Source organism: Andrographis paniculata, unplaced genomic scaffold (assembly GCF_009805555.1).
Source record: "Andrographis paniculata isolate CXL003 unplaced genomic scaffold, ASM980555v1 Contig12END, whole genome shotgun sequence".
Lineage (NCBI taxonomy): Eukaryota > Viridiplantae > Streptophyta > Magnoliopsida > Lamiales > Acanthaceae > Andrographis > Andrographis paniculata.
In genome coordinates, this window is record NW_026137402.1 from 2672849 (window position 1) to 2815914 (window position 143066).

Genomic DNA, 143066 nt, shown 5'->3' on the forward strand with positions numbered 1-143066 from the left:
TTCAAACTTTGTTGTTAACGAGTATAATTTTTTATTCTAACTTCATTGCATGAGTTTAATTTTTTTAACTCTAATTTCATTGTGAGTGAGTTGGTTTCCAACTCTTATTTTGTTGTGAGCAAGTTTTGTAACAGTCTCTAACTTTATTTTGAAAAAACCTTGTTTCCAATTGTAGTTCAATTGAGAGTGTTACGTTTAACTTTAACTTAGTGGACGACTTTGGCTGTATCATTTTCCATCTCTCTTTGCAAATTCAAATTATTTATACTACATCACGTAAGCTTGAGATGAGACATTGAAATATTTTAGATATATTTTAATATTTAACTTATAGTTTAGATTAGATTTATATGATTTCAGATTATATTGTTATTATTTGTTTATATCTATTAGACTATATTGTTATTATTTGAGTTTATTCAATTTGTATCATGCATAGTTATAGATATCTTCATTAATAATATACAATTTTTAAATTTTGTAAAGTGTAACAAAGTTCGGATTGAAAATGGTTCTATTCGAAAACATAAAAATTTCAAAATGATTGTATCCTTTTCTATCTCGCCTAAGATTGTCTAATTGTCAGGTCCCGACCAACTCAACAACAACCTGATGCAAAGAGATCGAAAAAAGAACAGAGTCAAGACCCCAAGGAAGTTGGTCTAAAAATGATCGAGTTAGATTTTGCTAGTTCGGATGATGAACCACTGCTATTTTAAGGCGCGACTGAGTCATCATCCATCGAAAATTTTGTACATGTTGGCGATCTTTCGTCGCGCGGAAAAGACAACATTGCAAGGATTCAGGCAATCCTTGCACTTGTAAGTGCCATCCAATTCCATATGTTTATGTATATTGAGTTGGCTCTTTACTTGCTACTTTGATTTGCTAATTAGTACAAAAATGTTTTGCACATTTTGAACTTCTCATCGGAATTTGTTTGTGTGAGTAGAAATTTAGTAGACAATTCAAAAATTGTATTATTATTTATAACCAGAATAAAGATTTATATATAGGCACTATATAACAAACTAGATAATTCAAATAATAGCTACTTAAACTATGAATAAAACTAAATCTAAAATAATTAAATTTAATCTAAAACTCAATAATTAAAATTTAACATCTCCTTCTAAACTCAATCATTTACCATGACACAGTCAGAAGCGTGTTATCAACAGAATTATAATCGAAAATACGACTCTCAACTGAATTGGAATAAAAAATAGAACTCTCAACGGCGTCGGAAACAAAAAAAAAAAAAATTAGTAATTATACGAAGAAACATGGTTAGTAGGTTGTATATATTTCAAAAAAAAAAAAAAAAAGTAGACTTTGATATTATATAAAAATATTTTACAGAAATTCAAAAATTGCATTGGTTTTATCATCAAAATAGACACCATAATATAGACTTATAAATTCAAATCTAAATAGTTCAAAACAACCTAACCTATGATAATACCAAATCTATCCCTCTTCAAACTCAAGTGGTGTAACAAAAGTCAACTTGAATTTGCAAAGAGAGATGAAAGATGATGCAGCCACAATAGTCAATCACACCAAAATTAGAAGCAGTATCTTCAACTGAGTTGGAGTTGGAAATGAACTCTCAATGGAGTCGAAAATGGAATTTTGGTCTTCAACTGAGTTAGAGTTGGAAATGAACTCTCAATGGAGTCGAAAATGGAATTTTCATTGGGATCGAAAACGGCGGGACTCTCATTGGAGTTGAAAACAAGACTCTCACCGGAGTCGCAAACAATGGGGATACTCACTGGAGTCGGAAACAACAGAACTTTCATTGGAGTCGAAAAACAACGGGACTCTCAACGCAATCGGAAGCAGTGCTTTGTACGCTTTATACTAAACCATGACAAACGACTAAAGGTCGAATTCGGACGCAAAATTGAAAAATAAATTTGATGGATGACTAATTGCAGATGGATTTCAAAATTAGAAGACCTTAAAGAGAAAAATAAGTTACCATGTGACTAGCAATTTAGTAGAGGGCTCAAAAATTGAATTATTATTCATAATCAAAATAAGAACTTATATATAGGCACTGTGTAACAACTCGGTAAAACAATATAACATGTGGATAAAATCAAATATAAGACAATTAAATTTATTTTAAAACAGAATATTTAAAATATCTCAACAGTTTGTTAGTGTTATATGTAATGTAGAGTGCAATTTGATGTTGTTAGACATTTGGATTTGAAGTTGATGATGTAGATAAAGAGGGAAAAGTGCAAAAGTCGTTATTTTTATCATTTGGTCGCGCATGATGTTCACACCAAGTACGGTCACGCACGGTCAAATGATATAAATAATAAGTTTTGCAAATATATAAGATATATTTTGTCAGTAAGAACAAAAATAATAATGAAGTATAAATATAAGATATTTTTTTCAATTTTCCCAAAATAAATATGTGTTCCTCTTTGTAAAATGAAGTCATGGAGGCGCTCTGCAAGTTTTGTTTTTGAAAATTTTGGCGTGTTTGAAATAGTAATAAGTTTGAATAGATAATAAATATGTTTGTTTTGTGTTTAAAATTTAAGGGTGTGTTTTGGTTTCGGGGAAATTTGGGTTTGAGTTTAGTTTTTATTTGAAATTTGAAGTGAGTTTGAATTTATGTGTTTCTTTTATGTTTGGGTCTGGGTTGGGTTTGGAGAATTTTGATATATAGTGATTTCATGGTAATAAATATAATAATATAAATGTATATTAATTTGTATAAGTTTATTTTATATTTACATATATATTTATAAATCTTATTTATTTGTACTATAAAAAAATTATTCTCTACAAAATGATATATATTGTATATATTTTATTCAATTATAATTATTATAATTTTTTTTATATTTATAATTTAAAAAAATATATAAAAAAAAAAACAGCACAGTAAAATTGCCTAAACTTGGGCTAAAGAAACACGTCCTAAATCAATATTCTCTCCCCCGCTTCGATATATCACAAGTTTTTTATGTAGTAATTAAGAAAAAAAATATTAAAAAGTTAATTATTTTGTATTTTGTTGATATGATAGTTATAATAGGATGATATATTTTTATTTATTTCATATTTTATGGATAAAATAGATATGAATTATTTTTAATATAACTAAATTCTGTACTTAGACATATTATTTATTTAAGCATTTGTTAAAAATAAAATAAATATAAAATTTGAATTATATTGTAATAAATTATTATTGTAAGTATTTAAAATATAAACTAAAAATTTTAGTATTTAGTTAGATTTTTCCCAAAATTTTTACTGTTTATCTATTTTTTGATTTTAATAATATCAAATTAAAATTATTTTTAAACATTAAATTAAAAATATATTTTTATAGAAAATATTATATTAAATATATATTTACAACACAATGAATATTTAATTATTATTATTTTCAAATTTTTTCTATAATTCAAAAAATTTAAAAATTCTATTTAAATAAAAAAAATTAATATAATATTTTACTCAATTGTTAAATTTATTCTCACTTTTTTTTTATCTATATCTATTCTTATTTTATTTTTCACTAAAAAAATACTTTTTTTATAATTCTTTTATCATAAAATAAATATCTATATTTTAAAAAATTTGTGTCCGATTAAATGCGGACACGATTGATTGAGTGATGGAGAAAATAATAAAAATGAATACTACTTATTTAATTTACTATTTTTTTTTTATATAAAAAAAGACATAACAACAAAAAGTTGGCCAACAACGCTAATGGACTTTGAAGTGCTATTATTGTTTGTAAAATGTATTTTGACATCTCTCTCTCTTGATGATAGTTATGTGCAACTACTATAATTATTTATTTATTTATTTATTTTAAATATGTTTTTCTCTTCAACTATAGAAAGAGCTTGGTTTGTTTAATTCTGTGTTAGGTAGTTTTCTATGTTGTAAAATAAATTTTAAATTTTATTGTATACAATTTTAAGAAATATATACATACTCGTCCCGTGAGGGATGATCCAGTGGTGTAAGGGTTGGATTTGTGACTGTGAACCCCGGACGTCTTAGGTTACCTGCCACACATGGTTCAATTAGTGTGACTTTCTCGTCGGGCCTGGTTTGCAGGGTATTAGGTTCGACCGGGGTTTATACAGTGCGCACTTTCGGGCAGTGGCAAGTTTGTACAAAATTCACATGTGATTTTACGAAATTGCGTCAAATTTTTCAAACTTTTAAAACTTCGTTAGACTCTTTTATGGTTTATAAACTTTGTGTCTAACATTCTCAACGGTTCTTATTTAACTGTGTTTGACCTAGACACGCTCCAACTGCAAATGAATTTCAAAATTTCAATTTCTAAACCTCTAAAATTACAAGTATATTCATATTATATTTAGCCTTAAATAATAATAAATGTACTCAAAAATAGTTGTTTTTCTCGAATTTTAAGAGTTTTTTAATTGTTCTTTGAGGCTAAATATAAAATAAATGAATGTATTTGTAATTTTGGGAGTTTAAAAATTGAGATTTTGAAATTCATTCGCAACCTGGATGTGTATATGTCAAACACTGTTAAATAAAGACTATTGAGAGGTTAAAGCGTAAAGTTTATGAAACTAAGTAGAAGTTTGATGCAATTTTAGAATTTTAGAATTATATGAGATTTGGCAAAACCAGGTGGGTTGTGCAATTTAGCCCCCCCAAACAAAACTGTATTGATAATTTCATGTGAAATAAAATATCTTATTGAGCCCCCCTCCCCCCCCTAAAAAAACAAAACAGTACTGATATTTTTATGTAAAATAAAATATCTTATTAAAAAAAACATTCAGATGCATGAGCTTGTTTGTTTGGGGTTTGAATTTTAGTTTAGAATTTGAATATTAAAAATTTTGAAGTGAAATAAATGTTGATTTGATATTTTAAATGTAATATTAATTTTTAATGTAATATAGAAAATAAAAAATAGAGATTTTATTTGATTTTCTGGATAAAAATTTTTTGATGAATAATAAAAATGATATGAAATTTGGCAAGAGAACATATTTAATTGTATATTATATGAAATTATATATATATATATATATATATAATACAAACAAATTCCACCTGAACTTTTCAAATGAGTGAAAAAATAGGTCAAAAGTAGCATCACAGTGGAGAAGTTTGTTGATTTTGTATTTTTGGTGCATGTGGTTTTTTTATTTTATTTTATATATATATATATATATGTTATTTACGAAAAGTTATATTGGTAAGATAAAAAAAATAATATGTATTGATTTATTGAATTTTTGTGAGTGGAAAAAATATATTTCTTCCGTCCTGTAATAAGAGTACTCTTTTTGCACGTAAATTTTTAAATATTAATATTATATTATTAGTTTGTAGTAAAAAAAGACAAATGCTCATATTAGTACGGTGTAATATAAAAGTAATGACATTTGTGTAATATATTGTAAGTTGTAAGAATATTTATTATGTTAACTAAATTTACTAAATTAGGAAATGATACCTTGTTTTGGAACACAAAAATAGAAAATAGTATCCTTCTTATGGGACAGAGGGTGTATATTATATATAATTTGAGTTATTGTGAATTTTGTTTTATTATATTACTCAATTAGTCTCATAACAAAAATTTTGAACATGAAATTTAAGAAAAAAAAAATTATATTTTTTATAAAAGTAAAATTTAAAACCATAAATTTTCGGATCCGTTAAATTTTTAGAGGTCATTCAAAAATTCATTCATCGACATACCTATGCATACATCGATCTAAATTTTAGTAAGTCCAAATTCCTTCTAAATTATCATATCTATTAATTTTTGTGATGGTAACAATTGTATTTATATTATATTAATATAAATCATTATTGCATGTAATCATATATATATATATAGCACAAAGGTGTGGGTCTCAATTTTTAAATTTCTGCAATTTTAAAATTTTTGGATTTTTGGAATAGTAAAAAATAAAAAGAGAGATAATTTTTAGTCAAAATTTTCCAGACGTATTTGGCTCTTAAAAATATTTTTAAATTTTAGTTTCAAGTATTTGACTTCTAAGAAATCAGATTCAAGAATTTATATAATCACAAAGGTGTGGATAGCAATTTTAAAATTTTTAGATTTTAAAAAAATAATAATAATAAGAGACAGTTTTTCCCATTCAATACGTATTGCTCTTAAATTTTATTTTATTTTATTTTTTAAATTTTGATTTCAATAATATATATATATATAGCACAAACATGTGAATTTTATTTTTAAATTCGTGCAATTTTAAATTTGAAGATATTTAGATTTAAGAAAATACAAAGAGTGACAACTTTTTTAATCTTATAATTCAAATACGTATTTGATTCTTAAAAAAGATTTTCAAATTTTTGTTTCAAGAATTTGACTTCTAAGAAATTGAGTTCAAGAATATATATATATATATATATATATATAGCGGCGGCTAAAATTCAGCATCGTGCTGACAGCATACTGCAGCACACGATATGCTGTCAGACAACACGCGATATTACTACCGGTAGCACATCGTATATATTCATATAATACAAATACAACAATTGAACTAATATCACATGTTATAGTTTTATACAATATAATCAACAGTTGATTTCAACATATCATATACTGTTATACAACACATTTGTAATTATAAACTAACAACACAAATACAACATATGAATTAACAGCGCATGCTATAGACTTATACACCACAAATAATAGTTGATTTCAGCGCACCATATACTGTTATACAACACGCTTATAATTATGAATCAACGCACCTATCTTTATTATAGACATTTTTCTAATGTTAAGTTCATAATTGATTTGAACTATTTATTTAGATTTAGGGGTGAATGTTGTGCCGAGAAATTAGTGTCTTATTTAGATCAATGATATTTTTAATATCAGACTTATTGAAAATATCAAATTTTGGATATATAATTTTAAATAAATATTTCACTATATTATTAATGTTATTCAAAATAAATAATCATATTATTTACAAATATATATATATTTTCCGAATAATTGTGCGTATTAAAAAAATTAATGTTGATAGCATCTGAAATTTCTTAACTAATTCTATATATCAAATTTATATAAAGACATACAATAGCAGCGAAGTCATAAAATTCAAGTTATTTCATAAATATCTCAAATATATATTTTATGTTGAAAGTCCGTCTATCAAATCTATAACGACTATATTTTATATGTTTTACTTATATTTTATTTATATTTTCAGATAAATGGAAAAATAATGCTAAAAAATTATTTGAGTGCATTTACTGACCGAACGTTCAAATTCATCGTTCCACTCCGACATTTGTAAAACTATATGCTCAATCTCCGGTGTCTGAGGTTATGATAGTAAATCGGTGTGAAAAAATATGCACATATTTTGAAAAAATCTCCATAATTATAACTATTTTATTTTTTTATTTTTGAAATTTTTAAAATTTGTTGGTATTTTATAAAAAATAACTTTTATTTGAATTTTATGATTTATATAATTTATTTGTTTCATGTATAATGTTTTATTTACTTTTACTTATATAATATTAAAAATTATACTATATATATTTATTTAATGAATTATAAATAAATATATATATTTGATATAATTTTATCATGCTATGCACATGTCTATATAATTAAAATATTTAAAAAATAATAAGTGTAATATTATTATAGATTTTTTACATTAAATTTATTATATTTGTTTAAATTTATACAATATTTTTATGCATAAAATTATGTATACTTCATTTATTATTTTAAAATATTTTAATTATAAACACACTTTAGCACAAGTTTTAAATGCTAGTAATATTATATATTGTGTATAATATATAAAATATTATCAGCTGCTTTAAAATTAAAAAATATATATATATTGAATAATAATATATATTTTAATAAAAAGATGTATTTATTTAATCATATCTTTTATTAAAAAGACAATGGATAACAAAAATCATACATCTTGCAATTTGTTTTTCTTGTATTAGTATAAGTTTTATTAAAAATAAAATATCTTTTATAAAAATTATATTAAAATAATTATTTAAATAAAATTTCAAATCAATAACATAAAACCCAATATTAAAACGAGACGGGTAATGAAAGGGACAACTTTAAAATTGGACTTCAGGTCCCTGGACTAATCACCCTAATTCAACGTGGTCCCGGTCCCGGTCGGTCCCTGTCTGTAGAGGAGATCCCGAATCCGTAGCAAAGGCGACGACTGTACATTTAAGGAAATTCAACTCACCTTCAACTCTCTCTCTCTCTCTCTCTCTCTAATTCTTTGCATCTGATTTTGAATTTTTAACCCGCACTCAATGCTGCTGTTGGGTTAGGTGCACGCATCTGCATTTTCGATCTATCTATCTATCTTTCCAATTTAGCTATTCGATCTAGGGTTTTTGTGATCCAAATTTCTGTTTCACCTTGATTTCGTGCAGAGTTAAACTCGATATGTTGGCGAATTCCGCGATTTCCAGTGGTATCGATCTTTTGAGTCTAGTTTTGTAATCGCGAACGAATTGAAGTTCAGATTAGCGGTGCAGAGGGAAGATGAGTGCGTCGAGGTTCATAAAATGCGTCACCGTCGGCGACGGCGCTGTTGGTAAAACGTGCTTGCTCATTTCATACACCAGCAACACATTTCCTACTGTAAGGCTTTCGTTTTTTATTTTTTATTTTTACTTCATTTGAAATTGTTTTCCCTTTCTGTTTTGTGTGTTTTTTGATTGAATCGATTAATTGATGCTGTGAGGCGGCGAAGGTTTTTGTGAATCGCTTTGTTGCAATCGGAGATTCAGATGTCGAATTATTTGAGAATCTAAACACATCTGAATTGTTTTCACTGTTTAAGGATTATGATTGTGTTTGTATATGCTAATCGAAGGAAATTATCTTTGGATTAGAGTTGGAAGAAGTGAAGGAATTGGATGTGCTTTCGTTGATCTTCAACAATTAATTATATGCTCTGCCATTTTTGCTTGTGTTTAGTTATTAGTTGGAATCTTGCCATTTGATGTTCTTGTTGATGCTCTCTCATTTGGATATGCTCGATTGTGTTTGATCGAATGCGACTGCAAGTTTAATGTATTCGACGAATTAAAACTCCTCTCATACTTTTGTTCGATGCTGTTTATCTTTGAATCACACTGTGTTCTTCTCTAAATCGAAATGGAATTCTTTTTTTGACTGCTCGATGGAAGGTGTGTTGATCTTCTTGTTTTGCCCCTTTTCTGAAGTTAATTTTACTTTTGTTAAACATAATTGACTGTATGTCGGACTGAAGATCTGCTCTTTGATTTCGATCTCTTGTTTTGTGTTATAGGATTACGTCCCGACTGTATTTGACAATTTTAGCGCCAATGTTATTGTCGACGGGAACACTGTTAATCTAGGGCTATGGGATACGGCAGGTGAATTTGTTAATTTGAGTTGATATACATACATCCTACTTATATTGTCATTTCGTTGTATAAAATTGAATGATTACTTAATATATACAATCAAAATTAAATTGATTTGCTAATTTGTTAGATTGATATACATCTACTTAATAAGCTTTTTGGCGTCATTTTGTTGTGCAGGGCAGGAGGATTACAATAGGTTAAGGCCGTTGAGTTATCGCGGCGCCGATGTCTTTATTCTTGCATTCTCCCTTATTAGCAAAGCTAGCTACGAAAACATTTCGAAGAAGGTAAACTTACCATTGTGAATGCTGAACATCCTTTCCATTTCTTGCATTTTTGCTTGTGTCAATTATCTTTCTTCACGGATAGATTCGAGGATATTATTATCGTAATACGTGTGTGGTGATTATCCATTCCCCAATTCGGCACGATTCTTTTGTTGCTGCAGAAATGACACAAAATTCATGCTAATACTTTTCTTGTGATGTGCAGTGGATTCCAGAGCTGAAGCATTACGCTCCCGGAGTTCCAATAATTATTGTCGGAACCAAGCTCGGTTAGGATCCCTCTACACATTATCTTCATACTATGCAAATGTCAATCTGTGGGGAATAGTTAGGGTATGAAATATACCGAAAATATATATCATAATTTTGGTACGGTATGACACTGTACTGTAGATTTTCGATATAGTAATGGTATAAAGATTTGCATACCGCGCATACCGTTATTATACCAAAGTTTACTATATATCACGATACCGTTATTATACCAAAGTTTACTATATATCACGATACCGATATATACAAATATTCGATATATATAGGTATTACTGTATATACCAAAATATTGAATAGAATAAAATTATTAAATAAAATAAATAAGTATTATATTTATATTGTTATTTTTAATTATAATACTTTTGAATGTTTTGAGTTATTTTGCTATCGTTAATTTTAATACTCCCTCCATCCAATTTCTATTGTCCTAAAGTATATTTGCACGATTTTTAGGTGATTGTCTTTTTGTTATGAATTGACAAATTTGCCATAAATTGTACGGTAGAGATTAAAAGTAATAAATGAATGGAGGTAAAAATATAAAATTTGTATTTAAAAAAAGGAAATAGGACAATAATTGTTGGACGTCCCAAATAAGAAAGTAGGACATTAATTTGTGGACAGAGGGAGAGGGAGTATATTTATTTTCAGTATGATATGTGGTATACTAGTATATTGAAAAATCAATAAGGTATAATTGAAAATTTGGTATGAAAATATTTATACAGTAATTCTTGATATATTGACGTACATATACTGAATGATTTGGTACGGTATTGGTATTTATGGTACGGTATACAGTATGACAATTTTTGGTATACCATGCTGTGCTGCCCCTATTAGCATGTGTCATCTATTCTATTTTATATGCATATTGTGTTAACAATTGTAGTATGTGTTGTATAGACTGCTGTTATGCGCTATTTATATTTATATTATGTTAACATATATCTTGTGCTATCAATTTATATCTCGTGTGCTGTTAGTACAGTAAATGTAGCCTTGTTTCTTTGACTCGACTAACTAACTGTATATATATATATATATATTTCGATCCAGATCTTCGGGAGGATAAACAGTTCTTTATAGACCGCCCTGGCACTATACCAATCTCGACTGCGCAGGTACACACATGCACACATTATCATCATTTTCAATCGCTTGTGGAAGACCTGATCGATCGATCAACGATTGTTGTTTCCTTTCGAAGGGCGAGGAGCTGAAGAAATCAATCGGTGCAGCAGCGTACATCGAATGCAGCGCAAAGACACAACAGGTGATAAGATATAAAGCTTTGGCTCTGTTTACATAGAAACTTTTGACACTATTCGCATCAAATATATATATATTTTTTTCTCTTACAAAAAAATGACATCAAATACTCAAAATTTGTACCATTACCAAAATATTCTAAAATTTCAACCTGTCTTTATATAAACAGAGGCTTTGTCATTTATTCAAGAAAAGAATCGAATCGAATTGAATTCAATAGTTGTAGTAGCGTGCCCGACTTTTCTAACATTGAAGGAATGTGTGTTGTGGACAGAATGTAAAGGGTGTGTTCGATGCGGCAATCAAGGTTGTTCTTCAGCCGCCGAAGCAAAAGAAGAAAAAAAACAAGGGGCAGAAAGGGTGCAGTATACTGTAAAGTGGTAAGGTTCTATTGATTCTTAATTATGTCATATCCAAATTGCAGCCTGCCCTTCTTCCCCTCGGTATTTCTTACTTTCTTTGTTGCTGTACATTATATTATATTACATTACATTACATACCTTCCTTGGGAGTTATTAATGAATGAGTATGGGTACGAGTATGAGTATCATGAAATATATATATATATATATATAGGCGGCTACAATGCTGAATTTATATACTCCCTCCGTCCCGATGCAAAGTTGCAGTTTATTTTTTGCATGTAGATTTTTTAATATTAGTATTATAATGGATTGTAGTGAAAAAGACAAAAATATCCCTATTAGTATTGTGTAATATAAAAGTAATGACATTTGTGTAATATAGTGTAAGTTGGAAGGGTATTTATTATGTTAGGTAGGTAGTACAATTACTAAATTAGAAAATGGTAACCTTGTTTTAGGACGGACGAAAAAAGAAAATGATAATCTTTCAGTTGGACGGAGGGAGTATATATGTATACAATGTCTGACTTCAGTCAACACATCTCTTGTATTAATATAATATAAATATGACACATGAATTAACATCACACCATGTAATAACAAACAACACACTGTATTACTTAATAACAACGCACTTTTTATATTAATATAATACAATACAAATACAATACATAAATCAAAAGCACGTGTTATAGTCACGTACAGTACACACAAAAGTTGATTTTAGCATATAATATACTCTTATACAACATAAATATAATTCTTCTGACCAAACAGCACGCCTCTATTACACACCGCATGTGTTGTGTTTAATAAGAATATGTGATATTTGAATATATTATAGGTGCTGATTTGAAAATTCGGCGCCACTGTAACCATTCCTCTATATATATATATATATTCCATCTATGTATTATCTATTGTCTAAATTGCGATAGTGTAAAGATTAATCGATTGACCATGTTTGTTGTGTGTTGTGTTTTATGAGTTTGGGAAGGCAGAAGTGTTATTTTAGGGTTTGTTTCTCCAAATCTGGTTTGGGGGAAAATACTGTGCAAATTTCCACAGTGTTTTCCCCAAAACCAGGCGGTTTCCCCCAAGCAGACATTTGCTGCAAATGGCAGCAAAAGCTGCATTTTTTTTAATATTATATTTATTTAATATTTATAATAATTGTAGGGTAAAAAAATATATACAATATATATGTGTTATTTTGTAGAGAATAAAATTTTGTATAATATGAATAAATAAAAATTTAAATATATATATATGTTCGGGGTCTAGGTGCAAATGAGCAAATTGAGCCACATCTCCATCCAATTACGGAGAAGAGTGTACTCGGAATTCACCCGCTCTCCCTTGAACATCAGGCCAGATAGGGCCAATTATAATCAAATCATACAATATAAATTTTATCAATTAAATTTAATACACATTTATATTATTTTATTCATTATCCATTGAATCAATACATATCAAAACTCTCCGAACTCCAATCAAATCTAAACAAAAGAAACTTATTCCAAAATTCAAATAAAAATCAAACTCAAACTCAAATTTCTCCAAACTCCAACCAAATCTAAACAAAAGAAACAACAAAACTCAAACTCATCCCAAAATTCAAATAAAAATCAAACTCAAACTCAAATTTCTCCGAACCACTGTAAAAAAACGCACCTTAGTATTTATAATATTTGGAGGTTTTGTTAGTGTTAGGGGAGGTGAAAATATTATTAAAAGATTATTTCTTTTATTATTATAATATTCCTTTATATTTCATTGTTTGCATATTTTTATTTTTGGCTATCCAATTAAATTTGTATATTTCTTTTTAGTAGTTTCTATTATTAATTTACAAATACTTTTATTTTTATATTTAATTATAATCATGTTGTTATACTATTATTTTACTTTTTAGGAAGAATATTAATGTCTTTATACAAATAAATACTACTACTAAGTACTAACTAATCCCTCCGTCTATCTTAAGAGTTATATATATTTTTTACATCATTGTATTTAATATTAAAATTATTTTTATATTTATGTAATTTTTTATACAAATAGTATTATATTAGTATTATAAAACACTAATAAAAATATTTTTATTATTTTCTTTTATTACATTTTAGTATAATAATTAATATTAAAAAATCATCATGCAAGAAACAAATGTAACTTTTTTAACCGTCCGGAGGAGGGAGTATTATTTATATAATAATTTTAAATTTTCTTATCAAAAGTAAATGTATACTTTAAAGTGGATATAACTTTTTTGGTCACAATTAAAGTATTTTTTTACTATATTTGTATGCTCTACTCGAAAGTATTCTATACTAATATCAAAATATTTTTAATTTTTACTTAAATTCTAAATATATTATTTTACATATAATTATTCTTTTATATAAGGTCAAAGGACAAAATATCAAAAAAGAATTATATATTTTTACTAATTAATAAAATTTTATTATTTTTAATCTATTATACAATTCTAAAAAAGATATTTTAAGTCGAATAAATAAAGTATATTTTTATTTTAAAAAAATGTTTAATTGAAAATGATAATACAGTGAAAGCAAAACTTTTGTAAAATAATAAAAAAAAATTAAAAGAATAGGATTGAGTTTGTTCCTTATTTTAAATAAAAATATATTATTTTTTTATATAAAATATCATATTAAAAAAACTGTTTAAATCAACCTTTTATTAATCAATATTAAAATTAACCTGTGAATTTCAAAATCAACATTGTAGAGATTAATCTCTAATCTCAAAAGGAAAATCACCCCTGAGGGCTTGTTGTATTTAATTATTTATTTATTTTTACTCATCTAAACAAATCTTGAATTGTTTTTGGGCTTCTCTCTACATTTTTATGTCTTTAGTGGGCTTACTTTAACCATGGCTTTGTTTACATGTGAGATTTTACTAACTTTTTTTTTTCTTTTAAAAATATCAAATTAAATATTTAATTTTTATTTAATTTATTATATTAAAATCTAATTTTACATTCAAAAATATTATATCAATACATATTTATATCACATTAAACAACTATTTCAATCCAAACTTTGACTGGACTTAGAGGCCTTTGCTTACATAAATTTGAAATCTTTGTTGTGAATGAGTACAATTATCAAATTTTATTTAGTGGGGCAGGGCATATAACATATTTTCATTTTATATACATGTATATTTTAGAATTATATATAAAATAACTGATTTTTTTTTGTTTTTTTTCATTAAAAAGTTATTTCTCTCCCATTCAATTTTATTATTTTACTTTTAGAAATATTCATAAAAAGATATTATTCATTTCTTTTTAGTAAAAAATTATAATAGTTTTGTAATTTTTTTATTAAAAAAAAAAAAGATATACACTAGATTAAAACTTGAAAATATTTTTCAAAGACAGCCTTATTCCAAAACATCAACTTCAGATTGAAATAGCTAACACAAATTGCACTCTAGATATACAACAACAAAACATTTGCCAAAACCTTATTTTATTATAAGCTCAGTGGTTTGGCATCTCCCGCTTTATTTAGAGTCGGCAAAAACTGACCTGACATAACTCGACACGAAATTATTGAGTTTGGGTCAAAGATTTCAACCCCATTATGTATACGGGTTGACACGAACCCGATACGATAGTAAACGGATCAGGTTATGATTAAGGCTCTCAACTCGAACCCGACACGACAACCCGATTATAATATATTAATATTGATTAATATATTTATTATATATGTAAAATAATCATAATTTAATAACTTTCTCATAAATTAATTTAAATTAAGTTTAATTTTAAATAATTTAACATAATTTAAGCTCAAACCAATAAAAACTAACGTAATACGACAACATAACAAAAAACTATTTAATTTGAATAAAAAAATTTAACTTAATTATATATACGGATCAACACGAGTCAACCCGAACCCGAAACAATAATAAACGGGTCAACACGAACCCGACACGATAATAAACGGGTCAAATTAGAATTGAATAATTTAATCCGTTTAAAGTATTCAACCCGACACAAAATCAACACGAATCGACCCATTCCCAGCTCTAGCCTTAGGCCTATGGCCAAACTCGATCTCGAAAACGTGCGTGTGTGGAGTAATAATTTTTAACCAATATATATAGATATATATATATTTATTTATTTCTTTCTATAAATTGTTAAATAATAATAATAATAATAACCATTCAAATGCATCACAATTACCAAAAGAAAATATATATATATATATTACTTTTGTAATTCTTAATAACTAAGAACAAAATTTTAGTATGTTCTTTTGGCAATTATTTTAATTTTTACAATTCTATATAAAAATCCAATACTCTTTTACAAAATATCACGTGCAAATCACTATTCAACCAAAAACCAAAATTCAATATATATCACCAACCAGCCAAACACACCCCACCACTATTCCTAGAACACTGAAACTACACACAACCTAAATTCATGTCATCTTCAACAAGTAAGATAAGAAATATGGTGAGAGCTGAAATTATAACACATTTTTGTACCAATTAGCAAATCAAAATAGCCAGTTAAGAACCAAAGCAATATACATAATTATAAATATATGGAATTGGATGGGGTGGCACTTACAAGTGCAAGGAGTGCCCGAATCTTTGCAATTTGGCCCTTTCTGCGCGACGAAAGATCATAGCATGAACAAATTTTTCAATGAATGATGAATTAGTCGCCTTAAAATAGCAGTGTTTCACCTACCAAAATCTTAAATCAATTTTACACCACATCCCTTGGGATGATCTTGACTCACCTCCCTATTCAATCATCTTCCTCGGACGATGCATAGAGCTCCCCAAGCGATTGTAATCCACTGTCGATCGGTTTTTCACTCTCTAATGGTTCTGCTTTCTTCACTACAGAAATTCTGACGGATGATGACTTGAAAATAAATTTACTACTGTCGGAATCCCCACCTAGCATGTACGGAGTAAACATAAAAAATTCATTCAGAGTCTTCATAAATCAACGAATTCGAGTTTGGAGTGATTTTCATGGAGACAAAGAAAGTGAACAAAAATATTGCAAGTATTTTTAGTTTCCGAGACGTTTGGATGGACAGTTTCAAGATGAGTAGTTGTAATATAAAATGTCTGAAAGTACACAACTTTTAACAAATATATTCAATCCACACTGTAAATTTTTTAGAAATGATGAGACTGGAGTCTATAGGGCAAACCTCGATTACTGGAGTCATCAATGACACTGGATTTTGTAAAAATATCCGTTGGATTGGAGGGTTTTTCTTCAGACACCTTCCTCTTCTGCATCAAAATTAGGTCCGATTAATATGTTAATAGATAATAAACCAAATGACATTCTAATTTAATTCAGAATACTATCCTAATTGCTGCATATATGGCATAAAATGATCTTTTATACCAAAATATATAGTGAGACAACATACACCATTTACAGCAACTACAGAACTATTAAGGTCCATCCCGAGGAATAAATCTGGCATTTTAAAATCATTAATACTAGTTGATTGAATCAACAAACATCATATATATTGTAAATGTATATGAAGGTTCTCATCTCATGCTCAAGCAATGCGAGAATATGCAGAGGCAGGTTCCGTCGATTGCTCATATAAATTGAGGATGCACCCTATTCCTATATCAGATCTCTTTCAATGTATAAGTCCACACACAAACATCCAGTCTTTACTGTGGAGTACATCTGAAAGAAAGAAATAAACTTTCTATACAGAATTGACAATGTTGAGAAAAAAGTAGTTTTGAAATAGATCTTATGGATATTTTTTGCACGCGCACACACACATATATACATATTAAGCACATGTAAAACCCATTCAAAATGCGTTTCATTCACAAATTATACAACCAATCTCTGTTGTTGAACAATTTCAAAGCTCACATTTAATAGCTTCAAAGTTGAAATACTCAAGGATGCTCAAGTAAAATGGCAGAAGGGTACCTTAGAGGGACCAGTTGATGTACCCTCATTGACAGGCGAAACGAAATTCCAATCATCATCATCATCGCCATCTATACTATTGTCATCAATCCTTTTGATGACTGCAGTATCTTTTTGGCCCTGAGTTTTCACATGGAAACTTCACAATTTAGAAGAATGGAAGAGCCACGAGAAATAAATATAGGGTGTGTTTGTTTGAGGGATTGAATTCTTTTTTCACTATTCATCCAATTTTTTCCCCCCAAAAACATCAAATCAAACACTTATTTTTTATTTTTTATATTATACTAAAAATCAATTTTACATTCAAAACATCACATCAATACCTATTTATATCACATCATACAACTATTCAAATTCAAAATTTTTACTATTCAAATCCCAACTCAAAATCCAAACCTCCAAACAAACACACCCATAGAAAATCAGTGCTGAAAACACATAAACAAGTAGAGAGGAGAGTTGCCTTAAAGATTGATTTTATAAGTGCTTCATCTTCTTCCACCAACTTCTTTTCCTATATAAAAAAAAAGGTAAACCATGTTAGAATAGCTTTACGTGTTGCGCAATAACCATGGTCAAAAGGAGTGCAGATATACACAGAAGATTCCATTAGGTTTGAAAGCAATTAATGAAACAGACTGACTAAAAAATAAATTCAACCAATTTTAGTATGTTTGCAAATTAAATTCAAATAAGTGTCGTGGGTTTCTTAACAACTTATATCTGAAACTTCAGTACCTTACAAGAAAACCTATGCCCAAACGTTCACCATAAATCTAATTATGTTCCACAATGATAATGTTGTAAAAACTAGCTGCAGTTTTGTAGGAAAGCTGATAACAAACTAAATCAAACAATAAAAAAACACAGCCTAAGGCTCAGTTCTTGACACTGACCAAGCGTGTCATTTAACAAAGACTAACCAGCTTATTTATCCAGCCACTAGTGGGATAAGCCCATTACTAGAAAGAAGAATCGCATAATTAAAGGACATGTAATTACTAATTAATTTCCTAAATTCACTGGCTCTCTTAATTACCCCATTAGTTCCTCTTCTTACGCCTTTGATAGATTTTCAACAGTTCTCTAACAGATACTTCCCCTTCAAAACAGCCTTGAAACTGGTTTTGGAGTTCCTCCAGTTCCACCCATGAAGGCTCTTTTTCTCATTTTCCTAGCCAACAAACAAAAACCTGTTCAACTTCCCTATCCTCTTCTCTAATAACATGCGTGCCCAAAATCTCGTTTGGCACATGGATGGAGTCCGAAACCTCTAAGGAAAGAGGAAGATTAGACTTGATTAGATGACTGCCAACTGTGCGGCGAAGCTATAGGAGACATAAAAGACAGGATGCAAACGATATGCTCTTGGGCAACCCTTTCCACCATTCGGAATGGTCCATAGAATCAGGCAGAAAGTTCATGATATGCCTGCCTGTGTAGTGACTGAATTTTGGCGGTGGGGTCTAACTTTAAGGAAAACTAGGTCTCCCACATCAAAATTCACCGGACGCCTATGCTTGTTAACATATTTAACCATTGTTTGCTATGCCTGCAGAAGATTGTCCTTTAGCTGCTTAAGTATTTCGTCTTTTTCATCCAAAACTATGGCCACTGCCACTTTACGCTCACCTGGTAAGAATTTATGAATCGTTAGAAGAGGGCACCATAGACAACCTCAAATGGTGTCATGCGAGCACTAGTTTGGTGTGTTGCATTATGCCAAGACTCAGCCCAAGGTAGCCAATGGGTCCACTTACGAGGACGAGCAAAGACAAAGTAAGGAAGATATGTCTCCACAATGCGATTCAGAACCTCGGTTTGCCCATCTGTCTCAGGATCATAGGCAGAGCTGAATTTGAGGCTAGTACCTGGAGTTTGAATATCTCAAGCCCAAAAAGAACTCATAAATTATGGGAAGGCTAGCCCAGAGCCTTGTAAAGCCAAACCCAAGCCTCAAAACCGCTTCGACATCAACCTTGAAACCGAACCCTTAACTTGTCATCCTCTCTCTCCCCTCTCCTCTCTCTCCCCTCTCATCTCTCTCCTCGCTCTCTTCTGGTCTAGTCGCTAATATTCACTGCTTTGTGCAGCCCCTCCCCTTCTTATCTCTCTCCCCTTTCTTCTGGTCTAGTCGCTAATAACCGCACATCACATCATGGAGTTTTTTTTTACTATTTTTTATATTTCTTAATTTATTATCTACTTCATTGCTCTGGTAGTTCTATTATTTATTTATTATACTATTAATATTAGTCTTTTGGGTATTACATTATTATTTATTTTTAAATTTCAAATTATTTATTTATGTTTATTTTATTTTGTATTTTCTTGACATGTTACTATAAAATTAATAATTATACGCATTAATTTCTTATAACATATAATATATATAAGATTTTATACATGTGCGCCGTGTTCGCCATTTTATCGCCATGGCGGTTCACAAACGCCACGCCGCAAAAGGGCGCCGTGACAACCTTGCTTATAGGTTCTAGATTCCGGTGCAACTGTTATGAATTGGGATTAATCAAAAAGAAAACTTTATTCGAATAAATGAAAATAAAGAATCACAGAGGAAAATTAATTCGTTATGTAACAAAAATTAAAATAATAATTGTCTAACCTAACATAACTTAGATGTGCTCTATATATAGGCAGATTTATGGGTCAAGCCCAAAACTCATAATCAATAATTAAACCGTAAATAAAATAATAAGATAAATAATAAGGAATAAAATAATAATTATCCTAGGTGACTATGGTTCTTCTCCTTCTTTTAATATAGACCTTGACCTTACCCAACTCCATAACAATTTCATCCCTCTTGAAAACCGCTTGTCCTCGAGGCGGAAGACAGGAAACTAGAAGCGCAATTCTTCTTCATCAACCCATGTCGAATCCTTGTCCATTGGCGCGCTAATGTATCAATACCTGAGGAATGAGCTTGTCGTCTTGCCATACCGCCATCTGCTCGAGCTCCATGTATCTGACCTCATCTTCTGTCCACCCTTCGATCTCGTCCACCCAATTCGTGTCTAGGTCCGCCGCACAAGCTCGAAGGGACTTGTTGGCACACTTATGCAATGTTGTACAAGACTTTTTACAGCGGTAACAAAGTCGCTTAGATTGACACTCGCGATACTCTTCACAACTCGATTTTCGAAAAGGGACTCGCACGGAGGACTAATCCGACGCCACTGGACGTCCGCCAATGGAGCTGCTCTTTGTGCCTAGTCTACTGCTCCGGATGCCACTTCCAAGACTATAAGGACCTACCGGTGGCCCAATCTGTGTTCCACTACTAAGGCGCGAACTCAGAAACTGACCTAGCGGTTGTCCAAGCTGTTGATATGTCGTGGCAGAACCAACATCGAATTCATATTCAATGTTGCGACTGATCTGGATAGGTGAGTCTAAACATTTGGGGTCTAGTGTCCTTAGACGATTGCGGATAATCTGCTGCAATCCTCCCATGAAGTATCCCGAGGTAATGTTCACCCGTCAAGCGGTAATGCTCATCCGTCAAGCCTGGCACTTGTGTCGCCATTTGGATGAACTCTTTGATATATTGATCAACTCCTCATTTTTTCCGAAGTGTTGCAAGGCGCTCGTAAGGGCTCCCTAAATAACAATCATCAAAACGAAGTATTAGGGCTTCGGGAAACTCCGCCCAAGTGGCGGTTGGATGGCAAAAGTGTTGCCATCGAGACTAGTGCAGCGATGGGCATTCCATGGCAATGCGCGCTAATGCTACCTTGAGTTCAACTTGCACCTAGTGGAGTTCAAACTGTTGCTCGGCGCGAGCAACCCAACCAATAGGCTCCATCCCATCAACCGGTAGTAGTTTGACTTCTGAGAGGAGCGGGGTGGCAAAGCCGCCATGGTGGGGGGTCAACCCCCTTAACGGTTGAGAATCCAGCACGATTGAAGGCTGCGCCAGGGGCGACGACGCCGAGGGCGCCGGAAATTGCGTCGGTGGTTGATCCACTAACACAGTGGCATCAGCGGCGGCACTGACGCCACCAAGCGCTGCCTTGATCGCTGCGAGCAACTCCTGCCATAACGACACCATCTGATTCGTGTTATGTTCTCCCAAAGTCTCGAGCTTGGTGGAAAGATTCTGGCGGATTCGTACCTCCTCCTATATTTCCCCAACGGCTGATTCCAGTAGCTCAAATCACTGTTGATTGGAGATGGGCATGAATCCATCAAATGATCCGGCAGATCGGACCAATTGTTATGACTTTATTCAAATCAATGAAAATAAAGAACCACAGAGGAAAACCAGTTCGCTCTGTAACCAAAACCAAATAATGGCTGTCTAACCTAACATATCCAAGATGCGCTTTATATATAGGCGAACTTATGGACCAAGCCCAAGACTCATAATAAAAAAATAAACAGTAAATAAAATAATAAGATAAATAATAAGGAATAAAATAATAATCATCCTTGGTGACTACGGTTTTTCTCCTTCTTTTAATATAGACCTTGACCTTACCAAACTCCATAACAGCAACCAACCATATGTGGTAATCCCTATTTGTTTTCTACTTCTCATTCGTCAAACTCACTAACACATGTCACTCTGGCTAATGGTGATAAAACATATCCTTTAGCTATTGGTAGGGTGTATCTATCACCTAATTTATCTCTTGAATCTGTCCTTTTATGTACCACATAGTTCATTTAACCTTATATATGTTAGTTGACTTACTAAAAATTTAGATAATTCTATTTTATTGACAAGTAGATCCTTTGTTATTCAGGACCGCAACACAGGGCGGACGATTGATACCGAACTTGAGTCTTATGGGCTATGTTACCTTAAATAAGTCTCCTTGTCTGTCTTCTACTCTTGCAACTACCCCTGTTGAGTCTTTTGAACTATTCCATCAACGATTAGGTCATCTCAATTTATGAAAATCAAAACGTAATTTTCTTAATTTTTCATCTGTGTCTTTGTTACCATATGAGTCATGCAAGCTTGGAAAACAGTCTCGTACTACTTTCCCAAAATGCATCAATAATAGAGCATTTGAAACTTTTGCACTACTTCACTCCAATATTTAGCGTTCTTTTCGTTCTAAGTCAAGTCTAAGTTTTCAATATTTTGTTACTTTATTGATGATTTTAGTCGGTGTACTTGGGTTTATCTATTGAAAATAAGGTCTTAGTTACTTACTATATTCAAAAACTTATGTGCTAAAATTTGTACACAATACCACACCTCTAAAGGTCTTAAGAAGTGATGACGGTAGAGAATATTTTTTTCACTCATTTAGTGAATTCGTGTCTTTTCAAGAGATTCTTCATTAGTCGTCTTGCCCTTCCACCCCACAACAAAATGGGGTGGCTAAGCGCAAGAATCGACATTTAGTAGAAGCAGTTTGTACCTTTCTTTTACATTATAATGTCCCGTTTCAATTTTGGGTTGATGCTATCTTTACAGCATTTTTTCTTATTAATCTTCTTCCGTCTACTGCACTAAGTCATAAGATTTACATTACATGTCTTCAGCCTAGTGTATCATTGTACCATTTACCTCTTATATTTGGTTGGATGTGTTATGTTCATGACCATTCTCCAGATTTGGACAAATTACGTACTCGATCAATTAAGTGTGTTTTTCTTGGGTACTCTCGGATTCAAAAGATATATAGATGTTATTCTCCACTCACTTATCGATATCATCTTAGTGCCCATGTCACGAGTCATCACCATACTTCACAATGTCATCAGCTCCGACCTCAATACCTATGACTTTTATTCTAGTAGCCCCATCCTTAAACCTCCACTTCAGGTCTATAGTCTGCATAAATGGCAACGTTAGAACATACCTACTTCACCATCACTTGTGCCTATTGATAACTCATCTCCGGTCCATCATCTTCCCCGGTTGTGACTCCACTGTCACTTGTCGTCCTACGTCTAGGTACTCATCCACTCGTAATCCTAACTCTGTTTATAATTTTCTTAGTTATCATTGTTTATCTCCTTCCATATGTAATGTTGTGTCTAATTAAGACTCCATCTTTGTTCATCTTTCTTGGCGTGAGGCTTTGGGTCATTCCAAGTGGGGTTGGCCCTGATGGTCGCATTGATCGACTCAAAACTCGACGTCTTGCAAAGGGCTTTACTCAAGTGTATGGAAAGGACTATCTGAAAGCCTTCTTTCCAATTGCCAAAATATTTTATGTTCGTATTTTTTTTTTCTATGGAAGAAATGCGTAGTTGGCTCCTTCATCAACTTGATATTAACAATGCATTTTTGCATGGTGAGCTCCAAGAAGAGATTTATATGAAGCAACCACCTGGTTTTGTTGCTCAGAGGGTGTCCGGTCTTGTATGTCGCCTTCAGAGCATTTACACAAACATTTCCAATGAAAGAATGGTGTTATCCTATCTCAAAGAAACTAATGTAAGGTTATGGATTCCCCTATGGATCCACATACAAAGTTGTTTCCTAGACAGGGAGAGCCATTGACTGATGTTGATGTTGAACGATATAGAAGAATGGTTAGAAAGCTTAATTACCTCACTATCACCCGACCAGATATATCATTTGTAGTAAGTGTAGTGAGTCAACTCATACAGTCTCCATGTGACTCTCATTGGAAAGCACTTATGCATATTTTGTGGTATATTAAAGGGTCTCCTGGAAAAGGTTTACTTAATACAAATCATGGTCTCCAATTGATAGATATTCTACCTCTTGTTATTGTGTGTTTGTTGGAGGTAAATTGATATTTTGGAGAAGTTAAAAACATGTGGTTGCACGTTCTAGTGCTGAGGTTGAACATCGCACTATGGCCTTAACTACATGTGAGTTTTTCTGGATTAAACAATTACTTTGTGAACAAGTTCTTTGATGTGACAAAGATGAAATTATGGTGTGATAATCAAACAGCACTACAGTACTACACATTGCATCAAATCGAGTATTTCATGAACGAACAAAACATATTGAAATAGATTCTCACTTTATCAGAGAGTGTATATCTGGATCTATAGATACTAAATATGTGTTCTCAGATGATCAACTTGCAGACATATTTACCAAAGCTCTTAAAGGTCTTAGATCCGGGTCCATCTGCAATAAGCTTGGATCGTATGACTTGTACGCTTCAACTTGAAGGGGAGTATTAAATTTGTTAGATTCGTATCTATATTTATATCTATATCTATCTATATCCATATCTATATCTATAATTTAGTTAGATTCAAATTGTAATGATAGATTTCTAAATACCTCTATACATATATATATATATATATGTATTCTTCCTTTCTCTTTTATTATAGAATGAAATAATATTCTACAGGATTCAATTACCAATCCATCTTGGCAACTTCATTGTTTTGTTTGCCCTGTGAGTCCTGCCAATGAAAACGGTGGTAAAGTGCCTCCTTCCTTCTGCTCCGGCTGACTACTAGGTTCATTCATGAGCTTCCAGCTTGTTCGCCGTCATTTTTTTCCAATTCAACGTCCAGAAGGTCATTATCTTCCATTACTAGCACTCTTATCTCTTTGACCGGGCATTTATAAAGTTTCTTTTGTCTTAGCTCGTCGTACTCTTGTTGAGACAACCTTCGAAATGGAGTTTAATTGTTGAAGGAAGTCCTTTACTGCCATCGCCAATGGGGGTTGTGGAATGGAAATGGTAGACTGATATTTAGAGGATTGGGCTGAGGGCAGCCGATAACTCGAGGTGGAGAATCTAGAGGAGTACAGCATAGGTCTGGAGCTGATCCCACCATTAAAAATGGAGTTTGATTTCCAAATGGCAAGCCAATCTCATTGCTGAGTCTAAATCACGAGGTTTGCGAACTTGCAAATTAAGTCTCAAAGCTTCTGTAAGGCCACTCATAAAGTAGCCCAAGAAGTGCGTAACAGCCAATCTTGGTACTTGGGTAGCCAAGTGCCTATACTCCTTAATATATGATTCTAAATATCGCATTTGCGTAATAGAAGCCACATTCATACAAACCACCCCTAAATTTGTCATCAAATATTTCCACTAGTGCTTCTGTAAACTCAAACCAAGTAAGGTTACCACTCTTTGTGTGTACCAATCGGAACAAACCGAGAACATTACCTTCCATAGACACCATAGCTAGATGAACTTTCTAATGCTCTTGTATTTGATTTTGAAAAATTGTTCTATCCGATAAATCCAACCCAAAGGATCCGAACCATCAAATGATGGAGAAGTTGTGCAAACAGGGGGTACGGCTGGTTGATGAAATCCAACTGTAGTGTCTAATGTCAGCGAAGCACGTGGTGTAAGGTCTGTGCCCCCAGACACAATGGTGTGCGGCACAGTTTCCTGTTGTCCAATGCAGGTTGTTGATGTTGCGAAGGCAGAGACTGAGGGTTTCGTGTCACTATGGGCTGTGTGGGATGGTGAGCAGCGATGCCATTAGGGCAGTCATCATTTGGTCAAAATGGCGTTCAGATAATTCTTGCATCCTGGAAAACATCTGATCTATCCCACAAAACTTCTGATCCAATTTTTGATCAAGCAATAGAATTTACTCACGTATCTGACATTGTTTGCTTTTTATTTGATTAAGATCTTCCGACATGCAGTAAATAAGACATAACTAAATTAACTAGGTTAATATGTTTATGTATTGAACAAACTAAGCCCCAGGAGAACTTCAGAAGATATGAAAACAGCACACCTTTCACTACCATATTATATATAAGCTTATTGGCATTTATATGATTAGCATTGCATTTCATTAGCACATCCAAAAGTCACAAATATAAATCAGCAATTTAAATTACCTTATTTTCATTTGAACGTTGCAGAGCTTCCAGCATTGCATCTACACTCACGGTTGCATGTCTGGACTGGAAAAGGGATTGAAAATATGTTACTAAGATATTAATACCAAATGTCAATATCAAGTTTACAAGTAGTGATATGTTGAACGTTACGTATTATATCAATATTAACCTTCATGGATTTCATTTCATCCAACGCAGCGAGGATATCCATTTCCCTCTTTGAGTCCAATGTTCTATTCTCCAAGGATTTCATAGCATCCCCCATCTCTTCAGCCAGCCGTTTGTTCTTCTCTTCCTCCAATACCTGAGTACAAAGAAAAATAGGAAGCAAATATTTAAACCTATATTCATTCATTAAAACTCATAGCGAAGTATACAACATAAACAAGACAATATTGAAAACCCACGCATATCAAATATGTTGTGTGTAAGATGTATACTAGGATAGGTAAAATGAATAAATTGGTGAAGCATAAAGAAATAGCTACCTCATCCTCCGCACGCCAAGGCTCAAAATTTCTTGTCGCACCAGACTCAACCGTATAATCAGAGTTCTGTGGATCTGTCTTATAGGCAATCTCAGCTGAACATCTTGGGCACTTAAAATAGAACCTGTAAATTTGGATACCCAAATAGGTCTACCCATTGAACATAAGTCAAGAATTAGAGATAAATTTAGTTCGAACAGCATTTACCATCTAAACAAGAGGCAAGAAATGGGCTTATGGAACAAAAATAAATGAATAAATAAATATATGGAAGAAGACAAGGATTAACATATCATTCTGAAAAAATTAAGGCAGATTACACGAGGAAGTGTTAAAGGAAAATACTGCTCAAATGTATATGATTTACGTAGGAAACAGAAAATAACTACAAAACACATTCTTGACATGACAGTGAACATACATAGCAATCCAACTCATACGTATCCTTCAAAGATTTTACACAATGCACAGACGTAAACAGTTAATGTAAAACAAAATTCACAAAATAATCCATCAACACATGATATAAAGAAACGTTTACACCTCCAGAAATCTCAATAGTACATTATTGGTCAATGCTCCCAATCAAAACAGTAAAACAATTATCAATCAAAATTTGAAACAACTAAATAGGTTTGACAGCATTTTTTTTAGTTAATGCTTCAAATGAATTACAAATTCCAAGCATTAATGCTAGTGCTCCAATAGAAAATCAAAATTGCATAAACTGCATAGCTTAACTACAGCTACTACCACTAAGAAAATGCATTATCTCACATCGTCCTAACAAAAATCCTTAGTTAAGAACTGAAAATATCAAAAAGATTCAAGAAACCAAATTTGTGGGATATCTTGCAGCGCTAAACATCATTAACATCGATTTTTTTATTCAGTTCAATGGCAACATATAGGTAGCATAAACTATAAACATAATATGAAAAACCTGATAATTAAAATTAGAACACACACGCACCTCACCAACTGCATCTTCTTTGCGGGAATTGAATTTTGTACCCTTATATATGTAATTGCCACAAGTATTGCAGCGAATGCTCATTGGAAGCATCATGCGTACTTTCATCTGCTGATTTTGCGGTTGCCTCCGTCGTGGAATCTTCGCCGGATCAAAATCCGGCGGATAGTACTTGTTCAAAACCTTCCTTTCTCCCATCCTTCTTTCTTTTTACTCAGTTAAGGACTGAAAAAATAGAATTGATAGCTATTCATCAAATCAATCCAATGAAAGGCAAAAACAGGAAGAAAAAAAAAAAGAATCAGTTTAGAAAACTACAATATTGCACTAAAATGAAAAAATTAACAAAGATGAACTTGAATAAGAACGAAGACGAACCTGAGGAAGTCGAATACGGCGCGGCGGCAGAAGACGAGGATGAAGTCGGCAACGGAAGACGCGGAAAATCTCCTCGCAACAACCGATTCGATTGAGAGCGATAGAGAAGGCTATCGAGAGAAGTGCTACCGGTGGCCTGAAGGATTTGGCGCGGGTTTGGGTTTGGGTTTGGGTTTGGGTGTGGTGGTAAGTGTTATGCATAGGCGGCGGAGCTTTTTGGCGTTGGGCGGTTACTATTAGGGTTTTTTTTTTTCTTCTTCCTAATTACGGGACGTAGAGGAATTAACCGTTTGTAATTTTAAAAAATAATTTGAGTGGAATATTTATCTGAGTTTTGGTTTAAATAGAAACATAATATTATTTTTTATTAGAATTATGAATTGAATAGTGATATTTTTTTTTAATTAAAAATATAAAAATAATTTTATTGAAAAAATAATCAATTATCATTTTAGTGTAAAAAAATTATTAATTTTTTTTAAGGACGTGGAAATCCTGTAAATTAGGCCAACCATCCGTGACAGGTGACCTGAGGCATCTGAGTATAATTTTTAATGTGACATTTGATCTCCATTGAATAAGATCGTGTATGTGTCCGTTCTGATGGAAATTGATGCTGTATGGTGCAACATATAATTTGTTGTGGTAATTCGGACCGGTCCGATTTTTTCATGCCGGATCGAACTGACCTGATTTTAAATCGGGCCTGATTTGCACGACCCGACAATGTTGTAATTTTGGTATTTATTTAAAATATAAATATATACTCCTTCCGTCTCAATGGACATTTGGAATTGGCACGAGAATCAACAAATAATAGTATTATATTGACAGTGAGTGTAAAATATTTTTAAAATATCAACATACTATTTTATATAAATTATTATGAAAAATGTAGGGATAATTTTGTAAAAGTGGAAAGTTAGTTACAAAAATGAAAATAGAATTATTGATTTGGAACGGATAAAAATGACAATAAAATTATTATTTTAAGATGGACGTAGTATATAAATTTTTTAAAACCTAAATATTAATTTTACAAACCGGGCCGGGCCAAACACGGTACATCTTCATGAGTCCGGACACGGCCCGGTTCAACATAAAAATAAATTAAAAAAATTTGGAACACAAATTTGTCCAATTTTCAATATTTACACATGCTATAAAAAAAATTAATTTTAAAAAATGACATGCAATGATTATTTGATAATGGAATATACCAGAATTGTATAAAAATATATTTTATTCCAACAAAATATTGTGACAAAACTAATAAATAATTATTAAAGCTCACTTTAAAAATTATGTACAAAATATCTACTAATATATATATATGATAATGAATATTGCTTTAAAACTATATTTTTTATAATTAGCTATATTTGTCGAGATATGATTTTGAAACTTTTTTAAAAAATTAAATTAAATTAAATCAAATCTATCAATTTATTGTACATAGTCAAGACATTTGTACTAATATTATAAAAATATATATAATTTTCAAGTATTTAAATCAATAAAAACGAAAAATAATTATCTTTACTTTTAAATTCTTCTATATTTTAGGCAAATAAATCTAATACAAAAAAAAAAAAAAATTATGTTTTCAAAAGAAAAACAATCATGTCTTCATAAAAGAAAAATAATAATAAACCCACTATTTTAAAAGAAGATTTTATAAATAGAGAAATTATTAAAAAAAAAAATCACCAAAATTCCAAATACACTTTGGGATAGAAAAAATATATATTATAAATCTTCTTACAATAAAAGATTTGTAAATAAAAACATTTCAAACGAAAGCTAGATCCATGCAAATAAGCAATGAAATATTACAAACATAAAAGAAAGAAATTCAAAATATTTTAGACAAAAAAAAAAAAAACTCATAGACCTTCAAAACCCTAATGGTCATTTGCAAATCTCTATGTTATGAAACATATAAAAAAAAACATAGTATTCCAATATTAGTTATTAACTAGAAATTCTTAAATAAAATTCTACAAGGAATTAATTATTCTATTCTAAATAAAAGGAATTTATTAAATAGATTATTAATATTTTTAAAATTTGATTTCAAATATGAATATTAACAAATTCAAATAACATATTATTGTGACGAATTAGAGTTAATAATAGAATAACAAATAAAAAACGTAAAGATGACATAGATCTACGTGGTGCACCAACAACATGTTGGCTATATCCATGGACAGAAATGGAAAACAGATTTATTCACGACAGAAAAGTTATAGATTACAGATTTCGTATCCCTAAGTTTCTTTAAATAAACCAAGAGAATACATCAGACGGGCTCAACCCAATACCAACTCCGTGAAAACTCAGCTAAGTGACAAACTAGATGCAAGACATATCAACAAATTTCCACATTGACTTGAATTTCACTTTCATATGCATCATTACAACGCTAGATGAACATACTCCTCCATTCTGCCTTAGATTTGCCCCCCATCGGGCAACTACCAGCTTGTGACACTTAGAAGGTCCAAACAATGTCGAAACTTGCTATGAAGGACCGATTTGGTGAACATATCAGCAGGATTATCAGCAGTTCCTACTTTCATCACTTTGACTCTCTTTTCATTCTTAAAAAAATGATACCTCACATCAATATGTTTGGTCCTCTCGTGATGGATCTAATCCTTGGCTAAACAGATTGCACTCAAGCTATCACAATATACAACAGCTTGATCATAATGTAGACTAAGATTACCAACTAGTCCTTTTAACCAGATTCCCTCCTTAGCAGCTTCTGTCAGCGCCATATACTTTGCTTCAATGGTGGACAAAGTCACTGTAGCCTACAAAGTTGTCTTCCAACTAACAACAGAACCACCAAGAGTGAAAAAGTAACCAGTCATAGATCTTCTAGTGTCGACATCTCCAACATAATCAGAATTTGAATATCATGTAATAGAACAACAAGTATCACCTCCATAAATGAGACCAACATCAAACTTACATCTAAGATATCGGAAAATCCTATTTACAGCTTGCCAATGCTCCCTTTCCGGTCGTCCCATCAACTTACTCACAACACTATCATGTACGAGATTAGGTCTAGTACAGGCCATAGCATACATCAGACTCCCTACTGCATTAGAGTATGGAACTCGAGACATGTACTCCTGCTCAGCTACTGATTGTGGTGCATAATCAGATGACAGATGAATATTTGCAGCGCTTGGAGTATTAATAGGCTTAGCTGTAAACATGCCAAATCTGGACAAAAACTTCTAAATATAGCTCTTCTGTGACAAGAAAAACTTCTTCTTTTCTCTTTGCTATATATCTCAATGCCCAAAATTTTCTTGGTAACGCCCAAATCCTTCTTATCGAACTCAGAACTGAGCAGATCCTTCAGTTTCTGAATATCAGAAGTGGACTTCGTAGCTATGAGCATATCATCAACATACTGAACAAGATAGATCATGGAACCATCATCAACTTTGATGTAATATAGACAACAATCGTATGGACTCCTGTTATAACCCAAGTGGATCATGTAACTATCAAACCTCTTATACCATTGCCTTGGAGACTACTCTAGTCTATATACAGACTTCTTCAACTTGCAAACATAATCTTCCTTCCCACGAACAACGAACCCCTCTGGTTGTTCCATATAGATATCATCTTCTAGCATTCCATGTAGTCTTCACATCCAGTTGCTCAAGTTTTAAATTTTGATGTATAAACATTGCTAGTAACACTGTGATAGAAGTGTGTATGACCATTGGTGAGAAAATCTCATTATAGTCAACCCCCTCATTCTGCGAGAACCCTTTTGCAACTAGCAAAGCTTTGTATCTGATACCCTCACTCGGTGTGACTTTTTTCTTCTTCTTAAAGATCCACTTACAAGTAACAATTTTCTTATCCTTAGGCCGTTTGACCAACTCCCAAATGTCATTCTTGAGAAGTGATTCCATCTCTACTCTCATTGCAACGAACCAATGAGAAAACTCACTACATTAAACAACTTCCTTGTATGTGGATGGTTCATCTTCCACCTCATCAGCGACTTGTAAGACATAATTCACCATATCCTCAAAGCCAAATGTCGAATGAGGCTTCACGTCTCTCCTCCTTGCTCTATCAACAATTATGCTTGTCTGGCTAGCATCCGGAACATCTGAATTGGTACTTTGGTGAGCATCTAGAACATTTGAACTAGTACTTTCAGATATAGTATTTTCAGAAGTAGGAGCATCCGGAACATCTAAAATAGTGCTTTCAAATATAGTATTTTCAACAATAGTATGTTTATTTTCTCCACCCTGGAGTTATGATGCACTTTTCTTGAAAGCGAATTGCAGCTCCACCTGTTTATCAACACTACTACAATTCTCTACACCAATGAACTTCACAATAGGGTTAAGCATAGAATTCTCATCAAATATCACATTCCTATTGAGTATAACCTTATTCTCAGAAGGTGGTCATATTCTATATCCCTTAACTCCATCCCTGAAACCAACAAATATACCATTCTTAGCTATTGGCTTTAATTTACCCTCACTCACATGATAGTAAACAGTACAACCAAAAACTCTCAACAATGAATAATCTGCAGGTTTATTAGACCATACCTCATAAGGTGTCTTGCAATTAATGCTAGTGTGGGGTCCATGGTTGATCAGATAACATGTTGTGTTTACAGCTTCTACCCAGAACTTTCTAGCCAAACCATCATGAGAGAGCATGCATTTCGCTCTCTCCAGTAATGTCTAATTCATGTGTTCTGCCACACCATTTTGTTGCGGTGTATCTCTAATGGTGTGATGTCGGGCAATCCCTTCATCTTTACAAAACTCATTAAACTCAGACAAACATAATTCTAGACCATCATCAGTTCGTAGCCTCTTGATCTTCTTCCCAGTCTAATTTTCTACCAAGGTCTTTCACTGTTTGAACCTATTGAATGCTTCACTTTTATGCTTCATTATAATTATCCAAGTCATCCTTGAGTAGTCATCAATCATAGACACAAAATACCAGTAGACTCAACACGTGACGGGCCCCAACAATCCATATAGATGTAGTCAAGAGTCCCATTGGTTTGATGAACACCCTGTTTTGGGAACTTGCTACGATAAAACATCCCAAAAGTACAATGTTTGTAGATTTCAAGATTCTGCACTTTATGCCCAGAAAGAAAATCCCGCTTTGACATAATCTGCATCCATTTTTCTCCTATGTGACCGAGCCTCATATGTTATAGCCTAGTCATATCCTTAGCCTGAACCTAAAATGATGCAACACAAGCGGAACCTATCACGGTAGAACCTCGCAGAAAATACAAAGTACCATGTTTCAAGCCCTTCAGAACCACATTTGAACCTTGACAGACATACATAACTCTACCCTCACCTTTTGTTCAAGGATGTCTCATGACTGAGAACATTCTTCTACTCCAGGAACTCCTTAAGCACTATTGGAGAAAACGGAGTTCCCCTCAATGTATATTGAAGCTTGACCTCCGAAAGGCTTTTGATTCTATCTCTTGGGAATTTCTTCAGGCTCTTCTTATAAAGCTGAATTTTCCTGGGCAGTTTGTTAAGCTGCTCATGGAATGTGTTTCTTCCAATTTATTCTCCTTGGCGATGAATGAGCTCCTATGGCCTTTTTCGTGGCAAGAAAGGATTACGGCAAGGTGATCCCCTCTCCCCTTCTCTCTTTATCATTTCCATGGAGTATTTTTCTAGGCTCTTGAATTTCCAAAGCCATGCTCGGGAAATTAATTATCACCCCGGTTGTTCAAACCTCAAAATAACACATCTTGCGTTTGCGGAAGACATAATTCTCCTTTCGAGAGGTGACAAGGACTCTGTTGGAATCCTTCTGGACTGCATTGCTAACTTTAGTCAAGTTTCTGAATTACAGCTTAATATTGGAAAGTCCAATGTTTCCGTTGCAAGGGCCTCCCTTCAGTTAGAAACTTATTTGGTTAACGCCACTGGTTTCCCGAAGGGCTCCATCCCCTTTAAATACCTTAGTGTTTGTGTGGCACCCGAAAAACCCAAGGTTACTCACTTTGATGGCTTAATTGTGAAAATTTCCAACATCATCCGGGTTTGGAGTGGTTGTGATCTTTCCTTTGCAAGTCTTTTGGAGCTCATCATATTAGTTCTTTACGGTTCTTGTGGCTTTTGGTTCTCTATTTTTCCGATGCCTCACACGGTTATTCACCGTATCATCAAGCTTTGTCGGACCTTCTTTTGGCAAGGTAAAGGCACTGATGTGTCATGGAAAACAATCTATTCGCCTAGAACTAAATGTGGACTTGGCCTTCGATCACTCTCGGAGTGGAACGAGACTCTTCTTACTAAATATAGTTGGCGACTATTCTCGGATAATGAGTTTTTGTGGGTGAAGTGGATGCATAATAAATACTTTAAGGTGCAGGATATTTGGACTCGACAGGCTAAGCAGAATGATTCTTTCTTTCTAAAGTCTTTGCTGCAGATACGTGATAAACTATTGCATCATTTTGGTGATGTTAACTGTGCCCAAGTTGGAATTACGAGCTTGTACTGCCCCACGAAAAACACTAAGGCTATATACTGCTGCTTTTGAATTCCAGGTCCTCACTGTGACAATGCTGGCACAATCTGGAAGGGCGGTGCTCTTCCCAAACACAAGTTCATCCTCTGGCTAGCTGTTCAAGGTAAATTGAAAACAAAAATCCAATTATCATTCATTGATATTGACCTCACTTGTGTTCTTTGCAAGGATTTTGTGGAAGACATGGACCATCTATTTTTCAAGTGCTCATTTGCTTCAAAAGTTTGGCCGGATATATGCAGATGGCTTAAAATCCCGACGAATCTCGACTCCATTGAGAAATCCGTTTCATGGCTTAAACAAAATTGCGACCCAGATCATAACCTTCAGTCTATGAGACAGGCTGCTTTTGCTGCTAGAGTTTACTACATCTGGACTGCCAGAAACAAAAGAGCTCTCGAAAATTTTTCTTTGGAGCCGAGTACTTCTTCGACTAAAATTAAGATATGATGTTACCATAATTTCCTTATGACAGACACCTCTACTTCAACTATGACGAAGAGAGGATCAGACCAGTGACTCTTCTGCCTTGGACTATTTCTGATTTTTCCTTGTAATTAATTTAATTAATTTACTCTATTTTTGGTTTCCTTTCGGACAGTGTTCTAGTGGAATCATTTGAGGTTGTTCCTCATTTTTACTTTCCTTTTGATCTCTCGAGTATGCCCGGCGTACTTGTATATATTCCTCTATAATTTATATCTATAAAATCCTTGATCTTTTCTATAAAAAAAAAAGAAAAGAACACTCGATGATATCAGATTCTTCGTCATCTGTGGAACATGACTGACTTTATTCGAGGTGCAGAATACCTCATCATGTATCTGTATCCTGATTGAGCCAATTCCAACCACCTTGCAGACAACACTGTTGGCCATACAAACATTGCCTCTATCTATCTGCTCATGGATCGAGAAAAATTCCCTGTTATGACAAATATGGTATGATGCCCCGCAATTGAGAACCCATACATTATTACGTTGTGGCTATTCATCAGCAACCAATGCTAGATCTTCTTCAAAATTCGTATCAGTTTCTGCTACGGCTGTAGAACCATCGATACCTGTTTTTTTCTCCTACTACATCTTCTTCTGAGGACAGTCATTCTTCCAGTGCCCCGGTTCTTTACAGTAATTGCAGATGTCTATGGGTTTAGGACCTTTTGAACCGTTATGGTTCGGCTTTTTCTTTCCAAATTTCTTATGCCCCTTACCCGTAACAAACAACCCTAATGCCTAATTTTCTGTGGCCGAATCAGATGCCTGTTGACGATCTTCTCTGCTTTTGAGGGCAGATCGAACATCTTCCAGAGACAAATTATCTTTCCTCGTAAGATAAGATTCAACTAAATTCTCATATGACTCTGGAAATGATACGAGCAGAATTAAAGCAACATCTTCATCATCTACTTTAACATCAATATTTTGCAAATCAAGTAGAATTTTGTTCAACTTATCCAGATGATCCCAAAGAGAGGTACCTTCCTGCATTCGTAGCCTGAATAGACATTGTTTCAGAAGCAACTTATTGGTTAGAGATTTCGTCATGTACAAATTCTCCAACTTCTTCCAAAGGCCAATAGCAGTTTCCTGATCGGAAACTTCGATGATGACATCATCGGATAAACGCAACATGATTTTCGGGTGAGGTTTTTCCTCTGCGGTATCCCACTCTTCAACATCTACTTCTGCTTCAGCAAAGATTGCATCTTGATCTGCCATAAGCTAAAACTATTTCTCCTGGTGAATTTCTCAACCTTTACGTTGAAAATAGACATTGTTGATTGACTCACGAAACCCTAACAATGCGGAAATAAACAAAGCCATGATCAAAACGACCACGCTTTGATACCAATTTGTTGTGACGGATTAGAGTTAATGATTGAATAACAAACCAGAAAATGTAAAGACGACACAAATTTACGTGGTTTACTTACAATGTGTTGGCTACATCCACGGGCAGAAACGGAGAACAAATTTATTTATGATGGCAAGGTTACAGATTACAGATTTCGTATCCCTAAGTCTCTTTAAATAAAGTAAGAGAATACATAAGACGAGCACATCTCAATACCAACTCTATGAAAATTCAGCGAAATGACAAATTAGACTCAAGACATATAAACACATATGATAAATACAAAACATCTTTTACAATTCAAATAATCCGGGTCGGCCCACCCCTTTTACTCAAATCTAAACCTAAACCCATATATTCCTTAAGCATAAGGTTTGTTTCTTTTGCCACAAATTTCAAATTTTTACTATTTAGATTATGCATTTTCCGAAAACATTATACTTTTTATCTCATAAACATCTCATCATCGTTTTTTTCGTCATCGGTAGAAATGGAAGAAATAGGAAATCGATTTTCCCATATTTGGATTCCAGAACTTGAGCATGTAGGTTTTGTTCCAATTTGGTTAAATTAATTGCTCAAATCAAGGCGTGTTCATTTCTGTTCTTTAATTTCTAGATATGCCTTTTGACTTGGGCGGCGGCTACAGTGCTGAGTTTAAAATTCAGCATTATATTGAACAACACATCATGTGCTATTACACAACACATTATATTACTACAAACAACATAATGTATATGTTAACATAATACAAATACAACACATGAACAAAAAACACATGTTATAGTCACAACAACACAAAATATTACGACTGACAACACACAATATTACTACAGACAACACATTATATATGTTAATATAATACAAATACAACACATGCTATAGTCTCATACAAAACAAACAACAGTTAATTTTAACATATGACATACTTGTATACAACACACTTGTTATTATTAAAAAACAACACATCCCCTTATTATACACAACATGTGCGGTAAATAATACTAATGTGTGCTGTTTGTATATATAACGCGTGTTGATGTGAAAAATCAGCATGGTGATAAATACCGTAACTATTTCATTTGTCTTGATTGTTAAATATGTAATTTCTATTTCGATCAGATTCAATATTGATTTTGATTTTATTTGAATTTGCTTCTATTAATTAATTCGTATAATTTTGTATGTATGGACCTATTCTTTTTATATATCTTTTTGCAAAATAAGCTCAGATTCATGTTTTTCATATTTTTTCGTTAGGCCTAAATTCTCTTTTATTCGTCTATTTAGTTTGTTATATGTATTTTGTTCTCGACTTCAACGAATGATATACAATTCAAAAAATTCCAATCACCTTCCTCGTTGATCTCACTATGTATGAAAGTAAAAAAGTAATTTACTTTATGTTTATTTTTTAAAAAGAGAAATGAGAATAAAAAAATTTAAAATAAATTTTAATTAAGTCTTATATAACATAATATTTAAAAAGTAAATTAAATGTATAGTTTCAAATTAGAATGTAAATGAATTAAAAATTTTATTCGATTAGATATTCGTATTAAAATTTTGTGAATAAATTCGAATAAAAATATTCGATTTGAATATAAATCAAATTGTAAATATAAAATTTTTCTATTCGATTTTTCATTCGTAAATATTTGATTCGATGATAAAAAAATATATAAATATTATAAAATATAATAGTTTTCAATTTATTAATTATAATACTTTTAAATTTTATATAAATAAATATAATATAATTAAAATTACATTTATACAATAATATTTGTATTTATGTTAGAGTAATAAATTTTTTTATTAATGTGAAAAGATAATAAATAATAAATATTTATATATTTTTATGAAGCCCTTTTTAATACTATTATTAAATTTTTATTTAATAGAAATTCTAATCTAAATTCGAATATAATCAAATAAGATAAAAATAAATTATATTTGAAATCAAATATTTGTATAATATTAAAATTAAATCTATTTGAATCAAATCAAATAATTTAAAAACTATTTTAAATTAAATACAAATATCATTTTAAAACAGCCCTAATATAAACATGGATTTATCTGATAGCTAATTCATAAAAGTGTAAGCATAAAGAGGGTCTTGCCTTTACTGGTTACTTTTAAACCCGCCTTTTTTGTCGGGCAATCTTGACCGTTGATTATCATTCCGTTCAACAACACCAATTACCATGAAATATTATATTCATATTCCGGGCGCCATTAATTAATTAATTAATCAATTAAGTCACAGTCAATTTTGATTAATTAATTAATTAATTAGTTAATTATGATAAAGTCTTAGCAGCCCTGCGCAGTTTCGGATTACAAAATTGAAAGAGTTAGTTGAAAGTAGGATCATCGCTGGCGGCGCTATTTTGAATTTAACCGCTTGACGGGGAGCCAGCCAGCCATGGCTTCGGTTGGAAGGATATGCTCGGGGGGTAGGTTTCTCTCTCGTCCTTTTCTTCCTTGTTGCTTCTGCGAAAATTCAAACGTGTTTTTGTTCTTGTTGTGTTTTGGAATTAATTGTCGTACTCATCATGTTGATGGTTGTGTGTGTGGATGTGTTATTTGATTGAAACAGGCATCCTCCTATCGGGAATGCTGCCGATATCCAACAAATTGAACGCCAGGGAGGCGAGAATTCAGGAAATCGTTGAATCGGAGAGCCTTTCCGTAAGGAGCAAAACAATTTTACTTTGGCGTATTTTAACGCGATCGGAGGAAGAAGCGGGAAAAAATATGTGGATTTTGTGCATAAATGCGTGATTGAGGAAAGTGTAGGTGATTTTGTTTTTGATTTCGCTCTGGTTTTTCCCATCGATCGAGAAATTGATTGAGAAAATGGCGATTGACCGGTTACCTATTGGCGCGAAAACTATCGTTGTGGGGATAAAATTGGATGCTGAGGCTAAAGAGCTTCTGGATTGGGCATTGGTGAAAGTAGCCGATCCTGGAGATTGCGTTTTGGCTATCCATGCTTGCTTCAATTCTGGTACAGTAGAATCGGTAATTTTTTTGGTTGTATTCCTTTCAGTGTGTGGATTGAATTTCGCTTGATTTGTAGAATGCATTCCGAGACAGAAGACATTGTTGGATGGTTATTTGGTAGATTACGAAGGACTATGCAACAGCAAAAAGGTGTTTTTACTGCTCACAAGAATTTTACTGTGATTGTTACAGTTTTAGTTGATGACACCACATGTATGACAGATCATTGTTCGTCGTTTTTGTTGCTTTATCTTTGGTTATAACTTTATTTGCTGTGGGGATGGTGGGGTGTTCAGGTTGCTCTCAATGGTGAGGTCCTGAAAGGGAATTCTACCCGAAAAGTTCTGCTGAATCTAGCTAAGAACATTAGTGCATCATCTCTCATAGTTGGAGTAAACAAGTATACTTCATTCATGTAAGCATATTCAAATGCGAATTATGAAGCATATGAATTATGTTCTGTAAGTGTTGATTGTATTCGTAGCTGTTTGAATATTCAGGCACCGCGTTTCGACTGCTAAATATTGTGCAAAGAGACTGCCTCCAGCTACAGAAGTTATGGCTATTTATAATGGGAAGGTAGTTTTCAGCAGGTGTTCGAAATTCCTATTCGAAGGTTGAGTCATGTTCTTGAAACAATCTGTTGTATACTTTTGCTATTTCTTCGCAGAAATTTGATGTGCCTTTGATGGTGGCAGGTCCTTGTTTGGATCCGAAACCCAGTTTCTACACCAAGGACATTGTGCTCAAAGACATTCTATCCGAGTTTGGGGAATCAGAGGTATCAGAGGACATAAGTTCAAAAGAAGATATCATTGTCGTAAGCCCCATCAATGGACGCCGGAAAGCATCTCTAAGCTCAATTTCACTTCCTGCCGAGGATTTCACTAAGCAGAGGCCCGGTTGGCCTCTACTTCAGACGAGTAGTTTAGTAACTCAGCCGGCATTGGATGCAAGGAACATGTCTGTGGTGCAGTGGGTAATGGCTTTGCCACAGCGGCATTTGCTCGATGTTTCTGTAGCAACCTCATACGACACTGATGATTCAGTCGAAAGGGAGTATGTGAAGTTAGCTGAAGCGAGCGCGATAACAGACATGCTTGCAAATAGGCGGGAACTTCCCGAGGATTTGAAAGCTATCCTTATTAGAAACTCAGCAGACTGTGAAATATTCAGCTATGGCTTTCTTCGAGCTGTCACTTCAAACTTCTCCTCAGGTTGCTGTTACAAACAATCAATGCCAATCTCATCAAAGTTTTCTAAATACAGATATATTCATTTCTGCAGATAATCTAATTGGAAAGGGAGGCTGTAATTCGGTGTACAAAGGATTGCTTCCTCAAGGCAAAGCAATAGCAGTGAAGACATTGGATCCATCAAAAGGATCTTGGAAGGATTTCATCCGAGAAATCGACATAGCAACCGCATTGAAGCACAGAAGCATCGCGCCATTGCTTGGAATTTGTGTCGAGGAGAATGATCTAATCTCTGTTTATGATTTCATGCCGAAGGGGAATTTGGCCGAGAATCTTCATGGTAAGAAAGTTAACATTTATTTCTTGGGATCGATTAGTGTGCTAAGTAGAACTAATCAGCACTGTGCTGATCAACTTCAATCATATAAAAACAGATAATCAACACATGGTCTCAATTAACACAACATACATTGTGTTAACTGAGATCATGCTCTGAGTTCACAGTTTATAAAGTTTGTATGCACTATTATTATATGTTTTCAATCTATATGTATTGTATTAATATGCATCTTATGTTTGTCTTTTTATACTTTATATGTTGTATGTCAATAATTCATCAACTGTCAGCACAGCACAATACTTCTTTCTTATAATGGTTGAGAATTAACTAAACCATCGAAGTCGGCAGGTAACAGAAAAGGGACCTCTGGCTTACCATGGCAAGCAAGATTCCGAATAGCCGTTGGGGTCGCGGATGCGCTAACTTACTTGCACGATGAATGTCCGAGGCCGGTGATCCACAAAGATGTCAAGTCGTCCAACATTCTCCTAACCGATGAATTGGAGCCACAGGTACTCATTCATTCATTCATTCATTAATTTCATCAAAGAACAGTACTAGCCAGCCAATGATGATATATACATATACTCCATAGTCGTAATTAATTAGCTGGTTACGTAAAATTTTGGTGGAACATGAACAACAACAACAACAGCTATGTGACTTTGGGCTGGCTGTATGGGGTCCGACAAGAGAAGGAGAATCATTTGTAATGGATAAGGATGTGGTGGGAACGTTTGGGTATTTGGCTCCTGAATATTTCATGTACGGTAAAGTGAGCGAGAAAATAGATGTGTATGCTTTCGGCGTGGTTGTACTGGAATTGCTTTCAGGGCGGAAACCGGTGGGAATAGTAGAGACTACAAAGGGTCAAGAAAGCTTTCTCATCTGGGTAAGACCAACCTCTATACTCTCTCTACTCTATATTTCATGTGGTTTCTACTTCTATTTAATTTTTTTTTATTTGGACTTTAGGAGGTTTCTAAAATACATACTTTAGGATTGTTTAGATAGAATTTCTGGAATAAATTAGACAATTTTAGAAATATTATACTCAATGTGTCCATTTCCTATTTTTTTAATTTAGTAATTGTATTACATACTTAACATAATTAATACTCTTACAATTTTCAATATATTACACAATTTTATATGACATAATTTAATAAGGGCATTTTTTTTTCACAGTAAATCAATATAATATTAATACTATTAAAAAATCTAGATGCAAAAAGCAAATTAAAGTAGTATTTGTCCATCACTTAACAATTTATATATATATATATTTTTATTTTGGTGTGTTTCATAACAAAATATCTATTTCGTTTTTTTAATAGTTGTAATGTCTACCTAACATTACAAATACCCTTTTCAATTTACAATATATTACATAAATGTCATTACTTTTATCATAAAATACTAATAATGTTAGTTTACCGGTTTTATTTTTATTTCTACTATATTTCAATATAATATTAATATTTTTAAAATTCCGTGCACACAACAAATGAATAGATAAATATGAGACGAAGGTAGTATTCTATTTGATGTGATTTTTTTTTTTTTTGAAAAGAAAATTTGTTATTGTAAAAATAAATTTAAAAATGTGTCCACTGATTGATTCAGGCAAAAGGGAAGTTAGAAAGCAGGGATTATAAGAGTATATTGGATCCAAAGGTGGATGGAAAAGTGGATGAGGTACAGTTGCAAAGAATGGGAGCAGCTGCTGCTCTTTGCCTTACTCAAGCAGCCCGTCTACGTCCCAAAATGTGCCAGGTACTTTAATTAGCTTGTGTTGTTTTGATTTAGATTTTTGAGGTTTGAGAAAATAAAATACTCAAAATTTAATCTGAAATGCTATTAATAGTATTACATAAATATATAGATATTTAATATAATTATTATTTTTTTTTTCTAAAAAAATATTTTTATTAATAAATAATATAATTTTTTTTAAAAAAATACATAAGCAAACAAGCCCATATTGAGTGAAATTGAGATAATTCCTCCATTTGTACTCAATCTATCTATTTAATTATGATTCTCCTGAAAATGACTAAAACTTACATTGTAATTATTATTAGTACTATTTATTTTAACTTATTCAAAAATATATATAAAATATTACTATTTTAAGACTAAGAAAGATGATATATTATTGTTGCAAATGAATTGATCAGGTAGTGAATGTTCTTCATGGATTGGAAAGGGAAAGGGAAACGGATAGGGATAGGGATGGTGATGGAGATGATGCATTTTATGATGATGAAGAAGAAGAAGACGATGAAGTTTATCCAGAGTCGAGCATTGAAAGCCATCTCATAAATCTTGTCGTTGGTTGATGTGAGACATCCACGTGGCACATCACCACTTGTGCTTATTTATTCAGGTATGTTTTTCGGCGTAAGGTGGAAATTAGATTCGAGATTCGACGGAACAAGTCACAATAATCGAATTATATATGACAGACAAGAACGGAGACGTCAGGGGGTATGGTGAGATAAACAACTTACCACACTTAGTTTGATCGGCTCTCAGTTCGATTTATTTATAGACATAGATTAGTCGAGTTTGAGAATTACTTTTTTTGTTGCGATCAAAAGTATCTTTTTGGATTATTTTTTTTAATAATAGATTACAAAATAATAATGTTATATTAGTTAATAAAAATGTAAAATAATTTTGATATTTTTATCATTTGTATTTAATATATGAATTAATTGTAAATGTAAAGATATATTTATAATTTGTGTAAACATTTAAGGGTATTTTACTATTTGTGTAATTATTTTTATTATAATAAAAAATTAATACTTGACAAAAGAAATAATAAAAAAATAATTTCAATTGGCACCGAAAAAATATCAATTTTGTAAAGGAAAAACTAGTTTCATTAAATCATTAATAGTGACATGTTTCTTTAATTTTTAGGCTGCGGATTAGGTGCACCCAATTACTGAATACTTTAAAAAATGGTTATATTGATTTATCACATTAATTATATTATTGATAATTAAGTTTTTACATGATCAACACTTATGCTAAAACAAAAAATAAAATAAAATAAAAAATCAGGGTCTAAATCGTTATTTTTATATATTACTCTTTCTATCTCATCTTTTGTGTTTGATTTACTATACAAAATTTTAGGTGAAGTATAATTAGTAGTTAAGAAGTATATTAGTAAAAATAATTATTTTATAATAAAAATAATTATAGATTAAAAATAAGATAACTAAGTAGTATAATTAAGATTAAAAAAATTATAAAATTTAAAATTTAAAATTTAAAATGTGATTAAAGTGTATAATTATACTTTTTTAAAAAAAGGACAAATAAGGTGAAACAGACGAAAATAGAAATAATTGACGAAAAAAAGTGGGACTGATGGAGTAAGAAAAAATTGGGTGTTACGATGGTATCTAATTCCTATAACGAAATTATTGATTGAACAACAATATAACTTTAAATCGATGATCGAATCTTTAATAAGGCTTTTTATGCATTTCTTGGGTTGAATGTTTAATACATATTTGAAATCTAAATCTTATGTCTTATCGCTTTATTTTAGTTAGATATTTAATCCCTCCTTCCAATATTTATTTGTAACTATACAGAAAATAATTTATACACTCTTGTAAATTAGACCAAAAATTCAAATATATATATATATATATAAACAAGTCCTTGTATACTGGTTTTGGAGACAAATAAATTACAAGGACTTATTTAATTTATGATTAAATCATTAACATAAAGAAATATATGCAATAATTTATCATGTAATATATAATTAAAATGATAAATCCAATCATGTACGTCTATATAGACAGAAAACGTAAGTCGCTCGCTGATATGAAAAATCAAAGTGAACAAGATCTTGAGGAAATGCAACAATAATGGGAACGATATCACCCCGACCTTGAAGACCTCTTAGACGAAGAATCCATCCATCTGTCTAATTGTTGGGGTGAAGGTTCTGAGTCCGAACAAGACAATGGTTGCATCACCATTTCCCTGGTTTTGGAGACAAATAAATCACAAAGAGTTACATTAATTTATGAGTAAATTATTAACATAAGGAAATTTTTTGAAATGCTCCAAATTTTACTTGAGCATCCAAATATTGGTCATGCAATAATTTATCACGTAATATATAACTAAAATGATGAATCCAATCATGCACGTTCATATAGATAGAGAACGTCAATTGCTCGCTGATATGAAAGAACGAATCGAAAAAAATCTTGAGGAAATGTAACAACAATGGGTATTATTTGTTTAGGGTGATAATTATTGTTTAAATAGTGGCTTAATTATTCGTTTTGTTCACCTAATATTTTTTTCAATTGCGATTCCAAAAAAATAATAATAAATAATACAAAATATCTTTTAAAAAAATTAAAATGTTAAAAAAAAAATCACATGCTCATTAATGACTTATGTTAATTGAACATTATATATATATATATAATGTTACAACATTTAGGAGAAATTGCAATAAATATCTCGTACATATAGTCAATTATCAGTCTTGTCATTTAAATGTCACTATGGCACTATATATCCTACAAGTGTCACATTGTCGCGACTTTCATCCTCCAGGCATCGCGTCAAGTTCATGGCAAAATAATTTCACGCGCTTATCGAATGTAGGACAAGACACGTGTCAGAAGGTTGTGGTTGTTATATATATATATATATATATATTTCAATTTTTAAAGTACAATAATTGCAATTTCAACCAGGGAAGAAATTGCAAAATCCTAATTTATAACCTAACCCATCAATTTCTTCTCAAGAATGTTCATTTCATTGTCTTCTTCGAGCCAACAACTGGAGTCTTCAAATAATTGCATACTGACGATTTCAATTGTTTACCCAAATCACAACCGCCATTGTAAGTTACTTCCTCGACCTATTTTATTAGTTTTTATTCTTTCCATTTTTCGGTCTCATTTGCATTTATATTATGAAGAATGTTGAACTTGGGCAACGAGCCAAGTGAATCCGTTGAGTAGGATAATGAACATGGTGGTGGGAATCCATTGTACGATAAGTATATATTTATTGTCACTTTCTCATGAATGTGTATTATTTTTTAGGAACAATATCATTTGTCAATTCAAAGTAATGTATTTTTAGTATGGTGGGGCTACCAAAATAACTCTTTTTTAAACAGACAAATGACTCATTTTTTAATGCTGGGCAATTTAGTTGGTCCCCCACTGATTTTTGGTATTATACAATTTTGGGTGTAAAAATCCAGTAGTTTATTGATGTATGGTATTTTATTTCATGCATAAGAAAAAAGCACGTATCTATAACATTGTGTCTACACCACGGAGGAGTATTGTATCAAACACCCACAACAAAGTATGTTGGAGGTTCGACTGAGAAGGTGGATTTCGTGGTAGAAGGCAGTATGTGCAAATAAACGACTGAGGCATATGCCAAAAAATATTGGATTAAATATTCCTCCAAATAGTAAGTTCGATATACTACATGGTAATCATTCATATTGTTAAACAAAGATGAAGAGTATAAAGATGTTGCTTATGAGAGCCTTGTGTACATAAGAAGAGATATTTATATTGACACTTGGGAAAGTGGTGTGGAAGGTTTAGATGGAGCCACCGATGAAGAAAATAGTGATTTAATTGTAGGTAGAGGTAGCCATTGTAGTGATGATGAACTATTTGATGAGTTTGTAGATATGGAGTGTGAAGGTGCTGGGGTTGAAATATCATCTTTCGAGGAGTATAATATGTGGTAGGATTTACATGTTGGCGAGTGTGAGGAAATGGTTGACAATGAAGAAGGTAATGTTGGTGGGGACCATACACAACTTAGTAGACACGATTTGGAGATAGGAGTTGAGACTGACAATATGGAGAATGATGTAGTAGTTCGTAGTGATGGGAAGTTTGCTGAGTTGAGGCTATCTGATGATGACGTAGCTGAAGGGAGTGAAGGAAAAACTTTCCTAAAGTTCAACCCTATTGATGAATACTCACAAAAGTTTGAAATAGGTATGGTATTTTCTTCGAGAGATGAGTTGAAGCGGGCCATCCAATCGTATGTCATTGCTCAAAGAAGAAGTGTGACATTCACAAAAATAGACAAGGCGAGGTTATATGCAAGGTGTAAGGAAGAAATTGTGATTGAAGATAAATGCATTAAAGATGAAAGATGAGATAACATTCCAAATTAGTATGTTGCAGACATCACATGCACAGTCCTGCCTTTCCACTTTCAATGTGTCTAACTTGAAAACTTCATGGTTGAGTGAGAAGTTTGCACACAAGTTCAAGTGTGATCCGAAAAGAGATGTTCGTGGTTTCCGAAAAGAGATTGTGAGAGAGTTGAATGTTATTATATCGAAGGATCAAGCATATAAGACAAAAAGAAAAGCACTGGAACAGATATCCGGTGATCCAGTGTACTAGTATAGGCATTTATGGGATTACGCCAACGTATTGAGGCAGACTAATCCTGGATCAACAATTTTGTTGGGTGTGGAGCAAGATGATGAGGAATCAATTTTCGATAGGTTCTACGTTTGCTTTCATGCCTTGAAGGATGGGTTCAAGGCTGGATGTAGACCGATCATTGGGGTGGATGACTGCCATTTAAAGACAACGCACAATGGTGTTTTGCTCATTGCAGTAGAGATAGATCCGAACAACAACTTATTTCCGATTGCCTATGCAGTGGTCAGTAGCGAATCTGGAGAGACTTGGGCTTGGTTTCTAAGAATTTCGAAGAGAGATTTAGAGATTGGCAATGATAAAATGGTCACATTCATGTCGGATAAGCAAGAGGGTTTGGTGCAAGCTTTTCAGAGGGTATTCCTAGGTTGTGATCACAGATCTTGTGTAAAGCATTTACACAATAACTTCACAACTGTGGGTTTTAGAGAAATCACATTAGAGAATATTGTATGGCGAGCTGCTTTGGCGTCAACCCCCTAGGAGTTTAGACGTCGAATGCAGGAGCTAAGGGATTTAGACATCAAGGCATAAAATTGGTCCGAGGATAAATCATCTGCTCCGTGGAGTAAATCGGGGTTTAAGGAATTTTCAAAGTGTGATATGCTTTTGAATAGTGTTTGCGAGAGCTTTAACAGTGCTATTTTGGAAGCCCGAAGGCAGCCTACTGTAACCATGCTGAAAAATTTTAGACAGTACTTAATAAAACAGATGCAACAAAATAGAGACATGGCACGGCATAAGTGGCAGCAACTAAGATTTTGCTTTTGCTTTTGCTTATGCTTATTTTTTACCATTAATTTTTCTTCAATTTTGTTTAGGCATGGATGGAAATGGATTCATTAAATTGAATTTTTTCTTTGAAAACAATTAATATTTAAGTGGATCCGGAAAGTAAGGGTGTGTTTGTTTTGTGAAAATAGTTTAAAATGATATTTTTTATGTAAAATATAAAAAATTATATAGATAATATAAAAATAATGTAATATATTAATTTTTTTGAAGAAGTATATTGATTAATTTTCACAAAAAAAAAATTCCCTAAAAATATTCAAACAAGATAAGTACACATTCAAAAAATTATTGAATCCATTCAAACATATTCATTAAAAAGGATAAAAAAATACTATCTCCTTCCTATAAATCCAGTTTGATTTGACTTTTGCGTCACTATATTTAATATTAAAAATAATTTTATATAAAAATAATTTATTCTAAAAATATATTGTATTTGTATTATAAAAAATAAATAGAGTTATTTTTGTCATTTTTTTAATTTGTACTATATATTTAATATAATATAATATTCAAATATCAATACGAAAAAAAACTATAGTATTTTTTATGGACTGAAGATAGTATTATATTTTTAATAATATTTTTAAAAGGTTATGTAACCTCTCCCTGGAATGGTATGAGACTTTTTATTTTATTAGTGCATGTTATTTAAGATAATAAAATAAGTTAATAATAGAAATTTATAATATTATTTTATTATATTTTATGTAATTGATATTATTTATATTTTTAAAATAAAAATTAATATATTATTAATTTCTTCTTAAATATATATTTAAATATTATAAATATTATATCTCAATAATATATAATATCAATATTATTTTTTTTAAAAAAAAATTTATACATAATACAAATAATAAAAAATATTATTTATTTATTTATGATTTAATAAAAAAAATTTTTTATAAAAAATAAAAAAAGCTAAATATAAATAAATATATTTATTTATTAGAAAAAGATAAAAAAAAATAATAAAATTTTGAGTAAAACTTATAGTAAGGTATTAAGAATTTAATTTAATTAATTTATATTTATTAAATGTATTTAAAATTGATAAATTTATTAAAAATAAAAATATGAAACAAAATGAAATAAAAAATATATATATATCAATTGTTATAAAACAGAAATAATATTTTCTTGTCTTCAAACCTAAGTTTCTATTATTCGACTCTGCATTTTTAAAAAAAAAAATACATTTTTTTTTCTCTTACAAAACATTCCATCATATATTATTTTAATACCAATTCAAACTAAATTTTTTTCAAATATATCAAAAAAAAAACATAACCCAAACGGTAAAAATATATATATATATATATATCAATGCGATTTTAGAGACCCTATATTCTTTAAACAAGGCTTTTCCAAAGAAAACCAAAAATAAACGCACAATCGCATTGCTATACCATGTATATATATATATTCTTAGGGTGTGTTTATTTGGGACATTGGATTTTAATTCCACTGTTCATCATTTTTTTTTTCCAAAAAATATTAAATCAAACACCTATTTTTTATTTTTTATATTATACTAAAAATCAATTTTACATTCAAAACATCGTATCAACACCTAATTATATCACATCATACAACTATTCAAATTCAATATTTTTACTATTCAAATCCCAACTCAAAATCCAAACTCCCAAACAAACACACCCTTAAGTGTCTGGATATGTTTATTTTGATATTTATTTAATTTGAATTTGATAAAAAAACACACCATGAATGAAATGTAGGATAAAAGATTAAATGCAGCGTCGACCCAGCCTCGGGCAGTTGAGGCGCTGCCCATGCCCATCCATCTTCATATCTCTCTCATACCTCAACTGCCCATGCCCGTGCCCATGCCCATACATCGTCACATCTCTCTCATTCTTATGTATTTCATTCTAACCGGATGGAAGAATTGCGGAAGAACTATCATCAGCTGCCGTTTATTTTTTTTATAGAACGATGGAGCAAAGGGAGACATTTTTGGTCAGTCAAATTTTCTCTCATTTTTCTTTCTAATTTTTCTGCTAAATTACTCTGTTATTAATTTTGACAAAGTCAACAAATCAATATTTAACTATTATTCTTCGTTCAACACTTATTTACAACAAATGTCATTACATTTATTACATTTCTCTCCACGTTTTTTTAATTTCTAACTTACTTTTCAAAAATACCCAATTATCTTTCTATTTTATCACTTTTTTAATAAAATATTTATTTTTCGGACCCAAATATTCAAATTTTTTAGGAGAGTATTTTATTAGAGGCTTCTGCCGACTTGTATATGAAAGTTGCAGGAGAAATGATTTATTCAAACTCGGTCAATAAAAAGGACTTGGGAGGCCTTTTATCTCTCATTACTACTGCAATTACCCTAAACAAACAATTTTCTCCAGATGATATAGAATTTGTAATTTATTGCTAACAGCTGACAATTCTCAAAATTATTATTTATTTTCCCTAAAAGCAATTTTTGGCATAAAGGGGTTAGATGTTCATTTTCTAATTAGTTCCTGTGTTGTGTTGTTCAAACAATGCCCATCTTTATTTATTAGCACCATCTTAATTATTCCAATCAATATATAAAAATACTATTAAATGTTTTATTAAGTTATAATAATAATAATAATAATAATCCAATCAAGCATATCAATATAATAAAAAAAAGTAGCTGCACATGTCATGCTAATTAGGGATGGAAATACGACACGTGTCTGGCCGGGTCTAGGGTCTACAGTCTAGCCTACATAAGGGTTTATTTGGTCTGACCTGTTTACTAATAAGACTAAATTCAAATATATTTGAATAGATTTAAGTTTTACGAAAAACCTTTTTAACCTATCAATCGGACCTATTTATATATTTATATAATATATATTTTTTAATCTAGTATATGTAAATATTATGTTTTTAATTATTTATAATTTATAAAAAATTATATTTGATGACAATAAAAACTAAAAAATTAATTTATTTTAAGTAAATTATTATATATAATAAATAATTGTATATATTTTTCTACAAATATTAAATTTGAAAAATAAAAAATAAAAAAAATATTATATAAATTTTTAAATAAGCTTGTAGGCTAGATCAAACTTTAAAGTAAGTGGCCTGGCTACTGGCTCCCTACTGCTAATTAGCCTTGACCAAATTTGCATACCTATGTTGGTAGTAATTAATGATGGATTATTGAAATTTAGTTCTCATTAATCTCACTGTAATTAGTGAAATTAAATAAATAATGCAGAGAATCTTTGGACTAATGACAAAAGGGAATCTGAAATTAACAAGACTTGCTTCTGTTCTTTTCTTTCCTTACTGTACAAGAAAATAAAATGCTACTTGGGAACGAAACACTTTTGTTCAAACACAGAATCTGCCTGACAAAGTTCAGAAAGTTGCAACCTTTTGAAAGCTAACATAGTAAAAAAATAAAAATAAAAATAAAAATAAAAATTACATTACCATTGAAATAACACAATGTTTACACTCTTGGAAGCGCTACAAATATACAGTGATTAAACAAAAGCCAAGTAAAGGATCAAGTATGAGACAAACTATGCACCAACTATGGCTATGGCAACTTTGAATGAAATTAAGGCATCTATCTCATCATATGAAATCAACCAAAACAGTAAAAACATTATGAAAAGACGAAGCACAGAAACGGTAGAGATGGAGAATCAATCACATGACAACACAGGCACTTGGATTTTCATCACTGAAAGCAGTAGTGTACCGTACCTCGGCAGAGCTCGCCCTCGCAAGCTGCGAGATCTGTGGATCCTCAGCTCTCCGTACATATCCTGAAGGTGCTTTTTTATCATACACACCAGGCGCGTAGGGGTGCGCCACGACGTCGTATGGTACATATGGCCAGAATTCCGCCTTCTTCCCCGTGCGGTGCAACACACGCGCCAGCACTTTCCGAGGCTCAACGTAGCCTGTAACCGTCAGTTTGTTCTGCTTCGGAGACACTTCAACCGATGTCACGCCTTTCATTCCTTCCACAGACCTTCGCACCTTCCTCTCGCATCCTTCGCAGTCGATTTTTATCTTTATCTCCACAGTCTAACAAAAAAATTCAAAAAAAAAAATAAACCAATCGCTAGAGAATCGCGTCTGTAATTTCACTGAATCGAAGCTGATCGACCGACATAGATATCAATAACCTATTTACACTATAAATCCATTCCAAACCGAAGCTATTTTTCGAGATCGGCGAAATAGACATCAATCCTGAGAAATCCAGAGAGATATTTCGTACCTGGAACTGTTTGCGCTTCTTGTGCTTGGTATGACCGCCGGAGCAATCGAACATGTCCGATACATGATCCAAAACCCCCATGCTTGCAGGCTTCTCGTTTCCCTCGCTATTTTACAGCAACTTCCAGCACGCTCTCGACGATCCGCAGCAAAAATCAGCAAGCGAGCTCTCTGTTACTCCGCCAAACTCCACAGTATTTGAACACAGCACGATTGAGGCAGAGAAATATCTATCCGAGTTAAGCAATAAACAAATTTTTCGTTGGCCAAACGCTTGACAGCAATGGATGGACTGTTGTTTGCGCCGTAACTGCTCTGGATACAAAATCTGGGGAAGGGCCGGCATTTATAGAGAAAACGGACCGTTGGATGGGGACGTGCTGGCATAGACTGATGCGCGCCACGTGGCAGATAGATCTATCGGGATCCATGCACCGCCCCCAATTTAGTCGGTCCATTAACCTGCTAAACGATAAGCTGTAATTATAAGCAGAAGACTGAGATCGGATCTGGTGGGACCCGCCTGCCCAAGCTGGAATTGGTCCCATTTGTCTTTATTGGGTCCACATGGCCCATAACAGTGCGCTTTAATTTTCATTATAGTCTTAGCCCAATTTCATTACAATAATACTCCCTCATTTCGCTCCAAAAATTAAAATATTTGGGTTCAACACTAAAATTAATTAAGAAAAATAAATATTTTATTAAAAAACTGATAAAAACAAAAAAGCAGTTGAAATATTTTTGAAAAATAAATTAGAAATTTAAAAAAATGATAAGAGAGACTCTAATAAAAATAGTGACACTTGTTGTAAATAAGTGTTGAACAGTGAATAATAGTTAAATATTGATTTATTGATTTGGTCAAAATTAATAATAGGTAAATTTAACAGACATACAAAAAAAGAAAAAGTACTAAATATTTTTTTTTGTTGGGGGAGGGGAGGGGAGGGGGGCTAGTTGTTATGTAAAGTAACTTTAATTTTTACATAAATTACAAAATATTAGTATTATATATATAACGTGCAAAAATATTAAAGTTATTTTATACATTTGTACTAATCAATAAACTAATATTATTTTTTAATTCACTATAATAATTCAAAAAAGTATATTAGTTGGGAGGAAGTATCTATAGTTTTTTAGTTACTTTCTCCATCTTATTTATGCTCAAATTTTTGGATACAATGATAAAAATAGAGTTATTAACGTAAATTTTGAATTAAAATAGATAATGTAAGAAAGGCATATGGTTTATCCGTGACATAAATAATAAATAAAGATTTAAAAAAGAATTATACTCTCTTCGTCCCTTATCGATTTGTATCCGTTTGCTTTTTGCACAGAATTTTAAAAATATTAATATTATATTGAGGTGTAGTATAAATAAAGTAAAAAGAAAAAACTAAAATAATTTTATTAGTATTGTGTGATATTAAGGTAATGACATTTGTATAATATATTGTAAGTTGTAAATGTATTTTTAATATTAATAGAAAATACAGTTACTAAGAAAGAAAATTGATACTTTGTTATAAGACGGACCAAAATAAAAAAATAGATAAATTGTTAAAAACCTGATAGTATAAATACTTTTTTGTTGACAAATTAAAATAATAAAATAAGCACACCTTTACACGATAAAAGAATTAATATTTTTGGATACTTGTATACCTTTATGTTGCGTTTATTTTGAGGCATTTTACAAAAAATTATTATCTATGAATTTTATTTTTTATAAATATCAAATTAAATATTTATTTTTTATTTTATACTAAAAAAAAATAGTTTTATATTTAAAATATTATATCAAATATATATTATAATCTATTAAACAATTATTTTAATTCTAAATTTTAGAATTCAAACATCAAACTAACTCGAAAATCCAGACAAACACATTTATTAGAAATTATGATATTGTTTGAATAAGATAATTTATTATTATTTTTTAAATATTGTAAGATAAAAAAAATAATTTTATTGAAAGTATGAGTAAATTCTTTTATTGAGAATAGTCTATACATAATATATCTTTGATTTATTAATGTATTTATTCTTTTTATTATTAAATATATTTTAAAAAATATTCAAAATTTTATTACATTGCACGTTTTGAAATTGAAAACCTTTCTTAAGGCTCATTCAAGAAGTTTCGAGTTTAAGGTTTAATATAAAAAGAAAGCTTTATTAAAGTAATACTATAATACTCACTTGATAATTTAAAATTCAATATTCAAATATTAGAAAAAAAAAAATAAAATTTTACAATGTGTCATCAACTTTTTTTTATATATATAAATAAAAAGATAAAAACTTTACAATGTGTCATTAACTTTTATTTATATGAATATATATATATTTAATATTTTTAAACAACTACATATTAAATTATAACTTACTTTACAATGAATAATACTCCCTGTGTCCAGTTAGAAAATATATATTTTTCTATTTTGGGACGTCTAATTACAAAGTAAACATTTCATTAAATACCTTACTTTTTTCCACAAATACCCCTACTTTAGATCATATCATTACTTTTACACCAAAAAGCAAGGGCAAAAATGTCATTACATTACTTTTAACTACCCACTATAATTAAAATACTATTATTTCTTAAACACCGCGCCAAAAGTAATTGTATACTTTTTTTTTGTGGACGGAGGGAGTATCTCATAAATAAATTGAATTTTCAATATATTCGGATTTGTTTGTTTAGTGTTTTGATTTAAAGAATTTTTTTTATATAAAGTATAGAAATTTATGTTTTTAATATAAAAATAATATTTTATGTTAAAAATTATTATATCGCGAGAATATCAAATAATTATCGAAAATTAAAATTTGATATCAAAATAATTTATCGGAATAAATCCGAAAATTACGATAATTTTATCGAAATAAATCCGATAATCAATAATAATTTATCGAAATAAATTTGATAATCACATCGAGTCGAGGTAGAACCTATTTCTAAAAAAAATAAATACGTTCCGGTAGTATCTTTCGGTTCGTAGCTGCAACGTTCCCAAATAAATAGCAATTTTGAAAACCTACATACGTAGCAAACATTTTTATGCAATTTAATTTGATAATATATTATGCATTAATTATCATTATGCAATTTAAATTTTGAATTGCATAATCACTGTGTGTTATTAATCGTTTGCATATAATGGTGATTTTTATGCATGTATTTCAAAAACCTCGATGCATGCACGTATTTATAAACTCAACATAAGTTGTATTTTACATTATGCATGCAATTATATTTGAAATGCATTATATATTTATTCATCCATACATTCATTTAATTTGAGGCTATTAATTTCTTGGGTTTTAGATTTGACAAAAAATATTTGTCATTTCAATTAAACTCCGGAGTACAATGAACTATATTAATCCATTTAATTACCAAACCTAAGTCCAAACACAAACCCACAACCATATTATTTGGTTCGGACAGACAACGCGCGCCTATGTCTACCGGCATTCATATACCTACCAGCGAATAATTGATTTCGAAAATTATGAATTTAATTTATAAATTAAATTTTATCAATTAAATAAATAATTGATTAACCGATTATCCAAGAATATATGTATTAAAACTTGTATCGATTATGGACTTTAACCAATCACACACTAATAAGAATTTTATGGGGATTTAACATTAATTAAAAAATAAAATCTATATTTTGTGACCAACTAATAAAAGATAAAATGTCTCTTAAAAATAAATCCAGTGTAATATTTCACATGTTTATAAATATATATATATATATATTCATATCATAATTAGTAAAATGTTAATATATAATTTTAAAATTTTTATCAATAATTTTTCTATCTATTTATTGATGGACTTGTATAATTTTTTACATTCATTTTATTTTAATTAAAGAATATGTTTCATTCAAACTTTATTTTTATAAAATATTACCTCGGTCTGGCTTTAAGGGTCAAATTTACTTTTTCTATTTTGATATTTGAATATTATATCAAAATGTAGTACAAATTAAAAAAATTGTAAAAATACTTCCATTAGTTTCTTATAATACTAATAGAATAACGTTTGTACAAATATAATCATAAATTTAATGTTAAGTACAAAGGTAAATGTGACCGTTGAAAAAGCGGAGCAGATGGAAAGAGAATAAAACTTATATTATAATAAGTATTGTTGAGCACGAAAAAACGATGGGTAGGGTTTCGAGAATGGGCCTATCAAATTAGATGAAGGAGTGATGCAGAGTTTTAATGGGCTTGTTAATAGTAATAGGATCTTAAAAAGAGAGTCCGAATATAAGTCCGAGGGCGGTTAAGGAAAAGGCTTCCTCGGGAGAAAACAGAGATCAGACAGGATAAGGTCGGGCACAGAGGTCAGGCACAGAGATCGGGTGTGATAAGGTCGGGCCCAGAGCTTGGGCGTGATAAGGTCGAGCACGGAGATCAGACATGATAAGGTCGGGTGCAGAAATCGGGCGTGATAAGGTTGGGCGTTAAGATCGGATGTTGTAAGGTCAGGCACGAAGGTCGGACTTGATAAGGTTGGGCACTGAGGTCGGACGTGATCAGGTCGGGCTCGGAGGTCAGGCGCGATAAGGTCGGGCACTGAGGTCGGATGTGATCAGGTCGGGTACGGAGATCGGACGTGATAAGGTCGGGCGTTAAGATCGGATGTGGTAAGGTCGGGCGCGAAGTTCAGATGTGATAAGGTCGGGCATTGAAGTTAGGCGTGATCAGGTTGGGCACGGAGGTCAAACATGATAAGGTTGGGAATATAATTTTTAATTAGTTTACTTTTTCCAGTATGTAGTATTTAGTTTCCTATTTTACTTATGTATGGTACTGTGTCTAGAGATTTTTAATCTCAGTCATTTATTTTATCAAATTCGAATATAATTTTTATTTTTGAATTTTACTTTTTATTGTTAAACAATTGCATCAACAAATATATTTTTAATCTCGGTAAAATTTAACATATTTTTAGACAGAAATACATATTTTGATAAGAAAAAAAGAAAACTACATATAAAAATAAAAATAATGGAATGAATAATAGTAATAATAATAATAATAATAAAAGGTCACGTGATTTGGTGGTGGGAACGGGGAAGGAAGCTAGTGAGTGGTCCTCTCCTGCAATAATCCACATTTCATATTCATTCACAATAGTAATGGGAAAAGTCGGAATTCTTTTCATTCTAAGGAAAAGCCTGTCCACATTGCATGCACTGTCATTCACTCTCCTCGCTCTTACTTTTATTTTATTGTTCTAAACCGCCTCTAAATTTTAAAATAAATAAAAAGTATTTAATATAATATTTTATAAAAATAAATAATACTCCATCTATCCCGTTGAAAGGTTGTCATTTTCTATTTTCTTTCATCCCAAAATAAGGTTATCATTTCCTAATTTAGTAATTATACTACCTACCTAACTAATAAATACCCTTCCAACTTACACTATATTATACAAATGTCATTACTTTTATATTACACAAAACTAACAGGGATATTTTGTCTTTTTCACTATAATTTATTATAATACTAATATTAAAAAATTTACATGAAAAAGCAACGCCATCCTTGTTCTGGAACGGAAGGGAATATAACATTTGATTAGCGTTAAATTTTTTAGTTAAAAATTGGGTTTGAAAGTGGTTTAGTTAATAAATATTTGATTCATAATTTAATATATACTATAAGATTAAAAAAAATAAAATATGTATTTAATTATTTTAATAACTGAATTTTAATCAAATATATACCATATGAATGAATTTTATATAATACAAATAAATGAAAAAATATAAATATTTATTTAAAATTAAATAAATTATTTCATAAATAAAGAGGAAATAAAGAGAGAGAGAGAGAAACATAAAATTTTGAATAGGTTTGTAGTGGGTCCCATATAATGTAATATTACCGCCCTCCCGCTCTAGCGGTTTCATTTATTTTTTGCGTGTTGATATTTGAATATTAATTATTATATCAAAATATTGTACAAATTAAGAAAAAATTGCAAAAATACTTTTATTAATATCTTATAATACTTAGAATGACATTACAAAAAATTATATAAATATAAAAATATTTTTAATGTTAAGTACAACGACACAAAAGATAAATATGATCTTAAAAGTGGACGGAGGAAATATTTTTTTTTAAAAAAAAAAAATTTGAAAGTATAATTTCAATCGACAGTGAAACAATAACCAAACAGACCCTTATGTAATGTTATTTTTTAAAAATAATGAATGCCATCAGAGCAGAAGCAGTGACCTTTTAGAAAAAGGCATCAATGGGTAAAAAAAAAAATATATGAGTTAAACTGCGCAATTACCTCATTTGATCAAATCTTCTCTTTCCTTCATCTTCTCTAATTTCCTCTTTTTGCATGTTTTATATTATTTTATTTTTTTGTTTTATTAATAATGAAAGTAGGAGCCTAATAAATGTATGTGAGACAGATTCAATGTACTTAAATAATAACAATTTCGTTTAATTGATATTGCTATAATAATAATAAATTCTAATCTAAAACAAAATATATAAATGATAAATATATATATTTCAACATTCTCTCCGACTCGAATGAATGTTGTAGAAGTTAACTTGAATTTGTGTAAAAGAGAATGAAAAGTGAGTGGAATGATAAAATTTCGTGAAGACATCCACAATTTGATTTTCAAAAGAAACATAATGCAATATGGCATTTTCACGAGCAATTTAATGATGAACAAGGTGGCAATCAATTTGAATGCGATTAGTGAACTCGTAAAAAATATCATTGTGAGAGATCTGAATAGCATTCATATTATTGCAATGCAGAGAATATATGATGACTAAGGTATTCAGATTTCAGTAAGTAACTAACGAAACTACAAGAGCTCAGAAGTATTGTAAGCAAAACATCAATATTCAAATTTAATGTTTGAACGGGAGGCAACTATTTCCATCTTGGTACACCAAGAGATAAGAGAATTGCAAAGAAAAAAACAAAAATATATAATGGAGTGACAATCCGTAAGATCGCCTACCTAATCAGCATCAAAATAACTAGATAAAATTAAGAGAGTCGATCTGAGAAGTGTAATTCATGCAATAGTATTTTCTTAATACAACAAATAATATGTAGAACTATAGAGTAGTGAGTTGTGCGAGGTGTAACTATAAACTGAACTAACAAGGTACACAACATAGGCAAAGTCAGGACGAGTGTCTGTTAAATAAATCAAGTTCCCAACAAGATGACGATGAAAAAATAATCTTTAAGAGGAATCTCATCCACCGGTGTAAGGCGACAGACATCCAATTTCGAAGGGTATTGCAGTTGTCTTGCAATTAGTGAGGCCAACACAGGACAATAGATCAAAAGTATATTTAGCCTGAGACATGTAATATCCATTAGAATTATAAAAAATCTCAAGACCCAAGAAATATTATAGACAGCCATAACTTTTCATACCAAAATGTTGTTGAAGGTAGTCTTGTAGGTCAGATATGTTTTGGCTATTCGACAATTGTCTGGATATCATTCGGTTGGTGCAAATTAGTGGATTGATTTATCTATTTCACATTTTATTCACATATTGAGGATTTATTATCTAGTCATTGTGCAGAGTAGTGTTAGATAAAGGGCATCATCCGATATTTGAATATTCGATCTCAATGTATCATAAAATTTCAGAGATAGTGGACAATAGTAGTCATACAATTATATGACTTAGTCACATAGTCATTCAAGGATGAGACTAACTGTAATTGAGACTTATTCAATCTAATCATTTTTGTTAGGTGTTGTTCAACTTATTAGATTTGCACCATTAGTTTAAGATTATATGCCAAATCCAAATGTTATCCCGTTGGGGCATGCGAGAAGGGATAGAGTTTTTGAGTTTCTCTAGGGTGATTTCAGACTACACGGATTCAACTACATTACATGAGATAGGGCTAAACATGAGTATTATATATTCGTCATCACGGACTATAGGGTCTCTTTTGGTTAACAACGACAACATTGTATGCCGATGTATTATGTGGAGGTTGTATAGTGTGTATATGAAAGTGACCACATGATAGTTATACTCTTAAATAGCGAGTCCATTGTTATATAGCCAATATTATTCTAACTGCTCACTTAGATGGATATATGTGTGTGTGTGTGTGATTGCATAGTCAATCGAGGTTGACAACCATGTTACACTATTTTCATTTTTAGGTTGGCATGGTGCTTATTTTGTTGATGATATAATGTTATATTTTATTTATTTTCTGACATATTTTATGTTTACTTCTTCAAATTAACTTACTTCTAGATCATCATTCAAAAAAAAAAAGTAAACTATTTTTTTAGTTCTGTAACTGGACTTTTTTTATCATTGTAGTCGTCCTCAATGCTTAGGTGGCATATGCGTGGTAGGCTGGCGGACACGTGTCGACCAGATCAACTTTCACATAAAAATAAACTAAAAAAAATAAAAAAATATTGGGTTAAATGACAAGGTTTGTCCGCACTGCAAAATTAAATAAAATATACCTATTTTTACAATAAAAATAGAGAAATATAGTTGAAGTATGGTCGTTTCTTCAAGGAACTCAAAAGATATTTATCTTCAATTGTTCAATATATAGATATAATAAAATGGGGGGTTTTGGAAGATAGAACTTAAAATAAACAAACAAGAATAAAACTAGCAATTAAAAATCTACGGAATATTCTACAGTTAAACTTCAATAAAGATAAACTCCTCGCCGAGGAATAAAATTGACAGAATTTTGAAATTGATCATCAATAAATATTTGATTAATTGGTTTTTATATAAATTAGTTATAGTTACCAACACGTGTCTAATAACCAACTTTTCCTTAATTTATCGACAGTCTAAGTACGCCCGTCAATTGCTTCCCTAATTATACTAGAACCCTAGTGATGTCACAAAGAATTTACTACCCTAACAGCCTTGCAAACTAGAAGAGCCTAATTCAATTTAACAATTACCTATACAAATTGTTTAAAAATTGATTATGTGATTACCTAGTGGTGTCTGCCTCTAGTTGCTACTTGAACCAAATTAAAACGCAATTACTGAAGCTTAATTTAGTTTAGCAGTCAATCTTTAATCCAATTGAAATATTTGGCCGAAATACACAACTAAAATAAAGACTATAAAACAAAGAAATTATAAATCACATAAATACTTAGGAAAACAAATCTAATATCACAAATTCATACCAAGTTGTTTTTCACTCCTAGACTAGGAAAAACAATATCTACTCGCTAATCATGAGAGAAAAAACAAAAATAATGAAGAAAGTAGACATCACCTAATAATGATCGATCGGTAGGGGTAGAAATCAAAATCTCTTTGAATCTTTCTCCTCTTTGCCTCCTGCGCCTTGCGATCTTTCTTCGGGGCTGTTCTGCACTGTATTTTCTTGTTTCCTCTTGATGCCTTCAAAAATGGTGCGTTCTCCTCCTTTATATCCCCCAAAAAATATTATCTTTTTATTTTGCAATCTTTATCCATATCTCATAACAACTCTTCCAATTTTGCCATAATTTTACTTTTGCCCCAAAGATTAAATTGCATTCTTTTGATTCTTTGACACTTTTGCCCTCTTATACAATATCCTTCATTTATACCAAAAATAGCATTTTAAGTAAAATTTATTGTCGAAACAAATTTTAAAACCTAAAAATATATACAAATAAATTATACTAAAATGCATCTTCAAATCTCCTTACACCTAAACTATGCTTGCCCTTAAGCATACTATCAATCAAAACAACTCAAACACATAACATTCTCGCAAACATCATGTCCATCGTATGTCAAACAGAGGACCACCAAATTCGAAGTTCACCAAAGTTAACCTCCCTTACCAAATGATATATATGAATGTGTATACGCTCACTCTCAAGTGTTTCGGCTATTAACTCTCAATGCAATTGAAACAAGAATAATAAAAATCACACTTATAATAAAAAAGTCTTTATTCAAGATTGTAACGGGGCCATGGTTGGGGTAGAAAAAAGGTATGAAAAAACTAGTAGAATCTAGAGAATTAACTACGAATCACTGTACGAATTAACCAAGCAAATGAACATACCTTCAAAAATAACTACTATACTCAAAACTCAGAACGACTACCGACAATTCAACTTCAATGGACTATCAATGTAAAATATCGACAAAAACATAATAACCCCCCTTTTTTTAGGTTGTTTTTATTTTTTATTTTTTTATTTTTTGGCCTTTTTTATTTTTAATTTTTTATATTGCGGGGGTGGGGGGGAGGGCAAATAAAATAAAATAAAAATATATAAAACAAGATTGCTACTTCGTACACTTCTCAAATTTCGCTTTAGTAATCCCAAAGTGCAACAAAATTAATTCATACAGTAAAACATAGAAATAATTCATCGATTACCATAGGGTTCAAAATAATGTGTTTTTTAAGAAATAAAAGACTTAATTGGCTAAAGGTTAATCATGAATAGAGAACAAAATAAGTCAATAAGTTTTATCATGGTTCACTAATAGTTAATTTTTTGGATAGAAGGCTAAAAGTTAAGGCCAAAGGGCTCACCTAATGCCCGTATCATTTTATTTGCATTAAAATCCAACAAAAAGAAAACTCAACATGCATTAGAGAGCAAGTTCTAGAATTTCAAGTCTAACATGCTTTACACATTGAAAAAGATTGAACATAGTCTAAATTGTATGACTATGTAGCTCAAAAATAGGCTCAAAAGCTCACGCAAGGGTTATTTGGTAGTCAACGTAGTTTCATTCTCATAAGATGATGCTAAGGACAACATAGGACATTCCGAATACAAAAACATCACATAACAAGGATCATAAAGCAAGACAGTGATGCATGTGAGACAAAGTTAGAGAAGCATCAAATACATAATAAGTAACTATCGGCAAAAAGTAATCTCCTCCTTACACATAACGCATGCATTGTCCATAATGCATAGTCTATAATGCATTGTCGAATCAAGTAGCGGGATTAAACCCCACGGAAGTGAGAACTCCCGCAGTTGGGCTTTAATGCGGTCAAGACGGCGGTCAATGCGGAGGAATTTCATGTGGCTGGTGGGAGCGGAAGGAGTAGGGTCCTCAGGCGGGGCATCAACAGCGGAAGCATGCAACACAAACTCCAGCACGTTGGATCTGAATTGAGGATAAATGTGTGGGAGAAAGTAATATCTGTCATTGATCTTGGAGACGATTCCCACAAGGTAAAGTGTCAGCAAATCCAATGGCTCCATCGGGCGTGCGACATGCAAGGGAAATAATGAAAGATCAACAATTTCAACAGACGGCAAGTATATGTCCCTAGTTGCAGACGTCTAATTTAGTTTAACAGTCAATCATTAATTCGATTGAAATATCCGACCGAAATATACAACTAAAATAAAGATTATAAAACAAAGAAATTAGAAATCACAAAAATACTTAGGAACCAAATAAATATCATAAATTGAAACAAGTTTAATCTCACAAATTCATACCAAGTTTTGTTTCACTCCTGGACTAGGAAAGAAAAGATCCACTCGCTAATCATGAGAGAGAAAACAAAAACAATAAAGAAAGTAGATATTGCCTAAGAATTATCAATCAATAAAATCTACTTAAATTTTTTTTCTCCTTGCAATCTTTCTCCGGGGCTATTTTGCACTGTATTTTCTTGTTCTATCTTGATGTCTCCAAAAGTGGGGCCCTCTCTTCTATATCCCACAAAAATATAATCTCTTTATTTTGCAATCTTATCCATATCTCATAATAATCTTTCCAAATTAAATTGTAATTTTTTTTTTCAGATATTTTTTTGCCCTTTTATACAATAATCTGCACTTATACCAAAAATAGCATTTTAAGTAGAATCTATTGTCGAAACAAATATTAAAACCTATAAATATATAAAAATAAATTTTATTAAAACATGTCTATCATTCAATTATGCATAACACCTCCAAAATATGAGATATGTCAAGAAGGACGACGTGAATATGTGAATTTGTTACCCTGTATTATATGTAAATTATTAAGAAATAAAACCTTTTGTTAAATAGTGTGTTTTGTAAATATTTAAACATTGGTTTGTGTATATTAATAAAATGTTTATTTTTCTTTTATTATTTTAAGTTTATTTTACTTTTAACATTATATTGTAGGTACGTAGTAAGAAGTGATGATCTCATAATACATTGTGGCAGTAGCATTTATACTATAAGTTAACTGAGTATATAATGACATTAAAGTGTTGTACGGCGTGGAACAAATCCGAATAGCCCTATAAATAGGAGGTTTGTGTGAGGTTTTTGAGATGTCTTTCATCGAATGACCAAGTGGTGTTTTGAGTGAAAATTGAGTGGAAATTTATATCATATTAGTTGATTATTCCTAACAGTAAAATCTTATCTAAATTGGAATTTCCAAAGTAGTTTTTACAATTAAACTAGATAAACAAATTTGTCTCACATATTTAGGTCATATTCAATGTATACAGTTAATTGAAAGTAACAATATATGCACGAATCATTTAATGTGTGTTCGTTTAAAGGATTTTGGCAAAATTCTACTATTTATCCAACTTTTTTCTCCAAAAAATATCAAATAAAACTTCTATCTTTTATTTTTTATATTATATTAAAAGTTAATTTTACATTCAAACCAATTTTTGTGCACAACTATTTTATTATATTAAAACTTTTATTATTCAATTCAATTATTTTCAATGTATTAAAATTATACTCCCTCCATCCACTTACAATGTTTACATTTAATTTTGGCGCGGTGTTTAAAAAAATAATAGTATTTTAATTACAGTAAATAGTTAAAAGTAGTGTAATGACATTTTTGTCCTTACATTTTTGTGTAAAAGTAATAATGTGATGTAAAGTAAAGGTATTTATGGAAAAAATAAAGTATTTAATTAAATGTTTACTTTATAATTAGACGTCTCAAAATAGAAATATATAAACATTGTAAGTGGGTATATTCTATATTTAATTGTATGTATTATGTCTATTTCCATTGGGTTTGCTTGGTTTGTTTGCTTTGCATTTCAAATAATATTTTTTTTTATATAAAATTTATATCATTTTTAATAAAAGTATATTATTTTTTTAAATATTACATAAAAGTATAATTTAAATAAAATATCCAAACACAAATACAGACCAAACAAACTCATATATTAAAATAAAAAGAGGCATAATTGCCTCTAACTCATAAGAAGTTTGTAAGTTTATGGTATAATTAGTTGAAAATTGACAAACATTTAAGTATATTTTAAAAATATTGTACAAAAATTTCAAATGCAGTGCTTCAACAACAATAATTTCAATAAATTCATTAACTTAGACATTTAAGAAATTTTATACAATATTTTTTTAAAAGGGAAAGATTACCACTATGTTGATTTCAACAAACCTAAAATATAAAAAAAAATATGTCTTGATTACACACAATATATGTATTCTGTGTAATAAAGATATATGTTGTGTGTACTAAAGACATGTGCTGTTTGTTCCTTATTACAACGTGTGTTATATAAAAGTATGTCATGTGCTAAAATCAATTACTATTTGTACTGTGTGAGAGACTATATTATGTGTTATATTTATATTATATTAATATAAATAATGTGCTGTCAATAGTTATACTGTATGTTATTTGTTAGCACACTTAATGTTGTTCAAATTCAGCACAATAGCGCAGCCTTTTATTTAAACACAAAAATCATTACATAAATTTTAAAGCAAAAGAAAGAACAATGAAAATTTTCAAACCAACATGGTTATACACAATTTTGACATAAAAGATTATTACATAAATTTTAAAGCAAAATAAAGAATAATGAAAATTTTCAAACCAACATGGTTATACACAATTTTAACATAAAGACAATGATTCTACATTAGACTAGCAATCTCTATAGGGTTAGTAGAACATAAAATATATAAAAATAACATATACTATATTTTAACATAATATGAATGCAGAATTATCAATAATTCATACAATATATACTACTCATTCCGTTCCACTATAATGTACTTCTTTGAAGTTTTGTGGTAGATTAAAAAATAATAGTATTTTATAGGTTAGTTGAATTGTGTAAGAAATTTTGACATTTTTACCATTTGAACTTTACAAGTATAAAGTAATTATATGTGTAATAATATATTTATAATATAAACAAAAATTAAAAATATTATGGTATTAGCATATAATTACTTTTACTAAAATATAAAAAAAAATGTTTTTTTAGATGAATAAACGAAAATAAGAAAAATAATACTATGATTTGGAACATGAGAGTATAATTGAACTCAATATATATATATACAAACACATTTAAAATATAAAGCGGTAATTACATATTCCGTTCGTCCTGAAATAATAGATGAATTTGTGTTGGATATGAAATTTTAATGAATATTGATATTATAGTAATAGTCGGTAGAAAGTATGCGTAGAAGATTTTTTTTTTACCTATGTGAATATGTTACTATAAGAAAATAGTGATATTTGTATAATAATAATAATAAAGTATAAGTAATTTGATGATATATGATTATTTATAAAAATAATATTATTATTTTGAAACACACAATAATTGTAAAATACGACTATTGAATTAAAATAGAAAGAGTATTAACTATCTGTATATTTATGCTATTAGCACTATACTAAATAATTTAAATCAACACTCTAATCAAATAAAAAATAAATAAATAAAAATGACAATTACAGTGTTGATTTAGACCATGCTAATTTTTTCTTTTAGCATCGTTCAAATATTCAGAAAGTATAATTTAATTGTTCTAACAACACAAACAAAAGTCTAAATAATACAAAATATATACTCTATACAGCATAATATATACTATATACTCCTTCCGTTCCATTGAAAGATTGTCATTTTCCATTTTTGTATGTCTCAAAACAAGATTATCATTTTCTAATTTAGTAATTGTACTACTTAACTAACATAATAAATACCCTTCAAACTTACAATATATTACACAAGTATCATTACTTTTATATTATACTATACTAATAGGAGTATTTTTGTCTTTTTTACTACAATTCAATATAATACTAATATTAAAAAATTTACGTGCAAAAAGCAAACACCACTTTTTCACCATGACGGAGAGAGTATAATATTTTTGTAGAGTAATAACATATTTTTATAAAGTACCATGCATACTTTTTTAGAACAACATATAAACACATACAACATAATTCGTATTTCAAAAACACAATAGAATATACTAAAAATTGATAGTTTCTTAATATTCTGTGTGTATATTTGAAATAAAATAAAATAAAATTAGCTACAGTAACCAAAACAATAAATAAAGGGTACACTGTTTTTTTTAGTCCCGTAATTAGACTCTCTTATCATTTTAGTCCTGTAAGTAGAGTCTGTCGCAAACTAGTCTCATAAGTGAAAAAATTTCGTTGTTTTAGTCATCCGGCGCCGGAGACGTCCTTGTGGCTCGCCGGAGGCCACGTGTCCTCTAGGTCAATAACACCTGGCGGACACGTGAATTTTTTTTTAATTTTTTAAAAAATTTATTTTTAATTTATTTTAAATTTTATTTGCTTTTTTTTATTTGGTCCAATTAAAAAACAATTAAAAATAAAATAAAATTCACGTATATGTCAGGTGTCGCTGATCTGGCGGGATACTAGCGGACACGTGGCTTCTCGCCGGAGGACTAAAACGACAAAAAAATTTCACTTATAAAATTAGTTTGCGACAGATTTCACTTAGTGAACTAAAATAATAAAATGTCAGACTAAAAAAACCATTTAACCTGAAATAAAACAAACCATAAAACACAAACCTCAATTTCAGGCCCCTACTTGTCAAAATTTCTCAACACCCAATCAAGGAATCAGAAGTAATGTCTTGCTATGTGTCCCCCACACCACACCACACAACACACGCACATATATATATATATATACATACATGATACATTCAGACAGGATTCCTCCAGATCTGTTGTCGGCTATGGACAATCCCGGCGGCAGCGAGATCCTTACAACTCTTCTTCAAAATCAGACAATGGAACTTGATCTCTTCATCAATTCACAGGTACTGCACTAACTATACTTGTTTCGAAAATTGCTGTTGTAAAATTCTAACCGCCATTGAAGCAGAGCGAGAGGTTAAGAACGGCTCTGGAAGAGCAGAGCAGGCGGCAGACAGCGCTGCTGCTACGGACACACCAATCGAGGATCCAATTCTTAATCGCGCAGAAGGACGAGGAGGTCGCGGCGGCGGCGCGGCGCGGCGCGGAGCTTCGAGAATGTCTGGACAGGACGGAGATGGAGAAGGAGAGGTGGCGGAGAGTGGCGCAGGAGAACGAAGCGAGGATCGGACGGCTGAGAATGAGTTGCGGAGGATGCAATAGGCGTAGGTGCTGCGTGGTGATGGTGCCGTGCAGACATCTGTGCTCGTGTCGGGAGTGCGAACCGCAGCTGGAATCGTGTCCTGTCTGTAAAACGGTGAAGAAAGCCGCCATAGATGCGTTTCTTTAGTACTGCATCATGTGCTGTCGCCTGTACCTATTCTCCAAATTTGAAGAAAACTGCCGTTTCTAGATATGTTTTGATGAATCTAAATAGTTATATATCTATATACACCACACGGCGGCGATGGCGGCTACGATGCTGAATTTTAAACACGGACTGACAACACATCATAGCATACTGTATGCTATCAGAGCGCACAAAGTGTTACTACAGGCAACACACCGTATGTATTCATATAATACAAATACAACACATCTATTAACAACACATGCTATAGTCTTATACAACGGTTGAATCCGTTGGTTGCCCATTTTCTGAAACCCCCCAATGTTAGTCGGAAACAAAAGGAGCTGCTAAGTGAGGAAGCCCGATTTCGAGAGGACTAAAGAGCACTAACTCGGAGATAAATCATTCTATAGCGGAACAGAATTGGGTTCATAGAATGGATCAGTTGCCCCCAAAAAGAAGGGCCTAAACAGAACAAACAATAGTTGATTTCAACGCACCACGTACTGTCATATAACACTTGTAATTGTACAACATATGAACTAACAATACATGCTATAGTTTTATACTACATAAATAATAGTTAATTTCAGCACATTTTATATTTTTATATAACACATTTATATATATTACAATACAATATATGTCTTTACAATACAACATGTGTTATGTATAATAATACTGTGTGATATTTATATATATTACAAGTGTTAAGATTTGAAAAATCAGCACTTATATTATTGTACGGATGACTATCTCATAACTCCATTATATCTTTAACTATTTGGGAGTGTATATGGGTATGTATTGCTAACGGGTGTACAAAAATGTGATTTGACCATTGTTTTTGACCAAATATGTAATTCGCATTGTTCTTGTATTTTTGTCCTACTCAAATTTATTTTCGATTTAAGAACCTAGGCCAACTTCCCAAAAATTGATAATATATATTTATGTTTTTTTTTTTTAAATCCATATAATGAAAAACTCCCAAAAAAAAAATATATATATATATATATGAATATACATATCATATAGGAAAAAATAATTTTTTTTATAACAAAGAAATAAAAAAACATTATAATTCATAAAAAATTATTCTTATTGGTTGGACACATGTTTTAAAAAATGGGGTATTGATTAGTGCTTTTAACTACTTTTTGTGCTTTATAGTTAAAAAATACAAGGACAAAAATATCTTTTAAAAAATAATTAAAGATGATTAAAAAGATAATATAAACTCTTAACGAAGATTAAAAAAGAATTGCTTTAGTAAACAAAAAATGATTAAAATATATAAGAAACGTGTAATAAAAAAAAATGTTTAATAAAAACAGTGTCAAAATTAATTTTTTTTTTAAAAAAAATGTGATATAAAAACAGTGTAAAAAATTGTATATATTTTCAAATTGATCCTAAATCATAAATTTTTTAAAATTGTTTCCCGCCAAAACAAATTATTCATTGCAAAAATCAGAATTTAAAACAAAACATTACAAAAACAATAACAATATACTATCAATATTTGTAATATTATAAATAAATTATCACATAAAAAGTTATTTTTAATATATTTTTAATTATACATATTATTTTATGCAAAATACAAATATATTTAATATATTACGAATAATTATAATTATGATACATAAATTATATATCACACATGTGGTATATATATTTAAATTTTAAAACAATCACTTCAAAATAATTATTGCTTAAATAAAACGAATAATCTTTTCAAATATATAAGATAAAATAAGAATAAATAAGATAAGTCTAATATTTAATATTTAATATATATACATATAGATTTATGAACATACTATCAATATTTATAAATTATAAACCTTATAAACATCTAATTAAAATGTATTTCAAAATAATATAACTAAAGAGATAAAAGAAAATGTAAGGTGGGTTTAGTCTGAGTTGGTGAGCACAATACGGTGTAAGGTAAAGAAGTATAGACGACGATTAAATTTAGAAAGATAAGATAAGACTTGGTTAAAAATAAAAAAATACAAAAAAAAAATATATGATTACTGTTTAAAAGTTAATTTCATAATGAAATTGAATAATTATGAAAAAAAAATATATAAACTAAAAATTAACATTTAATTTTAAAATTTAATAATAATAATAATAATAGATAATATTTTAAAATATGAGTCATAGGTTAGGTGTCTGATGAGCTGCCCTGATTATAGATAAATCAATATATATTTAATAATAATGTTATAATTTAACTTATAATTATTTTGAATTCAAATTAATTAAATCATATATTATACTTATTTTTATATATGATAATACGCATAAATATTAAAATTATATTTTCAATAAATAATAAAATTAATTTGTATAAATATTTAAATATATTAATAAAGTCATTTTTATCAAATAATCAATAAAATAATGATGATAAACTAAATGTTTATATTTAAATTGCATATATTTAAGTTATGTACATATAAAAATATTATTAAGATAATTTATTGAAAATACTTTATTTGCTATTTGATAAATATATATTTTGTTATTTTTTGTTATCCAAAATTAAAATAGTTATCTTTTAAAAAAAATACTTATACCTACTACATATTATAAATATTTTTATATTTATATTTATTTCCATCAATATTCTACCGTATCATAAGATAAAATAATTTTTATATATCAAAACTATTATCAACTATAGTTAAAATATAATAGTAATATTTACGAAAAATCATATAAAAATAAATATATACTATATAAATGGACAAAGAAAATATATATTAAATAAATAAAAAATAATTATTGGCTCACATTCTTTATAATAAATAATCAAATACACAATTAATTTAGAAAATAAATAAATAAATAAATAAAAATAAAAATATTCCAAATTCATAGTTTGCAATTAATGGAGCTCGAACCCCTTCAAATTTATAATATACTATTTTCAGTAGGTAAATTTAGAATATTGTGGTCCAATATAAAAATTAAAAAATGATAATAATTTTGGGTAATTTTGAAAATTTAGTTAGAAATTTAAAAATAAAAAATCGAAAAGAGATAAAGTAATAAATATAATGATATTTATTGTAAATAATCTATATGAATAAAAGATAATAATTAAATATTGATCTGTTTATTTTGATAAAATTAGTATTTGAGTAAATTTAAATTTAGTCGACGAATAGAATATAATATAAAATATGATTTATAATATGATAAACTATGGATGTATTTATTACATAAAATTATAATGAATAATATTATTTTATTCGATATAATCTCATATTTATTTTAATGTATTAAGGTCATATATAATCATAGATTCCATACAATTATATTGATTTATGATATTACTAATACAATCTAACCCTAGAATCATATCTAATAAAATGTCTAAATTATCGTTTCTTTTAGATACTTAGAAGCATTTGATATAAATGTAATAATAATAATAATAATTTTTTTTTTGTCTACACATGGTTGTCCAATGTCATTTTTCCGTCGAATTTGATTTGCAGGATATTAAGTTCGGCTGGGAGTTTACCCAATGCGCACTTTCGGGTAGCGACTGCGGATTCCAACGTCATCATTTTGTTTGATATATTTTGATTTTAATTTTTAATTAATAATATAAAGTTATAAAAATGATATAAAATATATTACTAAAATTTAATTTATAATTTTAAGGATAAACTTAGATATATTTACTAAATAATACATAAAATATATCAAATTATATATATAATATTATGTAATGATAATATCACAATTAAATTTTAATATATTATAATATATTGCTATAATTAGAAAAAAAAAATACTATATATAAAATTAATTATATTCCATTACTATCATTTATAATAAGATTATTTATAATATTTTGAATAAGAAAATATAATTATTATAACATATAATCTATTTAAATGAACATGATATTATGTATCGAATGCGTATTTTTCCGGTAAGCAATCGCGAATTTTCACATTATAAAAAAATATATATATATAATATAAATTTATTTAATATTGAATAACACAAAATAAACATTATACTATTAATTAATTCATTAATTATAATAATTTATGAATTATAATTCAATCTAAACGCATCTTGTATAATTTTAATATAAAAAATAGTACATATATTTCCTTTAGTGTCTATCTAATTTTTTATTATTTTTATCTTTAACAATAAAATATCAAATTAAAAAATCTAAATCTTTATATTAAAAAAAAAAAAAAAAAAAAAGAAAAGTTCTTATTCAGATACGATACAAGCGGATATTTAGGAAATATTGAAATCTAAATAACAAACCCTAAAAGGTAGGAACAGTAACCGCCCAACCCCCGCCCGTCTATAAATACCCATCAAAACCGCACCAACTTCATCCTTCGCTCATATTCCTCCAGCAGTTACTCTCCATCGTCTTCTCTATCGGTGGTTACGAGGAAATTTTCCGATCGAAACAGAAAAGATGTCGTCCGATTCAGAATCTAAGAGGAAGATCGTTTTGAAGAGTTCCGACGGCGAGACCTTCGAGATTGAGAAGGAGGTTGCTATCCAATCAGTCACGATCAAACACATGATCGAGGATGATTGCGCTGACGATACCATTCCTCTGCCTAACGTGAACTCCAGGATCCTGGCAAAGGTAATTGAGTACTGTAATCGCCATGCGGAGGCGGTTGCCAAGGAGTCCGGGGATGTAATGCCTGCAAACAGGTCGTCTGCAGACCAATTGAAGGCGTTTGATGCCGAATTCGTTAAGGTTGAGCAGGGAACGCTGTTTGATCTGATTTTGGTATGCTCTCTCTATGTTTATTCATATTTTGCCCCTAGCTAGGGCTTGCCTTTTCTGTTTCGTTTATCCACTACGAATTTTGTTCTTTCGTTCCTATAGTTTCGCTGTTTAATTTGTTGCGTGTGTATTAATTTGCGTAAAAATAGTTGTTGAACCTTAAGTTTTGTTTTATCGATAGGTTTCGCTTATTTCCTCTTTGCGTGCTGTCGATTGTTGTTTTACTAAAAAGTTTTTCCATCATTGTTGGATTCGGTTTTCTCTTTTCTGAATGTTATTTGGAATTTTGATAATGTAATATTTGCTGTAAAGAAAAATATACTTCTGGCTTCTCAGTAGTAAGGAATTTGTATTGTAAGATAGGAATCTCAGTTCTGTTTAGTTACAGAATAACGAAGATGATAATAGGAATCCTCTATATCTCTGATTTTAACTTATTTGTGTTGGTAAAACAACGAAGAAAGTTTAGTCGAGGAATGCATATACGTGACATTTTTAATAAATCTACTTGAGATTAGAATTGCTTGACTACATTGGATTAGATTGTTCTAGTTTTAGATCATATATTGAATTTCACGATGATGATAAAAATTGCAGAAAAATAACAAATCTGAATTGGTTATGGCTATCAAAATATCTTCCACAACACTGGATTACATTGTTAGTGTTTCGAATCAAATTGAATTCTGGTGGTTGTGCTACAGATTGCAGGAAGAACAACATAACAAAAATCTGAATTGCTCGTGTTATTGAAATACCTTTTCATATATCTTCCATCATCATCATCATAGATCTGTGATGCTCTATTACGAACTTACTGATTGATTGATTGATTGTGTGTGTGTGAGGCTGCGAACTACTTGAACATCAACGGGTTGCTGGACCTGACATGCCAAACAGTTGCAGAGATGATAAAGGGGAAAGCACCGGACGAGATTCGTACTACTTTCAACATAACGAACGACTTTAGTCCTGAGGAGGAAGAGGAGGTTCGCAGGGAGAATGCATGGGCATTCGAGTGATGATGATGATGATGATGATGTAGGTATTACTTACTATATGCTTCTATATTGCTTCTTTCGGAACCAGCAGTTTCTTAATTAGCATTATCGGCTTTAGGTGGGTAGGTAGTAGCAACCACTACTTGTTTTCGAAATTAACTCTTGCTTTTGCTTTCAGTACTCACTTCTTTTGGCTTTATTACCTTCTTTTATTTCTTGTTATTTTAATTTCTATCTCCAATTTCTATTAATATTTTAATTATTAATATAAATAATTAATTCTTTTGAAAAAAAAAAAAATTAAAAAAACTTTAACCTATTCCCAAATACAAAATTATAGTTCTTCTCTCGTGTATTTTCTTCAATTTCTTCGCCTTTTTCAATTCTTGTTCTTTTCTATTATTTCTCCTTTTTCTTAACTTCCTCGCTTATTTGAGTTCTTCTTCTTCATCCTTTATTCATTTTTCTTCGACTTCTTCTGCTATTTCGTCATTTTTCTTCGACTTCTTTTGCTATTTCGTCATTCTTTGGCTGAGCAGAGAAGGTATTTTTTGAATTTTTTAAAAGTATAATAAATTTGATAAAAAAATTAAAATATTAAATTTTTGGTATAAAGAGCATATGTTGGTAACATATCAAAAATTTTGGTATGACATTCGTAACTGTGTATATACAATTATGCCCCGGCAAGATGAGCATTAATAGAGCTGGAGCAATTGGCCTAAGATAAATCTTAATCCAAGTTATATGCTAGCTCATATTGGTTAGCCCAAAAGAATATGTTAATATTTACTATATGTTATGGAATCCATATTTCTTTTTATTTGTAGATTTATTTTTACTAATAATATCTTTTTGAAAAAAAATATATATTAATTTAAATTTAAAATAAAAACAATAAATTTAAAATTTTTATTATTCAAAACTTCAAACTGTCTTCAAATCTACAAACAAAACAAACCCTAGATTTTGTTAATTTTTATATATAAATAAGAGAAGAATAAAATATTATTCCTAATAAAATTATACATTTTAATTTATAATTGTAGTGAAGCACACATAATTCATTTCTTTAAATCATGTTTTTATTTAATTTAATTACATTATTGTCAACAACCTTTTATTTTAAATTTTGGGATTTGTTCTCTTAGAAAAAAAATATATATATATATATATTATATACTAATTATTTTTGTATTATTACCAAAAAAAAAAAAAAAAGAAAAAAAAAGGAAAAATTCCAACCAAAAGACACAACAAACAATTCATTGAATGATAATATGTAATGATTTGTGTTCTTTTTGCAAAATAAACACACAATTCTCTAAAATATATATTATACATTCATTATTTATATTATCTACATATTTTTTTATACGTCATATAAAATAATATTATTTTGATGTTATATAAAATTGAGGAGCATCCTAATTTTTATTTGATTTATTCATTGGATCAATTATTGATTTTAATGTAGGGTGTTTTGGGTATTTTAAAAAATTAATTTAATGATCTTTAATTTTTTTTTTAAAAAAAAATCAATTATCTTAACAAGTTCATATATATATATTTGTAAAGTTAATCCTAATCAAAATTAAGCACGTTCACAAATAATTAATTTTCAAAATTGTATATATTTAAAATATAATAATGTAAAGATTTATTAGATGATGTCTCTATAATATTATTATGTTGTTTTATCATAATTTTATATATAGTTGACTCAAATGATGTTTAAATAAATGTATTATGATACATTTTTTTACTTCACGGATTATTTATTATAATAAGATAAATTTGAGTTTATATTTTCTAAAATACAAAATTTTTTTAATTAATCAAATATAAACCCAACTAAAGCAAATAATTTTTGAAGAATAAAAAATAATCACCTTATTTTATAATGTATTTATAGTCACATTCTTTATATAAATAATTTTCATATAACATAATAAAAATTAATTGAATATTTTATCTCATTATTAATAAATATATACAATTGATATGCAAAACATGTATATATCTAATATTTAAGATTTTAGATTATAATGTAGCAATTTTTTTTTTTTAATTATTATCACAATTAATTATATATATATATATTCAATTTTTCACCTTTCCACCCCAATTTATTTACAAAACTCTAATTTCACCACGCAGAATTTCTCCTCCCATTGCCCGCCTTTGATGACCACTTCTTCCGCAACTGCGTCGACAATATTGTTGACCACGCCCGCCTTCGTCGTAGTTGATGCCCTCGAATCCTCTTTCATTTACACCTTCAAGTAAAACCAATTTTCCAATGGTAGAAGCAATGGAGCGGGATCCCGAGCCTTCGAACATGTTCATTTATGATTGGTGTCAACTTTGCTGCCCTTTGTGTACCCTCCAAGTAAAATCAATCTTCCAATGGCGGAAGCTAAGAAGCGAGATCCCGAGCCTTTGAACATGTGCGTTAATTATTGGAGTCAACTCTATTGTCCTTTTTATACAGCTATTTATTGCAGCAATAGTAAATGTATTGCACATTATGAGGATTATTTTTCGTTTTTGTATTTTGCATTTTTTCGCACAACAAACTCTCGTCTACGTATATATTTGCAATATGACTTGTATGCATCGTTGTAACTTGAAAAAGATTCATTGGTCCAATAGTCGTCAATAAAATTATATGATATTATAAAGTATGTTGTTTATAGTAATATACTATGGTTTACTGAATATAGTGTTATATTGTCGCTCCAGCACGAATATTGAGTAATTAAATTATTTTATTTTATGTTTTACCCAATATATGACTGGATAAATATTTTATGTGTTTTTTAGGCTTTAAAATAATGAAAAAATTGATATAATTTAATTTGAATATTGTTACAACCCTTCATAATTTTAGAATGTTGACTATAATTTCAAGAGAAAATTATTATAATTACAACACTCTTTATTTGGATAAGTAATGATACCCCTTACCTTGTTGGTTTCAAATATTATTTCACAAAGCAATCGATTATTTCGATAATTCGGATAAATTTAATTTATCTCATTATACTATTGGAAGCCTGCAATTCCTCAACAGTCGGGGCAAAATTGAAATAGTGGGCCCCTAAATATATATTTTTATATTAGCATAATAATAAAAATAATTTTACACATTTTTAATGTAAATGTTAAAATAAAATTAATTTTTATATATTGAAATATCAAAATATAAATAAAATTGATGTGACATTTTTTAGTTTAATATAAAATATCCAAAAAATATATATGATTTAATATTTTTTAAAGAATTTTTTTTATAAATAGTCAAAATCTTTTAAAAAAAAATTTTCAAACAAAAGGATTATTTAGGGTGTTTTGTTTTGTATTTTGGTTTGAAGAAATTGTTTTGATATAAAGTATAACAAATTATGTAAATAATAAAAAATAATTGGCTCTGCTTACTTGTAAGATTTTACTTTTGATTTTACTATTTCAATTTTATTTTTCCTTCAAAAACATCAAATCAAACACTCAATTTTTATTTATTTTATTATACTAAAATCTAATTTTACATTCAAAATATTATATCAATACATATTTATATCACATCAAACATCTATTTCAATTTCAAATTTTACTATTCAAAATCAAAATCTCTCAAGTAATATATTAGTTTTTTTGAAAAAATATACTGAAAAGTTTTTGGTAAAAAAAAAAAAAAAAAACCTATTATATAATACACAATTTTTTAAAAATATCACCAAAACATATAATAGAATATACAAATTTAAATATATAACAATAAAAATATATAAAAAACACACAATATTATTGTCTATCATATCTTCATAATTTTACATAATTCACAACAAAAATATATAAAATTATACAATTAAATAAACACACTAAAACATATAAATAACTAATTAAAAAATTAATATAAACATAAATTATTTATAAATATGAAATAACTTTTTTATTTAAAAATTAATTTTATTTATTCTTTAAAATATTTAAAAATAATAGTATATATTTATATATTAAGTACATAAGAGTATATACATATAATTGGGGGCTCCTATGGGCCCTAGAGAAAATGGGCCTGGGCAAGGGCCAGTGAATGACTATTATGACCCTGATGCATGTATTCTTTAGAATATGATGTTTAGAATATAAATATACGATGTAATAAAAATTTTCGGTGCATTACTTTCGAGAAAATGGCAAAAATATCTCACTTATACCCTATTATCACTTTTGTCTTGTATTTATCTCGGTAGCAAAATATATTCTACATGTTTACAAAAAGTCGCTATTTATGTCATTTGTCCGCGCGTGACATTCACACCATGTGCTCTTACGCGCGGCCTAATGATAAAAATAACGACTTTTGCAAACATGTGAGATATATTTTTCCAGCGAGATAAATACAAGACAAAAGTGATAATAGGGTATACGTGTGAGATATTTTTTGAAATTTTCTCGAAAGTAATGCACTGGAAATTTTTATTACATCATATCTTTATATTCTAAACATCATATTCTAAAAACTATATGCATCATGGTCATAATAGTCATTCAATATATCAATAGTCGTACACAAGAATTATTGAATCAATGGCTGAAACTGTTGAGGAATTGCAGGCTTCCAAGCAAACTCTTCCCCTGGTATTATTTAATACTCTTTATGTTAGGGCTAATTATGTTATTTTCTTGGGCACAAAGAAATTAAAAAATAATGATATTTAAATGTAAACGTGGGTATAATACAAAAAATTGTTAATTAACAATGAAAATTTTCCGTCCTTAAATTCATTTTTCCGTTACTAATATAATTAGTAATGTAATTTATTTTGTCTCTAATTCTGTTGCTAATACTAGTGATGGATTTTGACATGTCATTAATATCGGAATTTTTTGTTGCTAATTCAAACAAAAAAATTTGGTCCACAAAGATTAGCGACAAAAATATTCCGTCACTAATTTAGCTATGGAAATAGAGACATAATTTTACCGAAATTATTTTTTGATCCGTCGCTTATTCATTTTCCTGCACTTGCACAATTTTACATTACGTGATTTACCAATATCTGCTCAACCAGTAAACGAATACAGAAATAAATTTCAAACTACAATCAGACAATTGTATTGAATCAACTAATAATCCATTGTAAATGCTCATAATATAAAAAAGGTTATAGTCACGAAAATGTTAGGCAATCCAACATATCAAATGGTCTGAAATATATAATCAAGTCATAACATCATCAATACTAAATAATAAGTGTCTGAAAAACATAAATTTTAATAAACAGGTGGGGCACCCGAGTCCTCATCATCGTCGCATATAGCCAAGTGAGCGTTGATCATCTTGAACTGCTCAATGATGATCATGTTTATTCTTCTCGAGATTCTTCAAGTGTTGGCTGTAATCCGGACTACCCGGGGTACATCCGTTGTTAGAATCGGAACCCTGTTCCACTGGCACTATCGCTGCAAAGGACTTAAGCCCGAATTTTTTTTTTTCTTTCTTATCTTGATGGGCCAAGGAAAGAAGCGCCTCATCACGGCTATATTCTTGTATCGCCGAGTTGAGACATTATTTCATAGTCATATCCTCCTGAAAGCAATAAATATAAAAACGTTATGGTAAATGTTGATAATAGCATAAAATATTAAATCTTATAGGATATATGGCATACCCTTATACGGTTTTCCTTAGTGCTGCAGTACTCACAATCGTTATGACACTTTGTATGTGCCCACTTATAGGTTTCCCATTTCTCGAGACCTTATAGCTATTATTTTTAAACGTATATAAGAAGATATGTTTGAAGTCTTTCAAATTAAGTACTATATATGAATCAATCTTATCATTTTTATCAAGGTCTCTAAAAACGACCGAGATCCACCAGTGTGTGTGGACTTGGCTTGGGCATCGGAATTTTTGCCCCATCGGTTTGTTTTCCCTGTTGTTGACTTTTTTATAGAATCTTCGGAGTTCCAATACTTCCTCCAACTGTCAAAGATAGGTGTGGGGACAGCCAAGGTAACCTTCTCCTCGTGGTTGTGCCAGACCTTATACAACTATTCATTATGTATCTCGCAGTCCTACTTGTTGTAAATAAAGTGGACTTTACCTTCGTTTTCCGGCTTCCACTTAATGTGTTTCTTCAAGCCAAAACATCATCGATTACTTATAGATAAAGTTTTCTAGTAATGTTGTTGTACACTTATATTTATTGCATGAGATATTTTTTTTTTAAAGCATACCTTCATCTCGACTTCGTATCACTATTTGATTTCAGAACGCACACTCTTTTAGGTGGTACCCTTTGTGGTGGATTGGAACTTAAATATATGCCGGAAGTAGTACCTATAGAAAATAGGATTAATTCGGCATTGTATAAAATTCCAATACACGTAACTAACAATTAATTTAGATTGAATAAATAAATATACCCGCTGATGTCCTTTTCTCATCCTCTGAGCTTTGGTTTGTCGGATCCAGTGTCCATTGATCATCCTATTCTGCCTATGGCAATAAGCAAAATAAACGGGCAAGCTGGCGAATACGCTACTTCCATAACCTTTCATTCTCGGACTAAGATATTTTTGCATTGGAATATACAATAAATCAAATTATAATATTACATGAGAGAGTTTATATAATAATGCTTGATGACCTATTCATCAGGAAAGTCATCATCAAAACTAGATAGTGAAAGTTGATTTTCTTTCAAGTCAGTTGAGCTCGAAAATAAAATTTCTTCTTCAATCACGTCATATTCATCTGAAGTATCAATCAAAATACTATTCTCGCCATCTTTTGAGACCAAATACAGTTGTTTTGGTGGGTTGTTCAATGTTGCAAGTGTCAACCATTGTATCTTAATATGTGGCATGTTTAGTGTTCGATCCAACCCCACAGTTTAATATGACATACTGCCAACCAATCAGCCCTATTCCTTTTCATACTTGGGAATGGAAGATAAAATACTTATGTTTCTTACATCGCAAGTGTAAACGGGTCGTACCTTCGATGTCTTTTCTTTTTAATGACTTCGACCATGTTTTATTTCTTATACTTTTAGTTCTAACCCGTAACATGGGATCATACCAATCGTAGTTTGAAAAGACACAACGTTTGATCAGTAGTACTGGGTGCATAGTCCAAACCTAATATTCCAATGTTTACAATTAAGGAATTAAAGTCACAATCGAATCCAAAACAGCCCTGCAAATTTTCAGAGTATTAGCATTATGTTCGAAATTAAGAAATTCGATGAAAATGGGCAAGAGAAGGTGAAATTGAGTAATACAACCTTTCTTCCTTCCGATGTTTACCGGTGGATTCATAGGTGGATTCATAGGCAACTAGAAATGAAACAAGTGGTGTGGTTGGCTTCATCCTCGTCGGTGAGAGAAAAAGGTTACGATAAAGAATTTACGGTAAAATAATTAGGGTTGGACGAAATTGAAGGCTAATTCGATGATACATTAAGGGAATTTGAGGCGATGATAAATTAGGGTGCCAGAAAAATCATAAGCGGAACATCCCTCATGAAAGAATCGCACGACCGGGAGAAAGAATTTGGGGAAATATATATATATATAAATCAATTTCTTTACCTGGATTGACCCATTCTGAAGAGCTTGAAATTCTTCGTACCGAAATTGAGAATCAATTTTGCGCAGGGATTTTCAATTGAAGACCTACTCCGCTTGTATAATCGCCGTTCCGCTTGGGCGCAGGCCTACTCACTTCTCCCGCTTGTTTTCTCCGCTTCGCTTGCACACAGAGACATTGACGCCGCTTCGCTTGCACACAGAGACATTGACGCCGCTTCGCTTGCACACAGAGACATTGACGCCGCTTCGCTCGTAGTCACCGCTCTGCTTGCCATCATCGCTAGTTCACAAGGATAGTTGTCTGCTTCTTCGGCTTTAAAATACAATCTGAACGAACAAGCAGATCATCTTGGAAATTCTAAATGAAAAAAATAAATAAAAAAAACATAAATAAATAATATAATCATTATTTTATATAAAAAAATATTTTTATTATATATATATATATATATATAAAAGGGGGAGAAAAGGAGCGACTCCTAAACTAAATTTTTATTTATTCTAATTATTCTTATTTTTTTTTATTATTGTTGATTTATCATTATAGTAATATTATTATTTATTATGATTTATTTATTATATATATAGTAAATGTTATTATTATTTTTATTATTATATGATTGTTACTATATGTATATTTGGAACAAAGCTGCAGAGGTTGCTGCCAACGATTTTTTTTTTTTGAAAATTTTTTGATTTTTTCCAAAAGACAAATGTCGTGTAGGTTTGATCCCTGAAGGATATCGCACTCTCGAAACCTTCAAAGCATACCGCCGATGGATTAGAGGTTTAAAATAAAATAAAATTCAATATTAAAATTAAATTAGCATCAAACTCAATATTTTCCAATTAAAACAAAGATACTAGGCTTATTCCCCGGCAACGGCGCCAAAATTTGATCAAATATTTTTGAAGAATTACAAATATCATTTAAGATACAAAAAAAATGATATATATATAAAATGAAAATAGTGTCGTGCGTGTTCGTGTAGTAATTCCAAAAACTTTGTCAAAAATAAAAAATCTCTTTAACCGTTGAGTGTCCGGGTCGAACTCAGGAAATATGCGAATATCCTGTATTTAATTAGAAACAAATTGCAATGAGTTAATGCAATCGAAGATACTGGAAAGATAAATTTTAGAAATTAAATCTAACTAAAAAGCGATAAAATATACGTATCTCGAAAAGGATGAAGCGAGACATTTGTGTCTGACTTTTGCGTTCCTTAATGGCTAAATTCCATGGATGAAATGAGCGGGATGACGATGGCGTGATAGCGAAAAATATATGTATAATTGCGCGGCAGCTCGGAGAAATGAGCGAGATCGCATTTGCTTGCTTAAACCGATTCTCGACTCGGTTGGTACTCAACCTTAGGAGATTTACAACGAGGCTTCAGTGACACTTGACGAAGAACATTATAAGTAAGAAACTCTACTGTCACGAGAAATTTCTGTAACCCAATAGATCACCGTCTATGCCCCATGAATTATTCTTCCAACCGTTCCGCTAGTGGCTCTACCCCTCTGATACCTCTCTTTAATCGGAATCAAATTCAGAACAGCAACTAAGCAGTTCGACAAGGCTCCCGCGTACTTAGCTACGTTTAACTACCCGGAATTTGTTTGTGACATGAAATAGAGCTGAAATAGTCTATTCTTCTATCGCTCTTTCGCAACCTTGTCGAAATCTAACTTGAACAATTCAAATCGAACATGAAATTTTTGGGTGAATGTGAGATGGAGAAGTATGATAGGAATTTTACTAGCTAAAACAATATGCATGAATTAAAAGAAAAGGAGGAGAAAATTAGTTTGCTCGCGATACAAAACCGAAAATCTCGTATTATTAAACTAAAAATATAAGAGAAAAGAAATGGAAAAAATAGAGTGTATGGAATGTATATTATTGTGTATATATGGTGTATAGAGAGAGGATATTTATAGGGAAAAAGTTTCTAGAAGTTTGGCGATTACCACTGCCAATAAATAACTACTTCTAAAAATAGCTACTAACTAACTCTAAAAATAACCATAAATAATTAACTCTAAAAATAGCTAATAATATAACTACTAATAACTACCTATTTTTTAGAATAAAAATTACACAAAAATAGCCAAAAATTAGAAGTGATGATGCAGGAATTAAATATAGGAGCTGGGAGAGTGCAAAAATGGAAATAAATGCAAGGCTGGAATAAATGCAGCAGCTAGGGGTGCAGAGTAGTAAATGCAGACAATAATTGCAGCAAGAATTAATGCAGCCGCCGCTCATGGATTCCGCGTGGCCGTCGCTCGCCTTCCATGTAGCCGTCACTTAGATTCCGCGCTAGCCGTCGCTTCGCTCAATTCCATGCATGACCTTCCGCGCTCATAAATGCAGCTGCCACTCACGGATTAATGGACATAGAATTCCGCTTCGCTCAAAATTCCGTGTAGCCGCCATCGCTTTCCGCACGACGTCATCATTTTCCGTGCAGTCGTCATCGCTCACTTCCATGCAGAGATTTCCACTCTGCTTACATTTTCGTGCAGCCGCCGTTTGCCTTCCGCGCTCGAGCTTTCCGGCTAGCCGCCGTTTGAATTCCGCGCTCGCGCACTCCTATGCAGCCGCCGCTCACTTTCTACGCAAGCCACTGCTTGCCTTCCGCGCTCGCGCTTTCTGTGCGGCCGCCGCTTGAATTCCGCGCAGCGGTTGACTTTGACTTTCGTGCGTTGACGGTTGACTTTTGTTGATTTTCGCGTCGGTAACTGTTTTTTTGCTCCTAAAGCCATTTTTTTGCTTTTTAAAGCCAATTTTGAACTCTCAAACCAGTTTTCAAGTATTATTTTACCTGTATAATAAACACCTTATAAATATTTATTTAAATTGATAATAAATCAAATTAATTTAGCCAAAATTAAATACTTAAATTGCACATAAATAATTCCTAAAAATATAATTCAAGAAACACATCAATTAATTTAATTTATACATCAAAATAATTATAAATTACACTTAAAAATTAATAAATTAATATTATACAAACAAGATGAAATGAATACAATTATTGAAATAAATTAACATAAATAATACCAAAATTCGACATAAATAAATAAATAATTAAATAAATATAGGTTATAAAATATGGCAAAATCAAGATTTATCATTTAAAAAGACACAACATTTGATCAGTAGTACTGGGTGCATAGTCGAAACCTAATATTCCTTGGCTCGTATCCAAATGAAGGATACTTAGTATCCAACTTTGTCTATGCCGATAAGTCTCACGTGTGACACATGTCATCGGCATTCGCATATCGATGATCCTCATGCCACCCTATATATGATGCGGTTTGAGATGAGACATAAAGTCGTTTAAGCCACGAAAAGATTGGGACATAGAACATATATCGAATGACCACCGTTCTTCCATTCATCTCTTTATACCATGGTTTTCCACACATCTTACTATAGTCAAGTTCAACATCCTTCTTCTAAAATAGCATACAATCAAACTGACATCAGTCTATTTTCTCACATAGTAAACATAATTCTTCAATCAGTTTCCTTGGTTCTTCAAAAAATGGTTGCCCTCCAGCATCACATTATGTATAAGTTGACACCGCACATTAAACCACCGCCTAGGCAAGTTGAAATCAGCCTTAATGTTCAACATTCTTGACACCATAGACAGTAGAGTTGCTTTCCTACAATTAAGCCACAACTCCTCATCAACTGCTTGAAGGAGATCATACAATTTCTTATTTTCATGGTAAGATTCTTCGATCATATGCCACGCATCACTCAAATATGGGTCCTACAACATTCATCACCATTTGAGTATAATCTCATATTCATAGATCGATAGTATATTCAAAAGGTGATGACTCAAAATATTATGAGCTACCACTTCGTCATGTTTCTCATCGTGACATGTCCACATATCGTACTTTGGTACAAAACCTTTAGAGTACAAATGGTACTTCACATCATCTACTGATAAGAACACTGTATTTTTATAGTGTTTGCACGGATGCCATATATTGTTTTTGATCTTAAAGGCATCTGAATTATTGATACAGTAGTTCAAAATGTCCTCAACACTTTCCCTATTTAGAATATTATACATTCATTCGCTCCCTGAGGTTGTAATGTGTACTAAATCCGTCACTGAAAGAGATATATCAACAACAACAATATGTTGTTAGTTATATAGTTTCAAACTGATGAACACAATTCGATTAATTACTAGATAGATGTCCTGAGGTCGGTAGGTTGCTAATATCGAAACTAGTTAAATTTTGTAGGCCAAAAAAATTAGTGCATAATGGATAATACAAAGTGGTACATATAACATAACGCACACAAGTTTCGATTTGATATGAAATAAAATTGCACCAACATTACTGTAAAAGTACTCGGAGCTGTACTTTCAAACTACAGTTGGACATCATGCGTAAATACGTAATAACACTATATCATAGCCAACATATATAAAATCTAGTTTTAAACTTAAAATTAAAGTAACTACAAATGCAGCATCTTGTTTCAGGAAAAAAAAAAAGTCATACCGAAGTAAATGCAGCATCTTGTTTCACATCACACTAAGAAACTACAAATCAAAGTAACTACAAATTGAATTTACACAATATATGTTAATTACAATTGAAATAAATTACAATATTTATATAAAATAAAAATTAACAAAAAAGAACACAATTATATATTTTTTTAAATATAATAAAATAGAAAATAAAAAATTACACAAAAAAAAACTCATCAGAAAGGGTATCCACCCGTTGCCCTCCTTGGTAATGGCCACCGTCGACGGCAGTCACCGCCGATCGCTATCGCTCATTTCCGGTGGCAGAAAATTAGAAAAATACGGTGTTTTCTGGGGAGGGCAAGTCGTTGTGGTTGTCCTCGAAAATTGTCGTTGCCCGCTGGTGGAAGGTCCACTGCGGCCATTTTATTAAAAAACCAAATGTCATTCCCTACAAATGCAAATGTTATGATCTGAAGGTGAAAAACGGCCATACAATCGCATTTGTAAGCTTACTGAAATCCAATGCCTCAGCAAGGCAAAAGATGGTCCATAGTAAGACCCTCTTTCGGCCTATTTTAACTGAGACCAATCCATCAACTTTGCAAAACATTCAGAGCCAACTGCACACACTCTCCATCCTTTTTTTACCTCTAATAAAAGCAAAAAATTTATTATAAAAAAAAACCATAAACAAATCAAAAATTTTCAAGATCCTTCCAAACTGTGGTCATTGGAAGGGGCCGAATTCGGCATTGTTTGTTTTCAAATAAAATGTTTTGATATAATCAAAGGTGCTCACGAGAAAGCTAGTAGGTCGAAACGAATTAGAATCGATCAATTTGATTCGGGAATACTGGAAAACAGTTATACTGCCCATTCCAAAAGAAACGTAAATCCAAGACAATAGCCCAAATTAAAGAAAATATTTTTTTAAGAAAAAATAAGATGACTAATGCATACGTTAGAAAGGTGGAATGAAAAAGGACATAATTTTGCCCAAAAAAAAACCAAACTAAACATTCAAACATGTCCAAACAACGATACATGGTGAAGGCAGGAGGAGAACACGCATTTCAGACCACTAACCTATACCCTTCATTGGACGAATAGAAATCTCAATTTACAAATGAACCTAACATCGGGACTAAATTTTTTCAGTATGATTGAGCCAATGTCAACGGTCATTTTTAATTGGCAAATAAAAGGGACGGATCATGACCTAAAAGACACATCAACGTACTTAATTCAATCCACCCCAAAGAAAATGTGATACGTTGGCTTTAAAGAAATAGAAAAATGTCATTTTATCGATAAAAAATGGACAAAAGAATAGAACCGGCACCATAATTAGCTTAACTTACTAAAAGGAAAGACCTTTGAATACAATTAAAAAAAACAAATAAATGAAAGAAGACCGAACAACAACAGTTGGACAACCTTCAGGCTCTCTCATCTGAAAGAAAACCTTACAAATTAACTGAACTAATTTAACATATATGGCACCCTTCTTCGGCTCCATCCTTTCAGAAGTCAATACGAAAGTTTTTAAAATCCCCTCTATTGAAAGGTAAGGCCTAAATAACTTAAAATTGTATGAGAGTTGATAAGTCACGATCCATGACCTACTAAGAAATGGGAGAAGAACCAACAAAATTTAAACATGCGACAAGCATACCTTGTAGCTAACACCAGAAATACACTTCTTTTAAGGTGGAAACACACTACGGTCAACCCAACTTGAAAAAAAACCCAGAGCATATAAGATGGTCGGAGCAATGGCAAACAAAAACACAATCGAAAAAACCATCAAACGCAATACAATTCATATACCAGCCAAAAAAAGAAAATGAGTTCCAACGATTTCAAAGATGCGTGCAGTTGAATCGTAGATACCTGAGAAGACCCCGAAAAGCTAGAACCAAAGAGTACGGGATGGAAACATATTAAATAAGCTAAAATCTTGTAATAAATTAGGCTCTAGATTTTGTGAAACAACAAAATAGCAAAAGTTGGGACAACAGGGGCATTCACCACGTGGGCATTCGTAAAACAGGGACTTGTTGATATATTTCATATATGGAAAAACATATAATAGACCAAACATATGTATGAAATTCGTTCAACTATGCCAGATAATGCATAATGTTATGTTCTTTATATATATACCTTGAAATTTGACTAGTTATTCTAGCCTCTATACTGCTATATTCCAAACTTGAAAACAAATATTGTGCATTGGTAGACATATTCATATATACATATATTATATTAATATATCTTTAGTTCTGGGCTATTGTTTTACATTATTTTCTCATATACTAATAAAATTCTTATTATGTAGATGATTGATTAGCAGTCTTGAGTTTTCGTATTTAAGATTTTTTTTTTATCTTTTGAGGGTAAACAACTCACTTTGGAAGTTCAAATCCAAAATATTGTTTCAATAAATATTAACTATGCATTCTTTATTATATATATATATATATAAATATATATACATATAAACTTTGTATTGTATACATATATATATGTATGTACACTTGCTCACTCATTCGTTAAGGGTGTGTTTCTTTAGGGGGGTTTGGGAAAATTTAGGTTTGGGTTTAGATTTGGTTTTTATTTGAATTTTGAGGTGAGTTTGAATTTATGTGTTTATTTTGTGTTTAGGTTTGGGTTGGGTTTGGAGAGTTTTGATGTGTATTGATTTTATGGTAATGAATATAATAATATAATTTTTTATTAATTTGTATAATTTGATTATAAATTTATATTATACCTACGTACATATTTCTAAATTTTTATTTAATTGTATTATAAAAAATTTTATTCTAACTAAATAACATATATTCCCTCCGTCCACATAATAAGTATACATTTACTTTTGGGGCGGAGTTTAAAAATTAATAGTATTTTAATTATAGTGGGTAGGTAAAAGTAATGTAATTATATTTTTGCCCTTATTTTTTTATATAAAAGTAATGATGTGATGTAAAGTAAGGGTATTTGTGAAAAAAAAAAATGGGGTATTTAATGAAATGGTTATTTTGCAATTGGACGTCCCAATATAGAAATATGTATACTTTGTAGCTGGACAGAGGAAGTATATTGTATATATTTTATTAAATTATAATTATTGTAATTTTTTATATTTATAATTTAAAAAAAAACTAAAAAAAAAAAGAAAACATTGTCAGACATGTCCCCCCGAACCCCAATAGCCGAGTTTTGGGCTCGATTACTATGCAAACAGTAATCCAGCCCAAAACCGGGCTGGAGAAACACACCCTAACTCATTCAATCAATTAAAGTATTCAAATATACTTAGGCCTTATATATATATATATATATATATATAGCAACAATGCAATGCCTCTTCCTCGTCTCCTTTCTCTTTCTTATTCTTATAATCAAACAATCACAACTCCACTTCCGTTCGAATCCCACTTGTATAACAATCTGACTACCTTGTTCCATCCAGGCACAAGCTTTGTATATAAAACAAACACAATAGCGTCTACCCTCAGGTTCCATCCCAACCAACTTGTTTAATATAGGAAAAGAGCAATGGATATCATAAACCAAAAGCTACATAAGCCATGCATTTAAGATACCAAAAACAAAAATATGAGAGAATAGTAATGGCTCACATTGTTTCATTACTATCTATGATCTTAATTGCTACTTGATCAGGGTCACAACGTTTAAGTATGGAATTCTTGGCACATACAACTGTGGAGAGAAAATACATTTCTCATGAACCGAATGTGAGCAAATTTGGAGAGAAGTTTGCAATATCCAGAGCCACACCTTCCGAGACAACCATAGTTCCAATTTCAACAGAGACGTAGATTAAGCGTCAAATGCCAAGCGAAACCTGCACAAGCTTTGAGCAAAAAATTGTGACCACCATTACAATATTTTGGAAGATCATTCGACTAGATCTAAGCTTATACCTCACTTATTCCTTCAAAGAAACCCCAATTAGAGATTCTAAGTTTCCAAAACCATCTAGCACAGAAACTAATAAAAAATGATATCATCCAAGGAGATCCAGAACCAAGTTGGTAACGGATAAACATGTCTGTCATCATCCTCGGGAAATGAAAAGAGAAAAAAAAAAACAAATAGGATCATTACAGATAAACCCTGTAACGACAAACCACGAAAATCGAAATAACTATTGTTCGTATATATGTTGTACATAGCCCATTAAGGGTCGTATATACTTCTCTATATGTGCATATTGTAACTCTATTATCTAATAGATAATTCTAATTTCACAAACACTCGCGATAAGGGGTATACGAAAGCAGCCATCCTCGTGGTGAAACCGGACTGGATTGGACTTATAACAAGAATTGGCGGTTGATGAGGACAACGGTGACAACGCTCGATTATACATAACTAGAAAAGAAAGGCGAATGCTAGTACGACTGTACGGTTTCTTGGAATGAACCATATAGAGTTTCGTTGCCATATTGAAATTAAGAGGGGTAAAAGAAAAAAATTATAGAGCGGTTAAGCGATGATATTTTGAAAAGGTAAGGGTAAAACGGATATTATAGATAAATACAAGAGCGAGAGATCAACAATTCAAACTGCCATCGATACATCTTCATATATGTTATTTATAATATTGTATTTAAATAATATTATATAAATTTAAATATAAATATTAATTTGATATATTTTTAAAATAAATAAATATTTTAAAATATAATGAATGAATTACCTGTGTCCGACACTAATTGGAACATAATAAGGGAATAGGTCAAAATTTTGTAGATCAAATAGTGAGACATTCCTCACTTGAGGGCTCGATTCTGAGTTCGATTCCAGGTGGGTGCATGTATGCTTGAGTTAGGTGAAATTCTCATCGAGTGTGTGAATGTATGGGTAGAAAAATAATAAATAAATAAAAATAAAAATTGTTGGAACAAGCAAAAAATCAAAACTTTTTTTTTGCTATTAATCTGTCAGGTTATCGCAGTAGTTGTGTTATACAATTTTGACAAATATTTTACAAATAGAAACTGTGGCCGAATTGCCACCTTTGTGCAGGTTAAACTTGCTAGATAATTAATACTTTGGACAAATTGACCTGTCCCATATAAAGGACATGCAGGAGTTGACACTTGCATGTTGCACTCTTCCTGGAGGGCATTTAATGCCTCGTCCTTGCTGCCCCAAAGACAGCACACAGTCAGATTTGTCATCTTGTATGCAGTATTTGTATTTTGTATGGATGCATGTTTGTTTTTATGTGTAAGCAACCAAAACTTAAAGAGTATTATTCTCTCCACTAGATAGAGTGTTGAGAGAACTCATCCATAGATGATTGAAAATAAGAAGAAGAATTTTTTGGAGTTGAAGCCGAAAGAGATAACCATCTGGTATGCAACCTTATTCTTAGCTTGGTCGCTGATTTGCTGGTGTCGTTACGGTACAGTAACAACCAATCCATAGGAATTTGTAAAACTAAATGGAGCTTTGGTAGAAGATAGGTTGGGTAGTTCGGATTGATGTCTTATATAGTGTAAACCAAGTATTTGGTTTAGTTAAGACTCCTGGATTGAAATCCCCCAGATGTAGGTTGGAAAATCGAACTGGGTAAACAAACCTCGTGTGTGTTTTTTTTCTTTGCACTCACTCACCCATCGATTGGTGAACAAACACACACTGTTGTTACAACCACAAGGCAACCACGTATGCAAAGTTGTATCGACCACTCACAGTTTCATATTTTCCGTTGCGCATAAAACTCGGAGGTGTTGAATCTTTTTGGGACCGATCGAATTTCCCACAAAAACAGAGTAGAAGAATAAAGTGTATGAAATGATTTTTTATGAGTTAGCTAAAACAAGGCTTCTACAGTAGAAACTCTAACAAAAACACATCATAAATCAATACATATTTAATAAATATAAATAAATTTAATTAAAAAAATAACATATATTACTTACTCAAAATTTTTTTATTTTCATCTATCTTTAAAAAATTAAATATTTTTATTTATTAATTTTTTATAAAATTAATTTATATTAATTATAAATAAATAAATATATTTTTTTATTTACTTGTATTATATAAATTTTATTTTTTACAAAATAATATTTATATTTATATATTTTTATTATAATATAATTTTTAAAATATTTAAATATATTTTTTAATTATTAATTATATATTAAATTTTTATTTTAAAATTATTATTAATTATATAAAATAGTAATATAACTTATTATTATCACTAATAAAATCAATTGTTTCGAGACAAGAGGGAGTAGTATAAAAAAGGCCGTCTTCAACAGTCTCTTCGTCAACTAATGAACAAGTACATCCACGTCATCCAAATGCAGTTGGAGTATATTCTAGCTACTCCCGGGATCTAAACTCCCAAAACATCCACACCGTCAACTCTATTAGCGTCAGGCATTAACTGAACCGGGTGTTCAGATCCTGCGGTCTCCCTTAGAAATCACTCAGCACTATAGCTACAGACTTTCTGCTTTCTTCAATTTGAAGAACAGCGTAAAGGCGACGATTTCTAATGGAGCATCGAATCAAATTCCATTACAGCCAATTTTCCAAGTTCCGATAGGGTAGGGTTTGTAATGGCGCCGGAGATCGAGCCGTTGCTGCAGAGCCGCGCCGCCGAAGAAGAGAGGCCATTGGAGCGATCAAAAGCTGCTCGCGTCGCCTCGCTCGATGTTTTTCGAGGGCTTAGCGTTTTTGTAAGAACACTGAATTTTTTTTTTAGTTTAATTTTTATTTTCTAATCTTTTACTTGAGTTGATCGACTCGCTTTATAATTTAGGAGATTCATTCGATTTTCCTGATTTGTAAGCCTTGTCTTCGAATTTTAGGCGTGTTTGTTACATAGAATTGAATTGTAAAAACCATTATAATAGAGGATAAAATTGTTGGGAAAGCAGGTTTGTATGTTTAGTTTGGGTTTGATTGTGTGTGTGTTATTTTCTTTTCTAAATATTATTTTAATGTGATATTTTGCATTGATAACATGAAGCTGAATTGTCAATGTAGTTTTAGGTTTAGAATGCAAAATGAACACACCCTGAATCCAATAGAGGATTAGATTTAATTTTCTTTGGTAGAGCCGAGAAATAGAACTTAGAAATGTAGCAATATGGTAATCAATTTGAAGGAGATGATACTTTGTCGCTATAGTGGAGTGGAAAAGGATACGATAAATCGATTAAGAGGAGATGATGAATAAAGTAAGCTACAGAGGCATTCAGCAGAGCAAAAATTAGTCGAAAACTTTGGTTGTTTAGTTGGGGATTTTCTTATTTTGGTTTTAGTTTTTAATTTGAATTTGATGTTTTGTAATAGAAAATAACGCTGTGTATAAAAAATTGTAAAATATGAATAGTAGGGAAAAAAATTTATCATATGAACACTGCAAATTTTCATTTCTTTACATTTTTCTGAAACTAAAATAGAGAATGAAAAATTATTTATTTTTTCAATTTTGATTTACTTAGTCAAACAAATAAAAGAAATAGAGATATTTTTATTTCTCTATCTTCATTTATCTTGAGCAATTGCATCCCTATAGGATTGCCCGAAAATTACATGATCCGACAATGTTTGTTTGCAATATTGATAGATTCTGCTCTGCACTAAAACATGTTTTTGTTTCATCAGCTAATGATGCTTGTTGATTATGCCGGTTCGATTTTCCCGACCATTGCTCATGTTCCTTGGAATGGTCTCCACTTAGCTGAATTTGTGATGCCTTTTTTCCTTTTTGCTGCTGGAATTTCTGTCGCCATTGTATACAAGGTAAAATATAACTGGATTAATACTTGTAAGAAGAATCTTTTGTCTACTTGCCTTAATGTCTGAAAAAGAATATGCAATTGTGATATGAGAGGGTGCTTATGCCTATATTTGCAGAAAGTTCCCAACAAATTTGGAGCTACATTGAAGGTTGTCCTTAGAGCATTGAAATTATTTCTCCTTGGCATTCTTCTTCAGGGTATTTCATGAATGATTCATGATTTCAATGTTTTGATTAACTATGGGTGTGTTTGTTTAGCGTTTATAGTTCTTAGGTGTTTTTGTTGTGAGGTGAAAATCGTCAAAATATTATATGAAATAATATGTGTGTTTTTGCTAACTTTTATTTTTACGTGTATATATTGTATGTTTATATTGTATTGTTTGTATTTCTGATAGTAGATTAAAGAAAAATAATACTTCCACCGTCCGGCTCTAAGGGTCTCATTTACCTTTTGCGTTATTGTACTTAATATTAAAAATATTTTTATATTTGTATAATTTTTTGCACAAATGTCATTATAATAGTATTATAAGACACTGATAAAAGTATTTTTGTCCTTTTCCCTTAATTTGTACGACGTTTTCATATAATAATTAATATTTAAAGATCAACACGCAAAAAGTAAATGGAACCCTTAGAGCCGGACGGAAGTAGTATTATATTGGTGAACATGTTTGTGTACAATGAAAAAGTGAAAAATATATTTGAATTTAGTAGAGTAAATAGTGAAATATATGAAGTTATTTTGGTAAATAGAAATAAGAGGTAGGAGAAATTAGCAATTAAGCGAAAACCACATTGATTATAGATGAAAATAGGCTATTTATTTAAGTTGGACAACCTTAAATAGTAATTGTGACAATATAGATAAAATGGATAGAGTAATATTTTTAGAAAATCTTAGGCATTAAAAATATTAAGTAAACAATTTGCCTTTGATGTTTTACTCCCTTGTAGGTGGATATTTTCATGGGGTTACTTCCTTGACATATGGTGTGGACATTGAGAAGATTCGATGGCTCGGAATCTTGCAGGTTAGGTTTCCTTACACTTGTGGAATCAATGGTTGTGTAGACAACCTCAGCTAATCATTTTTCATGGAAAATGTTTATTATGTAGAGGATTGCGATTGGATATTTTGTGGCTGCATTGTGTGAAATATGGCTTCCAAGAGAAAGCCGGGATGGCTTTCTTCGAACTTATATTTGGCAGTGGTGAGTCCGAACAGTTTTGTTTGAACCGATATTTGTCTATTTATTCGGTCCAGACAACCTTAGGATAACCAAGGTTGTACGAGTTTGGTTACGGTGTCACCACATAAAAAATACACCGACAATACATGTTTTTATTTACGGAGTAATTTTTGTACTGACCGAGTCAAATTAAGATGGTACTAATTTGACTAAGTTAGCATATTTAATCAAAACATACAGTACATGTTTGACAACACATATAATAATAATATACAATACATTTTATTACAGTACATGGTAATAATTTAACATAGCATATAAACTGCACTAACACTTGTTAGTTCATACTTGTAGGTGTGTTGCATGAATATATTATCTGTGTTGGAAATCATTGGTAGACTATGTCATACAATATATTTATATTATAACATAAATCATGTAATGTATGTTATTATATTACGTGTTATCTGTCTATTACATGCAGTGATGTCAGTACAATGATGAATTATAAAATTTAGCGCCGTAACCCCCACAAGGCTGTACATTGCTTTGTTCTTACTTTGTAATCATAGGACAACCTTAAATGTTTTCTATGTCTTAGGTGCGTAGTGGTGTTGCTGTCTGCTGTGTATTTAGGGTTACTGTACGGCTTATATGTTCCCGACTGGCAATTCTCTGATGTCCGGGGAAGTTCCTCTGTGATGACAGCAAATGACAGCCGTAGTTACACTGTAAGAATGTCCCGGATGCTACCTTAACCATAGAGTTATCCGATTGATTCCATATACTGCATGTAATAAATTTTATTTTGTTCAAATATAGGTGAGGTGTTCGGTAAGAGGCGATCTTGGACCTGCTTGTAACTCCGCTGGCATGATAGACCGTCATGTTCTTGGAATCAATCATCTTTATGCAAAACCTGTTTACCGGAATCTAAAGGTTTGCTGACCGAAAATTTACATTTTATGACAATAAGTTGTTTTCCTACAATATTGTATCCGAAACTCAGGAATGCAATATGTCTGGGCAAGGACAAGTTCCACAATCATCGCCCTCGTGGTGTCATGCTCCTTTCGATCCTGAAGGTGTTTTAAGGTAAATCAGTTTGTGATGTTCATCGCATGTTTGTCAATAAAATGTTAATTTGTAACTAATTGGGTGTGGTTACAGTTCAATCCCGGCTGCGGTGACCTGCATCATTGGGCTCCATTACGGCCACATTTTATTACATGTCCCGGTGAGATACTTTTTTAGTGTGTTTGTTTAGCATTTATAGTTTTAAGTGCTTTGTTGTAAAGTATGGAGATATCGTAAAAGTATTATAGAGAATGATATTTTGTGTCCTTGTTGATTTTTATTTGTATATTTTGATTTTTTATTTTATTTTTTTGGTAAATTTTTGGGGAGTCATGTAAGAATGAAATAGTTGTATGATGTTATATAAATAGACGTTGATACCATGTTTTGAATATAAAATTGATTTTTAGTATAATATAAAAAATAAAAAATAGATTTTTAATTTGATGTTTTTGGAGAAAAGTTTTATTATGAATAGTAAAATTTGTGTAAAATCCTATAAAAGAGAACACCCTTGTCAAAAATTTTACTATTTGTTTGGAATTTGAATAGTAAAATTTTGAATTGAAATAGTTATTTGATATAATATAAATAGATGTTGATGTGATATTTTGTATTTAAAATTAATTTTCAATATAATATTCAAATAAAATATAGATGTTTGATTTGATGTTTTTGGTAAAAAAAATTGGATGAACAAGCTCATTTTCTTTGCAACATGTAATATTGAAGATTATAGTTGTTTTCGGATTGTGTTCCAGCATCACAAAGATCGATTGATCAAATGGTCGACATTCTCAATTTTGTCGATGTGTGTTGGTGTATTTCTCGTGTTGTTAGGTACGCACATGTTTTTTATATTTGATGTCTTAACATTAAAATGTTGTCATCGATTCAAAAACTTTGTCTTAAAACCTCGTCTCGATTGTCTTCAGGGATGCCGTTAAACAAATCCTTGTACACCGTCAGTTACACGATGGTGACTTCAGCATCGGCTGGAATCACTCTTTGTTTGTTCTATATTCTTGTAAGAAGTCTCCTAGTATCGTACTATGATTTTTGTTATCATATTACACATAGTCAAATTGTAGTGAAACCATGAACCTCCTCGAGCACAGGTTGATGTTTATGGTTGGAGATCGACGACGCGCGTGTTCGAGTGGATGGGGAAGCACTCTTTGGGCATATTCATCCTGATAACTTCGAACATCGTTGTCATAGCTGCTCAGGGGTTTTATTTCGGAGCTCCGGAGAACAATATTGTAAGTGAATCATGACTATATATGATTTTGTCTGAATCAGACAACAAGAGCAATTGGACTGACTCGACTAATTTATCGAATGGTATTGCTGCCATGAATGAGCTTAAACAGGTGCACTGGATCAGATCGCGATTCGTGCACGATTAAATATGGACCGGGTGATTTATAGAGAGATGTCGGTTCAGACATGTCGCGAATTAGCGACACATCGAGCGTGCGAGTGTAAGTAAGGCTGGCTTCCTCGTTTATTACAGACTACTAACAGATGCTCTATACAAACTTTTAAAAAAGCTTTCAGCTAATCGATAGTAGATTTTTTAGAAAATATTACATCAACTATATAATTTTTGTACTTTCTTTCAGGAAACGAAGCAACAAAAAGAGGTCTGAGTTGCATTTACAGATTCTTACAACTTAATAGGTATGTTGTATGTATACAAAAGTTCTTAGTTCGTTCTTACATACAATATACGTACAATTGAAAAAAGATTGCTGGTACAGTGTTGATTATTATAACTAAAAAGATGCTTCAATTCAATCGATTAGGGATCCACACACACACACACGTTGCTTAGTGCTGCAACTCGCTAATGGGCCGGCCCACGATCCCCGAGGCCCAATCTTGACTATATATAAATATATATATACACTCAATGACCCAAGCCAATACTAGGCCCATTCATGATTGGGCTCAATCCAACCAATCAATTCTTTTATCACATTACATTTATGAAGGGTGGAGTCTTTTGTTTTTTCAACGTGGAATAAACTCTTCACATTCTTTTTCTTCCTCTTTCGTATTCACACACCAACATGGTTGATAATGTATACATATACAGGTTACACATTGAAATATTAATTGATTGGATAAAATATATATTAGTAATATAATATAAATACAATACGTATCATATATATTTTTTAATACAATATATACACCTTAATACCCAGGGCCGTCCTTGGGCTCGGGCGAATATATACACCTTAATACTCAGGACCGTCCCTGGGCTCGGGCGAACTTATACACCTTAATACTCAGGGCCGTCCTTGGGCTCAGGCGAAAGGGACGACCGTCCAGGGTTCAATCTAAATTGGGGTCTATTATTTATTTATGTTATATATAAATTATTTATATATAAAAATTATTTTACATTAGTGTATTAGTATAAGAGTATGCATTAAAAAGAATTAGACAATTAATATTAATAGTATTATTGATATTTTGCATATAAAAATATTAGGAAATTTATTTTATTTAATTATTTATATTTTATTATAGATTAAAAAATATATATTATTTATACATATTTATAGGTTCCTAATTTTTGTTTTAAGATTGTTAATATTAATACTATTATTGATATTTTATCTAAAAATTAAAAAAAGAAATTATTTTATTTAATAATTTATATTCTATTATAGGTTTAAAAAAATGGAGTAGATCATTTATATATATTTAGGAGTTTTTTATTTTTGTTTTAATTATTTTTTTTACTAAAAAGATAATAAATATTAGACAAAATTATTATTATTAGACAAAATTATCAATACTCCTTTATAATTTCGAAACTCAATGTAAATCCTCTATATACTTTAAAAATGGCATGAACCCCTTATACTTTAAAAAATGTTCCATTAAACTAATTTTTATATTTTTTTTGTGATGAGAAGATCGACTTTTCTTCTATATTTTTTTTTTTGTATAGCAGGGGTTTCATACCAGATTTGTTAAAATATAACGTAATTTTTAAAATTTATGCTAGAAAAAATATTTTTTTAAATTTATATTTTATTATAGGTAAAAAATATTATAGATATATATATATATAAATATTAGGACCCCTAACGTTTAGTTCGTTCCGGCGCTTCGAAAGTCAAGAACGACCCTGTTAAGACCTTATATGCTAACAATTCATAGAATATGTGTTGTTTGATGTATTTTTATGTGCAGTTTAATATATTTTATGTATTAAATACTTCTATTCAACGTGTTAATCAAATAATATATTTTAATGACAAGCTTATGAAGAGCATCAACAAATGAACAGCTAGTTGAAAAATACAATGTTTTAACTAGGGATGGCAATGAGTATATTTAATTAGGGATGACAATTGGTACGGATCGATTCGAGATCCAATTCATTTATTTGAGATCAGATCCAATTATTTGGATATTGGATCCAGATCGTATATTGTGTATTTTTATCAAGTCTGAGCAGATCTTGGGTTTCATGGTGAGCCTTATCCAAACCTGAATCCGATTAATATATTATTAATATATTCAATATATATATAATTAATAATATAATATATTAAAAAATATATTTTTAGTTTAATTTATTTTTTTTATTATTTTATTATAGTAATATTTTTTAGTAAAATGTTAGGTTCAGACCCGAATTCGTGTCCAATTTTAAATTAATTTAAAAATTATAAAAGATTTTTTCGGGACGGTTGAGTATTGTTTAAGTCAGATTCGAATATGATTGATTCCGAATATAATTGAGTCCGATTTAAATTTCGATTCATCCATATATATTTGGATCGGGTGTCGGATCCAACCGATTGGACCCGAACCATTCTCATCTCTAGTTCCCACCCACGTGAATAAAATCATAAAGAATCATAAAATTAAAAAATGATGAAACACTAGAAATATGAAGTATAGAATCACACTACTCTTTGAAATATATTTTACTGTTTGCATACATTGTATGAATATATATAATTTAGGTTTTGATAATAAATATTTAAATTTTATTTTTAGTAGTAGTAATCTATTTATAGTACAAATATTCAATTACTACTAAACTTTTTATTACATATCAAAAACTTTTAAAATAAATCTTATTATATTTTATTTATAAAAGAAAGAGAAAAAAATGATGGGAGTATCAATTGAGGGTATTATCGTCTTTTGAAATATTATTCTTCACTTCAGAAATGAATTTTATTTTGCAATAACGGAGAAATATGAATTAATAAATTTATAATAATAATAATAATAATAATAATAATAATAAGAGTTAAAATTATTTTTGTTCTCATTCAATTAGTCCCCTGGGACCGAACACGGCCGTGTTGGATGACCCAGAAGGTGACTGGGTGTCCAGACAGCCAACACGGCCGCGTTGATTACCCTGTACTTCTGAACAGGGCCATATTCTACCAATTTTCTCAACTAGGCCGCGTTGTTGGTCATGTTCTCAACACAGACATATTATAGGTCACATATTTTCAATATAATCACATTGTACTGTCATATTTATTATTATTTTTAGTTAAAATTATTTGATATATATATTTATAATTCAACAAAATATTTTTTATAATTATTTTATAATATAAAAAATAATTAATTTTTAATATTTTAAAATATATAAAAATAATAATATATTAATATATATATTTTTAGTGTGTGTTTCTTTTTTATGAGTTTAAAAAAATTGATAATTTTTGCTCATTATGATAATTTTTTTACTTTAATAAATTAGTCGACGCAAGTCAGTCCTGTTTAACAATTTACGCTTCCTCAAAAGACTCAGCGGCGCGGCCGTCGGATTCAAGAGACATGATCGTCTGCGTCGCCGTCGTCGGCCATCAGGTGATCCACCGTCTGTATAGCTTTCGTTCCCCATTCTGTAGATTAACAATTTTTATTTTTATTTTTTTGGGTACAATTGCGTGAATATTTGAAAATTGAGACATATTAGCTGATTATTGTTGGATTTTGTGTAATTGGCAGAACAATCCATTGTACGTACAGAGTTTTACTGAAGCGGATGATGCTCTCAAGCTTCATCACATTGTCCATTGCTCGCTAGATGTCGTTGACGAGAGAAGTGAGTTCTTTTTTTTTTTTTTTTTTTTTTTTTTTTCATAAAAATCAGATCAGGTTTGGATTTTTACACTTTTAATTTCAGTGATATATAAATACATTGATATTGTTAATTAGTCAAAGATTATAAGAAGATGAGTTTGTGAAATTAGTGATATGAAATTGCTCCGAGTACATTTGTCATTTGTGTGGTAGTTTAGGACAAATTGCTCGGTTGAAGTGCCTCTGAAACCCTAATTTCGAACGCTCTCAAAATCATTCAATTGGATAACGCTTTTATAACATGAACTTTTCTGAAGTATCTTGAACATTCCTATTCAGTAAGGATTGGTTGCAGTGAATTGGCTTAAAGGTATTTCATATTACTTTATTAAATCTGTAACTTTCGTTTGCCAATACTGTGGATTTCAAATCTTCAAAGTTGATCATGGATTCGAAATTCTCTTTATAATATGTTATCTCAAATACTTCCGGCAGCTAAATAATGAATTTTGATTATGAGGTATTTTAAATTTGAAATCATCTATTTAAAATTCACTCTGAAATCCAAATTCATCGAACTGGGCCTTAACTGTTTTGCATTTGAATTTTGGAAACTGTTGGTTTTGTTATGCTTGATGAATCTACATTATAATGTATATGTATAACTTTAGGGTGTGTTTGTTTGTGTTTTAGAGTGCTAGAGCATTTTTTTTTTCTGGAAATCCTATGAATGAAAAATAGGATTCAAACGGTATGTATTTAATAGAAAATATGTTTTCAGTATGGTATTTTGAATAAAAAGTAGGTGTTGTATGTGATATGTTTAAACGGAAGGATAAGAATTTATTTGAATATACATAAAGCAAATTTGAAAATGTGAAGAAAAAGACCCTTCCATTTCGGAGCATTAAGAAATGGCGACTCGAGCTGAGCAAAAGAAATGTTGCGATGAGCGTTGATAAACAAAAGAAAATATGTTAAGCATGTAGAGATGGTCGATTCATTGAAGAAAGTGTGTTGTAGTTTCACTTTCTATATGATTGTCCCTTTTTTCTATGTTCTGGATCTGTTACTTCCATGGTTGTGTTGCTTTTGCAACTTCCAATTTGCATAGGTTTTTGGGGGGTGGGATTATTGAAAAGGATTTGATCAGTCGCATTTTATTAAGATGTTAACATTAAAAGATTGTGTTAAACGGTCGATTTGCATTCAGCTACCCCATCACTGTGTGCTTGACCAAATCATGGATTTCGAGTGGCTTCTTTTTATTCTTGTACGTCTGTAAAGTTGATGAATTAAAGCTGTCTCTTTAATGTTTTATTCCTGCAGTGAACAACCCGAGAAAAATAGGCTCGGCATTGAATGAGACATTTCTTGGTTTACTATACCCAACCGAAAACTACAAAGTGTAAGTACTAATGTTGAAGCTGTCTCTTTAGCGTTGTGTTGATTATTTCTAATTAACATATGAAAATTAGACAGACAATAAATGGGTTCAATTAACACAGCATGTGCTGATCCAATTGAAATCATGTGCTTACAATTCATACTTCACAGGTGTGCTGTATGAATCTCTCTTTTGTAATGAAATTATGTATTGTGTGAACTATTGTCATGTGTTATTATATTAACACAAATCTTATGTTGTTGATTTATATCTTATGTGTTGTCCAGCACCATTCTTGATGAATTCTTTTTTATATTAACAACCTATATAATATTTGTTTTATATATTTGATCACATCCTAGTAAACCCGCCATTCGTGTTTTATTTCTTGTTGAATATGGGTAATAAGGAATGCGAACTTGCTTCATTTTCCTCAACTCATGCTATAAATAATAATGCCTTCAGGTATGGTTACTTGACCAATACTAAGGTGAAGTTCATCCTCGTGACATCAGATCTTAATGTTCGCGACGCAGATGTGAGAAACGTAAGTATTAAATTACAGAGATTCCTTCAGTTACATACTTTGCAGTAAACCATTTATCCTTGCATTGCAGAGTATCTTAGTAGACATGACTTTTGTGGACATAACTGTACACAGTTAGCGCTCGAGCATCACATAAGCATTAACTCTTAGTTTTTCTAAAACAAATTCGCTTTACTTTATATTTTGGTTTTACAAAATTACATATTCACTTGCTGCTATGGACTTTGGGGCTCCTGAAACACATAAGCCTTATGATTGTTAACCCTCTGCCATTTTGCTTATTCGTCTACTTAGAATTATCATTACACGCAATCGAACGCAATCCGTTTCTTATTACAAGAACTCAAAAAAGAAAAAAAAAGAAAAAATAGATCTGATCTTGCTTTACTAACTTCTAGTTACACTGTTCTACTAATAATCTTAATCTCCATTTAAATAGAAGTTTTGGAGCTTTGGATAATTTTGGGAATCATTAAAAATTGGATATTTGTGTAATGTTTTATGTGAAGAAAATTTATATTTTGAAAAAAAAATATATATATTGATGTCTTTGTTGTGTTTTAGCTTAGTGAGTGATGGAATTGTTGCATCCATTATATATGTTGAGATATTTTAGATATTCGGTTTTAGATTTAGTAGATTTATATTTAGATTTGGTCTTATCCGTATATTAGATTACTTAAATTTGAGCCTATCGACTGTTTATTTTTTTGATGATCAATAACACAATTTTATTATTTTTCCCCAAAATTTCTAACAGTAGTATATATTAAGCATGCATATAGTTAATCTTCTTCCTTTCCTTTCTTTTTAAAAGTTCTTCAGGAAGTTCCATACAGTATACGTTGATGCAGTTTCGAATCCTTTTCACATCCCGGGTAAAAAGATTACATCGAAAGCTTTTGCAGTAGAGGTGAGCTCGCTCGTAAACTCCTTCGGTTCTAGTTCATCTGCCTGAATGAATGAATGGCTGTTAAGTCCCATTTTCTGACTGCCTACTGTTCTATTTCATCGACAAACACTTATTCATTATGGAAAAACTAAGCTTTACTGTTCTCTCTGATTGCTTACACTCTCTCCATCAGCATCAGCAGCATTTTATTCATCAAAGCCTTTCTTTGGCAGCAAAATACAAGTGTCAAATGAATGGGTTAGCTCGGCTTTATCTATAGCTTGACTCGACTCGTTTATATAAAAAAAATGAGTTCAGCTCAAATTTGAAAGTTATCATTTCTATAACTAAGTGAGGCTCGTTAGTAATAATATAAATATATATATAATACGTATGATTTTTTATAACAAATTTTTATTTATTAGTAAAATTTAAATATTTTATTACAATAAATTATGAATAATATTATACTCCTCCCTATGTCCCAAAAGAGTTTATCTTACCATTTTTGTTCTCCCAAAAAAACTTCCTATATTCTTATTTAGGAACTGCTTATTCTATTTTATAACAAAATTTTTCTTTCATTTTTCAAATTGGAGAGAGAATATGTTTAATTTATATATTTTCTTTTTCCGACTCTTTTCAAAAACTCATTTTTGTCCTATTACACAGAAATGGTTTTTTTAGTAAATTTATCAATTTTAAATATACTTAATAAATATAATTAAAATTTAACTAAAATTTTTATAACGTATGATTTACTAAAAATTTCTTTATTTGTACCTTTCTTTTCAAATAACAAATATTTGTTTAATTATCTTTAAAAATTTCTATTTTTTTAAAAAATTAATTTATAATAATGATAAATTTTTATTATATAAAATAAAATATTATTTTTTACAAAATAATATTCATATAATATATACTCCCTCCGTCTCGAAACTAAATATCCATTTGCTTTTTCACGTTATTTTAAAAATATCAGTATTCTATTATGATATAGTAGGAATAAAATAAAAATAACGTTATTAGTACGTGTGAATGTTAGGTAGATAGTATACTTAAAAAAAAAAAGGAAATAGATACTTTGGCATGAGACGTGCTAAAATAAAAAAAATGGATACTTGAAACGGAGAGTATTTTATTATAATGGAATATCAATACACATTTTAAAAAAAATTTTAATCATTACTAATCTCAACTATCTACCAAACAAAAGCTTTATCTTTGTTGAGTATTACTCCATCCGTTTCAATACAATAGTCTTATTTACTATTTTAGTCTAGTTTTATTTTCATAAATAATCATATCACTATAAAATTATCCTTACTTTTTCATTATTATTATACAATTATCACTACTTTTTACACTAACACTCACAACAACAAAAAAGTCTTTTACCCATACTTTTTATCTACTATCAATATAATATCAATATTCTCAAAATCCCGTGCCAAACATAACCCAGACTATAGTTCCAAAACGGAGAGAGTATATACAATGTGTAAAGTTGGAGGGTACAAACTGAGTTGGAGATTTACATCAAGCCTGACAAGCTGAAGACGATTTAAAATCCTAAGCGACATGTTCAAATGGAAAGCTCCAACAGTAGATACTTGAATCAATGCAGACAAAATGTTACTCGGTGCAGCAGATGCCTATTGTCGAGCAAACTTACAAGCACATACATACTGTTAAAGGATATCGACAAACTAGTTTGCAATATATCATTCATAAACAACAACATTCCAGTTTTCGACAATCAGACCTGCTGAAATAAAACAACCTGAGGTTCCACTTTTCAAATCAACCCAACAGGGATCTATCTCAATAGGCTAAATTTGACATTAAGAGTTCTACCTGATTCATAAAGGAGGGAGGGGCACAACATATATCTCTCCTGCCAAATTATATGAAATTCATCATCACCAAACACAAACACTAGAGAATTACCAGTCAGGTAATTCTAGGGGCATTCTTACACAAAATAGGTAAAAAAAAATTTTAAAATAAAAAGGCAGCAGAGGAATGGTTACTGTTTTAACTCTTTTTATCTTTTTATAGCTTACAATTAACCAACCAGACTCCCAGAGTAAACACCGGATACGAACACCCCCACATGCGATCTGCGAATTCTTTGCTACCAAAATTGAACAAGGTGAGAGAAGATTATGGCCACTGAATCACTTTTTTAGCTGCTATCGGGAAATTTAGCCTCGAAATTCTGTAGGGTCTGCAAGAAAAACAACGACGTTTGCACCTGAGTTGTTCGAAATGTTCTCCCAGAAGTTAAAAGAGTCAGATTAGTACCATGAATGTAGCAGTAATCATCTTTCCAGCAAACCATCTTCCATGGAGAGCGCGCTGTGCAGCAATTGCAGATTGTGCGTTTTCAAACCGCAGGTACACGAAGCCAGCTGAGTTCCTGCTTGTAGAAGTAGTTGTTAGTGAAATCCTAGGAACAATTAAAAACTGACATATGGGGTATTCGCATACGTGAAAACAAGGAATTTTTAAATGACAAGTTTGAATAGTTTGTTACGAATTATAGATACACAGACATATCACCAAAATGGAGAAAAAGTGTGGAATTTCAAGCACTGTTCAAGCTGAATGAACATGAATTGGACTTACTTGTCCACATGGATATGTTTTAGCTTTCCAAATTTCGAGCATTCTTCACTGACATCTTCCTTTATATCCAGATCAAAATCTGGCTCGGTCTGCAATTAAAATGTCTCTTTTAATGCAAAGTAACACTTGGATAATAATTTTATTGCATAAACAAGCGAGGGCTACTTACTTCCAAGTTTGGATCAAACATATTCTTCAACAATAAGCATTCACTAGGTGCACCAATCGTATCAGCAGATGGCACAGGAAGAGCCGGCATAGAAAGATCTGCAGATGTCAACCCAGGAAGAACTGGAACAGAAACTGGTGCAGCTGACGAACCAGTCATGCTGCACAAGGTGGGAATAAAAATGAAAACGGAAAAATGAAATAATAGCATGGAAGGAGAAAGAAAGAACAAACAGAAAGTTAAACCTTGAAGCAGCCCCTGTGCGATCCAATTTCTGCATTAGAAGTGCTCGAGATTGTGCATTTAAGGACTGCCAGAAAATGCGAATGAACATCAGCATCTTGAATGAATCCAATTATGAAGCCCATGATCAAGAATGTAAAAAATAGATTCACTGAGAAACACACACACACACACACTAATCATGCCATCCATAGAAAAATTATATCGAACCTGGGAGAAGTGAGCCAAAAGAAACCAGAAACAAGATAGGTGGCAATGTAAATGTTGCTCAGTTAATGTTATATACATTTATCATGGTAAAATAACAAAACAAAAATGCGGCAGCTAAATATATATCTCGTATAAAAGAATGTGCAAAGGACATCCCTAAAACAAGATAGCTTAGCTTTAAAGAAGTGCATGCTAGCTATAGTTTTCTTACCAGACCACTGCCCTCATCATCATCAAAATCAACAGCTTTGGCCCCTGCATCTTGCATTCCAACTTGATCTGTGACAGCAGAGACCTACAAATTGAGGAATTACAAGACAGAGAAAAAAAATGGAGATAAGCAACTCTATCATTAATAAGAATCAGAACTGAATTAGATCAGCATCGCCACTACTTTAATCGTTAGTTCAGAGTATAGGGTTTCAGTATCTCAGCTTTGTGAGGTTGTAAGGAACCCAAACTAGCAATGTTCTGTTTTATTACAAATTTCCCCAATTTCTTGATTATTCAACTTTCCACTCCAGCGAAAATGGAAATCATATTCACATACCAGCCGCACCCTTTGGCTGTCAGCAGAAAAGGAGACTCGTGTGGAATGAATAACATAAATGCATGAGTCGGAGACTCGGAGTTTTCAGGTTCTGAGTTCACAAGTAATATTGGCAGCCTGTAATTTATTATATGTCATCTACATGCCTTTATCTCATGACACACCAGCAGTAGCTAAAACAAATTTATGCATCTCAGACCAAGAAAAGGTTTGTAGAATGGGGCTGTAGTAAGTCTGATTTAATAATAATAATAATAAGTCCAAACAAAAAGTTTCAATACCTTGATCACTCTTCCAGCAATCTCAAGTTGGCCATTTAAATTTTGGGCAGCCTTTGCATCTTCAAGGCGTGAAAACTGCTCAAAAATGAAATGTGAGACGCATGCCAACAATGAGGAACACTGTCCTCATTCAGTGATGAGTGTAATATATAGAAAACTCAAATTCACCTGAACAAAAGCATAACCTTTGCAGTTCCCAGTTCCTGGGTCAACGGGCATCTGCACTAGCTCAACAGTGCCAAAAGATTCAAATACCTAAACAAGATGTGCAATGTGGAATGTGCTTTAGAGGATCAAAACCATCAAGCAAATACCAAGTAAAATAATAAGAATTTAAATTAATTCTGAATGAAGAACGTGATAATAATATAAAACAACTGCCTTTTCTTTATTCTGAATCAAATAATAAATGACATCTAGTAATATATATATATATATACACACACACACACACATCAGGGAGGTCATACCAGGCGAATTTGATCTTCTTTGATGGTAATTGGCAAGTTTCCAACATACAGCTTTCTAGCTTCCCCGGAGCTTTGGCCAACAAGCCCACCTCCATTTGAGACGGCAGTTGTTGACTGAACAAGATTTTTTTCAGCTTCTGATGGTTTAACCATAACTGGCTGACCAAGAAGTGGCTGGCCCGAAAGGGCTATTGCCATGGGAACAGACATCACATCATAGAATTCAATGTATCTGTGGAAACATAGTATAATCACATCATTAGCAACAGTTGATAATATATATATATATGCCAATATGTGGTGTAATTCATAGGACAAAATGCAGAAGTATATAAATTTGATTAAAGTAAATAATTACATTATGACCAAAAAAAAAAAAAGGAAAAGGAAAATATTTATATATTGTTTGTAGAGGTACAATCAATAAATTAAAGCGAGGGCCACTTGGGTTTTACCCAGCAAAAGATAATTTTTCTATGGCAAATGTTCCCCTTTCATACTGCCCCATCCCAACCCAAGAATTTGAAATTTACAAATAAAGAACCAGTTGCATGTTGCCTGAGTATATGCTTTTCGATGATAAAATTCTACAAAATGAAATAGTATCACAAGAGTAAACAAAATTGCATATCAACATATAAACCAGGAATGGGGGATACGCATAATGAAATGATCAAATCTGAAAAGTTTACCCAACTCCTCTGGAACGCCTGGTGTTTCGATCCATTATGAGTTGTACATCTCTGACCTGAAATCAACAACAGAACATCATCAACCTCCAGCACAATTTTGGGGGTATTTAGAACCAGAATCCTTTATGGCTTATTATATTATGTAGATAGAAATTGTGCAAAATGAATAAATTCTGGTTTGCTAGTGTCTAGAAAATTAAAGGGAAGAAAGAGAGAAATATATATATATATATATACATATATATATGTATATGAGTAATTCCAAAGAATAGCAAGATCATTCAAGATCTATTTAAGGTGTGTTTGTTTGGGGGTTTGGATTTTGAGTTGGGATTTGAATAGTAAAAATTTTGAATTTGAATAGTTGTATGATGTGATATAAATAGGGTTTGATGTGATGTTTTGAATGTAAAATTGATTTTTAGTATAATATAAAAAATGAAAAATAGGTGTTTGATTTGATGTTTTTGGGGAAAAAAAATTGGATGAATAGTGGAAATCCACCAAAATCCTTCAAACAAACACACCCTTAATATCTAAGCTAAGGATTTTGAATCTTATGCGGGCTGGAATATTTGGAAAAGATATGGGTCCAAAGTAAAATAGTAATAACAAGTATATAAATAGAAGTGAATAAAAAATCCAATCAAGGCTCACTCATCACAGAAATCAACTCAAGACCTCATCAAATATTGAGAAACAATTCAACTCATTGACAGAAACTCCACTTGTAATTTGTAAATCAAACTAACTAATGGGAATATGTGGAACAACCTTTCCAGCCCTAGAGAAGAATTCGTAGACATCTCTTTCGCCCGCTTTCAAGGAAATCTAGACAAATCGTAAAGCAGAAATGTCAGAGGACCTCTAAATGAAAGAAAATCAATAGAACAATATACTTTCAATTTTAATTCAAATACCTGATATGCAAAAACTGTCCTTTGATCTCGTTCGGGATCAGCTTCCGGCTGCACTGCTTCTTCTTTTTTCTCTCTGTGTTTTCTGCAACAGAGATTGGGAAAACATATAAAAGCTAAACATATTACTTAAACACAACATAATATAAACCATCCTTGCTAATTAAGACATGATCAGCACCATCGACCATCTGTTCTGAAATAAAGTTAATCAAGTATGTGGAAAGTTCCACATACATTAAAGACAATAGCTCCACAAAGAAGCAAAAATTTCTCCAGTATGCATAAAAGAGCCAAACCCAAGATCACAACCCTGCAGGCAACTGCATGGGGTCAATATGGAGCACTTACTAACATCTGATCAAACCAATAAACATCTTATTTAAGTAAAGACACCAACCTGGGTTAACAATGGCAATTCAAAGAAACGTGAAGACTGAAAAAGTTCAGGTAATGAACTAACAAGAGTCTTTGTCTCTCTAGGCATACCTAATTTTACATTTTGCATCACCATATTAAAGAGTTTTCTCATCACAAACAGAAAGCATATAATGGCTACCAGATGCCACGGGAATCAAATAATGTAAATAAATACACTGATTCAAAGCAGCAGTTAAAAAAGACATGCGTTCACAGAATCAAGAAGCACACTCATCATCACAGAACAAAATATAACGGGACTCCTGGATATAAAACACACAACTTGTCAGCAGCATAGAGGCTACAACTAGTACACCTTACACAAACTTTGTTGATAAGTTAAAGATTATATTGTTGATATTGTTAGTTATAATTATGTATTGTATGAGATGATGGGATCCTATTCATATGATTCAGATATCATGAATGAAAAGAGATAAACAATGCAAACGGATTGATTAAAGATTGGCAAGCAATTCGAAAAACAACTTGAATGCAAAGTGGAGATTTCGCATAGCAGAAGTTGAATGCAAGGGCAGTCTTTCATGCTTTTGCATTTTGTTCCTATCAGCTCTAGACAATAACAAACGTACCAGGTCTATCTACGTATAATATAGGCAAAGGGAAAAAAAATGAATACAGTGCAGAAGACAAATAAACTACAGGAATGGTACAGAAAACAAAACCAACATGAAATAACTGAAAATTGTCCTCAATCACATGCTAGTAAAAAGAACCATGAAAAGCAGCAAAAGTCTATTTCTTAACAGGCACAACAGAGACACCCTAACTTTGAAAGCTACTTGCATAATAGACCCTTGTTCGTGAATGCAGAAATTTTCTTCACTCGCGCTACTGGACAATAGAACTTCATTTTTAAAACCTCTTCTATCTAACATAAAAATAAAGCTACTTGCATAATAGACCATTATAATTTTCTGTGAAGTATAGTTGAGATTTTTCCAGTAAGCCTACAAATTATACACCTAATTTGTGAATATGGAAATTATCTTAGATCAACCTTTCTCGGCACATTCAAAATGTGTAGTCTCATATATAGATATATAAGATGATAGAACTCTTTCTCAGCATTAAATAAGTGAATCTGCCAACAAAGAGAAAGTTGAATACTAAAAACAGATCAATTCACCTGTTTTCTTGATCTTGATCTCTGAACTCCTTATCCCTGTGCCTTTCTTTATGATCTTTATCTGGAACCTCTACGTCCCGACTTCTTTCTCTTGGCCGTCCATTCGTACTCCTTTCCAACTGATGTCTGCTGCGCTTGGATCTCTCTCTCTCATCTTCCTTGTCCCTCTCTCTTCCATGCTCACGCTCTCTCCTTTCTCTGTTACCATCCCTTCTTTTGTCACTACCCCTCTCCCTGTCTCTATCACGTCCTCTATCCCTGCTTCGTTCGTTTCCACTGCCCTCTTCCTTCTCCCTGTTTCTGTGCTCTCGGCTACTCACACGTCTGTCTTTATCACCTTTATCCTTTTCTCTATATCGAGAGCTCCTATCTTTCTCACGGTCATCAGACTCATTTCTTGACCGCTTTGAGATCCCATTCAAATCATCGCCATCCTCATCACTGCTGTACCTTGAGCTCTTGCGCCTCTTCTCTCCACCATGCTCAACTGCTCCACCATCACCCCCATTTGTATTAGTCCCCGACTTCTTAAGCTCCGGATTTTCCACTGTGCTTTCAAGATACTCAATCTCATCAAAATCCATTTCCCAAAATCTTCCAACCCCAAAACCTACAAATAGCTGCAGCGACAAAAGTTTCCAATTAGAAACAAAAGATGTCACTCCAATGAACCACCAACCCTTCACTCCCCAAATAAACCTAATCCTCGTCAAAATCTCGACAGTACCGCTTGTTGACGAACCAAAATTAACGACTGTATAATATCCCGCAGGACGAATTGCAGAACAAAATTTGAAATTAGGGTTTCACATTGAGGAAAGAAATCGAACATACCAGAATGAATTTGACAGGGCAGTGGCGCGTCTGCAGCGTTCGAGCAGCGAGCGTCGTCAGGTCAGGAGCGCTTTGAGTCTTTCAGCGTTCAACTTAGCTATAAATGCAATTTCGCCATTAAAACCACGCTTTTAATTTTAAGGTTTTTTAACAATTAAACACGCTTTTAACTTTAAAAAAAAAAATGTGTGTTTTATCAAAACGCGACACTAGTAAGTCGGAGGCCCAAACTTAATGGGCTCATAAGCCCATTGTATGTGTCTTAAATGTACTTTCTCTATTAAGCCCTATTTACTACACAAGTTTTCTCTTTCTCTCTCATTTATGAACGGTGGCATAAATTATTTTTCAAAAAATAAATATTTAATGCAGTATAATACTTTATCCGCCTCATTTTAATTGATTTTTTTGTTACAATCTTCGTCCCGTAACAAGGTATCCATTTACCTTTTGCATCATTGTACTTAACGTTAAAAATATCTTTATATTTGTATAATTTTTTTTTTACAAATGTCATTATATTAGTATTATAAGACACTAATAGAAATATTTTTGCAATTTTTCATTGATTTGTAATACGTTTTGATATAATAATTAATATCTAAAAATCAATAAACAAAAAGTAAATGGATACCTAGTTATGGAACATAGGGAGTATTATTATCTTTTTATTACCGTAGATACAAAAATTTAAAAAAGTTATAATTAATAAATAATTAAAAATATATTAGTGAAAATAATTATAAATATAATAAAAATAATTTTAGCAAATTAAAATTAAAAAATTTTAAAAATTAAAATAAAATTAAAGTGTATAATTTTTTTTTCCAAAACAAAAATGACATAATAAATGGCCATACGAAAAATAAAAAGATGGACACAATGACTAGAAATGGAGGGAGCACTTTTTTTTTTTTTCATTTTTGTACCAATTACCACTTTTCTATTTTAGATTAAATTTACTTAATCAAAACATATTTAACAAATATAAATCAATATAATTATTTCTTAATTTTTATATCTATATTCAAAAAATAATTATTTTTTTATATTTAAAATTTTAACTTTTTTTTATAAAATTAGTTTATATTAATTATAAATAAATAAACATATTTTTTTTTTTATTTTAATTAAAAAAATTATTCACTATTGAATAATATCCATACTATATATAATTCAATGTTATATAATTTTTAAAGTATTTAAATACGTATTTTATATTTTTTTCTATTAAATTTATTTTGAAACTATCGATATTATTAATTATATAAATAATAAAATAATATCATAAACATCATTATCTTAAATATCGTATCACTAATAATTACTATATGTTATTAACATTATATATATTATTTATATTATATTGATGTGTTTTTATATTTTTTATTCTTTTTATTAATATTCATCGAAAATTATATCAATAATAATTTGTAACTTGAATAAACCTGTATTCATTTAGGGTGTGTTTGTTTGGGGATTGGATTGGATTTACACTGTTCATCCAAATTTCCTTTCCCAAAAAAAAAAATCAAATCAAATATCTATTTTTAATTTTTTTTTATATTATACTAAAAATCAATTTTACATTCAAAAGATCAAATCAACACCTATTTATATCACATCATACAACTATTCAAATTCTAAATTTTTATTATTCAAATCCCAATTTAAAATCTAAAGCCCCGAACAAACACACATGCAAACACACATTACATACACCTATAATTTTAGAAATATGTTATTTTAAGTAAATATAATATTAAAAAAACATAAAAATATATTTGTTCTCTTTTTTATATTAGCTTAAGTGTGAATAATTATATTTATAATATAAAAAAAATATTTTATTTTAAAAGATTGACATTTTAACTGGTAAGTAAATAAAAACATATATTATATTAAAATATATATATGGTATTTTTTAATAATATTTATAAAAAAATATTAAATGAACAAACTCATATATTTGTTTGTATTTTATTTGAATAATAATTTAATTTAATATATTGTGGATAAAAAATAATAGTAATATATTTTTACTGTATATTTATTATGATGTTTAAAATTATTTTATTTTTATTTTTTTATAAATAATTGGTAATGAAAACACTTATATAAGGACAAACTAGACACCCTAAAAAAAACATAAATTGAATGCTCATCTTGCAAGGAGTCGACGGTGCTTACAAAAGCGATGACGACCATACAAGGAATTACATTTTATTATTTTTATTATTTTAATTTTTATACATTAAAAGGTTTATTCATTTAATATTTATTTTAAAATATATTTTGTCCGGGTTACATTTTTTTTTTCTTTTTTGTCAAAAGATGGCCTTTTTTATTTTTCGTAAAATCTTAAACACATTTAACATATATATATATATCAATTTCAATTTAATTAAAGTTATAACATCTTATACATAGAATTATTCAAAATCCTTTTTATTTTATCTCTATTTAATTAACAAATATTTTTATTTATTTTTAATTTTTTTTATAAAATTAATTTATAGTAATGATAAATAAATATTTATTTATTTATTTATTTTTATTATATAAAATTTTATACTTTACAAAATGATATTCATATTTAATACTCCTATATTTTATTTAGATATAATGTTAAAAATATTTAGAATATCAACATTACTTATATAAAAAAATAAAAAAATAATATCATAATTTATCATTAATAACTTATGGTGTATTTCTTCAACCCCAAATTTGGGGTTATCCACGGTTTGGTAGACAAGTTTCTGCTTTTGTAAAAAAAAATATTAAAATATAATTTAATATTTATTATAATTATAAGGAAAAAATATATACTATATATATATATGTCATTTTGTAAAGAATAAATTTTTGTATAATACAAATAAACAAAAATTTTAAATATATATATTTGGTATAATATAAATTCATAATCAAATTATAAAATATAAATTTTATCAATTAAATTTAATACAAATTTATATTATTTTATTTATTATCCATCAAATCAATACACATTAAAACTCCTCAAACCCAAACCAAATTCAAACACAAAAAAAACAACAAAATTCAAACTCATCTCAAAATTTAAATAAATATCAAACTCAAACTCAAATTTCTCCGAACCTTCCTAAAGAAACACACCCTTATTAATCTATACTATATACATTCTCGTGTCCATTCAAAAGGGTTCATCATTGTCGGGACGGAGGGATTAATATACATATATTAACACATTATACTTCATCCGTCCGCTTCTAAGAGTCACATTTACTTTTTGTGTCATTGTACTTAACATTAAAAATATCATTATATTTGTATAATTTTTTTTACAAATGTCATTCTATTAGTATTATAAGATACTAAGGAAAGTATTTTTGTAATTTTTTTTTTTTAATTTGTACTATGTTTTGATATGATAATTAATATTTAAAAATCAACCCACAAAAAGCAAATGAGACCCTTAGAGCCACAAATTTCACATCAAATATGGTGCCACAAACTCAATGGGTCATTCAATGGGGACGGATGGACTACTATATACCACATTAATTTCAATAATATTTTTTTTATTATTATTTTCATTTTATACAAACTTACTTTATAATATAATTAATATATGAAATTCAACAATAAAAAGTAAAATTTGAAAATATATTTCGAATTTGAATAGAAAAACGTCTGAGATCACAATACGTAACAAAACTGAAAATTGAATAAAGATAACTGAACATTTAAAATGATAATCCCCAATGAGATTTTTTTTTAAATCGCTTATTATTGAAGATGTACCACACTATCCCGTTGGAGTCTTTGATATACACACCCATCCGAGCACCGAACTGCCTTGAACTGCCCTTAATCGGTTACTGAAATCGTGCATTGGACCGTTGTTGATTACAATATTTGTTTCCCACATTTCAACGTATTCAGTTGTGACTGTTGATGACCAATCTGAAAAATCCGGTCGGTTCCTTCACAAATCACAACCAACCGACCAATAAATTCTCAGTCGGATAAGCTTTAAGGCAATTATCCGACCAACTAGTCCGTCAAACAACTGTTTAGTCTGAATACTCCACTGGACCCCCATCGTTCGGCTACAGAACCCTGTCGGGCCCACCACTTAGCCTATCCCTCATCTCCATTTTTGGTTGAAATCCTAATTTTGAATTTTATGTACTCAACAACTTGTCCCCTTACCTAGCTTTCAATCGTCACACCTCGATCGCCGCAAGATATGACGGTTGGAAGTCTAAAATATCACTATCAAAGGTAACAATGTAATCATTAAGCCGTTTTAAGTCAAATTATGGGGTTTATTAAGATACTCTTTGCAAAGTAAGTTATCTCTTCTTCTCCTTCACTCGCAAAATACTCCCTATGCTCGACTCCTTTGTCTTCCTCACTGCAACATTCTCTTTCGATCCTTCTCATTACTTTCATGGCCAACCAGTACGTTCCTGCCCTACCTTTCGATGGCTCCAACCCAGAAACATCCTTTGTTTCTTTAAAGGTTCTAACCCTCACCATCCGCCCTTACTGCACCACGGCAGAATATGCTCCCGGATGCGGGAAATCTTCTAGTTCTCCACCGACTGATGGAACGGATTACAGAACTTCAAGCCAACCTTCCATTGATCCGAGCTCCATTTGCAGGGCCGTCCCAGTCTCCATCTGAAGCTGATCCGAGCATGATTGAGGCCTTTTTATCAAAGACAAACGAGGAGCTCAGACAAGCCAACGCGAGATTCGAAAGCCTTCCCCAAGCCCAAATATTCTTAGACAAAAATATCAACATGAGGCAAAGAGAATTGGAGCACCTCCAAAATGAATTGGAGAAACTCAAGAGGGAACAGACCGCCTTGAATACCTGCATCGAAGAAGAAAGACGTTGGATCAATGGATACAGGCAGAGCCAAACCGACCTAACACGAGAACTGTAGGCATCCATCCATTCGCGACTAGTGCACAAACATCAAATAGCCTTTCAAAACAGTTGGGCGGCCCAAGCCGAACAAAAATGGACCGATATCCGGGCCTCCCTTGATGTCTTTTTGTAAAATACCTTTTTGTGAAATAAAATTACTTTGATAAAGTCTTGTAATCTTAAAAAATTCTGCCTATTTCATGGATCACGTATCACATCAATCACTTGCAAACGGAGATATAAGCCGATTTGATTTTTCGAATGGAAGATGTCATATGCCATATAGCTTTGAAATAAGATCATACATATGATAAGAGAGAGGGGGGGTCTATATGTTACCATAAAAATTATTTTCAGAATCGATAGACATAGAAAAAGAAATAATGTACCTAGACAAACAAGAATGACTTGTATGTCGACGTATAGAACGGTCCGTATGTGGACATAAGCGGTGCGCACGTCGATTTACAGAACGGTGCGTACGTCGGTGTAATGTACATCAATGTACAGAACGATGCATACATGTTCAGATGGAATTATGCATACGTGGACGTAGAAAATGATGCGTAGACGGACAGACTTATGCGTATATGGACAGACAAAGTGGTACTGTACATGGACAAACACATGTATGCGGATGGGAGAATGGTGTATACATAAACAAACAAAGTAATAGTTACACGTATTGGCGGCTTGGAAGTGATACGAAGAAAAAGGGTTTGTATGTTTCGTATTTTTTTATTTGGAAATTTTATTTTTGATGTGAAGTATAGAAAAATGCGTTGGTAATATAAAAAATAATATTTTATTTGAATGTTGATTTTTTGTGATAAAATAAAATATATATTAGAAATCGTGTAAAAAAAAGATTGAAAGATCAAAGCCTGCAACTCCAGTTTATTAGAGGGAGAGAATAACAAAATTTAATTGTGGTCGTGAAAAGACGTTAATATAGATTTTAGATATGATATTATTTATATTTTCAATATCAAATTTAAAATAATGATTATTGATATCTTGGATTCTATTAATAAAATATCAAAAATTATTACCAAGATTTTAAAAATTATTTAATTTGGGTATTTTGAAGAAAATCTAAAATTTGGATATAGTTAAGAGAAGTAAAATTAAATTAACTTTTTAGATTGTTCCTATGTAGAAGGTTGTGTCACTTTATTTCATTAGCCGATTATAAATAACATATTGGTTCACAAACATCATTTAAATTTTATAAATAGATATAACGTATTCAGTCTAAATGCATATTCTAATATTTCAATAATATATATATATATTCATATAATTTTTACTTTTCCGTATTTCTTTTATCTTTATATTAATTTTTTTTTACTATTAAACATCTTGACACTATATATCGTACAAATTAAAATTTTAATTTCTCTAAATTCTCAAAAGAAAAAAAATAATAATAATAATAATAAATCTTTAGTTATCATTCAATTGACAATTTTTGACTCACTGTAACAATTTTATAAAATATCACCTTAAATATTAGTTTCTTATTGTTGTTAATATTTTTCAAAATTTTAGTTTATTATTATTACTCCATTATTTCATCTAAATTGTTTGTAGTGTATAGATTTTATATTGAATGGTTGAATAGTAATTTTTAAATTAAAATAATTAGTTGATGTAATATAAATAAATATTGATTGATATTTTAATATTCACTTCGTTCGCCTCTAAGGATCACATTTACATTTTGCGTTTTTGTACTTAACATTAAAAATATAATTATATTTGTATAATTTTTTATACAAATGTATTTCTATTAGTATTATAAGACACTAATTAAAATATTTTTGTAATTTTGTAATTAATTTATAATATATTTTGATATTGTTGATGCAATTTTTCAACAATAAAAAGTAAAATCCGAAAATAGAGATTATCTTCGAATTTGATAAAATAAATGCCTGAGATTAGGAATCTCTAGGCAATGCAGGATACATAGATAAAGTAGGAAATAAAAAAAAAACTACAGACTGAAAAGTAAAGTGGTGATCCCCAAAAGCAATTCTCTTGAATTTGATGTCGATTGAAGATCCTTTGTCAGAACAAACCCGAATCCTTAAATAACCCCTTAAAGAAACGGTTTGAACCGCCGTCTGGTCGATTACAGCAACCGCTGTCAACCGCCCAGCAGGTCCTCATCTGTTGACACGTGTGTTAACCGACTCACCAACCGCTCTTACCAATTACAGCACTCAACTGACTCGGCCGACCGCCTCTGAAAACCTTACCGCCTTAAATGGGCAGCTGGTCCGACCGGCTACTCAGCCGTCCAAAATAACCCCTGAGACGGACTGCAGGCCAACCGACCAATCCAGATACTAACTGGTCGCTAGACCAAACGACTCATTTGTCGCCCAATGCGACCACCATCTGGTCCCTTTAATCGGCTGAACAACCATTCGTTCAGACAACTCATTGGTCGCCCAATCAAGAGACCACCATCTGGTCCCTTCAATCGGTTGAACAACCATTCGTCCAGACGATTCGTTGGTCGCCCAATCAAGCGACCAACTGACCGCCCTTTCAAGCGACTGAACTACTGTTTGACCAAGTGACCGGCAAATCGATCAGGCGATTAACAGGTTGCTTAATTAAGCGCCCAACCAACAGATCCTTCATTCGCCCGACCAATTAACATACTTTTGACCGACCTCCGTATCGATCCTCTCTTCGCCCGACTTCATCTTGCCCGACCTATATGCCGTTCGACCTGGATGCATATCATTTCCTTCATCCGTCCTCTCCTTGCCCGACTTTATTTCGCCCGACCTATATGCCGTCCGACCTGGATGCCTATTATTTCTTCCGTGTCTGATCTGATCATGTCCGACCTCCGTGCCCGACCTTATCATGTTCGACCTCAGAGCCCGACCTCCGTGCCCGACCTTATCATGTCCGACCTCAGAGCCCGACCTTATCATGTCCGACCTCCGTGCCCGACCTTATCATGTCCGATCTCCGTGCTCGACTTTATCTTGTCCGGCCTCCGTGTCTGCCGAATCATCCTTCTGTGCCCGACCTTATCCTGTCCGACCTTCGTGTCCGCCGACTTTTGGGCCGTTTGGCTTATATTCAGACCCATCCGGAATCCTACTGTCATTATTATTATTTTTTGTGCTCAACAGATATAATAATTAATATTCAAATATCAACATACAAAAAGTAAATGAGACCGTTAGAGTCGAACAGAAGTATTATAACATAACAATAAATATTTGATTAGAGAATTTTAGAGAATTTTTCTTATCAATAAATATTTGATTAGAGAATTTTAGAGAATTTTTTTTTTTATATATATATAAATACTAAAATATATTTTACTCCATCCATCCCACCTATTTTTGCCTGTATTTCTATCATGTCCATTCTATCTTATTTGTTCTTTTACTATTACACATTTTAAGAGCATTTTAATGTCATAATCAATAATTTTTTAATTTTAATTAAATTAATTAATAATTTATAATGATTTATACTATTTAATAATTATTTTTATTAATATATTTTAAAATTATTTATTAATTATATTTTACTTAAATTCTCTTTATCCATATTAAATTGGTTATAAAAAATATGACAAATAAAAAACTTGTATAAAATATTATATCAAAAATTAAATTTCACTCTCGAATAAAAACCAAACAAATACTCCATCCGTCCCATAACAAAGTATCTATTTTTTTATTTTAGTCCGTCCCATAACAAACTATTCATTTTTTTTTAGTAATTGTACTATCTACCTAACATTACAAATATTTTTACAATTTACAATATATTCTACAAATATATTACTTTTATATCACACAATACTAATAAGGTTATTTTAGTAATTTTTACTTTATTTTAACTAAATTCTAATATAATACCAATATTTCTAAAATTTTGTACAAAAAGCAAATGAATATCTAATTATGAGAGGATGAGTAATTTACTCTCATAGTATTAATGAAAACAATGATTTATTTAAATTTGGTTAAAAGTTGCTTTCAATTGAGTGTGCGAAGGTGGGGCATTGAAGCATTTGACCAGAAAAGTCTGTTTTATATCATTGTCAATGGTCAATGTGATGTAATGCATTGATAATAATAATAATAATAATAAAAGAAAAAAAGGGGGCCATTCTTCTAGACTTGCCAACAATTATTGGGTCTTTTTTTAAGTACTCCCTTGATTCTACATAATTTTTTTTTATTTTCGTTCGTTATACATAATTTATTTTTTTTATTTTTAAAATATAATTATGTATTTTAATTATATTTTAAATTTTATAATTTTTTTAATTTTAATTAAATTATTTACTTATTTTAATCTAAATTTATAATTATTTTTACCAATACACTTCTTAATTATTTATTAATTATACGTTACCTAAATTTTCGTATCCACAGTAATAGTCTCATATTTTCTGGGACGGAGGGAGTATCTTGTTTATTTTGTATGCATCTAAATATATACTCCCCCGCCCGAATCTAAAAATCATATTTATTTTTTGTGTTATTATATTTAATATTAAAAATATTCGTATATTTTTATAATTTTTTTTGTACAAATATTCTTCTATTAGTATTATAAGACATTAATTGAAATATTTTTATATTTTTTTCTTAATTTGTACGACGTGTTATTATAATAATTAATATTGAAAGATCAACACGCAAAAAGTAAATGAGACCCTTATAGTAGGAAGAATGTAGTATATTTTTAAATGATTTGTAATATGTGATTATAATTTTTTTTTAATTTTAAATTGATTTGAAATAAGATATTGATTTAAATTTTTATTTAAATAATATTTTGATATGATATTTTATGTAAAAAAATAATATTTCATCATTCCTGTCAAACTAGAGCATTTGCTGCCTAAGTGAGTTTGCTTCCCTTTCCAAACTTGTACGCAGGTTTTGGTATGAAAATTAAGAAAAATAAAAATTTTTATTAAAAAATGATAAAAATAAAAAGGTAAATAAAGTTATTTTTGAAAATTTAGTTAGAATTAAAAAAAAGTGAGAAGAGATAATGTAATAACAGAGAGTGACATTTGTTGTAAATATTTATTGAATTAAAGATAATAATTAAATGTTATTCGTTGACTTTGCCAAAATTAGTAATGTAATAAATTTAGCTAACGGACTTAAAAAGAAAGCGAGAGTAAATTTGGCGGACGGAAAAAATATATATTTTTATTTAAAATCATACTTATATAAATGATATTGATTTAAATTTGAAATATGAACCAAACAAACTAAGTTCAAATTTTAATTTTGCTAAATAATCGTATCTTGACAGGCTTTAACTAATTTTGTTGTTTTCCATCCATCATCTCACACTCATCAGATCTCTTGTAATTTATTCCCTAATAGACAACATTCTAATTAAATTATATATATATATATGATAGTGTTATATTCAACCATTCACATGTACTGTATGGTCAATTTAAATTTAGTTGTTTCTTGATTTTTTTGTTTATTATTTTTGAAATAATTCAAAAATAATTACATAACATAAAAATAATTTGAAAAAAAAAAAAAAAGTTAATTGTTCTGTTTCATACAAGTTTATTGTCATTCTTTTTTATTATTTTCTTTTAAAAGAATATATCACATTACATATATATATATATATATTTAAAAATTTTGAAACTTTAAAACTATAAAAAATCCTTTATGTTGCATAAATTTATATTTATAGGTATGTTGCATAAATAAATTAAATGATAAGATATATTATAAAAACTATATTATATTTGTCGGTTTATATATTGTATTTATATTATATTAATACATACTCACTCCGTCCGTCTTCAAATGTTACTTTACATTTTGTATCATTATATTTAATATTAAAAATATATTTATATTTGTATAATTTTACAAATGTCATTATATTAGTATTATAACATAAGTATTTTTGCTATTTTCTCCTGATTTATGCCGCGTTTTGATATGATAATAATTAATATTTAAATATTAATACACAAAAAGTAAATGTGACCCTCAGAGACGGACATAAAAAATATAACGTATTATATATCTTTATATCATATATTGTTAGCCTATATATTATATATCGTTAATATTGTACTGAATTTTATAATTTACTATAGTAACTATATGTCATATACATATATATGTACACATATATAAACTCATAAGAAATTATTAACTCCCTCCGTCCGTCAAATTTATTTTCACTTTCTTTTGTAGTCTGTCCATTAAATTTATCTCATTATTAATTTTGGTAAAGTCAACAAACTAATATTTAATTATTATCTTCCATTCAACACTTATTTACAACAAATACTACTACTTTTATTACATTATCTATCTTCATTTACTTTAATTTCTAACTAAATTTTCAAAAATATCTCCAACTACATATTACTTTTTCAATAAAATATTTATTTTTCTTAAACTTCATCCCGAACATGTGCTAATTTTAGTATTCAATATATAATACAAAATATATAATACAACAACAAACGATGCGCATATGGATAGTTCATAGTTCAATTTTACTAGTAAAATATTATTTAATATTAAGAGCGTATTTGACAATTAGCTGATAGCTGTTAGTATTAGCTGATTCAACTAGCTGTTAGCTGATTTAATTAGCTGGTTTGACTAGCTGATTCGATTAGCTGTTTGTATTAAAATGTTTGGTAAAACAACGGTTTGATATTAGCTGTTTATACGTAAAATGACAATTGAGGACATTTCTATTTTATTCTTATTTCTAATATATTCAATTATATTTTTTTGAATTTAGAATGTTTAAAATTTTTTGTTATTAGTTATTGAAAATTGTAAATGTGTTATAAAAGTATTTATTTTTATTACAGTTAGATTTAAAAAATAATATATTTTTATTAAAATATATAAATAGTTTTTTTTATTGAAAATGATGTAAAATATAAAATAATAAATTTTTCGTGTATATATTTATTATGTTAGTTATCGATTACTTCATTATATTTATAATTTTCAATAAATTTAATTTATTTTTAGTATAAAATTTATATAATGTAATTTTAATAAAAAATAAATTATTAATATTTATATTTTTTATTTTATGTTGATTTTAATAAATTTATATATTTTACTATTAAAATAATTTTTCTATAAAAATTAATTATTTTAAATTTATAAAAGTAAAACTATAATATAATAAAATATTTTAATATAATTAATAAATAATCAAAATATATTTATTTGTGTAAAATTTATAATAAATTTTTAAGGGCATGTAAGGAATAAAAAAATTTTTACAGAAAAAACTATTTCAATAAGTTAGCTTTTTTTGGATCCAAAAATCCATTCCAAAAAGCTAATTTACCAGACACCTAAATTAGCTTTTTGACGGGTCAAACAGCTAAAAGTTATTCAATAAGCTAAAAGCTTTTAAAAAGCTATTTGCCAAACACCCCCTAAGTTGAATTATAATGTAATATATATTTTATTTTTTATATTGTGAATATTTTAAAAGTTATATAATATTAATTTTAAATGATAGATTTTTTTATATAATACAAACAAACTAAATATATATATATATATATTAATACATACAGTGTGTTTGTTTATTATATTTATGTATTTTTAAAGTATTATACGATATTCTATGTATTTTTTTGAGTTTTGTGTGTTTTTATTAAATTATATTGTTATGTGTATAGATATATTATATTATTATATTTTTAAAAATTGTTTATAATATTAATAAAACAATAAATGAGGACACTAGTAGCTAACCTATAAATTAATTTATAAAATATAGAAGATTTTAAATCTAGGTAAATATATTTAATTAGACTATATACGAACATATATATATATATAAGCATAGTGTTAACTTTACTAGATAATAAAATCTTTATACAATATAAATACATAAAATATATATTTATATACTATTAAGATAAATTGATTTATAAAAATAGTAATTTTAAATGAACGTATGTATATATATATATATGACTATTTGAAATAGAAATATATATTACAAAGTGATGTACTTCAAAAAATTGAAAAAATAATTTAGATGAAAAAAAATTATGAGCATAATATTGACTTGTGTTTCAACGACAAATCAAACAAACTTAAATTAGTATATCAAAAATTAATTTTAAAATTATCTAATATATTTTCCCCAAATAATTCCACAAGCATTGCAGAGACTTCGCGGACCATGTGGTCCTTTTCTCATATCCAAAGTATCGTCTGATTTAATTCCACAACGAGTGCATATATTTGTGTTTGTTATATGTTTTTTCGGTAAGTCGATTAAGTTGGCAGTATGATCTCTTTTAGGAGCAAACCGGCCGTTCGTACGCTTCATTTTAAATGCAACTTCTTGACGCACCTTATATTGTATTCTATTACTATAACATCGTTTTTCTCTTTTCGAATAATATCTATTTAAGTATTCTTCTCTTTTCGAATCATCCAACTTTCTCGGTTGAATTTTTTTACGATCTAATTCATTGTAATATCCTTCCAAGAATGTAAAGGCAGCTTCGATTTTGCTAAAGGGAACTGCATAAAACACAAAGACTCGATCTTTGAATGAAACTATGACTTGATTTGTACATGAATAGTTCATTATTTGATGTATGTATGTGCCTATTATCTTTATTTTATTCTATTTTTAATAAAATTATCACTTCATTTTTTTTTAAGAAAATTTCATGAAGGTAGTGTGTATATAAAATTTGTTGTGTGTTTAGATATTAGCACAACATTGCTAAAACTAGCTTAGAGTATTTTGGAATATTTTATAATGAACAATAACTTAATTTATAGAATATTTTTTTGAAGTATATACAAACCACAATATTTGACTAAAAAATGTTTGATTATTGTCTAATTACAAGTTCAAGGTGCAGTAAAACAAAAGATTGTTTATTTATAAGATTTTGGTTTTGAGTTTTTGTTTTAAATAGTAAAATTTTAAATTGAAATAGTTGTTTGATGTAATATACAATGATATTTTGAAAGTAAAATTTAATTTTAGTATAATATAATAAATAAAAGATAACTGTTTGATTTGATATTTTTCAAGGAAAAAAAATTAAAATGGTAAAACCGAAAATATTTTATTTTATATTATTTTTTATTTTGATTATGTGAGAACTTGTACCTACTATTCTTCTAATGGACTTTGGGTCAACCGAAGCTAATAGCCTGCAAATTAGATACAAGTCACATTAGGTGAATCATGTATGGTAGACAATAATACAAGAGTTAGAGACGTCGAGATTGTGTTTAAATTTTCTTTTTATTATTTTTAAGGAAAATATAGTGATTGATTGCGATGTTTTATATAATATATATATATATATATCAAAACATACGAAATTGTTAGAGTGTGCTTGTTTGTGGGATTTTAAAATCTTTTTACTATTTTTTTTACAAAAATATCAAATCAAATATATATATATTTAATTATTTTACACTAAAAAATTATTTTTATATATAAATATCATATTAATATATATTTATATCACATCAAATACTTATTCTAATTTAAAATTTTATTATTAAATCTAAACCCAAAACTCAGAAACAAATATGTCTGTGGGTTTGTTTGTCAAAATATTTTTTTACCTAACATAATTCATAATATATATATTCGATTCTTTCACAAAAAGTCAATATTTAATACAAAATATTTTTTTAATATTAAAGACATGTACGATTCCTCGTACATCAAATAAAACAAATATTTCAAACTAAAACACTAAACAAAAATTAAATGTGATATCTAAAAATAAAAAAATATATATTTGCATAGTAAATATTACTATAAGCTCAGTTTGGTTGTAGGAATTTATTCAAAATTTTGATATTCATAAAAAAAAAATTCAAAATATCAAATTAAATACATATTTGTTATTTTTATATTACTGTCAATTTTAATTTTAATTTTATATTTAAAATATCACATCAATATATATTTATATCAAAAAAAAATAACTATTCAATTAAATTTTTTTATAGTAGAATGTAAAATGAAATACAAAACTCAACCTCACATAAAACACTCATAAATATGGACAAATTTAAAAATTTGTCACTTATCTAAATTTCACTATCATTTTGATTATTTAATAATAGATTATTTGATTTTAAAACAATAAATAATATAAAAACTCATCTTTATCCATAATATTGAAAAAAATACATATATGACTACTGTAGCTCACATGGACTGACCCTCGCTAAGAGCAATCACAATGATTTTTATGTAAAAAGCCTTCATTTCATCATAAATATAATGTGTGTGGGACTTTTTAAACTCAAATCATCTAAAAAATAAAATTGAGAACAATGACTCTTTATTTTTTTTTTAAACACACAGAAAAGCGAAAAAACTTTCATGGTGGATTTGTGACAAGAATAATCATATTCTCTCGTATATTTTTCACTCATTATAATTCGATTTTGAGAATATATTAAATATTTAATAATTATTTAATTTCCTGAATTCTCAAAATGAGAATTCCTACACTATAGACATTGAATTAAACTTAAAATGTATCCCTAATTCAAACAAAATCTGCAAATCGGACAAAGACTATTTATTAGCAACTTTTATCTAAAACTATTAAAACAATTGCAGACAAAAAAATTGTGTTAATTTTGTAAATACAATATTTTCTACTAACGTGGGTCATATTCTCTATCTAGATCTTTTGAATCTTTTTTCGGGTCAATTTATTTTTTCGATTTGGATTTTGATGGCTTTTTTTATCCGAAAGGATTTGGTCTTCGGTTTGGCTTTGTCGGACTTTAGAGGATTTTGGTCTCCGTGTGGGCAAATTTGACCGCCAACTTTGGATTTAGAGATTCCTTTTGATGGAGTTGGGGTCTTGATCTTTGTGGATGTAGATTTGGTCCTCCATAACGCTTTTGGCGGTGTGTTACTTTGACTTTCTGAAGATGGGAGGATTAATGATTTTGACGAAGAACGCGACGAACGCCTCAAAGCTTTAGGATGAACTTTGAAGGCTCTTCCTTGGCTTTAATGGATTCTTCAACAACTTTTGGAGCTTTGATCATTCTTCCGACTTGGACATACGACGAAGAAAGTTAACTTCATCGATCCGTCAACCTATATTGGATCATTTGTCCAAATAAGTGACTTTTCAACGAAGAACGCTTCGAATAACACGAAGAACATGAAGAACATTGTACAGAGAGTCCAGAGACTTACCCTTTTGCTTGAATCATCGATGTAACTTCGGTTTGACTTTGTCGGATTTTGAAGGACTTTGGTCTCTGTGCAGGCAGTTTTGATCCTCAGCTTTTACTTTGGATGAATTTGGGGCTTTGATCGTTGCTGAGGTGGATTTGGTGCTCCATAACGCTTTTGATGGTATGTCCCTTTGACTTTTGGATTGAAAATGGATGGATTTGATTATTTGACGAAGAATGCGATGAATGCCTTGAAGCTTTATGATGAACTTTGGAGACTCCAAACGATTTTTTTAAGCCTGATTTTTTTTTTCTTTTTAAGGCTTTTTTTTTCGTTACCCAATTCATTTTATAGGGCTTTTTTTTTTACATAATTGACTGAACTCGAAGTTATATTCCAAGTTGCCTATGTATCTGGTGAATAAATCAAGTCATAATGTAGTTAAAAAAATATTAAATTTATTTGTTTTTGTTAAATAGTTTATTTTTGTGTTAAGGAATATGGTAGAAAGTTTATCATTTTTTCTGAAGACTGTAGAAACTTTATCCTTGTTTCTGGGAGGGTGTAGAAAGTTTATCCTAGTTTTTAGGAGGTTGTAGAAAGTTTATCATCATTTTTAGAAGATTGTAGAAAGTTTATCATCATTTTTAGAAGATTGTAGAAAGTTTATCATCGTTTCTGGAAGCTGTAGAAAGTTTATCCTCATTTCTAGGAGACTTTAGAAAGTTTATCCTCATTTCTAGAAGATTGTAGAAAGATTATCCTCGTTTCTGGGAGGCTGTAGAAATTTTATCATCATTTTTAGGAGATTTTAGAAAGTCTATCATAAAGCTTCAAGAAGTTCGTCACGTTCTTCACCAAATCATCAAATCTGGCACTCTTCGATCCAAAAGTCAAAAGGACACACCAGTAAAAAGTGTTATGGGGCATCAAATCCACCTCGGCAACGATCAAAGTCTCAAATTCATCCAAAGTTAAAATTGAGGATCAAAATCGTCCGCATGGAGACCAAAGCCTTTCAAAGTTAGGAAAATCCAAACTGGAGTACAAAATCCATATCCGCAAAGATCAAGACTCCAAATTCATCAAAAAGAGTCTTCAAATCTAAAGTCCACGATCAAATTTGCCGGCACGGAGATCAAAGTACTCCAAAATCCGGAAAAGCCAAACCGAAGACCAAATTCCTTCAGATCAAAGAACTCATCCAAATCCATGTTGGAAAACGAATCGACCCAGAAAGAGAATCAAATGACTCATTTAGAAAAGAAGACCTGCTTAAATCCAAATTAAATATAATTTGTACAATTTTTTTGTTTATTAAAGAATAAAATAATTTTTTTTGTCTACAACAACAATAGCTTAAAACATATCCCTCAAACTTACAAATTCAAGATGTGGTAAACAAACAAGACGATTGTCAATATTACAATTATCTAGAACGCACTCGACGAGTAGTGATTGCTGATTCTCACGTTATAAAAAAAAACATAGGTCATTTATGTGAGCCTTTCCGGCCGTGTTCTACAGCTAGTCGACATCTCCTCACGCGAAAGAATACTTGATAACTCCAAGTAACAACATATTTTTCGCTTGACAAAATTGTGTATTACTTGATTTTTTATGTGAAAAGCATTACAATATTTTATTTATGGTATACTTTATTGATTTATTTCGTTTGGTGTGTCCGGAGCTCATATGTTGAGATTATTAACATTTTTGTCTTGTTTAAACGATGTTTTTGGTCCAGAAAAATTAAGTGTTGAAAGTTAAGCGACGTCGCTTTGGCTCGACAAGCGACGCTCTTTCCGCTTGTGCCAGCGCCAGCGGCCCGACATCCACCATAGAGAAGTGAGAGTGAACCACTCCAGAAATTCACTAAGTGTTCATCTCTAAGCGGTCTAGCCATTCCACTGCCAACCAATGAGGACAATATTCCTTAAGCTGTGCTGATGCCCTCAAGCCATCAAGGCAAGCGAGGAAGATCCGCGCCCTTACATTCTGATGCGAGCTAAGTGGCAACCACGGAGTTATGACCAATGCAACTGCTTCAACAGATTAACCACTGTCAACCGCTTAATTGCCCAAGAAGTTCCAACTGCTGCTCAACTGCTCTGCAATCGTCAATCCCAAAGATCTATAAATAGGGTAGATTTATTTTTTTGAAAGGGAGAGATAGAACGACGCAATACATACCTTACTTTTATGCAGATTCTTGTACTTTCGGAGGGCTCTAACCCTGTAAGGGAGTTCTCTAGATAGGAATGGCCAGGGAAAGTTGAGATTTTCTCCTCATTTGTCCGCTCACCTTATTGCTTTCTAGAATAGTTTACTGCTTTGATTTTCTACTTTGAGTTACTGTTTTCGTAACATAGATCTTTACTGTTTTCTAAGTAAGTAATATATTATCAAGATTTCTTCATATTCACTTTCACCCATACTTCACATTTGTGTCAAAATGTTAGGATTAGAATCTTATTTCATTGTGGAAAAAAAATAGAAGAATCGATTATCTTAGTCTAGTTTTGCATCGTATTCATTAACATAATCTAGGTAGTTCAATGTAGCTAAGTAAGCGGAAGCCTTGTAGACCAACTTAGTTGTTGTTCTGAATTTAATTCTGATTAAAGAGAAATAATAGAAGGGTAAAACCACTAATGAGACAGATATTAGGATAATTAAATACTAATGAGACAAATATTAGGATAATTAATATGGCATATGCGCTGGTCTATTGGGTCACATAAATCTCTAGTGACAGTAGAATTTCTTTCTTATAATGTTCTGATTTTGAGCGTCATTGAAGTCTTAATCGTTTTGCAGGCAAGTTAGTTTTTGTGTTAATCATTTTGCGCAATTACATTCACCTCTCATGTCATTACATGTTATAAATATATGTTTTGCTTACTCACTATCCTCATTCGCTCATTACATCCATGAGAACTTAGCCATCTAATAACATACAGTGCAGACATAACATTATATGACCATCCTCATCGCTCGCCTACTATCTTCCACATATACATATATAATCCGCTCCCTTTCATCCAATCACCACCACTCTCGCTACATCCATCGCTCGTCCACTGCCTCCGCCGAACGCCTCACCAACTGCTTATCTTTACTTGCTTTTCTTTAAATTATATATTAGTTAACTCTTCGGATTGCTTGTGAGCAAACCAATCTTACTACTTTTCGTTGCACGCCACTTGTACAAAATTCTTGATTTAAATTTTTCGAGTTAAAATCCATGTGTTCGACCTGAAAACTCACCAGTAAAAAGAGTATAAATAATTGTGATAATGTGATTCGGGGTCTACAACTTTATTTTCATTATCTTTATCTGAGCATGTAATACAAATTTCACTCAAGAACTCATAAGAAATTATCTATTTTAACTTCCAAAACAAAATTTTTGCTTGTCACCCCTCATTTCCTAAGGGGTTTTCGATGTCATTCAATTATTCTTCTTGGTCGTCTACGGCTACAGTTATTTCATGTGCCCACGGTAATAGGGCACTACAACTTGTGGTTTAGGAAAAATCCAACTCCTAAAGTAAACTTGTTAAACGAATCGAGTAGTTTGCATGGCAAGTTTGACTTAATTCATTAACCGTCTGACTAAATTTATGTATATAGATATAAATGAGCTGAATTCAAACTCAAGAATTATTATATATGTAAACAAGCCGAGCTTGAGCTTCGTTCATGGACAACTCAATTGAATTTGTTAACGATGGTATATTTATATTATTTTATATATTAGTATAATATATAATAATACTTATATTTATAAATAAAAATTAAATTTTATAATTAAAATTTGTGACTAAAATTAAATATATTTATTTAATCTATATTAAAATATATCAAATATGTATGAATTTTGAGTCAAATTCAAACTTGAACTTGAGTTCGAGCATTTCAAACTTGACATTGAGTCTAACGAGCCAAGCTCGAGTCACCATTTTAGCTCAAATCCTAAATGAGTCAAATTAAGCTTATACCAATAAAATATCTAGTTGAAATCAAACAATAGGTATTCGAGTTTGCTTTACTCATTTAGGAGTTGTATCCTCAAGACAAAACTTGATTAGTTTTGCTTTCGTTAGAACGGCAGTCCATCTGCAGGGAGATCTTTAATTGTGGTGCCCACGTAGATGAGCTTTCTTCTTCACGTGGGTTTGATTTTGTGTCATTGCTTCGCTCTTTATCCTACATGGTCGTTTTGTAATGAAGAAACAAAATTGGGATGGACAATGATCCTCTCCCCGATCTTCTTCTCTACTCTTTATCTTTTCTTAAATACAGTGATAAAAATAATAGACAACTAATGATAATATCTACAATTTTACAAAATAATAATACTCTTTCATCCTTTATAAATATATATGTATTCATTTACTCTTTAGACTTAGATTTTGGAATTTGAATATTTTATATGAATTAATATATGTAATATAATAGCAATGTGAATATAAAATTTTATCTTTATGAATGTTTTGTAATATAGTTAAATTGTATAGGACATTGTTATAATAATAAGTACGATGTAAGAGTTTTTTGAAATATCTATGAAGACAAGAATTATTAAAAAAATAAAAATAATACTATTTTCGTCTATCAAATATATGTATATATATTTTTTGTTTGTCTACAAAAAATATGTACTTTTCATTTATGACAAATAACTCTTGCACATTTTTTAATTTATATCATTCAGTATTACACCCATTTAAAAAAAATATCACACTTATACACTCAATCTATCAAGATTTTATCACTTCTTTAACTCACTTATATAGTCCCAAAAATACTATTACTTTAATTCACAATCAACCAATATAATATTGCATTCATTAAAATCTGTATCAAATCCAAATAAACATATAAATGGACGTAGGAAATAAATATAATGACTTAGAGATAGATAAAAATGGCTAAACACAAATTGATTCAATAGATAAACACAAAGGGTATATGTGGTGTTCAATAAATAAACACAAAGGGAAATAAACATATATTTGTGTTCGTGTTCTCTGCATATATTTGATGATTGAATACTTGTTTGATGTTATATTTTTTAAAATAAAATAATAATTCTTATAAAGAATAGTTAAGATTGCATAATAAATAAAATAAAAAGAAATCTAAAAAAGATAAAATAGAAGACAAGAGTTTGTTCACTTAGAAATTTTAAAAATATTATTTAAAAAATAAAGTATGCACACATTAAGACAATATATAAAATATATATTTCATCTATTTACAAAAAATCAACAATGCAACACAAAATATTATTTTTCATATTATCAATACAATTCCTCAATATTAGGATTCAATTTTTTTCTAGAACGATTGCAACCGCCACGAGGTGGATGCTTGCTTAGATTTTTATCTTCTTGTATATGTTCCAGAGACCTTTTTTTTAAAAAAAAATTGGAATGACATATTTTATTTTTTTACTGTCGGATCGTTTGACAGTTTTATATGAATCAATATAAGATTTCTTTTTTTTATTTTTTAAGAAAAAAATATTTTATTGTAATTTGAGACGATTAAGGTGAACATCACATTGACTCAAGTTTATTGATTAGAATATGTAGTATTGTAGTTTCCACTAGATAATATTGAGAAGTTAATACAAAATCAGTGGTGCCTTATATTGCATTTTGCTAAGGCAAGAATTTTGTGGCTTAAAATTCATCGTTTACATTTTCCCAATGTTGTTTGAACAAACTCCTTGTCATGAAAAAATTATGTGCAATTATGTTTGAAAGCACCATTTTAGTATGAAAGACATGTGCAAAATCAATAAATTATAGTATGAACTTTGCTGACAATTTTTGCAAATACAATAGTATATTACATAACGAACTAGGCATGCGTAAAATTCATAACAAATTTCAGCTTGAACTTGACTGTAAGCTTCTGCAAAATATATATGCTATATAAGTGAGTTAAGACATGTAAAGCCATTCTCATAACATTTGGCAAAAATATTTGTGGAAAACTAAAATTGCTAATAGAATATTTCTACCGATCAAATTTCAATCCCACATAATTTGAACTATTATGCAAATATAGAAAAATTGTTCATAAAATCAACCAATTAATATCATTCTCCACACAAGTACAAGTCCCATAACTTTACCATCACAAACAACATACAACCTCTAATACAACATATAATAAGTAACTACATGTATTCCATTACATCACACAACTTTTAATACTAAATAAAACATACGCCACATGTTTTAAGATAATGTAACAACTTGATTGTATTATCTGCATTATAGTTCAACTTACTTAATCAACGCAACACATCCTATGATTACAATAGCAACGAGGATGGACACCTATTTTTATTCAAACCCACACATCTGAATATTTGTTTCTTTATATAGTTTGATCAATCGTGCAAGGTCTTTAGACTCACGTACTTCTTAATCAGGTATATTTAGCCCCGAAGCTATTTCATATTCATTGAACTCATATAGTTTGCGTGAGCTTCTCGTATTCCTTAATGATGAATTCAAAGGTTCTGACCAACAAAAAAAAATATCACATTGACCAAGTTTACATTGCAAAATAATTTATCTTCAGTGTCTTTTGTACATCCAACAACTTTTACAGAAACATATCTTCCCCATAGAAAAAACAGATTCTTGTATCTCAAATTCAATTTCCCATTGTCAATTCTGTATTTCGCTTCGATAAACTACTAGACATAATTATCTTAATCAAAGCCTCCGACAGTTATGAAAACCATTTAGCAAATAAAAAATGAAAACAGGAAATTTACTAATCCTATCTAATGCGACAATATAACTACTTTGATGAACTTTTCTTAAAATGAAAATCATAAATTTACATTTGACTTACATAGCTTCATTTTTATATATCATTCTAATTGAAAATAAAAAATCATTCATAAAAAGAATTACTACATTGAGTTTATCTTTTTCCAAAATTCACTAAACTCTAAGTTTGTATAATCAAACACAAACCAATCAACACAAGAAAAAATTTCAACTCTAGCGCTAAATTGACTAATTTCAAAGTAATGTGACATGAAAATCACACAAAATCCACCAATAATTACATTATCACAAACAAACTCACAATCGTTTCTCTCAATTCAACGCATTCGCAAAACCTTCGCCTCATAAACAAAAACTTAATTTCAACTAGTACGTGGAGTATATATTTAGGAACAAAAACTTACCTCCTAATTTGTGTAGACCTCGATCGCCAATTGGAGTGCACAAGGGAATGATCCTAAGCCCTAAACACGATCCCCAATCTCAATCCCCAATCTCGATTCTTCAATATAATGCAGAGAGGGTATATTATTCATTTCAAATAACATACACTTACATTTATGAACCCATACTCGCATACACAACGCGTCCTTCTCAATTTTCGCAAGTTTACAATATTTGGGGGATTTGGGTTTAATTCTATAAAACACAAATATGTTTGCTGTCATTTTTAAATAGAAGAGATTTCACGCTTTTAAAGTAAAACACAAGGGGACAATGAACTTTATCCAAGAATTATTACACACTCTTAATTTATATCTATCAATATTATATTTTTTACAAAAATACCACAACTACTTAGAGCATTTCCAACCTACTGCCTTCAATATGGAGGGGTTGGGCTCCAACCCAACTTCATTTTTTACTATGTTTGTAGAGTTTCGTATAGTGTTACTTCAAAGATAGAATATCCTTGTAGCTTATCTCTATTTTTGGGTTAAGTGATTTTGTAATTTTGTTATTTTTTAATGTGATGTGTAATTTTATATTTTAAAAAGTTATGTATAATTTTGTTGTTTTAAAAATAATTGTTTTGCAATTTTTTTTATAAAAAAATTATATACTCTTTCCGTCCATTAGTAAGTTTTTCATTTGACTTTTGCACTCGAATTAAGGTAAATTAGTATTTTATAGATACATAGTGTAATAAAATAATATAATTTCTATTTTATCAATGACATTAAAGTAAAAGTGATGTGAAAAGTAAAAAAAATGTATTTTGATATTTTATTGAAAGTTACTTTTACTAAAAGGAAAAATGAGAAATTTTGATTTGGACATACTAAAATGGTAAAATGTGAAGTTTACTCTTGGACGGAGGAAATATATAATATTTTTATGTATATACCTGTTTATGTGTAATTTTTTAATATATGTAATTTTGAAATAAAATACCTTTTCCGTTTCAACTGAATGTATTATTTTTTGTAATAAATTAAAAAAATAATAATATATTTTTTATAGCTTGGGATCCAACAACTGCTACTTTTCAAGTATGTTCTGATAAACTTCTGACCGAATTTAATAGCCTGAAAACTAGATATGACAAGACAAATCACATTATGCAAACCATATGAGGCAGCAAAACCTAGAGGTGTTAGGAGTTAGTATCTTATTGGGGTTTTGACATTTTTGCCCTTAAAAGTACTAAAGAAATGAATACTATTATAAAAGTTATGGGTATTTTGAAATTTAGATATTATTACTTTTATTATAATTGAAAATGAATACTTTTGAGTGGAACGAAAAATAAAATAGTAAAAAAAAGTACATTGAGTTGGGATGAAGAGATTATATATTTTTTAGTGATAATGTAAAACAAAAGAAAAGAAAATTAAAGTTGGGTGTGATTTATAAATGCGAAAACTTACGTAAAATAATAAAAGTGGAATATGTAAGAAATATACTTTTAGAGTAAGAATTAAAGTGTGTAGTTGGAGTAAAATTAGTGTAGATTGACTGCATTTTCACTGGAGTTGCTGCATTTTTGCAGTGGAGGGTTGGGGATGATCTTATACACTCAATTTATATATAAAAAAATTATTTCAATAGTCACCAGTATTATCAAGCCGATTTTTTTTTTTATTGTGATTAAAAAACCGTGCTCGTAATTTAATTAATTGAGCAAACAACCTTGCAAAAATTAAATTGTGGGTGGTGAGCATACATATATGCGATCATCGAAACAATGCATCGATAAGTATTATAAAATAGCGAAATAGTCCGCATGGTGGATGTACAAATTCACATGTATTACCGTGAATTCATTTAAAAATAAATGAGATATAGTTCTAACTTTTGCTGATGATGGTTAGATTACTAACTTCTCTTATGAGCAAACAACACATTTCAACTCATTGGATTCAATATATATATTTTTTCACTAATTGGTCATGGATATTTTCAATAATTTGTCTCATCATATTGTTACCAAGATTCCCAAGTTGAAATTGTCAAATCATAAAATCCGTAGGTTTATGGTCTATAATATATTTTTCAATTGCACTCAGCTTGTGTAATATAAATCGGAAGACAATAAGAACAATTTTTGTAGTATTAATTTTTTTTATCAATAAATTTTATAATTAACAAAAATTCATTGTTTGTCTCATTTGATGATTAATATCTAGTTTGGAAAATATCATTAAAACTTAATAAATTTATTTAAGATTTGCTTTAAAAAAATAAAAATTTCAAATATCAAATTTTACTAATTCAGTGAGAAATATTATATATACATATGTATTATAAATATTCTCAAACTTAAATTTAAGGTAGAATTGGATTTAAATCCCTATTTGCCCAAAATTATTTAGATTCAGTCCCTATTTCATAAAAATTGGATTGCACTCCCTCTTTTTTCTATTGTTTATTTTTTCCTCCCTTCCCATCCTTTTTCTCCGCTCAACAAAAAGAAAACCTCTGCAATATTTTTTTGATCACAAATTCAGCATAAAAACACCAGCGACTACAAAATTGAACTCGTTGTGTGGCTGTTCATGCTCTTTCGATCTTCAACACCGATTCATTGCCCGGTTGTCGATCTCGAACACCCATCGCTCCTCCGTATCCAAATCGATAAAACTCATAAAATTTTTTGGTTAGTAACTTATTTCGATTATGGGTAAAATCAGGGTATTTTGTGGGAAGTTATAATGCCCTGCTTGAGGATGCTTACTCACATTTAACAAACTTTCAAACATATCAATCTGTAAATATATCCAAACTCTATTTGCGAATATTTGGTTTTTCAAGCGACTGTATATTGAGAATTGTATGGATAATTACGCATTTTCATATGTTAATTAAGATCATGAGAGTCATCTTCAAGCAGATGCAGTTCATTTCCTATGTTGAATATGCATGCTTGATGGAAGTTCTCATCAATTTGTTTATATATTGTTCCAATCAATGTACTAATCCTCATGTTTCGTCTGTGTAACCTAATCAATAGAAGAAACAATATTATATTCCCAAAAGATAAAACAGTCATGAACATGTGATTGTTGTGGTCGTCTCAAACACAACAGAAGAAGCTGTAAAGATGGTTGTCGTAATTCTTTCAAAGGTTGTAATTTTTGGTTTTGTCATGGACGTCTTATTTGACGTGTAATTACTTTTTCTGTATTTGATATAATATAATATTTTAGTTAATTATACAACAGCAAGACCTCACTTGCATAGAACCACAATTGTAATTTGGATATATTGTGATACATGAATACGAACAACGAGTATTTGACACTCTCATTTTGTGTATAATAATTGAATAACACAAGTATCATGAAATGTAACAGATGCATATGGGTTATCCGAGGGCTATTTAGTTGCCCTCTCGAAACACAATGACATTTTTTGGTATGATTGTATTATAGACAACTAATTGTAATTTGTATGAAGGAATCGGAGCACATTGTGTTGCATCCGTTAGACTCATGCACAATTGATTGTAATTGGTACACTAAAGGGAACGGTATAATGTACTGACGTACATAGACACGAACATCGTATTCGAAATAGTGCTTATTTTTCTATGATACATGAAGCCAACGGTTTATGAAAACGTATCAAAGCCACACAAGTCATTTTTACATTAAATTTTTCAGTTGGTGTATCGAAACACGTGGGCATAGTAGTGTAGATACCAACGTATGAAAATCACTTTCAGTCATATGCTAAATCCTCATAAGTATTAACAAGATCTATAAATGTACGAAGTTAGAAAACCATGACATGAAATTAGATTTTTCAGTTACATGAAACACTGTAATAGGTACACATCTAATATAATTTCGTACACGAAGCCATATTATCGGTATAGTACTGCCGATCTGGAGTACTCACTGGCTTAACCGAGTTAGACCCTATGCTTAGATGCCCATGACCAAAAATTATTGTGTGCGCTACAGTCTGGATTAATATGTAATAGGTCTAAAAAAAATTATTTGTGGCAGAAATTGTGTACTCTAACAATCAACATAATTCAACTTAGTCACTTATGACTTGGTTAGACATTTACAAGAAGAGGTTGAACTATGATAGTACATATATCATACAACATAACTAAGTCAATCCGGACTTGTTTAACCATCTATAACGAATACATGTTGTATAGCTATTATGACAATTCGGAGTGTCTCAAGAAGACTACTATGATGAACTCATTTCTGGTTACCGTCAGCAAGTGAAAATTTTGAACCACAAATGGCCCTACCCTAACCACGAGTTACTAGGGCATATAAATGCTTTACAGAAAAATATAAGACCATAATTATTTGTAGTTAATATCTGCCCTATGGTCTGTGGCTACTTTATGCAAGTACATGAGAATGTGATAGGGGTACAAACACCGACACGCGAGCTATAAATAATGGTTCCTTGAGTATTATCTGTGTACTACCAGGTATCCTCAAGTGTATTTGATTTCAACCATTCCCACACATAAGGGTCAATTCGCGTACTTAGTGAGAGCACTTCCTTTGTGATTGAATGTTGTGTATGTTGCGGTTTGGATTACTACATAATAAATCTAAAAACCAATCAATATGTGGGAGTAGTGATGCATGAGTAACAAACTACATAACTTAACTATGTCATGTCCGACTTGTTTAGCCATCCATAGAAAAAATATGTTCTTTCCCTTCACTTACAATTTGACCGATATGTGGAAACACAATAATGATGAATTTATCCATAGTTACAAAGAGCAATTGAATATTTTGAACCAAGCACGATTTATTTCCCAACCACATATAACCAGGGTATAGATATACTTCAGCAGAGCATATAACTTCATTTTGTAGGTACGTAAAGACTACATTGGGGTATTGTGACACCTCGGCCCGGAAGCCACGCGAAGCCGAACGTGTCGGGATTGCAGACTGGCCCTACAAGTCAACACGAGTCCTTTCAACGCGTTTTTGTCCTCACTCACGCACACCCTGGGAAACTTTACCCATCCTCAAATTACTCTAGAGCAAGCACGCTTAACTCTAGAGTTTTTTCAGTAGGGCTCTTGAAAAAGAATGTGCACATTGTTGACATGAGTAGTCTATTCAATCTATTTAACCTTTAATCACTCTTGGAAGGCCTAGCTCCGGCCCATTCATACACGGGAGTTGGTCAAGCAACGGCCCAACTCCAGGGGTATCACAGGTATGCCCGTTGTGCACGTACGCAACAATATTCCCGGGGTACAAACATCGATATTGTAGGTATGAATGGTGGTTACTTAAGTATTATATATATATAGTTGCAGGTATCCTTCAATGTGGTCAATTTCAGTTAATCCTCCAAGGATTGAAGCAATTAAGGCACTCCGTGGGAGCACTCCCTCTAACAGTAGGGGTACGTGCATGAGTGTTAAGCCGGTATATATGTTGTTACTGAAAGTATTCGTGAGTAATCAATCTAATATATTAATCATGTCTAAAAACCTCATGCACAATTAAGACCACATATAGGATCAATCATAACATGGTTAGATAATCACTGTAAACTACATACAACTGATATATGTGAGGTCATCAACGTACCCCATAAGAAAAATAGGGACATGATAGTTTTCCGTCACGAATAAAATATTGCAAAAACCAAATAAATAAATAAGCGATCAACGTAAAAAAAAAAAAAACAGCTAGAGGCTCTATCCCGTGTGCTAGAGCCTCT

The 143066-nt window shown here is 30.5% G+C and overlaps 10 protein-coding genes across 23 annotated transcripts in view; 7 read left to right on the forward strand and 3 right to left on the reverse strand.

Annotated features, from left to right (window-relative positions):
* LOC127255477 (uncharacterized) overlaps positions 1-924 on the forward strand; it is a 3803-nt gene extending 2879 nt beyond the window's left edge. Inside the window, exon 11 of the mRNA XM_051281010.1 lies at positions 587-924. Coding sequence (XP_051136967.1) covers positions 587-719 — 133 coding nt within the window. The 3' untranslated portion in view covers positions 720-924. The remainder of the gene's footprint in view (positions 1-586) is intronic.
* Positions 925-8247: 7323 nt separating this feature from the next.
* LOC127253383 (rac-like GTP-binding protein 5) lies at positions 8248-11814 on the forward strand. Its single transcript, XM_051277952.1, has 8 exons — positions 8248-8370; positions 8476-8686; positions 9360-9447; positions 9619-9728; positions 9934-9997; positions 11061-11125; positions 11212-11277; positions 11548-11814. The coding sequence occupies exons 2-8, from the start codon at positions 8588-8590 to the stop codon at positions 11647-11649; spliced, it is 594 nt and encodes a 197-aa protein (XP_051133909.1). The 5' UTR covers positions 8248-8370; positions 8476-8587; the 3' UTR covers positions 11650-11814.
* A 4149-nt stretch (positions 11815-15963) lies between these two features.
* Positions 15964-28497, reverse strand: LOC127253353 (uncharacterized). Of its 6 annotated transcripts, none has more exons than XR_007839249.1 (11): positions 28276-28496; positions 27898-28122; positions 26925-27074; positions 26606-26740; positions 26434-26499; positions 18100-18150; positions 17634-17753; positions 16873-16957; positions 16395-16609; positions 16272-16311; positions 15964-16161 (listed from the first exon to the last, which is right to left on the reverse strand). XR_007839249.1 is itself a non-coding variant. In XM_051277925.1 (11 exons), the coding sequence occupies exons 2-9, from the start codon at positions 28093-28095 to the stop codon at positions 16455-16457; spliced, it is 960 nt and encodes a 319-aa protein (XP_051133882.1). In that variant the 5' UTR covers positions 28096-28122; positions 28276-28496; the 3' UTR covers positions 15966-16161; positions 16272-16311; positions 16447-16454. The 6 variants fall into 6 exon arrangements, 3 of the variants coding, with proteins under 3 accessions (XP_051133882.1, XP_051133870.1, XP_051133889.1); XM_051277925.1 differs by having other exon boundaries at positions 15966-16161; positions 16447-16609; XR_007839247.1 differs by having other exon boundaries at positions 16144-16311.
* Positions 28498-39071: 10574 nt separating this feature from the next.
* LOC127256617 (protein kinase STUNTED-like) lies at positions 39072-44021 on the forward strand. Its single transcript, XM_051282730.1, has 11 exons — positions 39072-39182; positions 39326-39736; positions 39809-39882; positions 40029-40147; positions 40233-40348; positions 40431-40949; positions 41020-41268; positions 41617-41780; positions 41924-42160; positions 42895-43044; positions 43449-44021. Exons 2-11 carry the CDS (start codon positions 39586-39588, stop codon positions 43608-43610), a joined length of 1941 nt encoding a protein of 646 aa, XP_051138687.1. The 5' UTR covers positions 39072-39182; positions 39326-39585; the 3' UTR covers positions 43611-44021.
* A 1009-nt stretch (positions 44022-45030) lies between these two features.
* On the reverse strand, positions 45031-53161 carry LOC127255191 (heavy metal-associated isoprenylated plant protein 26-like). 5 transcript variants are annotated; one of them, XM_051280605.1, is made up of 3 exons: positions 52831-53161; positions 52308-52634; positions 45031-45285 (listed from the first exon to the last, which is right to left on the reverse strand). In XM_051280605.1, the coding sequence occupies exons 1-3, from the start codon at positions 52909-52911 to the stop codon at positions 45202-45204; spliced, it is 492 nt and encodes a 163-aa protein (XP_051136562.1). In that variant the 5' UTR covers positions 52912-53161; the 3' UTR covers positions 45031-45201. The 5 variants fall into 5 exon arrangements, with proteins under 5 accessions (XP_051136562.1, XP_051136581.1, XP_051136551.1 ...); XM_051280624.1 differs by lacking the exon at positions 45031-45285 and adding an exon at positions 47946-48020; XM_051280594.1 differs by lacking the exon at positions 45031-45285 and adding an exon at positions 50297-50455.
* Positions 53162-68875: 15714 nt separating this feature from the next.
* On the forward strand, positions 68876-69484 carry LOC127255287 (BOI-related E3 ubiquitin-protein ligase 1). Of its 2 annotated transcripts, none has more exons than XM_051280771.1 (2): positions 68876-68972; positions 69035-69484. In XM_051280771.1, the coding sequence occupies exons 1-2, from the start codon at positions 68889-68891 to the stop codon at positions 69416-69418; spliced, it is 468 nt and encodes a 155-aa protein (XP_051136728.1). In that variant the 5' UTR covers positions 68876-68888; the 3' UTR covers positions 69419-69484. The 2 variants fall into 2 exon arrangements, with proteins under 2 accessions (XP_051136728.1, XP_051136736.1); XM_051280779.1 differs by having other exon boundaries at positions 69038-69484.
* Positions 69485-73774: 4290 nt separating this feature from the next.
* On the forward strand, positions 73775-77851 carry LOC127254670 (SKP1-like protein 1A). Of its 3 annotated transcripts, none has more exons than XM_051279916.1 (3): positions 73775-74222; positions 75068-75264; positions 77381-77851. In XM_051279916.1, the coding sequence occupies exons 1-2, from the start codon at positions 73896-73898 to the stop codon at positions 75239-75241; spliced, it is 501 nt and encodes a 166-aa protein (XP_051135873.1). In that variant the 5' UTR covers positions 73775-73895; the 3' UTR covers positions 75242-75264; positions 77381-77851. The 3 variants fall into 3 exon arrangements, with proteins under 3 accessions (XP_051135873.1, XP_051135865.1, XP_051135857.1); XM_051279908.1 differs by having other exon boundaries at positions 75068-75260; positions 77381-77850; XM_051279900.1 differs by lacking the exon at positions 77381-77851 and having other exon boundaries at positions 73776-74222; positions 75068-75427.
* A 15939-nt stretch (positions 77852-93790) lies between these two features.
* On the forward strand, positions 93791-99255 carry LOC127251822 (uncharacterized). 2 transcript variants are annotated; one of them, XM_051275716.1, is made up of 14 exons: positions 93791-94094; positions 95029-95166; positions 95281-95362; positions 96125-96201; positions 96287-96381; positions 96962-97091; positions 97183-97299; positions 97370-97455; positions 97531-97597; positions 98199-98277; positions 98373-98464; positions 98556-98699; positions 98802-98921; positions 99063-99255. In XM_051275716.1, the coding sequence occupies exons 1-13, from the start codon at positions 93975-93977 to the stop codon at positions 98844-98846; spliced, it is 1272 nt and encodes a 423-aa protein (XP_051131673.1). In that variant the 5' UTR covers positions 93791-93974; the 3' UTR covers positions 98847-98921; positions 99063-99255. The 2 variants fall into 2 exon arrangements, with proteins under 2 accessions (XP_051131673.1, XP_051131683.1); XM_051275726.1 differs by having other exon boundaries at positions 93799-94094; positions 98811-98921; positions 99063-99252.
* A 2916-nt stretch (positions 99256-102171) lies between these two features.
* On the forward strand, positions 102172-105509 carry LOC127254601 (uncharacterized). Its single transcript, XM_051279804.1, has 5 exons — positions 102172-102303; positions 102445-102541; positions 103849-103927; positions 104372-104453; positions 105271-105509. The coding sequence occupies exons 1-5, from the start codon at positions 102271-102273 to the stop codon at positions 105409-105411; spliced, it is 432 nt and encodes a 143-aa protein (XP_051135761.1). The 5' UTR covers positions 102172-102270; the 3' UTR covers positions 105412-105509.
* A 1540-nt stretch (positions 105510-107049) lies between these two features.
* LOC127253979 (uncharacterized) lies at positions 107050-114023 on the reverse strand. Its single transcript, XM_051278816.1, has 14 exons — positions 113916-114023; positions 113082-113701; positions 111515-111596; positions 111369-111425; positions 110595-110650; positions 109903-110134; positions 109601-109687; positions 109433-109507; positions 108813-108896; positions 108394-108458; positions 108149-108308; positions 107980-108068; positions 107656-107770; positions 107050-107578 (listed from the first exon to the last, which is right to left on the reverse strand). The coding sequence occupies exons 2-14, from the start codon at positions 113663-113665 to the stop codon at positions 107537-107539; spliced, it is 1728 nt and encodes a 575-aa protein (XP_051134773.1). The 5' UTR covers positions 113666-113701; positions 113916-114023; the 3' UTR covers positions 107050-107536.
* Between the last annotated feature and the right edge of the window lie 29043 nt (positions 114024-143066).

Coding starts and splice junctions, on each gene's coding strand:
- LOC127253383 (XM_051277952.1), top strand. CDS start 8,588: ATGAGTGCGTCGAGGTTCATAAAATGCGTCACCGTCGGCGACGGCGCT. Junction 9,998..11,060: donor TATTGTCGGAACCAAGCTCG/GTTAGGATCCCT, acceptor ATTTCGATCCAG/ATCTTCGGGAGGATAAACAG. Junction 11,126..11,211: donor TACCAATCTCGACTGCGCAG/GTACACACATGC, acceptor TTCCTTTCGAAG/GGCGAGGAGCTGAAGAAATC.
- LOC127253353 (XM_051277925.1), bottom strand. CDS start 28,095: ATGGGAGAAAGGAAGGTTTTGAACAAGTACTATCCGCCGGATTTTGAT. Junction 26,741..26,924: donor CTTGGCGTGCGGAGGATGAG/GTAGCTATTTCT, acceptor CTTTGTACTCAG/GTATTGGAGGAAGAGAAGAA. Junction 18,151..26,433: donor AACGTTCAAATGAAAATAAG/GTAATTTAAATT, acceptor TTTTTTATATAG/GAAAAGAAGTTGGTGGAAGA.
- LOC127256617 (XM_051282730.1), top strand. CDS start 39,586: ATGGCGATTGACCGGTTACCTATTGGCGCGAAAACTATCGTTGTGGGG. Junction 40,148..40,232: donor AACAAGTATACTTCATTCAT/GTAAGCATATTC, acceptor TTGAATATTCAG/GCACCGCGTTTCGACTGCTA. Junction 40,950..41,019: donor CACTTCAAACTTCTCCTCAG/GTTGCTGTTACA, acceptor TCATTTCTGCAG/ATAATCTAATTGGAAAGGGA.
- LOC127255191 (XM_051280594.1), bottom strand. CDS start 52,911: ATGGGGGTTTTGGATCATGTATCGGACATGTTCGATTGCTCCGGCGGT. Junction 52,635..52,830: donor AGAAGCGCAAACAGTTCCAG/GTACGAAATATC, acceptor TTTTTTTGTTAG/ACTGTGGAGATAAAGATAAA. Junction 50,456..52,307: donor CGAGGGCGAGCTCTGCCGAG/GTACGGTACACT, acceptor CCATCCGGTTAG/AATGAAATACATAAGAATGA.
- LOC127255287 (XM_051280771.1), top strand. CDS start 68,889: ATGGACAATCCCGGCGGCAGCGAGATCCTTACAACTCTTCTTCAAAAT. Junction 68,973..69,034: donor ATCTCTTCATCAATTCACAG/GTACTGCACTAA, acceptor CCGCCATTGAAG/CAGAGCGAGAGGTTAAGAAC.
- LOC127254670 (XM_051279916.1), top strand. CDS start 73,896: ATGTCGTCCGATTCAGAATCTAAGAGGAAGATCGTTTTGAAGAGTTCC. Junction 74,223..75,067: donor CGCTGTTTGATCTGATTTTG/GTATGCTCTCTC, acceptor TGTGTGTGTGAG/GCTGCGAACTACTTGAACAT.
- LOC127251822 (XM_051275716.1), top strand. CDS start 93,975: ATGGCGCCGGAGATCGAGCCGTTGCTGCAGAGCCGCGCCGCCGAAGAA. Junction 94,095..95,028: donor TTCGAGGGCTTAGCGTTTTT/GTAAGAACACTG, acceptor TTGTTTCATCAG/CTAATGATGCTTGTTGATTA. Junction 98,278..98,372: donor TGTATTTCTCGTGTTGTTAG/GTACGCACATGT, acceptor GATTGTCTTCAG/GGATGCCGTTAAACAAATCC.
- LOC127254601 (XM_051279804.1), top strand. CDS start 102,271: ATGATCGTCTGCGTCGCCGTCGTCGGCCATCAG. Junction 102,542..103,848: donor AGATGTCGTTGACGAGAGAA/GTGAGTTCTTTT, acceptor TTATTCCTGCAG/TGAACAACCCGAGAAAAATA. Junction 104,454..105,270: donor GCGACGCAGATGTGAGAAAC/GTAAGTATTAAA, acceptor TCTTTTTAAAAG/TTCTTCAGGAAGTTCCATAC.
- LOC127253979 (XM_051278816.1), bottom strand. CDS start 113,665: ATGGATTTTGATGAGATTGAGTATCTTGAAAGCACAGTGGAAAATCCG. Junction 109,688..109,902: donor AAGAAGATCAAATTCGCCTG/GTATGACCTCCC, acceptor CATCTTGTTTAG/GTATTTGAATCTTTTGGCAC. Junction 109,508..109,600: donor AAGGTTATGCTTTTGTTCAG/GTGAATTTGAGT, acceptor ATTTTTGAGCAG/TTTTCACGCCTTGAAGATGC.